Source organism: Cetorhinus maximus, chromosome 18 (genome assembly GCF_964194155.1).
Source record: "Cetorhinus maximus chromosome 18, sCetMax3.hap1.1, whole genome shotgun sequence".
NCBI lineage: Eukaryota > Metazoa > Chordata > Chondrichthyes > Lamniformes > Cetorhinidae > Cetorhinus > Cetorhinus maximus.
Window position 1 is genome coordinate 1,919,161 of NC_135896.1, and position 144,179 is coordinate 2,063,339.

General features: G+C 43.8%; 5 protein-coding genes across 12 annotated transcripts in view; 3 read left to right on the top strand and 2 right to left on the bottom strand.

The window, feature by feature from the left end:
• Window positions 1-1,353: 1,353 nt before the first annotated feature.
• gskip (gsk3b interacting protein) lies at window positions 1,354-12,953 on the bottom strand. 2 transcript variants are annotated; one of them, XM_078561981.1, is made up of 3 exons: window positions 12,813-12,953; window positions 6,217-6,513; window positions 1,354-2,177 (listed from the first exon to the last, which is right to left on the bottom strand). In XM_078561981.1, the coding sequence occupies exons 2-3, from the start codon at window positions 6,478-6,480 to the stop codon at window positions 2,019-2,021; spliced, it is 423 nt and encodes a 140-aa protein (XP_078418107.1). In that variant the 5' UTR covers window positions 6,481-6,513; window positions 12,813-12,953; the 3' UTR covers window positions 1,354-2,018. The 2 variants fall into 2 exon arrangements, with proteins under 2 accessions (XP_078418107.1, XP_078418105.1); XM_078561979.1 differs by having other exon boundaries at window positions 12,803-12,953.
• Window positions 12,954-13,395: 442 nt separating this feature from the next.
• Window positions 13,396-97,778, top strand: atg2b (autophagy related 2B). Of its 7 annotated transcripts, none has more exons than XM_078561947.1 (42): window positions 13,396-14,124; window positions 16,680-16,842; window positions 18,468-18,620; window positions 19,558-19,660; window positions 19,911-20,070; window positions 22,541-22,720; window positions 28,332-28,428; window positions 32,717-32,899; window positions 35,335-35,489; window positions 36,730-36,847; window positions 37,857-38,139; window positions 39,373-39,523; window positions 41,453-41,545; window positions 43,035-43,223; window positions 50,597-50,870; window positions 51,689-51,797; window positions 53,695-53,887; window positions 54,766-54,908; window positions 56,322-56,482; window positions 57,465-57,637; window positions 58,107-58,257; window positions 59,131-59,336; window positions 59,510-59,590; window positions 61,715-61,821; window positions 62,181-62,273; window positions 62,362-62,432; window positions 63,120-63,196; window positions 63,285-63,455; window positions 65,871-66,021; window positions 67,317-67,525; window positions 68,914-69,140; window positions 70,468-70,600; window positions 72,742-72,936; window positions 75,406-75,507; window positions 76,198-76,282; window positions 76,620-76,818; window positions 80,077-80,146; window positions 82,406-82,488; window positions 82,960-83,081; window positions 84,034-84,188; window positions 92,224-92,373; window positions 95,225-97,778. In XM_078561947.1, the coding sequence occupies exons 1-42, from the start codon at window positions 13,963-13,965 to the stop codon at window positions 95,453-95,455; spliced, it is 6,312 nt and encodes a 2,103-aa protein (XP_078418073.1). In that variant the 5' UTR covers window positions 13,396-13,962; the 3' UTR covers window positions 95,456-97,778. The 7 variants fall into 7 exon arrangements, with proteins under 7 accessions (XP_078418073.1, XP_078418075.1, XP_078418076.1 ...); XM_078561949.1 differs by having other exon boundaries at window positions 50,600-50,870; XM_078561950.1 differs by having other exon boundaries at window positions 37,878-38,139.
• Window positions 97,779-104,975: 7,197 nt separating this feature from the next.
• Window positions 104,976-124,413, top strand: noxred1 (NADP-dependent oxidoreductase domain containing 1). The gene is given in 7 exon segments (XM_078561965.1): window positions 104,976-105,188; window positions 110,772-110,971; window positions 113,432-113,612; window positions 115,052-115,209; window positions 117,052-117,077; window positions 117,079-117,296; window positions 122,257-124,413. Coding segments are annotated over 7 exon segments (1,161 nt in total). The 5' UTR covers window positions 104,976-105,012; the 3' UTR covers window positions 122,459-124,413.
• A 1,787-nt stretch (window positions 124,414-126,200) lies between these two features.
• On the bottom strand, window positions 126,201-137,400 carry LOC144692886 (sterile alpha motif domain-containing protein 15-like). Its single transcript, XM_078561982.1, has 3 exons — window positions 137,016-137,400; window positions 129,894-129,992; window positions 126,201-126,394 (listed from the first exon to the last, which is right to left on the bottom strand). The coding sequence occupies exons 1-3, from the start codon at window positions 137,142-137,144 to the stop codon at window positions 126,221-126,223; spliced, it is 402 nt and encodes a 133-aa protein (XP_078418108.1). The 5' UTR covers window positions 137,145-137,400; the 3' UTR covers window positions 126,201-126,220.
• Window positions 137,401-137,736: 336 nt separating this feature from the next.
• tmed8 (transmembrane p24 trafficking protein 8) overlaps window positions 137,737-144,179 on the top strand; it is a 23,339-nt gene continuing 16,896 nt past the window's right edge. Inside the window, exon 1 of the mRNA XM_078561966.1 lies at window positions 137,737-137,967. Within this exon, the coding sequence (XP_078418092.1) occupies window positions 137,742-137,967 (226 nt within the window). The 5' untranslated portion in view covers window positions 137,737-137,741. The remainder of the gene's footprint in view (window positions 137,968-144,179) is intronic.

Below are 144,179 nucleotides of genomic sequence, written 5' to 3' on the forward strand. Positions count from 1 at the left end.
AAGCCTTGACCTTTGTCTTTGGATTTCTAACTCTCCCTGCGGCCGAGCCCTCTACTCCACTGATAGTTTAAAGCCCTCTCCACACTCTAATTATATTATTGGCCAAGACACTGGTCCCAGCCCAGTTCAAGTGGAGCCCATCCCAACAGAATAGCTCACACTTCCCTGAGTACTGATGTCAATGTCCCATGAATCAAAAGCCCTTCTTCCGACACCACTCTTTGATCCTATGCCAATTGGCACATGGCTCAGGTAACAATCCAAAGATTATTACAACCAATTTGCACACAGCAATGTGACAATGAGTAGATAATCTGACTGAGAGCCAAGAGCCAGGACTATGTAACATTCTGAGCTACTCTGCTTTGTAAACATCAGGCTGGGGAGGATACCAGCCAAGGATGTGATGTAAAAGATAGCAGAGATCGATTCTCCAGCTCGGTTTGTCTCACCTGATGAGGGCTGACACAATCTCACCTCGGAAGCTAAATGAGTTGGCTAGAGTTCATGTTACAGTACATTCCATGAAATTAGTGGGTTTATTGGTAAGGTAGGCATTATATTTGGCCCATGTGCTGTGGAAAGAGGAAAATCAGCTGAAGTTCCTACTCCTCATTGCAAGTTTGGATATTAGGTGAGGACAGGATCAGGTTTAACTTCAATAACCCCTCTTGCTCGAACTGAATAACAATAATTACTTGGATATACTGGAGGGCAGCAGGCAACGATGAGTTGGAATGCCAACTAGTTTTTGTTGGGAACCTGTACTCCTGAAATGGTACCTCTGGGAGAGGAAAAGGCTACCACACTCATACAAAGTGGTAAAGCAATAGTCTTAATCCACAATTCCCCACAAGTTCCTGATCTCGACTGAGGGAAAATACTTACAGATGCAATGTCACAGTGAGCAATACCTGTAGAGTCGCCCAATTCATGCTCAACCACATTGAAGTGGGCACTGTTTCAGAGACCTGTTGTCAGATACTCACCTTGCCATGTAGGGAGTGGATCTTGGACTGCATGAGACTCAAGGGTGAGAACTCTTATCATTCGCTCATGGTACATGGGCATGGCTGACAAAGCCAGCATTTATTGCCCATCCCTAATTGCCCTTGAGAAGGTGGTGGTGAGCCACCTTCTTGAACCGCTGCAGTCCATGTCGTGTAGGTACACCCACAGTGCTGTTAGGGAGGGAGTTCCAGGATTTTGATTTTGTGAAGAAACAGTGATATATTTCCATGTCAGGATGGTGTGTGAATGGGAATAATGGGAGAAAATGAATTCATTTTAACAAAACTTTAAAAATTGACAATTAGCCAATGTAGGTTCAGTATAGAAACAGCAAAGTACAACTTGGTGTCCAAAATATTTTATTCTTTTTGCAAAACATACACTAACTTTTTTTTGAAAAGATTAGATTTTTTCTCACCTTGGAATCTGCAAGTTACACCAGAGGTTTGACTTTCTGTGCTTCACAATTTAACAGCACACTGGAAGGTTCTTTTTTAAATTAACAAGTCAAAGTACAACATGTAAAATGAAGCAACATTTTATTAACGAGAAAGCTGGGAGAAGATAAAAGTTACCAGACGCACGATGGCCTGGCCTGAACACTGGTCACTTGCTTCTCTCTCACCAAGAAACTTAGGTCTGGACAATGTCCATTGCTCTTTTCACAAGTCATGGGCCAAATGTACCCTCCTGCTTACTGTGCTTGTGCATCGCTGCTGCAATTACACAGACTGACCTCTTTTGAAAGGGGCTGTGCAATTTTCAGCCCTATTACAGCAAGGGAACTTACAAACAACCTTTCCTCTCTCTGTAGGAATGAAAAGCAGAGATTAAATTCTGCAAGATTGTGGATCCCAACAGTACTGCTGCGTGAATATGGAAACAAGCAATTTGCTAATTTTTTGTGGGATGTGTGTAGTCTCCCGTATGTTTTGTCATGGACTTTTTGCAGCCAAAGAAAACATGTTGAGAAACATGCTATCACAAGGGGCTGGAGTCAATGCCCTTCACTCCTGTACTTTTTTTAAAGCTTCTAGCTTCTGCAGAAGCGCATTACCAAATGCTTCACGATACGCAGGGCTGACTGAGTCCAGGAGAGAGTAAATCGTTTCATGGTACTGCATCGACAGTGACTCGTCCACCTTGTCAAAGCCATAAGCCACCACCTGGAAGAGGAAAAACAGGTCAGTACAAAGATTGTGCACAAAATAAATCAGTCCCTCATTCACCCAGTGCTGGATGATGCAACAATAAATTCAAAGGCCAAAAAGTTCCCTCCACAGAACAAAACATGTGTTATGACCACAGCGGATGGTAAATGCTAAGCTGCTCAAATCCCAGAGGGAAACTTGAAACAACTGCCACAACCATTTCGCAATTTGTATTTTCATTTCGAAATGCCTTGAATTCAGTAGTAATAAGTCCAACGTGTCTTAGATTTTTTTTTACAAAATTAAACATTTATTAATAAAAGAAATAATTTTAAGCACATACATAGATCTACAAATTACTACTATGATAACCCCCAGCTCCTTTAATTAATCTGACTTCCAGTTACACCCCCATTAAGGCAACAGTAAAAACAAGTTAGATCTTAACAGACCCAGGCAAAGCACAGAATACCCTGGAAAGGGATATTCACAGTGAATTCTCTTAGCTTTGGTTCCTATAGGCAGCAGCTTGGTACATAGAGGCTGGAGGTTTTTCACACTTGTTAGATCTTAGAATTCCTTCCTCTTACACATAGCCTTCTCTCCTTTATACATATTTTCCCCTCTGAATGCAAATTTCATTGTTTCAATATGTCTTTGGGCTTTACCATTCTAATAATAAAAATCTTTCAAAGTACCAATTTTATCAATAAACTTTGGGAAAAATAAACACACTGCTTGGTTTTTTTCTGGCTAAGTGTAACATTTCACCCTCACTTTTTAAATTCAAACTACTCTGGTATATCTAAAAATGCAAATTTTCCTTTACACCTTGCATTCTAAAACTTCAGCCATGTTTACTTATTTTACATTTCATACCTAGCTTCTCTTCTCATACATAAAAGCCTTCAGGTCAGCTGTCTTTAATTCAATTAAGTCCCACGTAGACACACACACAGACTATCCAGACCTCACTATTCCTACTTTACAATAAATCCTAATGACATTATGGAAATTATATTTTCATGACACATGCCTCCAAACAACCAACACCATACCTCCCAGAATAGGCCCCCAACTAACACACCTCCTAGAATAAAACACACCCCCGAGCTGACACCACCTCCCAGAATAAAACATGCTTCCCAACCAACACCACACCCCCCCAGAATAACCCACCCCAACCAACACACCACCCAGAATAAAACACATCTCCTAACACCAAACCTCTCAGACTAAATCCCCCAACCAACAATATACCTCCCAGAATAAACCCCCGCCAACCAATACACCTCCCAGAATAAACCCCTCCCAACTAATACACCTCCCAGAATAAATCCCCCGACAACCAATACACCTCCCAGAATAAATCCCCCGCCAACCAATACACCTCCCAGAATAAATCCCCCGACAACCAATACACCTCCCAGAATAAATCCCTGACAACCAACACACCTCCCAGAATAAATCCCCGACAACCAACACACCTCCCAGAATAAACCCCCAACAACCAACACACCTCCCAGAATAAATCCCCCCAACCAACTCCACACCTCCCAGAATAAAACAAGTTTGACTAAAACCACAAGGCAGTCTCAAAACAAGGCAATTGTACCCAGCCAAAGTCACAAACCATCACACAAGGAACAGAGTGGCCTACTGCATGCAAAATTTCTTCCATTTAATCAACCTGTGAATTTAAATTTGATTGCAAAGGCTGTTGTTTACATGGTTAATATTGAAGAAATATCAAAATTCAATTTATTTAAACTGTCAGAACAAAACTAATCAATCCAAATTGATTGGATAGTTTCTCCTCGCCCCTCCCTGTTAAATGGGCTGACATACGCTGGAGAAGCATTCTCATACAGACATTACCTTAGGATCATATAACAGAGGGGGGCTATTTGGCTCATCATGGCTGCGTCAGCTCTTTGAAAAAAGTTACTCATATCATACAATTTTCCCACAGCCTGTCATATCCTTCATGTCTACCCCCTAAAAGTCTCTCTCTTCTCAATCGTCAAGCTCGCTGAAATGATTGGATATCAATTCCTTCAGATCCTGGGGATCATAGTCCATTTCTTGGACTTTGGTCCTTAAGGACAGATTAAAATCAAAACTAAGTGTGACATATGATCTTTCCCCATAGCCCTGAAAATGTTTCCCCTTCAAGTATTTATCGAATCCCTCACTGAAAGTTACCATTGAATCTGCTTCCCTAGCCTTTCCGACCATGCATTCCAGATCACAAAAACTTTATGTATTGAAAATTTTTCTTGTTCTCACCTCTGGTTCCTTTGCGATCACCTTAAATCTGTGCCCTTTAGATACCTCTGCTGCTGGAAACAGTTTCTCCCTACTTACTCTATCAAAAACACATCATGATCATGAGGAGAGATTGGGTAGGCTAGAGTTGTTTTTCTTCGAACAGAGGAGGCTAAGGGGTGACCTAATTGAGGTGTACAAAATTATGAGGGGCCTAGATAGAGTAGACAGGAAGGACTTGTTTCTCCTAGCTGAGGGGTCAATTACCAGGTGGCATAGATTTAAGGTGATTGGTAGAAGGATTAGAGGAGACATGAGGAAAAATTTTTTCACCCAGAGGGTGGTGGGCGTTTGGAATTCACTGCCTAAGTTGGTGGTTGAGGCTGAAATGCTCAACTCATTTAAGAGCTGCCTGGATCTGCATCTGAAGTGCTGTAACCTGCAAGGCTACAGACCAGGGTCTGGAAAGTGGGATTAAAATGAGCGACTACTTTCATTTTTCTCTTTTCAACCAGCACAGACATGATGGGCTGAATGGCTTCTTTCTGCACTGTAACTTTTCTATGGTTTTAACACTTCTAATTAAATCCTTCCTTTAACCTTTGGCATTTCCCAGCTTCTCCTCATCCTTGGCACTATTCTAGTAAATCTCCTCTGCACCTTGTCTAAGGTTTTGACATACATCCTAAGGTTTGGTAACCAGAACTGGCCACAATAAGCCAGTTGAAGCTTAACTAGTATTTTGAAAGAGTCTCACCACCCCGCTGTTGCTCACCCTTTTCACGCCCATGCTATTGCCCTAAACAGACTTCCAGCCATTGTCCTTTTCCTTCTAACTTCCACCCAGTACAGCTAGTGCAACATGAATACCTCTGTAACCTGAATAGTATAAATCCCTCAGCAGTAGACATCCATTTATCTCAAGCCTCCACTCACAAAATAGTTGACATTTTCTATGGTTTGGAGAACCCAGTGCCTCTCTGGGTTCTGATACTCTGGTAGGTTAATGAGTTGAAAAGAATGTTTGAACACACTGGCTATATTCTCCCGGGATAAGAGGGGTATTTGAGCACACAACAGCTTGTATTTATATAGCACCTTTAACATAATAAAACATACCTGGTGCTGCACAGGAACGATCAACAAACAAAATTTGACACTGAGCTGTGTAAGGAGATATTAGAACAGGTAACCAAAAACTTGGCCAAAGGTCAGTTTTAAAGAACTTCTTAAAGAAGAGTCTGAAAGGTTTAAGGAGGGAATTCCAGGCAATAGGAGGCACAGTTACCAATGGTGGCATGATTAAAACTGAGGGAATTGGAACAGTGCAGAGATCTCAAAGGATTGTAGGGTTGGAGGTGATCGAGGGGGTGAGGCCATGGATGTGATTTGAAAACATGGCTGAAAATTTTAAAATCAGGATGTTGTAGATCAGGAGCTCATGTCAGTCTGTGAGGACAGGGATAATGAGTGAATGGGGCTTGCTGCAAATTAGGATACGGGCAGTAGAGTTTCGGATGAGGTCTTTCAGGCAAACCATGGAGTAACTGAGTAAGGGACACATACATTTGTTCACCACATGTCTTGTGGGGCTTGAGGAAAAATCTGAGTTATTGCGCAAAAATCCATTCTCAACAGTAACTGCAAAACTCCACTGTGGCCTTCCAAAAAGTCAAAGAATTTTCATTCAGAGGGGATAAAGTAGTAAAAATTAAATAAGACAAAGGGATCTTTGATCCAGATATCCATTTTGCAAGAGCTGGTATTAGTTAGTTGCTGCTCTCACCCGGAGACCTGATTCAGTTAACTCAAGACAGTATCTGTTTCCTTCCTTTGTTTCTACGTTAATATAAGCAACATCTTCTCCAATTGCAAGGCTTTTCGAGACAGCCATATGACGAACAGCAAAGTTGACGTCGTTGACGACTGCCTCTGCCTCCACTCTCATATCCTTCACGTCTGCCCCCTCAAAGTCCCTCTCTTCCCAATCTGCAACCTCACTGAAATTATTAAACACTGACTCCTTCAGATCTTGGGGATCACAGTCCATTTCCTGGAAGTGATATCAGTCCTTTTGGAGAGTCTGTAAATTAAACAGAAATGAAACAAATAATTATTTCAAAAAGACACTGACCAATTAATATCTCCTGAATACAGCAGTAATCAACAACTCTGGATCATTTTTGATAAACCTGCATTGCCATCAATCCCCCCCTGTCGGTCTATCAACTGTCACAATGATGTGTCATGCACAATGTGGAATATTAATTGTTAGTTTCATCAGTTGGTGTAATGCCTTGGATTTTTTTTTAAAGGAAAGAAACAGCTACAACTGCAAAGACACTGGGTTTTAAAATGACTGCAGAAGTACTTGGCCTATAAACTGGGCAAGTTTCTAGCAGCCTCTGAAAGCAGATTACAAGGGGACATACCTAGGCAGTTCTCTGATGGACTTCACATTTGCCATTGTCTGAACTCTCTGCAAAACATAAGAGGAGGTCACCAGACTTCATAATTGCAGAAACTGCCAGAAACAAAGAAGGATGAACAAAAGTTATTACACACAGAGTGCTAAGGACCTCCTATCAGTTTCAAGGGCATCTTGATAGCTTTGACAATGGGAGGTCTAAGCTCCTTTGTTAATATGGATTTCCATTGTGTGCCAAAAGCCAGCTGTCACCTGATGGGAACCCCACTTGCAAAAAGCTACGATTATAAGCTTGTCTGCTTCTGAAGAAGGCACCAGTAACATCCTGAAGGAGACTGCAGAATGTAACATCATCTCTCTATCCCTGCTATCCGCAGGTTCGGACCCGATCTCTGTTACATTTGGGAATACATCCAGAGATAGAGAATTTTAATTGAAAAGAACTTCAAGTGTCATTGTATCCACCTTGGAAAAAGACAGATTACAGTTTAAAAAGGACTGTCTCCATAAAAACAACCAGTTTACATCGGCCGCAACATCCTTGGAATTTCAAGACCACCAAAGGAATGTCAAAATGTATATATTTTTTTCTCTAGGACTTTAACTCTCATCAGTTCCACCTCCTCCACTCTGTAACTTGTTCTGTTTTGCAAGCTAACGTGTGTGTGTATATATGTTGCAGGATTTGGGATGTGTTTTTACCTTTTTAATAAGTCTTATATTTCTACCCAAGTGAGGTTTAAATAATAAAACTAACTCCTTACTTGCTAATACGAGATCTGGCTGGTTTATTTCTTAATATAGCTTTACATACAGTCAAGTACATACTGAATTTAAAAAAATAACAATTTTCTAAAAATTCAAACTTGGTTATAACCAACCTCAGGAGTGGGAAAAAAAGAGGAATTTATTAACCCCCCAGAAATTGGTGGCAGTACAATGCACAGAGTGAAAAGGTCTGAGAGAGAGGTGATGGTGCAATACACTTTCCTGAAAATGAAACACTATTCCTTTAAGGAAATCCAACTGATGAATTCAAATGAAGATACCAAGCTGGGAGAGGGAGAGGGAGGAGGAGGAGGGAGGGGAGGGAGGAGGAGGAGGAGGAGGGAGGGGAGACTAATGGGAAACAAAGCAGCAGGTTAGCGTGTGGGGGGGTGGATTCAACTTCATGGAAAATTATGAAAAAACTGAAAAGAAAGGAGAGCCCAGGAGAGGCTATTAAAGTTCCCAGAACACAAAGTAGGACAGTGTTTGGAAAGGGCTAGGAATCTAACTTCAAGCACATCAGATAAAGGGACGACAATGAGAAAGGTGACGGGAAATACAGGACTGAAGGTGTTGTATCTGAATGCACACAGTATACGAAATAAGGTAAATGAGCTTGTGGCGCAGATTGAAATTGGCAGGTATGATGTGGTGGGCATCACGGAGACATGGCTGCAAGGGGATCAGGACTGGGAGCTAAATATCCAAGGATATACATCCTATCGAAAAGATAGGCAGGTTGGCAGAGGGGTGGGGATGCTTTGTTAGGAAGAAATGAAATCGATAGCAAGAAATGACGTAGGGTCAGATGATGTAGAATCTGTGTGGGTAGAGTTGAGGAACCACAAAGGTAAAAAAAACCATAATGGGAGTTATGTACAGGCCTCCGAACAGTAGTCAGGATGTGGGGCACAAGATACACCAGGAGATAGAAAAGGCGTGTAAGAAAGGCAAGGTTACAGTGATCATGGGGGATAGGTTGGTAGTGGATCCCAAGAAAAGGAATTTGTAGAATGTCTACAAGATGGCTTTTTGGAGCAGCTTGTGGTGGAGCCCACTAGGGAACAGGCAATTCTAGATTTAGTGATGTGTAATGAGGCAGATTTGATAAGGGAGCTTAAGGTGAAAGAACCCTGAGGAGGAAGTGACCATGATATAATAGAATTTACCCTGCAATTTGAGAGGAAAAATCTAGAATCAGATGTAACGGTATTACAGTTGAATAAAGGCAACTACAGAGGCATGAGGGAGGAGCTGGTCAGAATTGACTGGGAGATGAGCCTAGCAGGAAAGACAGTGGAACAGCAATGACAGGAGTTTCTGGGAGTAATTTGGGAGACACAGCAAAAATTCATCCCTAGGAAGAAGAAGCATACTAAAGGGAGGATGAGGGAACCATGGCTGACAAGGGAAGTCAGGGACAGCATAAAAGCTAAAGAGAAAGCATACAACGCGGCAAAGAGCAGTGGGAAACCAGTGGATTGGGAAGCCTACAAAGACCAACAGAGGACAGCTAAAAAAGAAATAAGGAGGGAGAAGATTAACTATGAGGATAAACTAGCCAGTAATATAAAAGAAGATTGCAAGAGTTTTTTTAGATATATAAAGGGTAAGAAAGAGGCAAAAGTGGACATTGGGCCGCTGGAAAATGACGCTGGAGAAGTAGTAGTGGGGAACAAAGAAATGGCGGAGGAACTGAATAGGTACTTTGCGTCAGTCTTCACGGTGGAAGACACGAGTAACATCCCTAAAGTTCAAGACAGTCGGGGGACAGAGGTGAGTATGGTGGCCATTACCAAGGAGAAGGTGCTAGGAAAACTAAAAGTCTGAAGGTGGATAAATCACCTGGGCCAGATGGATTACACCCCAGAGTTCTGAAGGAGATAGCTGAAGAGATAGTGGAGGCATTCTTTCAGGAATCACTGGAGTCAGGGAGGGTCCCAGAGGACTGGAAAATCGCTAATGTAACCCCCCCTGTTTAAGAAGGGAGTGAGGCAAAAGACGGGAAATTACAGGCCGATTGGCCTGACCTCGGTCGTTGGTAAGATTTTAGAGTCCATTATTAAGGATGAGATTTCAGAATACTTGGAAGTGCATGATAAAATAGGGCAAAGTCAGCATGATTTCATCAAGGGGAGGTCATACCTGACAAATCTGTTAGAATTCTTTGAGGAGGTAACGAGAAGGTTAGACAAAGGAGAGCCAATGGATGTTATCTACTTGGACTACCAGAAGGCCTTTGACAAGGTGCCGCACAGGAGGCTGCTCAGTAAGATAAGAGCCCATGGTGTTAGAGGCAAGGTACTAGCATGGATAGAAGATTGGCTGTCTGGCAGGAGGCAGAGAGTGGGGATAAGGGGGTCCTTCTCAGGATGGCGGCCGGTGACTAGTGGAGTTCCGCAGGGGTCAATGTTGGGACCACAACTTTTCACTTTATACATTAATGATCTAGATGAAGTAACTGAGGGCATCCTGGCTAAGTTTGCAGATGATACAAAGATAGGTGGAGGGACAGGTAGTATTGGGGAGGTGGGGAGGCTGCAGAAAGATTTGGACAGGTTAGGAGAATGGGCAAAGAAGTGGCAGATGGAATACAACGTGGGCAAGTGTGAGATCATGCACTTTGGTAGGAAGAATAGAGGCATAGACTATTTTCTAAATGGGGAGAGAATTCAGAAATCTGGAGTGCAAAGGGACTTGGGAGTCCTAGTCCAGGATTCTCTTAAGGTTAACTTGCAGGTTGAGTCTGTAGTTAGGAAGGCAAACGCAATGTTGGCATTTATTTCGAGGGAACTTGAATATAAAAGCAGGGATGTGCTGCTGAGGCTTTATAAGGCTCTGGTCAGACCACATTTAGAATATTGTGAGCAATTTTGGGCCACGTATCTCAGGAAGGATGTTCTGGCCCTGGAGAGGGTCCAGAGGAGGTTCACGAGAATGATCCCAGCAATGGAAGGCTTAACATATGAGGAACGTTTGAGGACTCTGGGTCTATACTCGATGGAGTTTAGAAGGATGAGGGGGGATCTGATTGAAACTTACAGAATACTGAAAGGCCTGGGTGGAGTGGACATGGGGAAGATGTTTCCATTAGTAGGAGAGACTAGGACCCGAGGGCACAGCCTCAGAGTAAAGGGAAGACCTTTAGATGAGGAGAAACTTCTTTAGCCAGAGAGTGGTGAATCTATGGAATTCATTGCCACAGAAGGCTGTGGAGGCCAGGTCATTGAGTGTATTTAAGAGTGAGATAGATAGGTTCTTGATTGGTAAGGGGATCAAAGGTTACGGGGAGAAGGCGGGAGAATGGGGTTGAGAAACATCAGCCATGATTGAATGGCAGAGCAGACTCGATGGGCCAAATGGCCTAATATCTGCTCCTATGTCTTATGGGAGGGAGGAAGGAAGGAGGGGGGAGGGGGGGGAAGAGGGCGGGGGTGGGGAAGAGGGGAGGGGGGGGAAGAGGGGAGGGGGGGGAAGAGGGGAGGGGGGGGGAAGAGGGGAGGGGGGGGAAGAGGGGAGGGGGGGGAAGAGGGGAGGGGGGGGGAAGAGGGGAGGGAAGAGGGGAGGGGGGGGGAAGAGGGGAGGGGGGGAAGAGGGGAGGGGGGGGAAGAGGGGAGGGGGGGGAAGAGGGGAGGGGGGGGGAAGAGGGGAGGGGGGGGAAGAGGGGAGGGGGGGGAAGAGGGGAGGGGGGGGGAAGAGGGGAGGGGGGGGGAAGAGGGGAGGGGGGGGAAGAGGGGAGGGGGGGGGGAAGAGGGGAGGGGGGGGAAGAGGGGAGGGGGGGGGAAGAGGGGAGGGGGGGGGAAGAGGGGAGGGGGGGGAAGAGGGGAGGGGGGGGGAAGAGGGGAGGGGGGGGGAAGAGGGGAGGGGGGGGGAAGAGGGGAGGGGGGGGGAAGAGGGGAGGGGGGGGGAAGAGGGGAGGGGGGGGAAGAGGGGAGGGGGGGGGAAGAGGGGAGGGGGGGGGAAGAGGGGAGGGGGGGGGGAAGAGGGGAGGGGGGGGGAAGAGGGGAGGGGGGGGGAAGAGGGGAGGGGGGGGGAAGAGGGGAGGGGGGGGGAAGAGGGGAGGGGGGGGGAAGAGGGGAGGGGGGGGGAAGAGGGGAGGGGGGGGGAAGAGGGGAGGGGGGGGAAGAGGGGAGGGGGGGGGGAAGAGGGGAGGGGGGGGAAGAGGGAGGGGGGGGGAAGGAGGGGAGGGGGGGGGAAGAGGGGAGGGGGGGGGAAGAGGGGAGGGGGGGGAAGAGGGGAGGGGGGGGAAGAGGGGAGGGGGGGGAAGAGGGGAGGGGGGGGGAAGAGGGGAGGGGGGGGAAGAGGGGAGGGGGGGAAGAGGGGAGGGGGGGAAGGGGAGGGGGGGGAAGAGGGGAGGGGGGGGGAAGAGGGGAGGGGGGGGGAAGAGGGGAGGGGGGGGAAGAGGGGAGGGGGGGGGAAGAGGGGAGGGGGGGTGAAGAGGGGAGGGGGGGAAGAGGGGAGGGGGGGTGAAGAGGGGAGGGGGGGTGAAGAGGGGAGGGGGGGTGAAGAGGGGAGGGGGGGGGAAAGAGGGGAGGGGGGGGGAAGAGGGGAGGGGGGGGGAAGAGGGGAGGGGGGGGGGGAAGAGGGGAGGGGGGGGGGGAAGAGGGGAGGGGGGGGAAGAGGGGGTGTGGGGGGGGAATGGGGGGTGTGGGGGGGGAATGGGGGGTGTGGGGGGGGAATGGGGGGTGTGGGGGGGGGAATGGGGGGTGTGGGGGGGGGAATGGGGGGTGTGGGGGGGAATGGGGGGTGTGGGGGGGAGGGGAGTAGGGGGGTGTGGGGGGGGGAGGGGAGTAGGGGGGTGTGGGGGGGGGAGGGGAGTAGGGGGGTGTGGGGGGGAGGGGAGTAGGGGGGTGTGGGTGGGGAGGGGAGTAGGGGGGTGTGGGTGGGGGGAGGGGAGTAGGGGGGTGTGGGGGGGGGAGGGGAGTAGGGGGGTGTGGGGGGGGGAGGGGCGTAGGGGGGTGTGGGGGGGGGAGGGGAGTAGGGGGGTGTGGGGGGGGGGGGGGAGTAGGGGGGTGTGGGGGGGAGGGGAGTAGGGGGGTGTGGGGGGAGAGTGCGCTGGGTGCAGGGCGAAGGGGGAAGGAGGGTTCCCGGGGGGCAGAGGGGTGGCGAACCCCGGGAGCCAGTAGCCAAGGATCATAAACACATCTATATTCGGACACCGCCTTATGAAAATTACCTCAGAAAACCTCGGGAATCATTAACACATCATCTTTCTGGGGAAAAAAGTCGATCCGCGCACCAAGAATTTAAATCAAAAGATCGTTTAAAACCGGCAGCGCTCGAACTCTCCACCTCTTGGCGCCTTGCACCCGGCAGGACGTCATGGCGTCATCGGCGCGCGGAAACCGTGCTGCGGCCGCCATATTTGTGAAGGGCCAACTGCCTGCGCCAGTATCAAAGATGGCGGCGTGTTGTTAGCGGGAGGGTATGCGAAGCTACGTCAGCCACTGATTGCGGAGGAGGAGGAGGAGGAGGAGGAGGCGGGGTGCCCAGATAGACCGCTGACCGAGGCCTAGCTGTCAGTGAGGCCTGAAAGCCCGGCATCTGGCTGCCTTGTCCACTCCTCTTGCTCAGGGGGCTTCTCCGACTCTTGTGGATCGATAGCTGAGACTGCAAATGGCTGTAAATATGAGGGGAAATGCTCAGGGAGAGGAGTAAATATTGAGGGGAGGGTATATAAATATTGCGGTGCTAGTCACTATTGGGAAGGGGTGGCTATTGAGGAGGGTACATATTAAGGGGGAGGGATTTGAATTGAGAGGGAGGGGGTAAAGTATTGAAAGGAAAACGTGGTGCATTCTGAGGGAAAGTTCTCTGGAAAGGATATAGTACAGTTAGTAAGTGTATTGAGATGTATAGTGAGGTAAAGGAGTAATGACTTGGGAAGTGAAGATAAATACAGAAGAAAAGGGGTTAAAAACTGAGGGAGAAGGGTAACTTCTCCCACTGAGAAAGAGTGGGCAAATACTTGGGAATTCATAGAAACTGGATAAATGTAAGGAAGCTAGAGAACAGAAGGTACTGAGGGCGAATTAGGGTGAGGGGGAAAATGACAAGTGTAAACCATTGGGGATGGGAATGTAATTATTGAGGGTAAAACAGGTGAGAATCTATCTGGAAGCAAGGGGTGTGTGAAAGCAAAGGTAGGGCTGGGGGTGCTGGGTGAAGGCGGTGTGAATATTGTAAAATAAGGGAATGCAGACATATTAATGCATCAAATGAGGAAGTAACAGGAAAGGTAGAGCAGTGGAGGTGAGAGGGTTCGAGTTAGCTGGCAAGTATTATTTACTGGGACCAGGATAATTCTGACATAGTTGTTGATGGGTTGAAATCGAGATGCCTTGGCCCTTTCCTGAATCGATTAAGAAGCGGGCATGCAGGTATCTGCTGCACCGATACTTGGACCACTTTCTGGAGGAGAAGTTGAGTCTGGAGCAGTTGAGTGTGGATCTCTACCAGGGAACAGGCTCCCTCGCACAGGTTCCACTGGTCAAATCGGTAAGGGCTCAAGTCACCCAACGTACAAACAAATAAAAGGCAGCAAAGCTTGCTTTAGTATGAGTTAACCAGATGGGCCTGGAGCAAGCCACAGATTGTTGGCATGGCTCCCTTGCACGGATGAGTAAGCATGTTACAGGAGAGTGGTGCAGATATTAATGAGCTGTAGCAGTGATTGGTGAAAGAAATAACTTGCATTTATTTAGCTGCTTTCATGACCTTAGAATGTTCTAAAGTGCTTTATAGCTAATGGAGTACTTTTGAAGTGTAGTCACTGAGGTAAAGTAGGAACCGCAGCAGCCAATTAATGCACAGCAATTAAATAATTCACCAGATAATCTGTTTTGTTGATGTTGATTGATAAACATGGCAAGGACAGTAGTGGCTGAGGGATCTTTTACGTCCACTGTGAGGTTTCCGATTAACATCTCATCAGAACGATAGTACCTGGATCTCATGCTCAAGTCTCTGGTAAGGGACTTGAACCCACAGCCTGAGGGGAGGGAGCTACCCACTGAGCCATGGCTTGATTAGAACAGCAGAATCTATGACAATACCAGTTTAAAGATGAAAATTCCATTGAAAGGGGGGCAATCGCACAGTAATACAGGATATCTAATTGCAAATGGGATCACATACAATATTCTGAACAGATTATAGGCCTTTGAATAATCAGTTCTTTTCTCATCAGCATTTGCCATCAACACATTTTTACTTATCCACAGTCCTGTGGTCCAGCGCTGCGCACACTTCCATTCCTCAACTCCTCTGCTTTACTACCACCCGGTGAATTGGTTTCTGTACCCTCTCACCACCTTGCCCTAGCTAATTTGAGGAACCTTCACCAGTCAAACATGCCAACCTCCGTCCTCTGTGCATTGTTTTGCACCCCATCTGAGTCTGACTTTTCAATGAATCTCCTGCTTCCTCCTGATACCCTCTTCCAAGAATACTTTTGCTTCTCTTCATTACCCCCTTGTTGCTGAGAGGCTCCGAAAATCCCCTTGATCATTGTCATCCTTTCCCACTGTGCCACCTTTGTTTTCTCAGTTCCTGCTCTGTGACTGACTATGCCCTTTGTAAACTGTCTGATAAATTCCACAAGAGCATTATACAAATGGCATGACATTCCAATCTGCATGTAAACTCAGAATGTGAGTTTTTAGCCAGCTTCTCGACAGTGGGAGGTGGATCAGAACAAAACCCAAACCTCTCCCTGCGTCAGATCTGACCTGTCCAGATTCACTGTAACAGGCCGATTCCCCTTCCCCTAAACTAGGACCAGAAATGAAAGTTAGTCACCAGTATTCAAATAGGGAATTCAGGAGAAACCTCTTTGGCCAGAGAGTGGCTAGAGTGTGGAACTTGCTACCACAAGGAGTAGTTGAGGGAGGTACTATAGATGCATTTAAGGGGAAGTGAGATGGGTGTTATGAGAGAGAAAGGAATAGAAGGATATGCTGAAGAGTCAAATGGAAAGGGTGGGAGGAGGTTTCTGTGGATCATAAACACCAACTTAAACCTGTTGGGCTGAGTGACCTGTTTCCGTGCTGTACATTAAATGTAATTTTCTGTGACCCGCGGGTATTATACTGTCCTCACCTACTGTGTAAGAATGACAAAAAATCATTCAGTCCATCTAGCCCGATCTGTGGACCATGGTCTCTTCACTTTACCAATTTAATCTACATTAATCCCATTACTCTTCTATTCTGACAAAGCAGCCATTCTTGAACTTCCTTTATTCTACTGTCTCTTACATCCCATCCAATAAGGTTATCTCTAATTCCACACAGCTTTATTTTTGATAATCTCTTGTGTCTGATGTGATTTGACTGCTTTGCCTTCACCTACTGAGCCCACTGTCACAGTTCATCCATTGATCAACTTCAGGTTCACAGCATCTTATGGCTTGTAATTAAGGACTTCTGTCCATGTATTAAAGCGGGAAATATATTTGTCTATTTCTATGATCTCGCCAACAACGTTTTTTTCATTCGGCAGAATTATTGGTAGAGGTTGAGTATCCTTTATCTGTAAATCTGAAAACCGAACTCATTCAAAAAATGCATTTTTTTGAACCTCATCAACCTTGAGTGCGGGAAGTCTTTGACCTGAGCCAACACTAACCTGACCTTTAGCGGAGAAAGTCCAGTTGATTGTCTGCACTGATTACCTTGCAAACAATCGCAGAAATTATCTGAAATCCAAAACGCAATCAGCCCTGAGGATGTCAGATAAAGGATACTCAACCCGTATTGTTGTGTACAGCTCCACTGTAGTTAATGTGTCCTGTAGCATTGGACTCACACTACCTACAGTCACAATATCTTTGGAGTTCTGAGATCACTCACTGTTTTAATATGGATATAATACAGAAAGCTCACAGTTTTGAATGAGAGGAAACTCTACTTGGAAGTAATGATTTATGATGTGGGACTCATGGAGTTGTTTTAAAAAACAGTGAATAAAAGATATTCAAAGCATTTCAGGAAAACTCTTTGTCAGTACCCTACAGAAACTTGATAGAATTGATATCTTCTTTGTATTTCCAGTCCCTGAATGAAATCCTGGAATCACTTGATGCACCTTTGGAAATAATTGAGGGGTTTATCCAAAACATTTCTGTTTCAATCCCCTGGGCATCTCTCCTGCAGGAAAACTGTGCAGTGGAGGTACAGGGACTGGAGATGATCTTTCGACCCAGACCTCGGATAGGTGAGTGCTTGTCCTTTTCACAGCAGTGAGACATTATCATAGGAACAGGAGGATCCATTCAACCCCTCAAACCTGTTGCGCCATTCACTTAAATCATGGCTGAGCTATCTCTTAACTCCATCTACCTGCTTTGGTTCTGTGATCCTTAATATCCTTGCCTAACCAAAATCTATCAACCTCAGTTTTAAAAATTTCAATTGACCAGCAGCAGAAATTTGCATTTATATAGCACCTATAACATTGTAAAATGTCTCAAAGCATGTCACAGGAAGGTAATCAAACAAAATCTGACAACGAGCCACATAAGGACAGGTGACCAGATGCTTGGTGAAAGAGGTAAGTTTTAGGCAACATCTTGAGGGAGGGGAGAGAGGGGCAAAGAGGTTTAGAGAGGGTAACCCAAAGCTTTGGAACCGAGGCAGCTGAAGGACCTAGCTTCAACAGCCTTCATTAAATTCTGCTTTGAACTATAAATAGTTTTGTCGTATAGCTAAAGAGTTAATACTTGGCAGTCCTCGTGACAGTGTGACGATACTCTGAAGCAATTGAGATTTAATTTTGCACCTGGATATGCACTTGAAGTGCTATAAACAGGACTGCAGACCAAGAGCTAGAAAGTAGTTTAGGCTAGAGAGCTCTTTCTCAGCCAGCATGCACACATGATGGGCTGAATGTTTTTTAAAAATTCATTCATGGGATGTGGGCATCACTGGTCAAGCCAACATTTATTGCCCAAACTTATTTGCCCTTGAGAAGGTGGTGGTGAGCTGCCACCTTGAAGCTCTGCAGTCCATGTGGTGGGCCCACAGTGCTGTTAGGGAGGGAGTTCCAGGATTATGGCCTCCCTTGTCCCATAAATGTCTATAATTCAGACATCTAGGGCTTACACTCTGGAATTCCCTCCCTAAACGCCTCCACCTATTTTAAGACCCTTTTTAAAACTGACCTCTTAACTTTCCTAATGTCTCCTTTGACGCTGGATCCATTTTACTTCTAATTCCGTCTCTGTGACATGCTGTAGGACTGTTTGATTTGTGTGTAACAGTGCAATGTAAATTGAAACCTATTTAGAAAACTGATAAGGGAATAGTTGGTGACATTTGTTCTCCAGATTTGATTTTATCTATCTGAATATTGAAAGAGCTGCCAGATTTAACGTTGTTGTCATCGGCTGTCCCTCGATTTGAGGATGACATCTGCTCAGAGTAGACTTCATCTCTAACCCAATAGCCCATCGTCACCTGAGAAGTAACCAGATGGGTTAATGTTCTGGGTTGAAACCCTGCATCAGAGTAGGTGCTTATGGCTTTTTTAAATGTGGATGTTACTGGTAATGTTAGCATTTATTGTGTGCCCCTAATTGCCCTGAGAAGATGGTGTTGGGGCTGGACCACCTTCTTGAGCTGCTGGTAGTGGATTTGATACAAGTTGAACCTATTGCTTGGTCACCTCAGAGGGCAGTTAAGAGTCAACCAAGTTCATGTGGGACTGGAGTCACATATGGACCCAGACCGGGTAAGGATGGCAGGTTTCTTTGGAATGTTTCAGCGCTCAAGTGTTACAGTGAATTGTTGTGGTGCTGTTGTGTTGTTTTGAGGACCTGACATTTGGTTGTTTTGTGGCAGTGTCTGGCTCAGAGCCAATGTACTGGTCCAGCTTTATGACGGACAGTATGCAGCTGGCCAAAGAGTGCCTGAATCAGAAATTGACGGATGATCAAGCTGAGGGACCACAGCCGTTCGAGGGGCTTGAGAAATTTGCAGAAACCATTGAAACAGGTCAGTAACTATGTTAAATAAAATTTAACTTGGGAACTCCTGCCTCAAGAGAGAACTTGTATTTGTGTGGGCTGGGTGTGGTTCTGAACACTACATATCAGGAAGTTCGTGGTTCAATGCCCAGTCTGCACTGCGCTGCTGATGCTCAGCTGGTGTTTTGGTTGTGACAACATTGTTAACCTCTGCTCCACCACGGAGAGAGGAGAGTAAAACTAGCTGGAGATCACTTTCCTGAGCAATACCCAGTAACACCTGCTGTGCTTGTGTGGATGATTTGACTGTGCTGCATCCTGTGGACAAAAGGCCTGCTGTCCCTCACTCATGAAGAATAGCCACCTGAGCAAATTACTGGACAATGTGCATGAGCCTGTCGCTCTCTGTCAAAGGCTAGGTGAAGACGGGAGTTTGGGAATAATAGTGTCAGTAATTAAGTTATAGTAATGGCTCTTTCCTTTCGGTGTGCTTGTTGCAGTGACAGTCATGTCTCTCTCCATCTCCTCTCTCTCTCTCTCACTCTTAAAGACACTGACTCCTGCAGGAATACTCTGACAAAGCCCAGCAGGAATTCTTCACCCCTGAATCTTGAGAAGGGGGCATCACAGCTGAGGCCCAGCCTCCTTGAGCTCTGACATGCATACAAACGAACTTTCTAAGACAGATCAGTATATTGCCATCAGGAGTTGGAACTGTAGCTGATCTTGCATCTCCCCCACTTCTCCCCCAGCCCAGGAGCATTGAAGCCAGTGCTCCTACTGTGACAAGAGCCTAGGTCAGATAGACCCAAGATAAACTTGGTGAAACACTGACTGCCTTTAAACCACTGATCCATCAGGGCAACTTCCTGACACTCTTTGTGTTGCACTGGGAAGGGCTTGTCAGTGATTTGTTTTCAGCATTTTGCCTGCTGAAGCTAATGTACGTACCTTCTCTTTTCAAGTTTTAAGAAGAGTCAAGCTTACATTTCTAGACACCATTCTCAGAATTGAGCACATCCCAGAGAATTCAAAAACTGGGATCGCCCTGGAGATTCGAATACAGAGGTAAATAGAGTATCTTTCCTCCCCTTGCAATGGTGCGTTTATTATCCATCTTGGCTGCTGTGTATTTTTCTAACTGTGCTTCCTAGCAGTTGTGTTTACAGTTGAGCAGCTTGTTAAGTCACTCCAAGCTGTCAGCTGATGCTCAAGGGATAACATTCTCATCTCTGAGTCAACAGGTCTGAATATGATGCTGCCTTTCTCTATTTTTTCAGAATGTCATTGTCATCACTTATTGCGCCTCTCTCTACAGGATTGAATACCGTGATGAATCTGCAAACGAGAGTGCAGATATTAACATTCATCATCCCACAGCTTTCGCCCACAAGAACCTGCAGCTGAGCGGGATCTCTTTGTTCTGTCACGAGTTCCCGGAAAGTGCAAAGACATCACCCAGGACTTCGCCAATGCAGGTAAGTTCAAACTAACAGATCCGCAACAATTTACATTTCTATAGTGCCTTTAATATAGAAATACGTCCCATTGGTGCTTCATAGGAGTGTAATCGAAAGTAGGGATTCTAAAATAAACAAGAAAATATTAGGAAGCATGAATAGAAGTTTGGTCAGAAAATTGCAGCTTAAGGAAGGCCTTAGAGGAGGAGAGCAGCAGTTGAGTTTAAGGATGGAATTCCAGTATCTGGCTCTTAGAAAGCTTGTTGCATGAGTGTTCCTCAGTGTGGCACCATGTGACCCTCTCACTCCCTTCACCCCACCATTGTGTACCCCACCTCTGGAATTCCCTGCTTAAACCTCTCCAACTTCACCTCTTTTAAGACCCTCATTAAGACCTGCCCCTTTGACCACGTTTTTAACCATCTCAATTTTGGTCAGTACAGAACTTGAGTATTGCTGAAAAAAGAGACATTTTTGTTGAAGCTTTTCATTTTGCACTCATCAGGACAATTGGCAAGAATACCAAATGTAAAGGGAACAACAGTTTATACTGTATGAGAAGAGAGAGCTGATTGGTTGGCAAGTGGACTCTGATTGGATGAGTGCAAGGTGAAAAGCTTGACAAAAATGTCTCTCTTTTTTCCAGCAACCTCGATTTTTACTTGATTGTGCTCCTTTGAAGTACCTTGGGATGGTTTCTTACATTAATGGTGCAGTTTTCAGTATCACCGCAACAGTCCAGCTTTGTTTTGTGATATTTCAGCACATTTTATAACAATAACTTGGGTATTGGTTTTGTTAAATGTTTTCCATTGTAAGATTTTCCATTCAAACAGCCTCTGCCATGATACCTATATTTGGAGATCCAGCCTCCTTTGATATCTGCTGGCTGTTGTTTTACGCTGTTTCCAGAATAACTTGTTCTGGGCACCAAGACCTGCCTCACAAACGGGCATCTAAGGACACTAGATGCAAACTGTACTTGCTGGCAGAGATCAGAGGGTAATTCGTTCTCCTCTCTCTACTGGCCATTTTTATTTCTTTGTCGCAGGTGTGCAGCCAGCTGTTTCCAGCGTGTGCAGACCACCCTTTGGTATTAGGCAACGTCCAAGGCTGGAAATGAATCTTTAAGGTGCTGTGCCTTATAGTGAAGGCAGTAACAATGTGCACGATATACTGAGGCACTAGGAAGTGTCCCAGCAGCATAATGAGTCAGTGCAGTAAACCCCTTTACCATGTAATTCATGATGGCCATTTACCGTCATACACGGCTCTAATAGTGTATGGTTACGTGGCTGGAGTAGCAACCCAGAGGCCATATGGTCAATTCCCACCTAGGTGTATATTGAAAATAAAATGACCACAGAGGCTGCCAGGCTATCATAAAAGCCCAACTACTTCACCAGGAACCTGTCACCCCTACCTGGTCTGGCCCACACCTGGCCCTAGTCCCACAATATCTGTTGTCTCTTTAATGCCCTCAGGTCAACTAGGAATGAACAGTAAACATTGCAGCATCGTCCACATCACAAGAACAAACAAAAAAAGCTTGAAAGTGCCAAACAAAGATTAATTGCCCCCCAGCATAGAGGAAGGTGTCTCTTCTGTGAGCAACTCACCTTTCTGTCAGCTCAGTTATGAATTTCTATAGTCAGCTTTGCATCAAAATGTCCACAGAGAGCTTTATGTCATAATTGAATTTTTGATGAGCTTGTTAATCAGGCAAATACACCATAGGAACAGAAGTAGGCTAGTCAGTCTCTTGTGCTTGTTCTTTCAGTCAATTAGATCAGAGCTGATGGTCCTTGAGTTATTTGGACACAGAAGGAGGTCATTCAGCCCATTAAGCCTATACCAGCTCTCTGTAGAGCAACCTGGGCAGTCCCATTTTGCCACTTTATTCCTGTAGTCCTGTAAGATCGATGTCTCAAATTGATTTACTCATCTTTGATCCATATCTATTGGCTAACAAAAATCTATTAACCTCAGGCTTGAAAATTTCAATTGACCCTCCGCATCCACCACATTTTGGAGATGGTGCTTGTTATATCCTTGTGAATAAGGCTTTGTGATTTTGCTCCTGATCGACCAAACTCTGATTTTAAGATTATGTCCCTTTGTATCTATCCCATTGAATCCATTTATCATTTTGAAGACCTCATTTCAGATCACCCCATAACATTCAAAACTCAAGGGATTGCAAGTAATGCAACCTGGCCTCATAATTTAACTCATTAAAGCCTGGTATCATTCCGGTGAATCTGATGTCTCAGAAAGAGCAAGAGATGCATAAGATTTCACCCAGAGCATGGCCCTCTCTGACATTGCAGCACACCCTTGATGTCAGATTAGATGGCGCACACAGTTGTGGAATGAGGCGCAAACTTCCACTGTTCTGACTCTGAGGTAAGAGCATTCATAACCATGTCAACCTAATTTAAAAAAAAAATTAAATCATTCAGCTGTGTTGTGTAATTTTATTTCACAGGAAACGGAACCAAAGCTCTCTCCAAGCTGGAACCCAAAAATAGTTTCGGAACCTCACCCCCAATTCACGAGGAAATCTTCTGATGCTGTTCTCTTCGATCCGGTCCAGATTGGGAGCTGTGAAGGGAAAGTGGAACTGGAACTCACCCTAAAACAGAATGAAGCACTTCCAATGGCCAAGGTCAGGAGCTGACTCCCAAAGAGCTCTGTGCTCCCTTTTAGATAAATTAGCTGCAAATTAATTTAGTGCTTTGTTGGAAAATGCTTCCCACTGAGAGCAAAAAGGTTCCTTAAGCACCAGACCTAGCACAGCATTGACAGCTTAACCTCACGTAGAAGACAGTACGTATACCTACAAGCAGAGTAATCTTTCAGTCTCAACACTATAATGTAAGACTGTAAAGGAAAATCCTGAGGTAAAATGACCCATCAGTGGGGCAAATGACCTGTTATCTGTTGGAAGTTCTCAGAATCTCACATTCTTAGCACCTCTGTGACCTTTATGCAAAATAGTAAATGGGGCAGCAAATCACACTACCCATGATAAGTGTAGGTATTAGACCTATGCCAAATTAATTGCTCTACTCATCAGTCCCATTACGCAAAGTTATTCACCTCACACGGAGACAATTGACTCGAGTCCATGATATTATGGGATTGTACATGGCCTGAGCAAGGACTATCGTCTCTGATCTTATTGCCTAACAGAACAAGCACAAGAAACTGACTAGCCTACTTCTGTTCCAATGGTATATTTACCTAATTAACAAGCTCATCAAAAATTCAATTACAACATAAACCAACTCAGGGCATGTATCATCCCATAATAGGGAGGTGTCAGCTGTGGCTCAGTTCATAGCACCCTCGCCTTTGAATCAGAGGGTTGTGGGTTCATGTCCCACTCCCGGAAACCAAGAACTGTGTTTGTACTCAAAGAGTTGCAATCTGTGACTGTTGATAACTCAAAAGAGTATCATCCCATAATATCATGGACTTGAGTCATTCATCTCCCTGTGAGATGAATAAACAACCAGGAATACAAAGCAAAAACAGAATTACCTGGAAAAACTCAGCAGGTCTGGCAGCATCGGCGGAGAAGAAATCAGTTAACGTTTCGAGCCTTCATGGCCCTTCGGCAGAACTGAAGCATAGTTAGAAGAAGGGAGAAATATAAATTGGTTTAAGGTGGGTGGGGGGAGAGAGAGACATTGAGGGTGTGGTGATTGTGGAGATGAGCAGATAATCAAAAGATGTCACAGACAAAAGGGTCAAAGAGGTGTTTTGTCTGAGAAAAGTGCTAATTAAGAATGGAAGACAGGATATTCAAAGTACAGCTCTAGTGGGGGTGGGGTGGAAAGGCTAACAAGGTTTTAGTTTTAGATTTAAAAATAATGGAAATAGGTGGGGAAAGAAGAATCTATATAAATATTGAAAAAAAAAGCGGGGGGGGGGGGAAGAAACGGGGTGGGGATGGGGGGAGGGGGAGTTTAAGATCTAAAGTTGTTGAATTCAGTATTCAGCCCGGAAGGCTGTAAAGTGCCTAGTCGGAAGATGAGGTGCTGTTCCTCCAGTTTGCGTTGGGCTTCACTGGAACAATGCAGCAAGCCAAGGACAGACATGTGGGCAAGAGAACAGGGTGGAGTGTTAAAATGGCAAGCGACAGGGAGGTTTGGGTCTTTCTTGCGGACAGACCGCAGGTGTTCCGCAAAACGGTCGCCCAGTTTGCGTTTGGTCTCTCCAATGTAGAGGAGACCGCATTGGGAGCAACGAATGCAGTAGACTAAGTTAGGGGAAATGCAAGTGAAATGCTGCTTCACTTGAAAGGAGTGTTTGGGCCCTTGGACGGTGAGGAGAGAGGAAGTGAAGGGGCAGGTGTTGCATCTTCTGCGTGGGCATGGGGAGGTGCCATAAGTGGGGGTTGAGGAGTAGGGGGTGATGGAGGAGTGGACCAGGGTGTACCGGAGGGAACGATCCCTACGGAATGCTGTCAGGGGGGGTGAAGGGAAGATGTGTTTGGTGGTGGCATCATGCTGGAGTTGGCGGAAATGGCGGAGGATGATCCTTTGAATGCGGAGGCTGGTGGGGTGATAAGTGAGGACAAGGGGGACCCTATCATGTTTCTGGGAAGGAGGAGAAGGCGTGAGGGAGGATGCGCGGGATATGGACCGGACACGGTTGAGGGCCCTGTCAACGACCGTGGATGGAAAACCTCGGTTAAGGAAGAAGGAGGACATGTCAGAGGAGCTGTTTTTGAAGGTAGCGTCATCAGAACAGATGCGACGGAGGCGAAGGAACTGAGAGAATGGGATGGAGTCTTTACAAGAAGCGGGGTGTGAGGAGCTGTAGTCGAGGTAGCTGTGGGAGTCGGTAGGCTTGTAATGGATATTGGTGGACAGTCTATCATCAGAAATTGAGACAGAGAGGTCAAGGAAGGGAAGAGAAGTGTCAGAGATGGACCATGTGAAAATGATGGAGGGGTGGAGATTGGAAGCAAAATTAATAAATTTTTCCAGGTCCCGACGAGAGCATGAAGCAGCACCGAAGTAATCATCGATGTACCGGAGAAAGAGTTGTGGGAGGGGGCCGGAGTAGGACTGGAACTGGCCTTTGGGGTACTCTGGCTTCAACATCCCTTCTCACAATCTTTATTCAATGATCCAGTTTCTGTAGATGTTCTATCAGGACAGGATCTGATGTGGTACTGATGATGGAATCTTCTGCAAGCACTTAGTGTGTAGGATCACCTGTGAAAATTAACCACTTAAGCAATGTACCTGAATGCTTCTTGACACCCGTAGACATGCACCTCAGCAAGATCCAGCATCTTCCAGGGAAGCAAAACTGGGAAAAGAAACGGAGTGCAGCTGAGGTAACAGTGAAGACTTGGAGTTTGGTGAGAGGGGGGAGTTCAGTGAAGGGGGGAAGGAGGTGTTTGTTTCCTTTTTCATCTTTCTTGCCCTGTTGGGATTAGTTTTTGCTCTATTATAGGGAAAGGAGCTAGCTGTTTAGTGAGTATCAGGTAAGTGGATAAGTTCTATTCTACCCCTAAGGTTTAAAATAGTACACAAATTGGGGTAAAGTTAATAAAATATACAAAAAAAATCAACATAAATAAGTGATTAATATAACTAAGTAATTATTTAAAACACATTAAGGATGGCAGGGCAGGTGATGTGTCAAGACTGCAGCTGTGGGAGCTCCTGGATAACATTGTGGTTCAGGGCAAACACACCTGCAGTACGAGTTTGTGGCTTGAGGTTCAGAGTCATTGAGCTGGAGGCTGAGCTGCAGACATTGTGACGCATCAGGGAGGGGGAAAGTTATCGGGATGCTTTGTACTAGGAGGCAGTCACACCACTTAGGATAGGGTCTTCTGATTTGGTCAGGGACAGGAGAATGTGACTGTGAGTGAGGCAGGTAAGGGGACCCAAAGGGCAGGAGTGTGAGCATGTGCAATTGTCCAATTGGTTAGAGGCTCTCTCAGCTTGTCTGGGTGAGTGCAGGGACTGCAGGGTGGATGAGCAAACTGACCATGGCACCATGGTACAGGAAGCCATTCAAGTGGGGGGAGTAAAAAGGAACGTAGTAGTAGCGGGGACATTATAGCATTATAGTGAGGGTGGTTGACACTGTTCTCTGTAGCAAAGAGCGAGAGTCAGATGGCTGTGTTGCCTGCCTGTGCCAGGGTTTGGGACATTTGCTCGGGGCTGAAGAGGAACTCGCAGTGGGAGGGGGAGGATTTAGTTATCGTGGTCCATGTAGGTACCAATGACATAGGTAGAACTGGGAAGGAGGTTCTGTATAGAGAGTATGAGGAGCTAGGCACCAGATTGAAAAGCAGAACCTCAAAGGTTATAATCTCTGATGATTACCTGAGCTGTGTGCAAATTGGCATAGAGTACATAAAATTAGAGAGATGAATACATGGCTCAAAGACTGATGTGGGAGAAGTGGGTTCCAGTTTGTGGGACACTGGCACCAGTACTGGGGAAAGTGGGGGCTATACCGTTGGGATGGTCTACACCTGATGAACCGTGCTGGGACCAGTGCTCTTGCGAACCGCATAACTAGGGAAGTAGAGAGGGTTTTAAACTAAAAAGTGGGGGCAAAGGATCAAATCTGCAAAGAAGTGGTATATCAAAAAGTAGAAACAAGGTAGGAGAGAAAAATAGTAATATGGGAAACGAGGGTTGGAGAATGGCAGGAAGGGACAGGGAGAAAGAACCTAAATGCACAAAGTATCAAGACTAGGTGTCACAAAGATAACAAAAAGACCAAACTAAAGGCTCTGTATCTGAATGTATATAGCATTTGTAACAAAGTAAACAAATTGATAGCACACCTTGAAGTAAATAAATATGATATGAAAGCCATTACAGAGACCTGGCTGCAAGATTATGGATAAAGGGGAGCCTGTAGACGTGCTGTAGTTGGATTTACAGAAGGCATTTGATAAGGTGCCACATCAAAGGTTATTGTGGAAAATAAAAGTTAATGGTGTGGGGGGCAATGTATTAGCATGGATAGAAGATTAGCTGGCTGGCAGGAAACAGAAAGTATGCATAAATGGGTCTATTTCTGATCGACAGGATGTGACAAGTGGAGTCCTGCAGGAGCCTGTGCTGAAGCCTCAACTTTTTACAATTTATATCACTGACTTAGATGAGGGAAATGAAGGCATGATAGCTAAATTTGCAGATGACACAAATATAGATAGGAAAGTATGTTGTAAAGTAGTCGTAAGGAGTTTGCAGACAGATAGATATAGATAAGTTAAGTGAATGGGCAAAAATCTGGCAGATGGAGTATAATGTGGGAAAATGTGAAGCTGTTCACTTTGGCAGGAAGAGTAAAAAGCAGAGTATTACTTAAACAGAAAACAACTACAGAATTTCGAGGTGCAGAGGGATCTAGGTGTTCTCGTGCATGAGTCACAAAAAGTTAGTATGCAGATACAGCATGTAATCGAGAAGGCTAATGGAATGCAATCATTTATTATGGGATGGATCGAACATAAAAGTAAGGAAAAAAGCAAAATACTGCGGATGCTGGAAATCTGAAACAAAAACATAAAATGCTGGAAAAACTCAGGTCTGACAGCATCTCTGGAGAGAGAAAAACAAAGTTACCGTTTCGAGTCCGTACAGACTTGAAACGTTAACTTTGTTTTTCCATAAAAGTAAGGATGTTATGCTTCAGTTATACAGGGCATTGGTGAGACTGCATCTCGAATACTCTGTGCAGTTTTGGTCTCCTTATTTAAGGAAGGATGTAAATGTGTTGGAGGTGGTTCAGAGGAGCTTTAGTAGATTGATACCTGGAATGAGCAGCTTGTAAAATGAGGATAGGTTGGACAGGCTGAGCTTTATAAGATTGGAGTTTAGAAGAATGAGGGTTGACTTAATTGAAGTACACAAGATCCTGAATGATCTTAAGGTGGACATGGAAAGGATGTTTCCTCTTGTGGGTGAGTCCAGAACTAGAGGGCACTGATTTAAAATTAGGGGTCACCCTAACAGGACAGAGATGAGGAGAAATTTTTTCTGAGGGTTGTGTAACTTTGGAACTCTCAGCCTCAAAGGTTATCAGAGGAGATGGGAATGTGGAACTCAAAACACAAACAGATCAGCCATGATCTTATTGAATGGCAGAGCAGGCTTGAGGGCCGAATGGCCTACTCCTGCTCCTGTTTTGTATGTTTGTATGAAGTATAGTTTATACTCGGAAGAGCTGAAGATGAGTTTGATTTCCTTGCAGGAAAGCAGTAATTCAACTGTTTTTCTCTTGCACAGCTGGACGTTGAGGGACAGATCGAGTCTGTCAACTTCTTCCTGTCTCCGCGGCAAGTCCACCACCTCCTGGACATGCTTAGCACCATTCTACTGCCAGGTCAGATTTTGGAATTTTTGCTAACGTATATTTCAGATGTGCTTTTATCCTTCCTTGATGCGTTAAACATGACAACACTGTTTTCGGGCAGTCTGCACTCGGTCTGGAGTCCCCTTCTCCCTCCTCGCTCGCTGTGCCTCACTCTCTCCCTGTGTGTCTCTCTCTCTCTCTCTGGCACGTGCTCTCTCTCTCTCTCTGTGGCCCTTTCTCTCTCTCTCTCTCTCTCTCTCTCTCTCTCTTGGCCTCCCCTCCCTCTCTTTGTGGCTTTCGTTTATCGCCCATCCCTGGTTGCCCTGAACTGTGTGCCTTTTTAACACGCCAAATTGGTGTGAGGAGTGGGGTTATATTTGGGCTCCCACCAGGTAAGGATAGCATGTTTCCTTTCATTAAGTAATTTAATGAAGCAGTTGGATTTTTACGACAATCTGACGGCTTCATGGTCATGGTTACTGAGACCAACCTTTTATTTCCACGTTGTTTTCAAAGTTAATTCAAGTTCTCAAAAAGGTTATGATGGGATTTGAGCTCCCATTGTAAGGAACAAACCTTTTTATTTCTGTAGGATTGTTGTGAAGAACATATCTTTTTATTTTCTGTTGGTCTGTGGATTGGAATTACAGTGGCTGCAATTTCAAAGACATGTCCAGTGGAACAGGATGAGAGGTATATACAATGTTGCAGTTCTGGAACAGAGTGTGCCATGAAAGACAGGATGGTGATGGAAAGGAGTCCTGGACCAAGGGAGTTGCCTGACAACAGCATTTTAATTGACTCCTGATACAGGTGACCAGGTTTCGTGTGAGGGCAGTGTAGCAGAAAGCTCCTGGCCTGCAAAGAGAAAACATCTAATATCTCTTTTCCTCGTACCTCTACAACCTGCTGTCTATCTGAGGAAACCCCTGTAAAAAGGAAAAGGGGAAAACCACTGTTGGAGACATTGAAAAGCAAGTTCTCAACCAGTGAACTAAATATGGAAAGTGCTGGAAGGCTGCCTTGTGTCATCAACAAGAACTGAAAGGAATTTGGAAGACATCGATCAAAATCAACCCATCGAGAGTGTGTGTGTGAGAGAGTGTTTGTGTGTGTATATATATATATATATATATATATATATATTTGTATTGGAATTTAAGAAGGGGGTAGAGTTTAAGTTGTAGTGTTAGAAGTTAGCAATTCATATTTCTTTCTTTTGCCACTAGTTAAAGACAATCTGTTCAATAAACAGTTATTTACTTATTAAGTTTACAAACCTGGTGCTCGTATTCTGTTAACCTAAATTAAACAGTTAGGTAGAATTGGGGCAATCTGGTGGTTTTCACTTTTGTCGCAGCTCAGGGAACATTGAGGCTTGATATTGCAGCATACTATCCCCAGTGAGTCGTGACAACATTCTCTGGATTATTAGTCCACTGACATAAAGACTTCTCTCCTTGTAGCCTTATCCCTTTGTGGATTATTTTTACATTACATGTAACCTTTCATTCTGATTCACTTTAGAGAAACTGTGTAGCCAGTTGGGTATTGCTGCTTTATTTCAGGCTGGAGAGCAGCAAAGGCTGTAACTCTTGCTTTGCTTTGGATAGCCTGAAGCTGCCTGATGATTGCAGCGGTTGTCATTCGAAATGCGACTGTATCTGAACTTGGATATTACTGCTTTCTGAATTCCGTTCGTCAGCTTCTGCTCTGGGTGAAAGGTTCACAGAAAGGCTGGAAATTACAACACATGGAGCTGCAGTAAAACAGTTTGTTGATGAATCAGTCCTCATCATTGAAATCTTTGGAATTCCCCATGCCAGAGAGCTGTGGGTGCTCAGTTGTTGAATATATTCAAAGCGGAGATCGATAGATTTTTGGACACTAAGGGCATTAAGGCACATGAGAATAGGCTGGGAAAGTGAGTTGGTATAAAACTTCAGCTGTGATCTTATTGAATGATGGAGCAGCCTCAAGGGGCCAAATGGCTCACTCCTGCTCCTATTTCTTCAGTTATTATCTTCAAGGCAATATAGCTGCTGTGATTCACATGTTTAGGAAAATAATCCTTTGCATCAAAGGGTGTTGGAGTCATGGAAAATAGTTTTGACAGAGAACATCTTGTCTTTTGCTACAACTTCAGCAGTAACAACTTGTATTTATATAGCACCTTTAATGTAATTTTTTAAAAAAGGAACTACACAAGAGTGTTACAAAGCAAAGTTTGATACCAAGTTGCCTAAGGAAATATTAGGGCAGGTGACCAAAAACTTAGTCAGAGGTCATCGAGCTGAAACTTTAACTCTATTTTTCTCTCCACAGCTGCCTGACCTGCTGAGTATTTCCAGCATTTTCTGCTTTTATTTCAGATTTCCAGCATCCACAGTATTTTGCTTTTGATTGGATTTTTAAGGAGCGTTATAAAAGAGGAAAGAGAGGCAAAGAGGTTTAAGGAGAAAATTCCAGAGCTTAGGGCCTAGGCAGCTGAAGGCACAGCCACCGCTGGTGGACCAAATAAAAACAGGGATGTTCGAGAGGCCAGGATTAGAGGAGTGCAGATATCTTGGAGGGCTGGAGGGACTCACAGAGGTAGGGATTTGAAAACAAGGATGAGAATTTCAAAACCGAGGCATTGCTTAACCAGGAACCCATGTGGATCAGTGAGCATAAGAGTGAGGTGTGCAAGATAGGCCACGGGCAGCAGAGGTTTGGATGATCTCGGGTTTATGGAGGGTAGGATATGGGACCAGCAGCGTATTGGAGTAGGCATGTTTAGAGGTAACAAAGGCATGGATGAGGGTTTCAGCAGTAGATGAGATAGAGTCAAAGAAGGAATCAGGTGATGCTGCTGCAGTGGAAATAGATGATCTTAGTGATGATATGGGCATGTGGTCAGAAGCTCATCACGGAGTCAGATATGACACTAAGGATGCAAACAGTCTAGATTAGCCTGTCACAGTTCTCAGGGAGAGAGATGAAGTCAGTGGCGAAGCAACGCAGTTTGTAGCAGGGATCGAAAATAATAGCTTTGGACTTCATAACATTTAATCTGAGGAAACTTCTCATCCAATACAGGATGTCGAATAAGCAGTCATGCCAATTTATAGACTCTGCAGTGTATGAGAGAGGTGGTGCTGAGCTAAAGCTCAGTGTTGTCAGTGGACATGTGAAAACTGTTTTCAGTTCATGGCACCGAAGTGCAGAATGTAGGTATGAGTAGGGGGGAGCCAAGGATAGATCCTTGGGAGTAGAGGTATCAGGGTGGGAAGAAAAACCATTGTAGGTTATTCTCTGGCTTTGATTAGATTGATAAGAATGGAGCTAGGCAAGTTGCAGTCTCACCAGCTGGACAACAGAAGAGAGGTAATGGAGGAGGATGGTGTGGAGGATGGCTGTAGACAGGTGGAGAAGGATGAGGAGGGATAGTTTATCTTTGTCACAGTCACATAGGATGCCAATTATGACTTTAAGAAAAAATGGATCAATGTTTCAGAGGAAGTTACAGGCCTGCAGGAAGGGGAGTGACAACAGGACGAGATTGCTTTTGCAAAGAACCAGCCCAGTTAGATGGCTGAAATGGCCTCCTGTATGTAAACATCCATAGTTCTATAGTCAGGTTGGTTCACTGGCCACACTCTTACCTCTTGACTGAAATGAGTTTGAAACCCACAACAAAACCTATGTTTATAATCTAGGCTGATGCTCCAGCACAGCACAGAGGAAGTGTTTCGTTATTGTAGATGCCATCCTTCAAATAATCCGAGGCTGCATCTGCCTGTTCGGCTAGACATTAAAGATCCCATGTCAATCTTCAGAAAGAGCACAGAGTTTTCCCTAGCATCCTGGCCAGCATTCCTTCTTCAATTGAATGGAAACAACTTGTATTTCTATACTGTCTTTTAACATAGTAGAACCTCCCAAGGAGCTTCACAGGAGCAGCATCAGCCAACATTTGACATTGAACCACAAAGAACGATATTAGGACAAGTGATCAATAAGTCAAAGAGGTCAGTTTTAAAGAGCAACGATAAAGAAGAGAGGGAGGTGGAGAATTGAAAGGAGGAAATCCCAGAGCTGAAGGCAGCACCATCAATACTGGGTCGATTAAAATAAGGCATGTACAAGTGGCCTGAATTAGAGGAGCACAGAGATCTCAGAGATTTGTAGGGTTGTGTAACAGTAGCACAAGTAGACTGAGTGACCATTCACAATCAGGTACTGTCTAACTGCAAGTGTTTCTTTTATATTGGATTAGTTGATGTCAACGTTCTGCTGAAAATGGAACAATTATTTTGCTTGTCTTTGGCTTGTTCAGGGTGTACAGAGACAGCAACTGTTCAATCAAAGAGCCGGAGGAATCGGCCGATGCAGCAGGAGGATCAGTATCTGATTCAAATGGAACTCAACCGATACCTGCAAAAGGAAAAGCTTTCCCCTGGCGTTTCAGCAGAACAGAGCTATTACGAGACCGAAACAGTTCGAACAACTTCAAGCCGTGGTATGACACACGCTCAAAAATACAATCTCAAACCAAAACGTGATTAACTTTCACAAGCGCAGCTTCACACAGACATCTTGTGTACACTCTCAAATGTAACATCATAAGAAATAGGAGAAGGTGGGTCATATGGCCCTGCAAGCCTGCTCCGTGACTCAGTAAAATCATGGCTGATTTTTGACTTCAAATTCACATTCCCATCTGATTCCCATATCCCGTTAATAATGATAAAAACAGAAAATACAGAAAAAACTCAGGTCTGGCAGCATCTGTGGAGAGAGAAACAGAGTTATTGTTTCGAGTCTATGACTTCTTCAGTGCTAAAGAGAAGTAGAAATATGGATTTCATACTGTTTGAGAGAGGGGGTGGAGCAGATGGATTGAGATAGAAGGTCAGAGATAGGTGACAGTTAAGGAGAGATTCACAAAGATATCATGGAGGAGGAGAGAGTTAGACCATGAACACACTCCTCCCTTTTGACTCATTTTTTTAAACCATTTTTTAAATTTATTTTTCTTTTTTATATTTAATGATTTGTTCATTTTTCCGTTATCCTTCCCCCCTCTCTCTCCCCCCCCGCCCCACAGGGCCATCTCTCAGCTGTTTTTATGTTTTGCTTTCACAGAGTGCTATTGACACCTTCTGTTGTCTTGCCTCTTTGCCGCTCTCAGCACCTTCTCTACTCTTCACCACTACCGTTAACACTCCCTTTGTCTTGTGTCCATGACATCTTTGTCAATTTCTCCTTAGCTGTCACCTATCCTGACCTTCTACCTTGTTCCACCTGTCCCACCCCCTCTTACACAGTATAAAATCCATCATATTTCTACTTCTCTTTAGCTCTGAAGAAGTCATTCCTGTTTCTCTCTCTACAGATGCTGCCAGACCTGCTGAGTTTTTTCCAGCATTTTCTGTTTTTATTTCAGATTTCCAGCATCCGCAGTATTTTGCTTTTATCCCATAGCCCTTTTTTCCCTTCGAGTCCAAAAGTCTATCTACGTAGCCTTCAATGTACTCAACGGTTGAACATTTACAACTCTCTGGGTTAGAGAATTCCAAAGATACAGACTCATCTGAGTGAAGAAATTTCTCCTCATCTCATTCCTGAATGGCCAACGCCTTATCCTGGTGATCGATCAGTCAAAGAGGTTGATTTTAAAGAGTAACTAAAAGGAAGAGAGGGAGGTGGAGAGTTGGAAGGAGGAAATCTCAGAGCTGAAGGCAGCGTCATCGATACTGGGGTGATTAAAATAAGGCATGCACAACTGATCAGAATTGGAGGAGCACAGAGATCTCTGAGATTTGTTGGGTTGTGGATGTTGTAGAGTCCAGCCAGGGTAAACATTCTCTCGGCATCCGTCCTTCTTAGAATCTCATATGTTTCAATGAGATCACTTCTCATTCTTCTAAACTCCATTCTATTCGATCTCTCATAGGAAAACCCTCTCAACCCAGCAACTAAGCTAGTGAATCTTTGTTGCATCCCCTCTAAGGCAAGTATACCTCCCTTAGGTAAGTATGAAGTACTCCAGATGTAGTAACTCCAAATTCCTGTACAATTGCAGGAGGGCTTCTTTACTCTGTATGCCACCCTCCTTAAAATAAAGGCCAACAGAAATTTGCCGCCTTAATTGCTTGCTGTACCTGCAATTTAACTTCCTGTGTTTTGTGTACAAAAACACCCAAATTCTTCTGAATGCCTTCATTTAATAGTTTCTCACCAAAAAAAGTTTTCTATTTTCTACTATTTCTTCCAGAGCGAGTAGCCTCATATTTCGCTACATTATACTATATCTGCAACCTTCTTGCCCACTCATTTACCCTATATCACTTTGCAGACTGTGTGTCCTATTCACAAAGGTGTACTTGCCCACCTAGCTTTGTATTGTCAGCAAACTAGGGTACGGGCAAAATGTAAGAGAACCAAAACTCCATGTGAGATCGAGCATATGATGAAACAAATGAATTCTCAGTCACTTATTACACTGAGTTGCTTAGCAATGAAATGGGCTGTAAGATAAACATTTAACACATTGGGCATGGAATGGGAAAAAAAAGTATGACCACTCTCCTATTCCAGACGAGGTTTAATGGCTTGCTCGAATTGGTGTTCAGACAGAGTACCAGAAGGCTTTCCCACAATGACAGCCAAGCCTGGACTGAACTAATCGGACATCCATGCACGTTTTACAAGAGGGATCGCCGAGCTACTGTTCAAGAGCAGAAATTAGGGCTATTTACCTCCATTCTAATGCAGGGACACTCAATCAATGGTAGACCCCAGTTACATTCTCTGCTGAGATTGGCTGACTCAAGGAAGAGTTGGGAGGGTGAACTTTTTATCGTTTACACCAAATCTTAACCAAATGAGGCTCTTGGCAAATTAAGTGAGTGTTTATTTTTGAGTCATTGTTTCCCTTTTCATTTCTCACAGCAGAAGATGATGTCTTCTTTTCAATGGCAGACATGGAAATGTCGAACAGTGTGGCATCTCTTCCGCCCCTCGGGGAACCAACTATTGATATGGAATTATCGTTGAGCAGCACACATGCCAACTCAGCCGGCAGCTCTCCGCAGAGTGCTACAGGGGTGAGCAAGGGAGAATGGATGCCAACATGTGTAATTTTATTGCTTCTATGGTATTCATTATTCCATCCAAAGTGCATGAAAAATATCATGTAGCAGTCAATATGTTAAAAGATTATTATTCTAACCACGCTGAGCAAGATAGTCACAAAGTATATAATTTAGTACACTTGCTATATAATTATATGCATGCTGTAGTGTAATGGTTATGTACAATATTGCGGTAGGTTATGTCCTAGCAACCATGAGGTTGTAAATTCAAATTTTGTTATGGCAAGTTGCTAAATTGAATTTGATAAATCTGGTTATTTGTGGGCTGGTAAGAGGATAATTGATGGATTGTCATCAAACCCCAACTATTTTACTAACACGCTTCAGGGAAAGGAGTCTGCCATCTTTGCCCAATCTGGGTCATGTGACTCCAGCCCATACTGTAGATTGACTCTTCATGTCTTTTGCAGTAGCCTAGCAAGCCATTCAGTTCTGAAGAATAATCACAGAACATCATCATTTGAGAAATGCTGGCAAGATTCCTTATTGAATTCTTTTTAGTGACTTATCTTTTTATTATGGCCTGCAGTTTTGGGCTTGCCCTCAAGTGGAAATATTTTCTCCACAGCCACTCTATCAAACCCGTTCATAATTTTCAAAACCTCTATTAGGTCACCATTCAGTCTTCTTATTTCTGGAGAAAAGAGCCCCAGCCTGTTCTAACTTTCCTGATAGTTACGTTAATTTATTATCAATTCTGTTTAATTATATGCAGGTGGAGGGCATTAATTGGGGTTTTACTTGGGCAGATTTAGAGGGACTCACTGAAACTGGGGTTGTGCTTGTAATGTTTCACTCTAAATAAATGTTAGACTGAGTAAAGATTGACTCCTGTATTATCCTTCACCAACTGGCTTTCTGGACTATAACAAGTTATAACCTCTCAGTTCTGGTACCATCCTTGTAAAATATCTTTGCACCACCTTCTCCTTTAAATCTTTTTCATAATTATGGAAACCAGAACTCTACACAGCACTCCAGGTGTGGTCTAACCAAGGTTCTGTTCAAATTTGGCAAAACATCTTTGTTTTTCGATTCTATCCTTCCAGAAATGAACCCCAGCAATTGGTTTGTTTTTTATGTAATTAAACGTGGCCTTGTCAGCATCACCCACATCTCAAGAGCAACTATTTTTTTACTCTGAGCTTCATACAAAACTAACACACAAAATGAATTTTTCCACTTGTTTTAGTTTTCCACATCATGGGATGACTACCTTGATCACTCTGGACAAGGGGGTCGAGTGATACGGGAGTCAGCGTTTAACTCCAAAGAGTTGCCAATAATACAGAGACCTCCCCGACCAAGCAGTAAGTTTCAGAATGCATTGTTGCATGGAGTTGTGTACTATTCAGTTCAGTAGAAGCAGGGCGCTGAGATAGCCTTTCAACCTTGAAGAAATATTGAGAATTGTTCGAGTGAGGATCTTGAAAGTGTTGCACAACAAAGCAGTTGTCACTGTTGACGAGCAAAACTTGACAGTTCTTGTTGAGGACTACAGTTAAGTGTGATCACCCAATGCCTCACCTTCCACTCAACGTTGGTGGCTTAATTTGTTCTGTTTGTAAATCTCAGCAAGGTATTATCTGTTACTGGGGCTCGAGAGTTTGCATAGTAGGAGCTCAAGCTGAAGTTTTTCTGCCAAAAGGTCGTGGAATAAATTACTAACAAAAAACATTGAAGTGAGCAATACAAGTGAGTTCATGGCTATAACACTGTGCGGAGGTTGGCCTTGGATTTGCAGCCATGGCCGTTTGCATGTTGATTCAATTCCAAGTCTTTCCCCGCGGGAATGGATAAATAATAAGAGATTTTGTCCATGGCTGGCTCGTTTGAGTCATCCAGTGGGTGGCATTAGCTGGAAATCTGTGAAGAAGTATAGAGGGAATGTGGTGTTGAAAATGAAGGTATAGGAAGTGAATTTCAGGCTGGAAACAGCACAGGCCTTGGAGCAGCTCATGACCCCGCCCACCCCGCTTCCCCTGCCAGTCCCCCATACCCTATTAGACCAGGAAGATGGGATGGCTGGTTCTACTGAGAGTTGAGGAGCTCCACAGTTTGCAAGTCCTGAGAGAAGGAGAGAGTGAGTGTGATGGGTTTGAATTTTGACAGATTGAGTGTGCAGGGAGCAGAGCAGGGGATGGAGTTTAGAAGAACAAAAGAGGAAGGATAATTGGGGCAGTGATTATACCATGGATAAAACAGGCAAGAAAAAGTGGAGCATTGAAGTACATTAAGAGAGGAAGATTGTCCAGCCAGCAGTGAGCTTTTATCTTGTGTGTTTTTCAGAGTATTAATTTTCAGTAATTTCCTGTGAAGTTTCCCCTGGTTATCTTTCAGGTCTGCAATCCAAATCACATCCCATTGATGAATCCAGACCCCAGGTTGTTATCCGGCTGACGATTGGCAGTCTTTCTTTGTCAGTGCTGCACATCGATCCACTGCCACCGCCTGAGAGCCCGTTGCACCTTGACCCCCTGACGAAGATGGCGTCCCATTTCTTTGAGCAGTTCAAGACCTTCGATCTGTCTCAGTTCCCAGCGGGAGATTTCCACACGCTCCGACCCAAGTTTGCTGTGGCCTGTCCCCATGATCATCTCAGGTGAGTGCAGCATTGGATGGTTTTCTATGCTCTGTCCAGCACCTGCCCAGCACACCCCCTGGAAAATTGTGTCAATTCTGATAGTTCAGTAATCCAGCCACCCAAACAGAATCTGTATCTTTCATTTTTAAGACCTCTGTAGGCCCCCGTTTCCCAAGCCTTTCCTAATAAACAATAGTCCAAAGAATTGGTATAATTTTAGTGATCATCCTCTGAATATCTCCAGAGGCTGGGTGTACCCCCTCCATATGAGGGGTTTGAAACTAGGTGCAATATTCTGGATGGGTCTTCAAACAGAGTGGCAATGTGATGCTTCACTTTAGGAGGGATCAATTGGGTGGAAGCTGCAGGCATAGGCAGCTTGCCCTAGATATGTAAATGATTCCATGCCCAGGATTTGGATGGGTTAGGGGTGTTTCGAGTTGCTGGCCAGGTGGCTGTGGGTCTTTTCTGCAGCACGTGTGGTGATGCAGAGATGCTGCAGTTATTTTGGGATCACTGTCTCCTTCACCACTCAGACAGTGACCTCTGGAGTTGTTGAGGTTGAAGTGAAAATCAATTTACTCAAACCTTATCAGCTACCAAAGGCCTCATCTATGCTTTTGTTACCTCCAGGCGTGACTGTTCCAATAGTCTCCCGGATGACCTCTCATCTTCCATCCACACAAACTTGAGCTTATTCAAAACTCTGCTGCCTGTATCCTAAACAGGCCCCATTCACCCATCACCTCTGTGCTTGCTAACCTACACTGGTTCCAGTCTTGCAACGCCTTGATTTTAAAATTCTCATCCTCGTTTTCAAATCTTTCCATGGCCTTGCCTGTTCCTATCTTTGTAACCTCCTTCAACCCACAACCCCTGATATATCTTTGCTCCTCTCATTCTGGCCCTTTGTGCATCCCCAGCTTTCTTCACTCCACTATTGTGGACATGCCTTCAGCTGCATAGGCCCTAAGCTCTCAAATTCCCTCACTGAACATCTCGGGCTTGCTACCTTTTTTTTCTGCTTTAAGATATTCCTTAAAACCTACCTCTGACCAAGCTTACACTCACCTGCACTAATATCATCTTGTGTGTCTTGGTCTCAATTTTTGTCTGATAATTGTTCCTGTGGATTACCTTGGGGCATTTTACTACATTAATGGCTTTAAATAAATGCAAGTTGTCATCAGTAATCCAGGCTTTGATTTGTGGATATTTCATCATTTCACCTCTTTGTTACTGGTTCCACAGGCTCTTTGCAACTGGCATGAAGCTGAACTATGAGCAGCGACGGGGTGCTAGCTCTCGAAGCCTAAACACAGATGTCTGCATTAACTGGATGGAGCTGCTGGAATGTCTCTTCCCTATGGATTCGTTGACTGTCACGCCCCAATATACCGAGGTCAGAGTCATAAACATCTATTGATGGTGGCCAATGTTCCTTTCAACTTTTGTTTCCTATGTGGGACTGGTTTGTTGCACTTTGTGGTCCCTTTCAGATTGATATGCAGCCACACATGCGCCCAATTTAAAATAAATACTGCTTGTTTATGATAAGTTTGTTTCTTTCTTGACACATTACCCATTGCTGCGCAGTCTCACACTTGCGCAGCTCAGAAAGAATATTGGCACTGGCATTGACAGATGCTAGCTGGTGCACTCGCTTAGACACTCCTAGTACACAAACTAGCCTGATTCCTTCACTCTCTAACTTTGTCTTTGTTCCTTCAGTTAGTTCATAAAGTAGAAAATGTGTTTTCTTTTTAAAAGCTCCTCCCATGAAGGTATGTTTTTTTTAAGTTTATTGGTTCATGAGATATGGGCATTGCAGGCTAGGCCAGCATTTATCGCCCATCCCTAATTGCGCTTGAGAAGGCGGTGGTGAGCGGCCTTCTTGAACTGCTGCAGTCCGTGTGGTGTAGGTACACCCACAGTGCTGTTAGGGAGGGAGTTCCAGGATTTTGACCCAGCAACAGTGAAGGAACGGCAATATATTTCCAAGTCTGGAAGGTGTGTGACTTGGAGGGGAACTTGCAGGTGATGGTGTTCCCATGCATCTGCTGCCCTTGTCCTTCTATGTGGTAGAGGTTTGGAAGGTGCTGTCGAAGGAGTCACGATGAATTGCTGCAGGCAATCTGTAGATGATACATAGTGCTGCCACTGGGCATTGGTGGTGGAGGGAGTGAATGTTTGTGGATGGGATGCCAATCATGTCTTGGATGGTGTCGAGCTTCTTGAGTGTTGTTGGAGCTTCTCTGATCCAGGCAAGTCGGGAGTATTCCATCACACTCTTAACTTGTGCCTTGTACATGGTGGACAGGCTTTGAGCAATCAGGAGGTGAGTTATTTGCTGCAGGAATGATCATTGCCTGGCACTTGCATGTTGCGAATATTACTTGCCACTTAACAGCCCAAGCCTGAATGTGGTCCAAGACATGCTGCATGTGGATACAGACTGCTTCAATATCTGAGGAGCCATGAATGGCGCTGAACATTGTGAATATCCCCATTTCTGACCCTATGATGGAGGGAAGGTCATTGATGAAGTAGCTGGAGTTGATTGGGCTTAGGACACCACCCTGAGGAACTCCTGCGGTGATGTCTTGATTGACCTCCAACAACCACAATCATCTTCCTTTGTATTAGGTATGACTCCAACTAGTAGAGAGTTTTCCCCCTGATTCCCATTGACTTCAGTTTTGCTAGGGCTCCTTGATGCCATCATGTGTACAAGATGAAAGCTGGGAACAACAATGGTTTCTCAGTCTTTCCTGTGTTCAGCTGGAAAATACTGTGGCTTACCAAGCACTCTGTCAAATGAGCAGTTTGACAGCATAGTCAGTGAGCTGTTGAGGGAGAGCTGGTTGGTTGGTACTGCAAAATGGAGTGATGTGTTTTGAGCTTTGTATTAGCACCAATTAGTTCTAGGTCAGGGTAAGAGAGGCAAACAAGTTTCCTCTGCTCTTTCCCCATTCATGTGATTCTGCACCACAATCACAAGAGAGCCTCTTTACTGCTGTGCTACTGTTTGTTTCATTTCCTGTGCCAGCCATTTCTCTGGTCCCTTTGTGATTGAGAGTGCCAGTTACTGTTACTGTTAGGTTTACGCCATGTGCCCATGACCCATGAGGAACCTCTGAGATTGACCAAACCTATTTCACCAACTACCTGCAGTCGCACTTTTGATCGGTCAGCCTGGGTTGAATTTGATCCCATGTTCTGGAGGTGAAAAGTTGTTTTAGGGTTATACTGTGAACAGAGATTAAATGCTCTCCTTAGAATGTGTTGGCTGAAACTCTTTCCTTCTCCACTTTTCATTTTGTTTTGGCAGCTGATCACGTTTCAATCAGTGAGTGAGACTGGAGCTCATCCTGCACCTTCAGTACAACTTCACTATAAACACATTGACCGAAGAGGAGTCCAGGTATATTATTGAAAAGCCCTAACAAGTCGCGATGACGGTCTATTCAGAATTTAACATTGTTTTGTTTTTGTACCAGAAAAACATTTTAATCTGATCGAAGCAGCCTTGAATTAAGAGGAGGATTCTGTAATGCTCATGGACTTTCTCACATATGAGAGTCAAATGTTCCACTTGAATTGGTTTATTTAGCAGTGGAGCTCGTTGCTCTCCCAGTACTTCTGTCCCACTTCCGAAGACATTGGAATAGATTTTCTGCCCAGGTGTAAAATTGGCATTTTTAGATTAGTGGGGATGAAAATCAGGCAGGTTTCAATAATGGGCAGCCTTTTTGCAACACAGTTTTTATGCCTAGAGAGCAACTTGCAAATCTACCCCACTGTCTCTCACTGCTCAGGACACAAGTGCCCATTCTTCCTGAGTGAGCTTGCGCACACGCACAAACAAAAAAGAAAGACCGCGTTTACCTAGTGCCTTTCATGAGTTCTGAAAAATTCCTCTCCGACCACCTCAGGTAATCCTGAGGTAAGCCCAGGAGATCACTCTGGCTCTGATTAATGTTATACGGTACCTACCTTTTGTATGAGGTGGTCTCCACCCAGTCAGGAACAGGTCCAGCTCTCACTTGAAGGAATTCAGTGAATCAACGTTCACTGCATGAGTTGGCAGCTTGTTTAACAGGCCCACTATTCTCTGGGAAAGGATGTCTGTTCTGATATTTAAGCTGGTTCAGTCTTTACTTAAAGCTTTACCCTGCCTGACCTGACATCATCTGATTTCTGTATTTGTTGATTGATCGGGCCATGTAGCACATTGCAGTTGCAAAGAGTAAAGAAGCTGATGGTTATCTCTGCTTTTCAGGGTGATCCTGGTGTCATGGTGGCTTTGTCAAAGGAGATTGAGGCCCAGCAGAGCTTGATGTGGTCCAGCCAGATATGGTTGATACATAGCTAAGCCGCTTAAGACCATAAGACATAGGAGCAGAAATTAGGCCATTCCATAAGACCATAAGACATAGGAGCAGAAATTAGGCCATTCGGCCCATCGAGCCTGCTCCGCCATTCAATCATGGCTGATAAGTTTCTCAACCCCATTCTCCCGCCTTCTCCCCGTAACCTTTGATCCCCTTACCAATCAAGAACCTATCTATCTCGGTCTTAAATACACTCAATGACCTGGCCTCCACAGCCTTCTGTGGCAATGAATTCCATAGATTCACCACTCTCTGGCTAAAGAAGTTTCTCTTCATCTCTGTTCTAAAAGGTCTTCCCTTTACTCTGAGGCTGTGCCCTCGGGTCCTAGTCTCTCCTACTAATGGAAACATCTTCCCCACGTCCACTCTTTCCAGGCCTTTCAGTGTGCCACAGATGCTCAAATATGCACTGATTCTTTGTAAACTTTGGAACCAATTTTCATGGTCATGGTAATAAATTTGTCATAATATTTCTCTAGTGATTATCTACTTTTGGTTGACCTGCTTTCTCTTTCTCAGGGCAGCCAAGGTAGACTGACATCAGTGCCGCCAAAGGCAGAGCTGCAGATTGAGCTAGGCCTGATTCAGTCAGAATTGGACATCAGCATTGTGGATAGGCTCAACTCATTATTGCAACCTCAGAAACTTGCAACAACAGAAATGATGGCATCACACATGTACACCTCCTTCAACAAACACATCAGCCTGGTAAGTGCTGTGAGACTGTGACATTTTTGGAATAATCATAAGAATCCTGCCTGCTCCTGCGTCCTGATGCTAATGATCTGTGGCAGTTGGAATTTTGTTCCAGGTCTTCCAGAAGCTTATGATATTAAAATAGTTGGGCAAAAATTGGTGGATTTTACAGTGTGGATTTCAGAAGTCCAAGGATTTCAGGACAGTGAAATGGTATTGAAAGTAACTGGCCCCAGTGCACTAATCCTAACTCCCAAGGGCTAGGATGGTTTCTATGTGCCCTCCAGTGAGGGGAGTATGAGTGCCTAGAGAACAGTAGGTCAGAGTTAAGTAGTGGAAATGTGAGGATGGGTGAATATTCTGCATAATTGTTTGATTACGTTTGGAGATCAGGCTTTATTTACAGGGCCATTCTGATGAAAGGTCATTCGACCTGAAATGTTAACAGCCTGACCTGTTCAATATCTCCAGCATTTTCTGTCTTCATTTCAGATTCCTAGCATCTGCAGTATTTTGCTTTTGTGTTTATATGGAACTTTCTGTCATGAGATAGGAGTAGGCCATTCAACCCTTCAAGCCTGTTCCACCATTCAGATTAAAATGGTTGGTTGGAGACCCATGATAGAGTGAATTGTGCATAGCCCGTGGGAGGTGACTGTAGTATAAGGGTCTGGCACATATAGGGTTAACGTGGGACTGAGTAGAGTAACACCCACATCTCGGTGTCAGCCTAGTGTTGGACAGAGCTGAGTGCACAAGCAAGTATGGAGACAGTTCCTATCTTGAACCCTTAACACATGTACATAGTTAAAGTAGTTAATATTTACATACAGTTAACCTACTTTAAGACTATGAAGGCTTAATTAAGACCTACTGAACAGTATCCAACATGTCAAAACATGGTAGCAGCAAATGGAAAAATCCAAAACCTTGCAAAAAATGCAGAGAAAAACTAATCCTGCAAGACTGAAGAAAAATTTGAAGAAGTTGTGAACTGAAGAAAAGCTCGAGAAGCAGACGCATAGAGGAAAATTTCCAGGTAAAAGCTCCAAAGAAAGGCTTAAAAGCTGAAGGCAGATATTTAAAATTCCTCACTGCATCAGCAGGCTCCATGGGATCTCTTGGAAGTACCAGAGTGCAGAGTCAGCAAACCTGGCAGCGGTGAGCTGAAACTTTTAAATTCCAGGAAACAGCAGGTTCTGAGAAACTTTTTAAATAGTTCAGTGGTCAGAAATTGCCATTTACAAACTCGGTTGGGAAAAAGAGGTTCCCGAGTCGGAGCCTGAGCATGTGGTGTGCAAGCTCGTTCAAGAAGAAAAAGAAAATTAATTAATTAGAAGAATCGTGACTAAAGAATCAGCTTTAAAGACCAGTAAAGGCTGGATTTTGACACTTTCGTGACCCTAAAGCCATAGCGTTGAAATTTGCAGCGAGTCAATCCAAGCAGCTATTGTTTAAAATTTTTCCAAGGCTGAGTGTGAGCATCGTTGCAGCAGGAACCCGCCAAAACTGGCAAGCGCAGGTAAACCCTTTGTCTTCAAACGGACGGCAGCGCCATCTTGAATTTCAGCAACGTCTCAAAGCTGAACCTACACTTAAAAATTTTTTAAGCATGGATCAGAAATTCACTCTTCAAGATCAATTTGGACTTATCCAAGGGCCAGATCAATCACATAATTGGGGACTTTGAAGAAAAAGATTTCTTAGATGTATGATTGCTTCAAGCCTGGATAAAAAGACAAGCTTAACAAGTTAACACACTGCTTTATTCGTAGGCTCGATAGCAGACGACATTATCGCTAGACAAGAAATCAGTGAACCATCTGCTAAATTTGAAGAAGTACGAATATTGCTCAATGTTTATTTTAACCCAAGAAGCAACAAAATCCTCAAAAGGGATAAATTTAGTAAGTGTGTTGTGAGAATGGATGTTATTTTTAAAAAATATTTTTGGGGAATATTGTGTTATTCTGTGAAGAAGGCTCTGTGTGTGTGTGTGTCTGTGTGTGTGTGTCTGTCTGTGTGTGTGTAAATTAGTTAAGCTGAGGAAAAGTTACTAGAGACAAGTTGTCTGAGAAGTTAAGACATGAAACGATGTAGATATGTTGGTGGAGTGGGCGGTAAAGTGGCAGATGGATTTTAACATAGAGAAGTGTGAGGTCATACATTTAGGGAGGTCAAACAGCTACAGGGATTACAAAATAAATGGGAATATACTAAGAGGGGTAGATTAAGTGAGAGATCTTGGCGTACAAGTACATAGGCCCATGAAGGCAGCAGTTCAAGTAGACAAGGTTGTAAAGAAGGCATATGGAATGCTCTCCTTCATTGGCAGAGGTATTGAAAATAAAAGTAAGGATATAATGTTGGAATTGTATAAAACACTGGTGAGGCCACAACTGGTGTATTGTGTGCAGTTCTGGTCACCACATTACAGGAAGGATGTAATAGCTCTGGAGAGAGTGCAGAAGAGGTTTACAAGAGTGTTGCCAGGGTTAGAAAAGTATAGCTACGAGGAGAGATTGGATAGTTTGGGGTTATTTTCCCTGGAACAAAGAAGGCTGAGAGGTGACTTGATTGAGGTGTACAAAATTATGAGGGGAATAGAAAGAGTGGACAGGATAAAATTGTTTCCCTTGATGGAGAATTCTAGAACAAGGGGACATAGATTCAAGATAAGTGGCAGAAGGTGTAGAGGGGACATGAGGAAGAACTTTTTTACGCAGAGGGTAGTGAGTGTCTGGAATTCGCTGCCCAAGTTGGTGGTAGAGGCAGAAACTCTAAACTCTTTTAATAAGTACCTGGATCTGCACCTTAAGTGCTGTAAGCTGCAGGGCTATGGGCCGGGTGCAGGAAGGTGGGATTAGAAAGGGCACCTGGGCGTCCTCGGGCTGGCATGGACAAGATGGGCCGAACGGCCTCCTGTGCTGTAACTTTTCTATGGTTCTATGAAAGGATAGAGGTGTCAGGTGTGCATTTGTAATAAGATATTATGATGGGTTTTAGTTACAAGTAAATAGGCTGGATCTAATATTTGTATTTTTAGATAAGTTGAGAATTCGTTTGAATATCAAAGGGAAGTCAGAGGTACCAAGAAACATTTTTGTATCTTAGGAGTTCCATGGGTTAACAGAGGGTATGTTACATTTTATTGACCCAAAAGCAGAGACAACATTAAAGATTTTATTTTTGGAAGGATCTGAGTTTCAAAGAGGTGCGAGAACAATGGAAATTGAGATGAAAGGGGAGAAAAGGTATTTTAGAGCTACTGTGGAGAGCTTACGGGTTGGCGATGTGAAGATCACCCCCTGGAAACAGCTCTAGGCTGGGAGAAGATGCAGTTTGAGTCAGCCATCCAATCGAGCCAGAAACTTCTTGGGCAGCAAAAAGCAGTCTTGTTCGGAAGTCTTGGGCCAGGGTTTTATGGCCCCACCCCAGTGTGTCTTCCCCCAACCACCCCACCACCACCACCACCCCCAACCCCAGTGGATGCTGCGAGCCGTTTAAATCTCCACTCAGTTTGGCAGATCCATAATATCCCACCATGTGGGAGGGGCCGTAAAATCCTGGCCTTGGATTTCCACAGCTGAGTGGAAGAGAGTTTGAGGTCATGTGGTATGCCTTTAATAAAGCTACAGCAGTTTGCCTTGAGTAACACTACTGGATTTTTTATAGTTAAACATCTGTAAGAGAGTGTTGCCTGGAAGGTGTGTGCTTGTAACCAAGTACGGAGTCTTTTGGGGGAAAGTTTTGTTAGACTAATTTTAACTGTGTAACTGTAATTTTGTGTGCTTAAGTTTTCTTTCCTTCTTGTGAATAAAACTTTTCCTTTAAATTTTTTAAATCCAAAAGTGTTACAGGACTTGCTGCTGAGATCAGTGCATTTTCTTCTTGTTTTCAGGATACAAAACAAAAGGGTATGGCCTGTAAGCCAAGTTTCCCTCTGGGATTTGGTTTGCTCAGCAATTAACATCTGCTGTGGTCATAACAGCGTCCAGCAGCCATTCGTTAATGAGTATGGGATGGCTGAATGTTCTGAATATGGAGACTTGAACTGATCAGGGATACAATAGTTGTAGGAGTAGTGTACAACGCACTTTCAGACATGCTGCAAGCGAAGGAAGATCTAACCCAAGAGAAAGCTATCCAGATTGTTAGGCAGCCTGAACTCTGTGCAACACAGGTCCGTTTTAAGAGGAGAAAGGTAAACTGTGGTACAAAGGAAACCCCCGGGAAGTCCAGTTAGTGAAACAGTACAGAAACATGGACACTCCAGGCCAAGAGAAGCATCACCCTAACTGACCACTAGAGCGACCATGTCAACTATGGAGTAATGTGCCCCCACAGGCGGGAACAATCAATTTCAGCCCAAAGTAACAGAATTAGACACTTTGGCAAACTGTGCAAGGCCAAAATATCTAAACACACAGAAGATCCAAAGATGACTCATGAGGTCGAGATGGCACGCCAAGTGGACACACAGCCATGATTCTTGGGTGAGTTCAAAGATCCTGGATTCTCGTTTTGGAATGCGGATATTTTGGTTAACAGCCATCTCACAAACTTTAAATTGGATGTGGGAGCCAGTGTTACGGTCCTATTGGACAAAGAACCGTGGCTGAGAGACCTCTCGCTTCAAACAGCAGACACACCACTCTATGAGCCTGGAGGAATCTGACTTCCGGTCATTGGAATGATTCTGGAACCACTAAGGTATGGCTGCAAATAAATCTTTGGCCTGTTGTACGTCATCCATAACCAATCTTTTTCTCTCTTGAGCAGCCCTGAATCTCTTCAAAACGGGAGAAAATGTCAAGACAACCACTGCTGTAAATTATACAGAACTGCACATTCCCGAGAGCTCAAACAAGGAGGAATATCCTGACTGGGACTCCAGCTCTGAACTGTCTTCTCTCTTTGCAGAGCAGGTTTGTCCTTTTTTGTTACCAGAAGGGCCTCAACCTCTGGCTCCAACCACAGAGTAAATGTCGCAACTCCCGGCCAGCATGACAGTGCCCCAGACGATGCTGGAACCAAGTAGCAGCCGTCCGTTGCTGACAGCATACCACAGCCAACGCAAAGGTGAGCTTACTAAAAAAAACACATCCTCATAACAGGAAATGCCATCTTCTGTCATCGTGGACATTGCAACGACTCACGTGAGGAAAGAAGAGAAAGAAAAAAAACGAGACTGAGATGAGCAGAATGTTTGTCCACCGCGCAGGAAATGGGATGGAACAACAACCACTCATCACCACAACTGCTGAATCAACAAAGCAGTTCAATATCAAGGAATTGAAAAAGAGGATGAAAAGATACCCAGATGTCAGAACAGTCTCCAAATCAACAGAGTTTACCTGCAGCGACAGAACTTACCACTCCTCCGACAGTAGTGTGAACGAGATATGGAAGGGTTATAAGGCCTCCACACTGCCTGAACCTATGAACGCAGAGACTTGAAGGGCTAGCTTGGGTCGTAATAATAACATAAATACATGGGATAAACTAGAATAATTTTAAATACGTTGGATAAAGACTTGGGGGGTGCGGGTGGAGGTGTAGAATAAGGGTCTGGCACATAGGGTGAAAGTGGGACTGAGTACAGTGATGTAAGAGAAGACATGACCCGCAAGTAGGGGTCAGTCTAATGGTGGACAGAGCTGTGTGCACAAGCAAGCATGGAGACAGCTCCTAGCTTGAACTGTTTACTGTATATATATATATATATATATATATATACACACATCGTTCTTGAGTTAATACATACATACCTACTTAAGACCGAGAAGACTTCATTACGACCTGCTGAATGGTATCTAATACCCTACAACTGTGACTAAATGGAGTTTAGATTCCATTACAGAGTAGAGTGTATGGGGGGCTGTGAGAGGAGATTAAACAGGTGGGTAGAATTTCTGTTTAATTCTGTGAGCTAGTAATCACAGGGCTGGAATGACATGCCCGTATCTAAGGTCCTTCTGCAGAACTCATCCATGTCAAACTGCAGCGTGGCCTGAATTGGAAACTATCCTTGCAATTGATTTACGTTACTCCCGCAACAGAGAGCACAACAGCCAGGCTGCTCTGTGGCAACAGATGAGCTTGTGGCTTGAGATACATGACTGTGTGACTCCCTCTCAGATTCTAAAATATGGGAAGCCGATTTGTTTTTGCCTTCTGTCTCCTCCTTTAGCACAGCTTCTACCTGTGTGTCATTCCCGTGCTCCACTCAATACACCTTGCAGCTGATGCTGGGAAGACCAGGAGTATGATATATGAAATGGAACGATTTGTACCATGAAAAGCACCAAGTCTCACCCATCATTCTCTTCAATGTTTTTTTGGCGTGTGCAGGTGATTTGTTTAAGTACACGGTTCCTTTATTTTTTTTGTGCAGCTGTGTACACCATGTAACCTAAAGAGGTTGACTTGAACGAAGCCTGTATGGGGACGTTTAAGTTGCTACGTGGCTGCACAACAGATGGATCATTGGTCTCACCCATTATCTTTAATGTTAGAGATAGAACAGCACATCTCATCCACCCCCCACTGAAAGCACTGACAATTACTGTGATACTGTTTCACAGACACATGGTGCTCATTACGACTTACCCCAAGTAGCCATTCTCCATGAGTGAGCAGAGATGGCGAGTGTTGGCAACATATTCAGCCCATGAGCATCATCACAGCCGAACCCAATTCTATCTTCACCTGTCATTCATTTGTTGTCAGGGGACATTGGATAGTGACCCGGGTTGGTCTGTAGTGAACCTTTCTTTTCCTCCCTGCATTGTATCCTTTCAATTTTAGCCTTGGCCCAATGAGAGCACACTCACCTCTGAGTCAGAAGGTCATGGGTTCACACCTCATTCCCAAGACCAGCGCTCACAATCCAGGCTGACAGTTTCAATGCAATACTGTGGGAGTGCTACACTGTCAGAGGTATCGTCTTTCAGATGACACATTTTGGGTGGGTGTAAAAGACCTCATGGCACTATTTATATAAGAGTGGGGGAATTCTCTCCACTGTTCTGGCTAATATTTATCTCTCAACAAACGCCTCAAAGCAGATTATCTGGTCATTATAACATTGTTGCTTGTGGGAGTTTGCTGTGTCTAAATTGGCTGTCCCGCTTCCTACTGTATAACACTTCAAAAGGGCGTCATTTGGTGTAAAGCATTTTGGGATGCCATGAGGCTGTAAAACAAGCTATAGAAATACAATTCTTTTTAGTACTCAGACCAGCTAAATCGTGGATTGAACCTGGGCCCTTCTGGCCTGTGTGGGTCAGTCGTTCTGTATCGAACATTAACTCCTCGAGAGGGAGCTTCCGCACGAGACTGTTAACCTCCAATGATTACATTGCTTATACTTCCCGTTGCAGCAGAGAGCCTTCACAGAGGTTTTCCGTGACGATTCTGCCTCACCTGCCAACCAACGGACGTCTGTGCAGCTCACCACACCCATGTTCAAAATGGCTATCCGCTTCCCAATCCCAGACCTTCGGTCTGACCAGGAAAGAGGACCCTGGTTCAAGAAATCACTACAAAAGGAGATTCTGCACTTGGAATTCAGCGAGGCAGAATTTAAGACCGAGTTCTTCGGGAGCTTATCCCATGAACAGCTCAAACTGGAACTCACTTTTAAGGAACTGCTTGGTGAGCTGAGTGGCTTTCATTGTTACTTTATTATTATTGCTTTAACACCCCCATTTATATTATCATACATCATGGGGTGTGATAGGGTAGTGGTGATGCTACTGGACTAATACAGAGGGCTGAGCTAAGTTCAAACCCCTAATCTCCAGTGTTTGCCCCTCAGCCTGTGATTCCGCCCCCCCCCCCCCCCCCCCCCCCCCCCCCCCCACAACCAACCACATCTGATTGCTAACAGGCTATGGCCCTTCCCAATAGGGTGAAATCAAAGCCCAGGATTGGGCATGGCTGAGATACCTCCACATCTGCATCATCTGTTGTCACTTGCTACCCAGACAAGATACAAGAGTGCTGCTGGAGCCTGTGGGACCACACCCCAGCAGGAGCCTGTGGGACCACACCCCAGCAGGAGCCTGTGGGACCACACCCCAGCAGGAGCCTGTGGGACCACACCCCAGCAGGAGCCTGTGGGACCACACCCCAGCAGGAGCCTGTGGGACCACATCCCAGCAGGAGCCTGTGGGACCACACCCCAGCAGGAGCCTGTGGGACCACACCCCAGCAGGAGCCTGTGGGACCACACCCCAGCAGGAGCCTGTGGGACCACACCCCAGCGGGAGCCTGTGGGACCACATCCCAGCAGGAGCCTGTGGGACCACACCCCAGCAGGAGCCTGTGGGACCACACCCCAGCAGGAGCCTGTGGGACCACACCCCGCAGGAGGGAGGAGAACATTAGTATGGGGATGGGGTTGCTGGCTGTGATGATACAGCAGTATTGTGGGCTGCACTAAATGCTTAATGGCCTTCTCTTTATCTCAGGTAAATTCCAGGAAGACCCAGCAACGCCACCATTCACCTTTTTTAAAGTATCACATGATGCTGATGGAGACATGTCGACTTCCGACAGCGGGAAGTTTGATTGGCCAAGGCAGGTAACACTATGTTTCCCACATCACGACAGTGAGTACGCTTCAAAGGTACTGCATTGGCTGAAAAATATTACAGGACGTCCTGAGAACGTGAAAGCTGCAAATTATTTCTTCCTTCTAGTACGAGGTGATAATCTTCAAAACCTAGTCAGAATTGAAAACTTGGACAGCAAGATTTGAATCTACCATCTGGACCATGTAGGGTATATGGGATACGTAGCACAGATCCTTTCCCTACTCCTCGCAATTAGTTCCTCATTCTTTTCCACCATTATTAACTGAGAGAAGCAGTTTGTGCTAACGCTTTGCCAAGCAGACAATCAAAAAAAAAGGGGGAGCGTGTGTCACCAAGTTTGTTTTGAACAGTAGTAGGTTGTGGGAGGAAAGCGGACAGAGAAAGGTGCATGAACTGCCTTGCTTAGGCCTCAGAGATAAAAACAGAAAGTGTTGGAAAATCTCAGCAGGTTTTCAAAAACATGAGTCACAGAATCACAGAATTGTTAGGGTGCAGAAGAAGGCCATTTGGCCCATCGTGTCTGCACTGACTCTCCAAATGAGCATTACAACTTAGTACCATTCTCTTGCCTTTTCCCCGTAACCTTGCACGTTGAATGATTATTTGAATAGAAACAATGCCCTTTGAAATGCCTCGAGTTGAACCTGTCTCCACCACACTTCCAGGCAGTGCATTCCAGACTTGAACCACTCGCTGTGTGAAAAGGTTTTTTTTCTCTCATTACATTTGCTTCATTTGCAAATCCCTTTAAATCTGTGCCCTCTTGTCCTCGATCCTTTTACGAACAGGAACTGTTTCTCCCTATCTACTCTATCCAGCCCCCTCATGATTTTGAACACCTCTATCAAATCTCCTCTTAGCCTTCTCCTCTCCAAAGAGAACCGTCCCAACCTCTCCAATCTATCTTTATAACTGATGTTCCTTATCCCTCAAACCTATCCCAGATCTTCTCTTTTGCTCTACCTGCCCCTCCCCCTTTTTCAGCAGCATCGACCTCATCACATTTCTACCTTTCTTCAGTTCTGAAGAAGAGCCATATTGGACTCATTATGTCTGTTCCTCTCCCCATAGATGCTGCCAGACCTGCTGAATTTTTCCAGCACTTTCTGTTTTTATTTCAGATCTCCAGCGTCTGCAGTATTTTGCTTTTTATTTCTGACCTCGGAGAATTGGATGTTCAGACCTGTGCACAGCACCAGGGAGCGAAGGTCCATTCAAGAAAAGTGATAAAGTGGAGCCGGGTCTAGAAACCCTGATCAATTTTACATACAAGTATTCAAAATTTACAGCAACAGGCCCTTTGGCTCAACTGCTCCATGGCTGGCTCTGTACAATTCTCCTCCCACCCTACTTCATCTCACCCTATTAACTTTTCCTGCTAAGTCCTTTCTAAAAACGTAACTTTTGATTTTATTTACTGCGGTGAAGCAGCTGGATGCTTTCATAACAGCAACATGCATTTATAAAGCACCTTTAATATAAGCATCCCAAGGTGCTTAGCAAGAGGGTCACCAGTCAAAAATTTGTCACTGAGCCATATATTAGGAAATTGCCCAGAGAGGTTTTAAGAGCTGTTTTAAAAGAAGAGAGAGAGGTAGAGAGTGTAGGAAAAGAATTCCAGAGCTGAAGGCTCTGTGTGACAACTAAGACCAGGAACTTGCAGTGGATGTAGCAGTGAGCTTCCTCCAGACTGTATGGGCACCTTTCTACCTCCACTTGCTTCGAAGGCATTGGAGATTTGTTGCTCTGATTCTCTATGCTGTTCCAATGGCATGGTGTGTCACAGAACATTACATCTGCATCTTGTTTCCACAGTGCTCAATTGACGTTGAATGTATGTTCACTTTGTATTGATGCTATGGGGGGGCTTTTGTCACTAGGGTTGTATTGAAGGTGAATCCAACAGCAGTGCATTCCATCTTGGAGCGAATAACGACAGAAGAGGAAGAACCCGGGAGTCACTTACTGGAGGATGAAGAGGGTGGAAGCCATTCCTTGAAGGACGTTTGTGATTTGGGAAAGCAGGAACCCTCACCTTTCTCCTCACGAAGAGTGATGTATGAAAACGAGGAGGTGGGAGCATTACTCTTCATACATATTTTGGGGAAATGGAAAGATCTTAATCTTAGTATCAAATCCTGTGGTTATTTACCATCACTGATACATCTATTATGGCATAAGCTAAATTCCAGTGAGAATCACTATGAGCACTCAGTTCTTTATTCATCAAGGTGAAGGAAGTCATGCAAGGGAATGAATCACTTTACATTTCAGGCACCCAGATTGGTGTTGAGCACTTCAGGGGGATAAGATAGAGTAAAGCCATCTCTACACTGTCCTATCAAACACTAGGACAGGTATATCACAGATTAAAGCTCCCTCTACGTTATCCCATCAAACAGGTACAGCACAATTACTGAATGAAGTCCCTAAATATGCCTCAGAAGCATGTTCCCTACAGCATCAGTTTGACATCTTCCATTTCACACACCAGATGACTTGTGGCCTTTCCATGTGAGCTTAGCAATTTGAAATAGCAGCTTCTCCGAAGGGTTACAGTACAGCATCTGTTGATGAGAGATCACAACATTTTTAATAGCGAGGCGGTACATTCACCCTTGATACACACAGGGTGGAATTTTACGGCCCCTCCTGCCAGCGGGATTTTCTGGTCCTGCTGAAATCAATAGACTTGTGAATGACTCGCTGCGTGTTATGGCTGGGACAGGGCTGTAAAATTCCAGCCATAGAAACGCTGACTTCAACACAGTGTGGTACCTTTAAAACAAGTTAACATGTAACATGAGGTAACTGGTGAAACTCTCTGCAACTGGCTGTTACGCTTTGCCAACGTTGTACGTGAAGCAGGTACAGTTTGCACCTTAAAAACTGGTGTAGATCCACAGGGCTGTGATGCTGTTTGTCTCACTGGATCAGTGTGCTCTCTGCAGATGGTGATGCCAGGGGATCAGTTCGAAATGGGTCAATTCCAGGATAAAACCATAAGCACCTCCCACTACGTACTGGAACTGATGTTACCTAATGTCAAACTTACACTGCCAAACAAGGTATTCTATGAGAAAGTGTATAACAGGTGAGTCTAAAGTCTCTCCCACTCTAAATGCAGCAAATCTAGGTTGTGATATTTGCTTTTGGTTTTTGTTTCTCAGTTCTCCAACCCTCGTGTTGGGGTACACCATCCTTTCTTTTACCTTTCTTTATTCATTCTCGAGATGTGGTATTGTTGGTAAGGCCAGCATTGATTGCCCTTTCCAAGTACACCCAGGCCAGTTAAGCCAGTCAATAATGTTGGAATCATATGCAAAACTAGATCTAGTAAGGTTTCCTTCCTGAAAGTGTGGTAGAGAACCAGCTGGGTTTTAATGCCAATCTGTCAGCTCCGTGGTCACTTTTACTGACACTAGCTTTTAAGTTCCAGATTTTTAAAACCAAATTTAAATTCTCAAGCTAACATTCTCGCATTCCACTGTATTATTAATCTGGACTCTGGATTACTAGTCCAGTAACGTAACCACCACATTACTGTGCCCCCAGGTTCTTGCTAATGCTGATGGTGAGGTCTTAAAAACCAACAAATTCCGCTTTATTTTTTGCTTTATTTCTGTTATATTATGAATTAGATTTCATTATTTGGTTTATAATACCATGATTTTATGAACTGCTGTTGCTGTTTGCATTTCCTACCTTTCTTTCAATTGCCATTCAGTCAGAAGGTTGTGATTTCGAGCTTCACTCCAGGGATTTGAGCCCATACTTCAGTGCAGTGCTGAGGGAGTGCTGCACTGTCAAAGGTGCCATGCTTTGAACATAAGAAATAGAGCAGGTGTGCACCCCCATACGGAACCTCAAGCCTGCTGCACTATTCAGTGTGATCTTGGTCGATCCTCTGCCTCAACTCCACTTTTCCTCCCCACCTCTATATCCCTCGATTCTTTGAGAGACCGAAAACGTGTCTATCTCAACCTTAAATATACTCAAATGGTGGAGCACCCACAGCCCTCTGAGGCAGATAATTCCAAAGATTCACAACCCCGAGTGAAGAAGTTTCTACTTAACTCAGTCCTACTGATCATCCCCTTATCCCGAGGCTGCGCCCCATGTTTTAGATTCCTTAGCTTCTCGATTTCTGCCCTCTCAGGCTCCTTCAGAATCAGATGTTAAACTGATGTGCCATCTGCCTATTCCGGTCGATGTTAAAGATCCACTGGCACTCTGGAGAGGAGCAGGAGATTCCCTCGATTTCAAGGCAACATTCCATCCTCAACCAACACTACCAAAAATCATCTCTAATACTTTTATGTTGGCTCGTAGTGTGTACAAGTTAGCTGTTGTATCCGCTTACACACAGCAGCGACTACACTTCAAAGAGCATTGATTATGAAGCACCTTGGGGTATCCTGAGGGTGTGATAAGGCACTGTGTTAATGCAAGTTCAATCTTTTCCTTAAATCATTTGCTAATATGCTTTTCATTACTCTCATTACAGAATAAATAATGATTTGTTGCTATGGGAACCTGCTGCCCCATCTCCTGTTGAGACAGTTGAAAACGTTACTTACGGGGTTGGACTGTCTGTGGCCAGCCAGTTAATCAACGCATTTGGCAAAGAGAGTCTTACTCAACTCAAGTCGACACTCCTCCAGGATGGTACAGTATTGCACTGCCCTTCATACAATTGTGAATGAGACCAAGTAACTCCCATCATTAGCTTCAGTCTGTGAGGCAGGAGGGCTGAGTGTTTTATGTATATTTACGAGTGTTCCCTCCCAGTACAGTGAAGAGGGATAGAGTGTTGCTTCATGTCTCCACATCCGCACATTGAAGGCCATTGGAAATTGCACTCTAAGACTGCCATTAGAAGAAGCTGGGATTGATCTCCTTAGAGTAGAAATGGTTAATGGGTGAATAGAGTCATTGAAAATAGTGAGGAATTTTAACAGTGAATTGGGAGAAACTGTTGCTAGTGGCAGGAGAGTTGGTATCCAGAGGACGCTGATTTCAGATAATTGGACAAAAACCTGGGGGGTGGTTTGGGGCTAGAATGACGAGAAATGGTTTGTGACCTGGAATGTTCTGCCTGAAAGGGCAGTGGAAGCAGATTCTGGAGTAACTTTCAGAAGTGAATTGGATAAATATTTGAAGGAAAAATAATACAGGCTAAGGGGAAAGAGCAGGGGAGTGAGACTAATTTCAAAGAGTCTGGCATGAGCACAATGGGCTAAATGGCCTCCTCTGCTGCAAGATTCTAACCACCACCTTCTCAAGGCAATAAAAATGCTGGCCTAGCCAGGGATGCCCATGTCCCATGAAAGAATAATAAAAATTCTATGATTCTATCAAGCATTCTAATATAACAAGCAGTGTGCTGAGAGGGAAAGAAAGGAATGACTGGCCAGTAGAGTATAATGAGGCCAGATAAGGCTGGAAATACAATGGTGAGTGATGGTGAGAAACAGAAAGACAGGTTAATGTTTTGGCTTTCATCTTGGCATCATCATTTTTCCTGTTTCACATGCTGCCTGAACCATTGCATATTTCATCTTCCTACCAATTGTGGGGAAAGCTGCAGCATTTGACTGGATGATGTGCCCCAGTGATTACCTGACTCACTCCCCTCCCTGTTCCAAAGATGACGAAAGCGGTTCTGATGAGGAGACGCTGCAGTTCTACTCGAGCACTGACCCAGCCCACCGGTCACGGCGTAAAAAGAAGGTTGAACAGCAGAACAAGAATTGCCAGAGCTTCCTGTCGGTCCTTCTCAATGTGTCTCATGGGCTTGTGACCATACACACGGATACCAAGGTGAGAGTCTGTGGGAGCAATGAGTTTGTGCCTATGAGCGTGAAGGTTACTCCCAGTGTGAGATCCTTATGGATAATACATTGGATTAGTGAATACTTTACTGGACTAGTAATCCAACGATTGTGAGTTCAAATCCCACCATGAAATGCTTGAGAATTTGAATGCAGTACAATTAAAATATGGACCTGGTCTCAATAAAGGTGACCATGAAGCTGTGGGATTGTAATAAAAACCCAACTAGTTCACTAATGTCCTTTAGGAAAGGAAATTTGCTGTCTGTGCCTATATGCGACTCCAGCCCTGCATTAATGTGGTTGACTCTCAACTGTCCTCAGCAGTGGTCTAAGAATCCATTCGGCTGTATCACAAAGTCTTCATTAATGGTTCCAGAAGACAACATAGTAACATCATCTCAGGGCATAAAGTGAATGGAGATATGATTCAATCTGAGCACAGCGTTCTCTTGCAGAGTGAAGATGGCACACTGTTAACTGAGAAGCATGGTGAATTCTGGTTAGAGATTGAAAATGGAAGCTTGTTCTCTGTGGGGAAGTATCAGGGCTTCGATGATCAGCATTATTTCTGTCTCCAGACCAACAAAGTCTTCCTTCGTCACCAAGGTATGGAGGTGGTCAAGCTGTAAATATGCTGAGAGATTGTATTTTCTACAACCTTTAGTGAGATTAACTTACTGTGAAGTTATTTTCTGGTTTCAAGAACTTTCTGTGAGCTGGACTTAAACTCATGTCCAACTACTGTGTGGATGATGTGTTGTTGCTCCAGAATACTTTGTCCTTATGTCTTTTAGTTAGCCAATCCCCTCAACCCATCCAATTTACATTCTGCTCTCCTGAGGGTGCTGACTCTCCTTGGGGTATGGGACCCTCCACTCCTGAAGGTGCTGACTCTCACTGGGGTACAGGTCCCCCTCCCCTCCTGAAGTTGCTGACTCTCCTTGGGGTATGGGACCCTCCACTCCTGAAGGTACTCTCACTGGAGTAGGCACTCATAGTCCTCCCCTGCTTCCCTCTATTCTGAATAGGTGTGCTTAGACAAGTTCCAACTGAGGATCCTGGTTAACACCAGAGATCAATCCCAGGAACCCTTGGTGTGGATGGTTCAATAACACTTTGGGTGGACATTTAGCAACTGAGGCAAAAGTGCTACGAGATCCTTTGGCATTATTCAAGGAATAACAGGTAACCCTGGTATCTCGGGTAACATTTCTTCCCCAGTAAATACCATCTTAAAATAAAATGCTCATCATCTTGTTGCCTTGTACAGGACATTTTTAACATGGAATGACTGCTAATGTTAGTATAAAAATCAGCTAACTACAGAAATATTTTGAGATATTCCAACATGATAAGCCTGTATAATGAAGGGACTTGTAACTACTTGGAAAAGTTACCTGTGCATGCTGTTTCTTATGGTATTGTTAGACAGTGAAGTCTAGTTCTGGTTTTCCCAGCCTGTCCTCTGGTCCATTGCAGGAGTGGTTGAGGATGTGTGTGCCCCTGGTGATGTGAAACTCCCCAGCAAGTCTTGGTCTCCAGGGCTTGAACCTACCATCTACCAGTCTGAGGAGGGTGCTTTGACCAAACAGGCTGCTGCTTCGGTGGGAGTTGGTACAGATAGTCCAAACATGCTCTCCATCGCAGTAAAAGTCCACCACAATAAGACCGAGAACAACATGAAGGTAACTTTTGGCCATTTTTGTTTGATTATTGCTACCATGAAGTGCCTTGGGACCCTTTGCTACATTAAAGATGCTATATAAAAGCAAGTAGTGGTTAAAAGTTTACCATATTTTCTTTCAGGTGGGAAACTTTCTGTTAAGGTTGATGTATTTTCCCCTCCCTTTTGTTTTAGGAGATCCTTGTGGCTGTCGGGTTACGTGGTGCCACTCTTCAGCACCGCAATGTGCCCCCAGGGCGGAGCTGGTACGAGCAGGTTAGCTTCACATCAGTCATCACTGGGCAGGCTGGAACTGCTTGGAAACACTGAATATCAACACTCAGATTCTGGAAGTACTGTTCAGAGTGGAAGCACTAGGTGTTGTGGGAACTTCATTTGACATATGCAAGAGCTTTTACTCTCCATCTTACATAAAGGGGTTGCTATTCCCTACAATGTATATCAATCAGAGATTAGACGCCATTGTGTATATTGTAAGAACTAACAGCTCTTGTTTTTATTATGGGAAATAGCAGCTCAAGGGCTGGTATTTCCCAAAGTACACACCACAGCTGCAATTCTCTATAATATTTCATTGGAGAAACAGAGAAGGAGCTTTCTGAGCATCAGCATTTATATTGTTTCCTTAGGTGTTGGTAATCAGTAATAACCTGGCAAATATTAAAATTTTTTAATGCATTGCGCAGAGATTTTTCTCTTGTCTCAGTGCAGAAGAAAAATGAATTGTTTCTTAATTATTTTTAGAAAATCAAACTGACTTTTTTAAATTTAAACAATTAGCAAATTGAACAAAGCCCCAAGCTAGTGTTCCCTTTAAGTTTTGCAAACCCAGCATATACCCGCAGGCTGCACATGAGTCAGCCTCTTTAAGTTACAGCACATGTGCAGATGTGTTTGAAGAATTGAAATTTAAGCTAATCAGATGCATACTATATATCTATAAAAAAATAAGAAAATACGTCGTTTCCAACTCTTCAACCAAGCCCCTTACTCTGTATGCCCTGCTCTCACTACTTTGTGATTGATTGGAGAATCGTAGTTGCTTCTAGTTCTTTTTCATGGCTCCCTAGTGGTTGGCATCGCAAGTCCCTGAACACTGCCCAACAAACAGGCTACCAAATTAGCAACACACACAAAAAATGTCTTGCCCTGAATCATAGGCCAGGATTAAAGTTCATTATTATAAGTTCAGATTTTCAGTTAAATTTAAAATTCAACGGAATTAATCATTGTTTCAGTGTAAAAACTAATTATTTTTTAAGCTTATTAACCTAGCGGTTGGAGTCCCGGACTCTCGTCTTTTGCCTCACATTTCAGGCAGTGAGTTATTGTAATCTGGATGGTCTGCCTAAAAGGGTGGTGAAAGCAAATTCAAGAGTATCTTTCAAACAGAATGCAATGTTGAAGGGAAAATTTGCAGGGATTCTCCACTCTAAGATTCTATGTATCTTATCATTCTACTTCCCTTTTCCCTCCTCCAGATGTAGTCCTCTATTTCCTTGTGTGAGCGCAATCATGAAAAGCTAATTTTTCATTCTGCGCTTTCCCCTTTCATTGGAGGTTCTCCCCTATTCAAATTACTCTGTGTGACTGAATGCACCCTACCCATTATCGGGATTCAGTGCTCTATATGTAGCTGAGGCTCCTTGCCTGAGAGGGAAGACTCGGTGTGTCCTGGTACAGGGTGGTACGTTTATTTTCAGGCTTCTGGGCTCAGTCCAATGTTTGTTACTTTCCTTAAAGTTTCGGTCATAAGGGCTTGGTCCCTCCTTCTCCTCTTCCCCTATCCCAAACATCACTTGATCAAATATCCCACTATCCCACTCTAGAACATAGTAAAATATATTTCTGCTATTTATTTCACTAATTTCAGTTACTTATGAAAAGCTACTGGTAGGAACTCTTTATTTTAGAAATAGCGTATGAAGTGTCTGCATTTTTCCCTACTTTATCAAAGCACAGAAGCAAGTACAAGTGCCTTGCCTCTACTAATGCTGCTCTGAGATGCCAGCAGAGAACAGGAGGAGCAGCCTAAGATGACCTTGCTCTTTGGTAACCTGCATCTGGCTTCCATTCACCACCTCCCTCGAGCAAGAAACCTAAGATCAGGAAATTAGGAGACCAGGATAGAACTGACCTCTCACTGATGTTGTAGTTCTCAGCACCTCAAGCTCCCTTAGCTCATGTACCTAAATAGTTTGGATCTCATTAGTTCATTTTATCTTGTATTTGAGGAGGGCTGCATGGCCAATTGATATAAGAATGTAGACTTGACATTGTGCTGTTAATTTAATGTTGTGACTATGCTGGTTTTGCACCTGGTTCAGAGCCTGTTTCGTGGACCCCCAGTGGGAGTAATTGCTCTCTCCCTCTCTGCAGATCGTGGATTTCCTGAATATTGCTGATGAACCCGTGTTGGGTTATGCTCACCCAGCAAATGCAACCACGTTCCACCTGCATCTCTGGAGCTGTGCCCTCGACTACAGGTGAGCAACTCCTCAGCACAAGATTTCTCACCATTTATTTTGTTGGATACATCAAGGTTATGTACAGCAAGATTTAATGCAAAGGTAAAACCTCTACACTGTCCCCTCAAACGTTCCCTGGGCAGGTACCGCATGGGTTAGATACAGAGTAAAGCTCTTTCTATAACTGGAGTCAAATGCGTGCCAGACTGGGTAATGATGGCAGGTTTCGTTCCCTAGAGGACACTAGAGAACCAGATAGTTTCATTGTCACCATTACTAAGACTAGCTCCATATTCCAGATGTATTAATGGAACTTAAATTTGGAGTAGAAGATACTGATGACGCCTGAAATGTATGTGATTGTGTCTATATTCCAGGCCACTGTATTTACCAGTTCGAGCACTAGTGACTGTTGAAACCTTCACGATATCCAGTAACATTGTATTGGACAAATACTGCTCCACACTCAGGTACTGACTGATCCCTTTCAGATTGTATAATTACTTTCTTTTTCTGCCAATTAACTATTTGCAATAAACATTATCTTTCATCTTCCAGAATTATTATCGATGATGCTGCATTGTACTTGTCTGAAAAATGCCATTCAGTTGCAGTAAATTTAAAGCAAGGTGAGATTTGTTTTATATCTAGCATTAAACGGGAAATGCCTCCATGGATTGAGGTATTAAAAGGGAGGCTGTCCCCACGGATTAGGGAACTAAAAAGGAGGGTGTCCCCAGGGGTTGCAGTACTAAAGGACGTTGTAAGCAGACATTGGAGTATGGAAGGTGGGTGTCCTCAAGAGTTGCAGTACTAAAGGTTGGGTGTCCATAGAGTTTAGGAAACTAAAAGTGGGGGTCCCCAGGGCTTGGTATACCTCAGTGAGTGTCAGCTTCTTCAGAAGAGGAGGGGACCCATACCCGAGTGAGGGTCAGCACCTTCAGGACAGGAGGAGACCTGTACTCCAGTGAGAGTCAGCACCTTCAGGAGAGGAGGGGTACCTGTACCCCAGTGAGAGTCAGCACCTTCAGGAGAGGAGGGGGACCTGTACACCAGTGAGAGTCAGCACCTCCAGGAGAGGAGGAGACCTGTACCCCAGTGAGAGTCAGCACCTTCAGGAGAGGAGGGGGACCTGTACCCCAGTGAGAGTTAGCACCTTCAGGTGAGGATCTCCTACCACAGGAAATTAGATTTTTTTCAGATTGTTTTTGTTGATTTTGACAGATTTCTGTTGGGTGAGGAAACAGTGTCAGTGAGTAACTAAAAGAAGGAAAATCCATTGACCAAGTTCACCTGGTGTAAATGATTTATTCTAGATTACGTACGAGTCCTGGACATGGGGTTACTGGAATTTCGAATTACTGCATCGAAGCCGACTGTGGAGCGAGAGAGGGTGAGGGAGCTTTATCCATGTAAATCTCACTGTTTCAAATTGTTTGTAGCAATTGGGTTTTTCCATTAAACTTTCCTTCTCTATCCAGTTTCAGCCCCGGTTTGAGCTTCGTTGCTCTAGTGACGTCATCCATATCCGGACATGTTCTGACTCTTGTGCTGCCCTCATGAACCTCATACAGTATGTGGCGAGTTATGGAGACCTACATCCACCCTCCAAACTCCACACCACTCCCGGAGCAGCAGCGCAGAGGAGCCGGGTAATCTAAAATACATTTGCAACACTCGTGTTTTTAATTCCTCGAGCTGGTGAGAATTCCGGCACTTTCACAGGCATTGATACATCTGTAGTTTGTATCTGTGGAACCAGCTGGTGCTGAACGGTGACCCGATGGAGAGCTACGGCAGGGCTTCCCAAACTGTGAGATGAGATTTTGGGGTCTCGAGCTTCGAGGCAGCAATGGCTGCCATGGAGCTTAGGCTGATTTCTGACAGCTACAAGGCCCCTTTAAACGCTTGGATTCTTTTTGTTGGTGGGTGTGGTGTGATGGACTGCTCTCTCTAGCCTGATTGCTGCTGCCAAAATAGCCCGTGACTCGGTCGAAGTTTTTAAAAATTTATTCATTCATAAGGTCGGGTGTCACTTGGCTAGACCAGCATTTATTGCCCGTCCCTAATTGCCCTTGAGAAGGTGGTGGTGAGCTGCCTTCTTGAACCGCTGCAGTCCATGTGGTGTAGGTACACCCACAGTGCTGTTAGGAAGGGAGTTCCAGGATTTTGACCCAATGGCAGTGAAGGAACGGCGAAACATTTCCAAGTCAGGATGGTGAGTGGCTTGGAGGGGAACTTCCAGGTGGTGGTGTTCCCATGGTATCTACTGCCCTTGTCCTTCTAGGTGGTAGAGGTCGTGGATTTTGAAGGTGCTGTTGAGGGAGCTTTGACGAGTGTTTTTGGCTAAAACCTGCTTTATCAACATCACCCTCTTCCCCACGCACCACCACCCCCCTCCGCCTAGTTTCACCCTGGGGCCACATGAAGTTTGAGGTATTAAAATGGGAGCATAGCAGGAAAAGGTTTGGGAAGCACTGGGCTCAGGAGTGGAGTTTGTCACAGGGAACAAAGGCAATGGCTTTGCTCTTCCCTCCTACTTTCACTCACCTTCCATCTTCCTTTCCATCCCCTCCCCCTTTGCCCTTCTGGCTCTCCTTATGCCTCCCTCCTTCTGCCCACATGGTTCCTTTATCAGCTTAACCCCTAACCCTACTCGATCAGAACAATTCAAGTTGATGTAAATTACCTTTGGTCTTGCAGTTTGTATTTCTAATTTTTTTCACACTCTTACATTCTTTCGTTAGCGCTCTTGCCCTCGCACACTCTTTATTTTCTCTTTCTGGCCATCTCCTGAACCTCAGTAACTGACTGCAGGGGATTCACGTTTTCAGGGCTGCTGCTGGGATAGAGTTGTGCCAATGGCTCAGCAATTCACACACGTGAACAGTTTAGGTCACCTTTTACAGCACATAACCAGGCCATTCTGCCCAACTGGTCTCTGCTAGTGTTTATGCTCCACACGAGCCACCTCACACTGGCTTCTTACAATTCTATCACCTTATCCTTCTAGTGGTTTCTTCCTCTTGTTTATCTAGCCTTTGCTTAAATACAACTACACTGTTTGCCTCAACTACTCCTTGTGGTGGTGTAGTGAGGTACATTCTAACCACCCTGGCTAAAGAAATTATTCCTGAATTGGATTTGTTAGTGACTATCTTATATTTATGGCCCATAATTTTGGAATTCCCGCACAAGTAAAACATCTCTCTGTCTACCCTATCAAATATCCTCCATAAGGAGGATTTTAAGGAGAGCTTTTAAGGAGCTCTATCAGGTCACTCCTCAGCACCATATCAATGCAATGCCTACGAAAGGGCCCATAACATCATCAACTTGGCAAAACAGCTAAACTTTAACCCTCCTTTTATTGTAACCAGCAAGAAAGCGTCCAATAAACAAGTAATGATAGGCAAAAATTCTTCATTTCTGTCACAAAGTTGTAGAGAGTCAGGTGCAGATGGCCGAGGACAGCTGGGTGAGATTTGATAGCTCTCACCAAGAATAGAGGAGGAATAGAAGATTAAAGAAAATGGTTTCTGGAAATATGAGCTGGCCACTAAACATTGTATCCTGCTATCTCTTGCTCTCTGCTCCCAGAACCTAGTAATATAGAAATTGCTAGACTGACCAATGCCCAGGGTCCATCTAGTTCACCTTCCACCAACATAGTAATCACATGATACAATGATAATGGAGTTATTGACTAATCACAGTGATCATAGAAACATAGAAAAATAGAAGCAGGAGTAGGTCATTCGGCCCTTCGAGCCTGCTCCGCCATTCAAATATGATCATGGCTGATCCTCTATCTCAACGCCATACTCCCGCTCACTCCCCATACCCCTTGATGCCTTTAGATCAATCTATGTCAATGAGTGTATAACAGACCCAGATATGAGGTGAAGAAAACTCCCGAAGCGTTGAGAACCACTGGTCCAAAGTCACATGTTTCCTTCTACTGCCTCATTCCCTGGTTCTGCCCCACCCCCAAGGCACACTTGCAACTTCATTAAATATTGCAAATCTGTTGCCCTGATGGATTGATTGTAAATGTTTCCTTTCAGGCTGGGTCAGGTGACAGCGCTGCCTGTAGAACCTCCGGCCTTGCTGAAGCTGAGCAGAAGCTCCTGCGGGACCTGATGATCGACGCCATGGAAGAGATGGACATCCTGCCGTCTTCGCCTCCTGCCGCTCCAACCTTGCAGCAATCAAATGGTGAGTGGGGAAAGTAGAGCGGTTAAATCAAGAGCTGAAACATTAAAAAGAAGATTGGTGGAGCATGAGAAAGTGAGAAGATCCTTCATTGGGGAGTGGGGTGAGACACAATACAACAGCAAAGAAAGGACAGCACAGAGGTTGAGTTTTAGATATGTAAACTCATTTCACTAAGAGAGCGGTACTGGATTTAGTAGGCTGCAAATGGATGTCCTTTAAAATGCTGCTTAAAACATACCTCTTCAGTTCTCTCTTATTTTGTAACCTCCTCCAGTCTCCAAGTCCCTCAGATATTCCCATTCCCCAATTCTGGCCTTTTGCATTTCCTTGATTGACGAAATGTACATTCAGCTGCCAAGGCCCTAAGCTCTGGAATTCCCTCCCTAAACCTCTCTACCTCCCTCCCCTCAAAATCTAGCTCTTCGGCCAAACTTTTGGTCATCTACCCTAACATCTCATGATGTTACTCAGTGTCAAGTTTTGTTAGATAACACTCCCATGCAGCGCCTTGTTTTACTATTTTTAAAGTGCAATATGAATACAAGTTATTGTAAAGGCCGCTTGTGACTTGAGTAATGTGTGAAGAGTCTCTGGCTGCTGTTTTGCAATTCTCTCTGTGAAGGTCTTTGTTTGAAATTCCAATGTGCAAATGGGAGAATGAGGCAGGGTGTAGTTGGTCTGGCATCGTTGTCTCAGGGATAGAAGGCTGCACAAGAGTGTGATTTGAAAGGGTTGAGGAAGACAGAAAGAACTTAACATCCACAGGACCAAAAAAGGGCATTGCAGTCTACACTTCCTGACAGTCCCACAGTTCTAGTGAAGCGTTCCACTGGCAATGCATTCTTCTTGCACACACTGATTTGCTGTGTATTTTCCTTGTTATATGTTTTCAGGTGGTAGCATTGATCTCTGCTTGGAAGAGTGAGGAAGGGCCAGTTTCATCCTGTACCTCCTGCATTGGTTTGATCAAAGGGACTCATTTGCCAATCTTGTTTTCTGCGTTGCCTCATGAGCAGCAACAGTGCAGGAGTGGGGCTGTTCTCTGGTGATTCTACACATTGTGTGGAAAACGTGTCTGCTGATTTCAGCTCCATTTACAGCTCCTTCGATAATGAAGCAGCCATGCCACCTGAATCGTATCTGGATTTGGGCTACGTGTAACATTTGCACCACATAAGCTCTGGGTCATGATCATCTGAAGCAAGGGAAAGACCAGTCATCTACATTTGTCTTTATCTGTGACTTTTCAAGGTAGGAATGAGAGGTTTCATTTGTCTCCTTTTACCCACCTTTAGGGATCTACAATGACCTCATTCAGGAACGAGAGCCGGCCCGGTCTGACCTTTTCCTCTTCCCCGATGAGAGTGGAGGTTCTTCGCAGGAACAGAGCCCAAGTTCCACCATGATCCTCCCTGAGCATCATGCAGCTTATCCCTCCTTCCCCAGCGAGCAGCCCGAGATTGAGGATTTCTGTATCTTGGAGGCACCAAAGATGGCAGTCACGGTAAATGCTGAAACGGGGAAAGAAACTGCGAGCAACTACTAGTGCCTAAAGGAAATGGGAGATTTGGATCAGATATCAGAGTAAGATGGTGAAATGAGCTTAAGAGGGTAAATGCATGGTCCAGTGGGTAACTGCAGAAGTCCCAGATTCCATTCCTGTTCATGGCTCAGTGGGTAGCACTCTCACCTCTGAGTGAGAAGGCTGTGGGTTCAAGCCCCACTCCAGAGATTGGAGCACAGAATCCAAGCTGACACTCCCAGTGCTGAGCTGTTGAAGATATCGTCTTTTGGATGAGATAAACCGAGGCCCTATCTGCCCTTTCTTGTGGACTGAAATGATCTCTTGGCACTATTTTGATGGAGAGCATGCAGTTTACCCCAGTGTCCTGGTCCACATTTATCCCTCAACCAACGTTACTAAATCAAATTACCTGGTTATTTATCTCATTACTGTCTGTGGGACCTTGTAGTGTGCTAAGCAGCTGTCACAGTCCCCTACATTGACCCAAGAGTGATTACAAAGTACTTCATTGGCTGTACTGTTGGGAGGCCCTGAGCTCAGTGAAATGTAAATCTTTCTTTCTTAACTGACATCAGCTTGAGCAGCTGCAAGAGGATGCTTGAACTTGCCCTCAGGGTTAAGGAGGGGCAAAAATCAGCAAGGTTCCGGTTCCTGATGACTGTTGACTGACCCCTGCTGAAAATTGCAAGTGAAGCTGCTCTTTGGATAGGGACAGAAATAGGTGCTGTGCTGATGCCTTCCACAGTTGAATAATGAGATCACAATTAGTGTCTTGGTTTATACTTGAAGAATGACCACTTGGGCTAGGTACAGAAGTGTGGGCAGCACTCATCAGTCATGATCTCACTATATGGTGGAACAGGTTCAAGGGGCTGAATGGCCTCCTCCCATTCCTATATTTCATATCCCAGCAAGGATGGAAGATGAGGAAAAATGTGTTAAAATGAGTGTACGATCCTGAGAGACTTTCTGAGGAAGGGACAGTGGAATCCTCATCTTATTCCATTCAGAGAAAAGATCCTAAGTAATCACGGTTTTATTTGCTGTGGGTTTGCCTCATGCAGTGTAATTTTTAAAAAATTACTTTTTATTTTTATATTTTTTAATTTATAGCCAGTGGGCATTGTGGCTTGGCCAGCATTTATTTCCCATCCCTAATTGCCCTTGAGAACTACCTTCCTGAACCGCTGCAGTATGTGTGTTGTAGATGCACCACAGTAAAGGAATAGTGATAGAGTTCTGAGTCAGGATGGCGTGTGACTTGGAGGGGAACTTGCAGGTGGTAGTGTTCCCATGCATCTGCTGCCCTTGTCCTTCTGGATGTAAAGTCTGAGGTTTTTAAAGGAGCTATTTGTCTTGCTTGGCAGAGAGAGACCGAGCCTGTAGTGAGGATGTTGAACTCTGGACCGATCCTTATCAAGGACGAACACTTCACACGACCAATCAAGAAGCTGGACACGAGCAAAGCACCACTGCACCTTCCAATCCCAGAGATCCGATACGTGGTGAAGGAAATCTCGGTCGTATGGCACCTGTATGGAGGAAGGGACTTTGGAACTGCCCTTTCTGCACGTTCTCCTGTTAAAAATATAATGTAAGTTCCCTATCATTGATGCTGCTGGACTTGTTTAATGTATTGGTAGCTGTAACAAAAATCACACGAGACCAGTAAGGTTATGTGCTTATCCATGGCCTCAAACTTCCATCAGCAGTGACAGGCCTCTATCCACTCAAAATTCACCACAAAATTATCTCTCCAAATTTTGAAATCCAGAACCTTTTATTGTAATAGTGGGGATTCTTTTCAGAGTTCAAAGGATGAAACTTTCACACACCTACTAGAATTATCCTAACCCTGAAATCCTGGTGACAGCAGGTGCAATGCCTGGACATATTCCTTTTGCCTGCAGAGGACAGGTCCCTGCATATGAATATATGTAGCTTTTAGCTAAAGCTGAGGGACAATAGCTTGCAGGTGCATTCGCCATGGCAATGTCTCGACCAGTCAAAGCCTACTTGCCAACAAATCAGCATCCCTTTTCTCACACATTATTGTTCCCTTTGAAATTTGGCATTCTTGCATTTGTCCTGATGAGTGCAAGATGAAAAGCTTTGACAACATGTCTCTTTCAGCAATATTCAAGTTCCTGTACTACCAAGTGACTATATCATTTGTATGTGTGTACACACATGTAAAAATGATGGACTTGGAAAAAAATATACACGTACATGCGTACACACACCAGGACTTTCCCAAATGACTGACATTTGCTGAATCCTGCCATGTTGAGTTTCCGTACTGACGACTTAGACCAGTCCACATCATCAACATGGAGGCATCCTGTAGAAGCCCAATTGAAAACTTAACATCAGTCAAGCAATGGGTTGCCCTCCCAACCCACAATTCACAAGGCAGCCTTCATTGTGTATTTTAAGAAGCAACAGGAAAATAATAATTGGTCAGTTGTGTTGAGGCAACATGTACTGAATGTACAATAGTTCATCGGTGAAAGGATGTATCATTCCTCTTAAGACCTTGGGTGATTCATGAATACTATGCTTAGTATACAGTATTATTGTATTGAGAAAGCCAGGTACAAGACTTCGTTCAGATTGAAAAGAGTAGGAGAGTAAATGAAGTAAGTCAGGAAGTGGTGATTCTGTGGCACCAAGGCTGGTTTTAAAAGTTTCAAGATTGTTGGAGGATGGGGAGATTGAAGGAGATGAGTTTCAGTTTTTGGAGTCCTGGGAAGAATGGGCTAAAGTTGGAGACAGTGAGTTAATCTTGATTTATGTGAGGGGAAACCGTAGTCTTTCAAATAGGACTGGTGCTGTGTTGCTTCGGTTTAAACTATCATTAATACAGAGCAAATAGTCAATGATGCTTACTGAAGTACTTACCTGCTGCTTTTTTTTTGTAGTACTAAACCTGTTTCAAGCTCTTCCCAAGGCTCCCCATCTCAGCCTTCAGCCCGCCACAGTCATTCTGCCAGGCATATTCAGGGTGGACCTGGGAGGAACCACGACATCCTGATGGAGATTCAGTTCAGTAAGGTAAGGGATCAGTATCATGGAGCTGCTGACCTGTGAGTACCATCCTTGGTACTGCTGCTATTACACTAGCTGAGAGTTTTCACTTCCCTTTTCCATATTTAAATACTTGCACGTTTTGTCATGTGTCACCTGGCAGCAAAAGCTTTCCATTTCTTTCTTCATAGTTCCTTTTATTTCTCCCCTCTCTGCCAGTTTTATCCTATTTTTAAGGCATCAACTCATTATTCCCCACCAGCACTCTTGGGTTAGGTAAGCGAGGTGCGTTTTTTAGGGAGAGCCGATGCATTCCAGGACAGGCAAACAGAAACTGAATTTATGTAGGCCTCTCAATGGGTTGATTTGAGGATGCTGATGGGTTTGTGTGTATGTCAGACCCATGATTCACCCAAAGGGGGTGGGGGGGGGCTAGATTTTACACCCATTTTGCCTAACCAGCCTCTGAGTGTTTAAGCGCCACATGAAAAATTTAAAAAGGCATTTTAATAGCGCCTTTTACAACCTCAGGACATCCCAAAGCTTTGCAGTCAATTCAGCATTTTAGAAGTACAGTAACTCTTACAGGAAAGCCAGCAGCCAATTTGCACATAGCAAGCCCACAAATTGCAAGGTGATGTTGGTTGAGGGATAAATATTGTCTCAGACACCAGGGATAATTCATCTGTTCGTCAAATAGTGGCTGTGGGACCTGAGAGAGCAGATGGGGCCTCAGTTTAACATCTCATCCAAAAGACAGCATCTCCAACCTGGATTCTTTGCTCAAGTGTCTGAAGTGTCACTTGAACCCACGACCTTCTGATTGAGAGACTGGTTACCACTGAGCCAAGCCTGACAGCTAGAGTAGAGTATTTCCTTTTATCATCTGGGAGTTCATTCCACATATTGGTTGCTTCTTATGTGAAGAACAATTTCCTGATATCAGTCCTAAATTTATATTTTGCTAGTTTGTCTGTATTTCCTTGCCCTGTTCTTGCCATTTAATTTAAGGTAATATTCCAGAATGACTTTTCCCATTCTTTTAAGAATCTCAGACATCTTATTTCCAGACTGAAAAACCCAAGTTTTTCCAGAGTTTCCTCAAATCTCAGACCCTGGCCTTGACAATCACTCTGGTGGCTCTTCTCTGCCCTGCCTTCAACACTTGAATCTCACCCTGTGTCTCAGTGACCAGAACTGGATAGAGCACTAATACGAACATATGAATTAGGAGCAGGAGTGGGCCATTCAGCCCCTCAAGCCTGCTCTGCCATTCAGTAAGTTCATGGCTGATCTGATTGCGGCCTCAACTCCACTTTCCACCTGCCCCTGATAACCTTTGAATCCCTTGTTTGTCAAGAATCTCTGCACCTCTGCAGCCCCCAGAGCATTACCCTGGATCTCTGGAATTGTAGTCCAGTAACAATACCACTATGCCACCACCTCCCCCCAAATCTTATATGTTTCAATAAGATCACCTCTCAATCTTCTAAACTCCAATGGATACAGGCCCAGCCTGTCCAACCTTCCCTTGTAAGATAACCCTCTATCCCAGGTATCAGTCGAGTGAACCTTCTCTGAAATGCTTCTCATGTATTCATATCTTTTTTTAAATAAGGAGACCAAAACTGTACGTGGTACTCTAGATGTGGTTCACCAAAGCCCTCTGCAACTGTAGCAAAACATCCCTACTTTTATATTCCATTCCCCTTGCAATAATTGACAACATTCCATTTGCCTTCCTGCTCAAGGTGGGATTGATCAGAACTGGACACCTTATTCAAGGTCGGTCTGACCAGACTACTGTAGAGCTTGATCCTGGCTTCTCTGACTTGCATCATACTGTTTGAACTATATTTAACCTACGATTAGCTTTGTTGAACTGTATTGGTTGGACATGTTGAACATCAAGTCTTAAAAAAAAACTTGCAGGATCACTTTCAACCTCATCCTAAGCCACTCAACACCTTTTCTGGTGCCTCGCCCATATCCCAATGTACAAAATGTCTGTACTTAATCCATCCCTTCACCCAGTCCCTGTGCTACAATTTGAACAATAATTTTTTGCTAGACTTTAATTTGGTAGCAGTCCTGCAGAAAGAATGACATTGTGGTTTATTTTGAAGTCAGGTTCACCTTTTGATGTCAAACAATATCTTTTTTTAAAGGTGAAATTTCAGCACGAAGTTTACCCTCAGTCAGATTATGATGTAGATCCAGGTTCGACAGAGCATCCCATCTCACGGCAGGTCTTCATCGTTCAGGATCTCGAGATCAGAGACCGTCTTGCAACATCCCAGATGAACAAGTTCCTCTATTTGTACTCGAGCAAAGAGCTACCAAGAAAGGCTCATTCCAATATGGTGAGGCGTACGCTTGGGAGCAGGGAACTCATTTAGGGAGACCAGAATGCTTCAGTAGCCAGGTTGTCTACCTAACCTCTCAAGGGGTGTGGTGGGTGGATGGGTAGTGTTTGCTGTATGGGAGTGTTATACATGGAGCTCAAGGAATGGGTGCTCAAATATTGTTTCTGTCAATGTTGCCTAAAGCAGTTAGGCTTTGGAGGGGGTACAGTGAAGATTCACCAGAATGATAGCAAGGCCAAAGAGGTTAAATTATGAGGGCAGTTTGCATAGACTAGGCTTGTATTCCCATGAGTTTAAAAGATTAAGGGTGATCTAATTGAGATGCTAAAAGGATTTAACAGGGTAGATAGAGAGCAACTGTTTCCTCTATGTTAAACTTCTTACAGCCAGTTGGTGAAGGAGACGACCAGAAGTTTTAAATTTATGCACAAAGTGAAACATGACAGATGCCTAGCTCCTATCTATATAACCCACCACCAGTGTCAATAAGTGTCTCTATACTTTTTTTATACCAATAAAACTAATTAACAAATTGACAGCCCCTTAAAGGAGAGTGTCTCTTCATATGTGCCCAAGTAATTATCCAATGAATGCCCTCCACCTGTATACACTTAACCCTGATTTATCCAATTAACAGTTTGGTGGGAGATTCCAGAACAAGGGGGACAATTAAAATTAGACCTGGGCTGTTCAGGTGTGGTGTGGAAGCACTTCTTCACACAAAAGATGGTGGAAATCTGGAACACACTCCATAAAAATGCTGAGGGCCAATTGAAAATTTCGAAACTAAGATTGCTAGGTTTTTGTTAGTTAAGCGTAGTAAGGGCTATGGGTCGATGGAGTAAAGATACAGATCAACCATAATCTAATTGAATGGCTAAATAGGCTTGAGGGGCTGAGTGGCCACTTCCTGATCCTTTATTCCACTGGTTGCATGACCTGCTAGTTCTGCTTACTTTGGGATGATCCTAGGTTTGATACCAGGCCTATGAACCAAGGCAGCAGTTTGGGTTCTTAATATTGACCTCAGTGCTGCCTTGTGGTAGCTCCTGTCCACCATTCAGTGAACCCCTGCTGAAAAGTGCATGTGAATAATCTATCAGGAGGACAGGATCAGAGTTGACTCTGATACCCTTAATTCACTGGCTACGGTTCATGGGATGAAGAATGGAGCTGTGGATGGGGTAGTAGAGAATCTGGCACTGTGAAACATATCCCAGCTTGAACCAGAGCTTTGAGGAGAAGAAAGTCAGTGCCTGTAGAACCTATCTCTCCATTGATCTTAATTGATGGGGGAAGGTGCTTTGCTGTGGAAACTGGTTGGAAGAGGACCTTTCGGATGTCCTTAAAGCACGCCTGAAGAGGTCAAACATCCCTGCCGACTGGTGGGAGACCCTGGCTTGTGACTGACCAAAACAGAGAAGGCTCATCTGGGAAGGTACCAAACAGAGAGAGAAACTTGGTCAGGGATGTGCAGAGGTGAAGTCGAGGCATCAGAGGGACAAACCTCCAAACAACCCATCTACCCAACCATTCAAGCCCCACCTGCCCGGCATGTGGCAGAGTCTGCACATCATGCATCAGACTTATCAGCCGTTTCAGAACCCATCAAACCAGAGTTGGAAGCAAGTCATCCTCGATTCTGAGAGACTGTCGAAGAAGTAGAAGAACCTATACCAAAACCAGATTTTTAAAAGAGGAAAACTGTGCTGCATAAGTAATCGATGACCCTCAAGAACAACACGCCACATAGGATAAGGAGGAAACCATCCAACTCCTTGAACCTATTCCACTAAACTATTAGATCAACTCCATTTAACCAGCTTTTCTCCATGTCGTTTGACACTCTTGATAGAGAAATCTATCAATCTCAGTCTTGAAAGTTCCATTTGACCCCAACATCCACAGCCTTTTGGGGCCAATTTCCACTAGCCTTTGTGTGGAAACATTGCTTTTTGATTTCACTTTTGTTTTTATTCCTTGTTATGTGAGCTTTACTGGCAAGGCTAGCATTTATTGCCCATCCCTAATTGCCCTTGAGCAAATGGTAGTGAGCCGTCTACAACTGAGTATTTTGCTTGGCCATTTCAGAGAGCAGTTAAGAGTCGACCACATTGCTGTGGGTCTGGAGCCAAATGTAGGCCAGACAGGGTAAGGACAGCAGATTTCCTTCCCTAAAGGGTATCAGTGAACCAGATGGGTTTTTAAAACAATCTGGCAGCTTTATGATGCCAATTAATTGTAGATTTATTCATTGATTGAATTTAAATTCCTTTAGCTGCCGTGGTGGGATTTGAGCTTATGTCTCTGCAGCATTAGTTCTGTCAAATCTGGTTTAACATTTTAAGTACCTTGATTAGAATATACTTCAGCCTTCTACGCTCAAGGAAATATAAGCCATGTTAATGCACACAGTATTGCCTTTAATTAAATAATTACATTAACCTCTCACTGTCTCTTCTCCAGCTAACTATTAAGGCATTACATGTGAGTCCAGATTCCACTCAGACGCCTCGTGAGTGCTGTCTACGCATCACGCTTATGCCCCTTCGACTAAACATTGATCAGGTTGGTAAAACAGAGACTGGGAGAATGCAAGTTTGGGAGGGGAAAAATGTCCATGTCCTAACCCTAATCCTACTCTTTCCAACAGACTGTATGGGGTTTACTCTGAAGTGAACTGGGGAAAAGCTTCCCTCAACCAATATAAAGCCTTTGGGTTCACTAACTTGACCCTGAATGGTCAACTCTACACTGTGGTTGTTCATCTGACGATGGATAGGGATGTATACCAGCTCATGGTCAAGTGCCTGGGTACTGTGGCTCAACAGACTCCTTAACCTGAACTGTGATGGAATGTCTCTCCAATGACTTAGTGGCTAATATTGGAAGGAGCACAACGAAATCAGACCCCAAATAATCAGCTTCTATAGAATCCAAACCCCGATAAGTACAGTCCCTGTAGGACCATACTCCAATAAGGCTCAGTGCCTGTAGAACTGTACACCAGCAAGGGTCAGTGTCCCTAGGATATAACACAATTACTTCAGTAAAATGATGTCCGCCTGATGTTGGCTTGTGATGTTTGTGGCTGTGAGAGAGGGGAGGAGTTTTTTTTTTAGGTTGTAAGCTTAAATCTTGAGTTTTTTTTCCTGAATACTCAGAACAGATTTATGGGGTTTTTTCGATCCTCCTGATTATTTTTTTTTTGCAAGTTGTCCTTGATCGATTTTAATTTTCCCTTCTGTCCGCATTCAGGATGCACTGTTTTTCTTGAAGGACTTTTTCACCAGCCTAGCTGCCGAGGTGGAACTGTTAATTCCTCCAGAGCCCGTCCAGGAGGGTGAGTATCAACATTTGATAATCAGACCACAGAGACAGAATGCCAAAAACACGACTGTTATGAATGAAAGCGGGGGGCGGGGGGGGAGTGGAAGGAAATCTGAGTGAGTTCCTACTCCTGATCACTGGAGAATGAATAGGAGAGGAAGCAGAAGAGAGATTTGTGGGCAAGGACCTGTCTGTCTGTTTGCTGTGCTAACTGTGATGTTTATTTACCTCAATAACACTTAAAACTCAAGAAAATTATTTGAAATTTGTTTGTTTCTCAAAATAAAACACAGGAAAGCAGCGAGTTACCATTCCTGTGTTAATTATACTCCCTTTGTCTTTGTCCCTAGTGAGAAAATCTCCTGGATCAGAAGTCACCGGCAACCTTTCTAAAAATGGAACCAGTCCTGCAGATCATGGCCCCATCATAACTCTCCCAGGTCAGAGCAAACTCAGGCCGGATCCTTTGACCACTGCTAGCAGGGTGCCGGTCAGTGAGCTGGGGGGTCCCTCGCCAGCACCATTCCGAGACCAGCCAATCTTCTTCCGGTGAGCATTACAACAGTCAAAAGCAGCGACAGGCCCTACCTTATACTCTATTATTTGACCACTGGGCCATAAGAGAAAGCAAACCAAGCATTTGTGCTCATTTCTAGGGGGGGGTAGAACTAAAAAATGGAAAAGTTATGTTAAAATTGTTTGGATCTTGTTTACACTACACCTGGAGTACCATAAACAACTCTGGTCAGCGTATTATAATAACATCGGCTCCGGACCCAATGAAATCTCATGGCATCAGATCAAATGTGGGCAAAGAAATCTCCTGCTGATTACTAAATACTGCCCTCCTTCAGCTGATGAATCGGTATCCTCCGTGTTGAACACCACTTGGAGGAAGCAGTGAGGGTGGCAAGGGTTTAGAATGTACTCTGGGTGGGGACTTCAACATCCATCACCAAGAGTGGCTCGATAACACCACTACTGGCCGAGCTGGCCAAGTCCTAAAGGACATTGCTGCTAGTCTGGGTCTGCGGCACGTAGCAAGGGAACCAACAAGAGGGAAAAACATACTTGACCTCATCCTCACCAACCTGCCTGCTGCAGATGCATCTGCCCATGACAGTTATCGGTAGGAGTGACCACCGCACAGTTATTTTGGAGACGAAGTTCTGCCTTCACATTGAGGATGCCCTTCATCATGTTATTGTGGCACTACGACTGTGCTGAATGGGATAGATTTTGAACAGATCAAGCAACTCAAGACTGGGCATCCAGAAGGTACTGCGGGCCATCAGCAGCAGCAGCATATCCCCCACTCTACCATTACCATCAAGCCAGGGATCAACCCTAGTTCAATGAAAAGTGTGGGAGGGCATGCCAGGAGCAACACCAGGCATACCTAAAAATGAGGTGTCAACCTGGTGAAGCTCCAACACAGGACTACTTGTGTGCCAAACAGTATAAGTGGCAAGCAATAGACAGAGCTAAGAGATTACACAACCAATGGATTAGGTCTAAGCTCTGCAGTCCTGCCACATCGAGTCATGAATGGTGGTATACAATTAAACAACTCACTGCAGGAAGAGACTCCACAAATTCCTCATCCTCAATGATGGAGGAGCCCAGCACATCAGTGCTAAAGATAAGGCTGAAGCATTCGCAACAATCTTCAGCCAAAAGTGCCCAGTGGATGATCATCTCGGCCTCCTCCAGAGGTCCCCAGCATTACAGATGCCAGTCTTCAGCCAATTTGATTCATTCCACATGATATCAAGAAACGGCTGAAGGCACTGGATAGTGCAAAGGCTTGGGCCCTGAAAATATTCCGGCAATAGCACTGAACACTTGTGCTCCAGACCTAGCCATGCCCCTAGCCAAGCTGTTCCAGTCTAGCTACAACACTGGCATCTACCCGGCAGTGTGGAAAATTGCCCAGTTATGTCCTGTATACAAAAAGCAGGACAAATCCAACCCGGCCAATTACCTCCCCATCACTCAACTGTCAATCATCAGTAAAGTGATGCAAGGGATCATCAACAGTGCTATCGAATGGCACTTGCTTAACAATAACCTGCTCACTGACGCTCAGTTTGGGATCTGCCAGGGTCACTCAGCTCCTGACCTCATTATAGCCTTGGTTCAAACATGGATAAAAGAGCTGAACTCCCAGGGTGGGGTGAGAGTGACTGCCCTTGACATCAAGGCAGCATTTGATCAAGTGTGGCATAAAGGAGCCCGAGCAAAACTGGAGTCAATGGGAATCAGGGGGAAAACTCTGTTGGTTGAAGTCATGCCTAGCACAAAGGAAGATAGTTGTGGTTGTTGGAGGTCAATCATCTCAGCTCCAGGACATCACTGCAGGAGTTCCTCAGGGTAGTGTCCTCGGCCCAACCATCTTCAGCTGCTTCATCAATGACCTCCCTTCCATCATAAGGTCAGAAGTGGGGAAGTTCGCTGATGATTGCACAATGTTAGCGCTATTAGCGAATCTTCAGACACTGTCCATATCCAAATGCCACATGACCTGGACAATATCCAGGCTTGGGCTGACAAATGGCAAGTAACATTCGTGCCACACAAGTGCCAGGCAATGACCATCTCCAACAAGAGCGAATGTAACCATTGCCCCATGACATTATCATCACTGAATCCTCCAGTATCAACATCCTGGCAGTTACCATTGACCAGAAACTGCACTGGACTAGCCATATAAATACTGTGGCTACAAAAGCAGATCAGAGGCTAGGAATCCTGCGGCAAATAACTCGGCTCCTGACTGCCCAAAGCCTATTCACTATCTATAAAGCATAAGTCAGGATTATGATGGAATAATCTCTCTTGCCTTGATGAGAACAGCTCCAACAACACTCAAAGCAGCTTGAGACCATCCAGGACAAAGCAGCCCGCTTGATTGGCACCCCATCCATAAATATGCACTCCCATGACCACCGACGCACAGTGTGTACTATCTATCAGATGCACTGCAACAATTCACCAAGGCTCCTTAGGCAGCACCTTCCAAACCCACGACAATCATCATCTAGGACAAGGGTAGCAGATAGATGGGAACACCACCACCTGGAAGTTCCCCACCCTCAAGCCACTCAACACCCTGACTTGGAAATATATCACTGTTCCTTCACTGTCACTGGGTCAAAATCCTGGAACTCCCTCCCTATTAGCACTGTGGGTGTACCTACGCCACAGGGACTGCAGCAGTTCAAGAAGGCAGCTCACCACCTCAAGGGCAATTGGGGAATGGCAATGAATGCTGGCCCAGCCAGTGACGCCCATATCCCATGAATGAATAAAAAAGATATGTGTTTGACTGCATGTGTCTTGTAGGTAAAGGACTACAGACTATATCGTTCCAACGTTCACATTCCAACATTCACATTCCAAATGCTTTCTCTTCAGAATATTTATCCCTCTTTCTCCAAATTTCATCCTAACCAGAGTTATAGAGCCTGAGGGTGGAAGTAGCTTCAGAACTGTTATCCCAGGCTAGGAAGGTTTCAGACAGGATTATATGGAAGATTCCTTTGGACTGGGCAGCACTGATACCATATGTTGCCATTCTCATTATGTGTTTCTGCCTTGAGATTAAACAGTCTTGTGGAGGGCCATTCTTTAAGCATTAAAGTAGATCTTTTGCATGTTTGTGTGTGAGAAAGAAAGAGAGAGAGAATCTGCATGTGTTAATAAATACTGAGCATTGGACACAAGGCTTGACTATATCTAAAGCAGACAATTTTCAAAGGCTTCAATTCTATTCACTGACAAAGTGAATTCCTTTCTTCATTCCAGGGAATTTCGCTTCACATCCGAAGTGCCAATCCGGCTGGACTACCACGGCAAGCACATGTCCATGGATCAAGTAAGTTGAGGGAGGTTAGGGACCAATGTCTAGTCAGTGCTGTGTTTGTGTGGTAGAATTTAATCATTGAACGATGTGGAACAAGATCCAATCTTGCATTCCATTGCACTTAAGATTATAATGTATTTTTAATTTGTTTTATTCCAGTAGGGAAGCGTATCCACAGTCAGAGGCCTCATGCCACAACCCTGTTAGATGTAGGTGGCAATTCCTACCCCTCTACTACTACCACCACCCCCTCTTCCCCTCCCCACAGCAAGCAGAGACTCTGTGCCTTCCCCTGCCATCCTCCGTCCTCTTTAGGTGTCAGCCTTGGGTGGAGCAAAAGATGTCACACATTAGAAAGAAAGAACTTATATTTATATACAGATCAGCCTACACCCCATTGAATGGCAGAACAGGCTCAAGGGGCTGAATGGCTTCCTCCTGTTACTATCTTCTCATAGTACCTTTCATGATCTCAGGATATCCCTTAGCACTTTACAGCCATCTTTCAAATGTAGCCACGGTTCTAATGTGGGAAATGTGGCTGCCAATTAGCACACAGCAAGGTCAGCTAAGGCCCTGTGCTAGTCCTTGGAGTGGAGTTCAACCCACAACCTTCTGACTCAACAAGACTGCTACCTACTGAGCCAAGGAAGTAGGTGGAGTGTTGCACCTATTTGAGAGAATGAGTTAGAGTAAGGACATAGACACAGCGGCATAGTGATAATGTCACTGAATTCAATTAATAAAGCTGGAATTGAAAGCTGGTGGTGACCATGAAACTATCATCGGTTGTTGTAAAAACCCATCTGGTTCACAGATGTTCTTTAGGGAAGGAAACCTGCCGTCCTTACTCAGACTGGCCTACATGTGACTCCAGACATACAGCAATGTGGTTGCCTCTTAACTACCCTCTGAAATGGCCTATCAAGCCACTCCGTTCAAGGGCAATTAGAGATGGGCAACAAATTCTGGCCTTGCCAGTGATGCCCATATCCCATGAAAGAATAAAGAAAAAAAAAATCATAGTATGGTCACATCACAGAAGGAGGTCATTCAGCCAGTTGTGTCTGTGCAGGCTCTCTGTAAGAGAGCAAGACAACTAATCTATTCTTCCCCCTTTTCCCTGTAGCCCTGCAAACTATTTCCTCTTCTGATAATTATCCAATTCCCTTTTGAAAGCCTTGATGGAAACTGCCTCTACTATGCTCTCAGGCAGTGCATTCCTGATCCTAACCACTCAATGCATTTAAGGAAAAGATTTTCCTCATGTCTCCTTTGGTTCTTTTGCTTATCATCTTAAATCTGTGCTCTCTGGTTCTCTATTCTTCCACAAATGGGAACAGTTTCTCACTATCTACTCCTTACGGACCGCTCGTGATTTTGACACCTCTGTCAAATCTCCTCTCAACCTTCTCTTTCCTCAGGAGAACAGCCCTAGCTTCTCCAATTTATTCACATAACTAAAGCCCCTCACACCTGGCCCATTCTTGTAATTTTTTCCTAAAGTGCAGTGCCCAGAATCGGACACATTACACCAGTTGAGACCAACCCAATGTTTTATAAAGGTTCATTATAACCTCCTTGCTGTTGTACTCAAACTAAAACTCAGCAGGTCTGACAGCATCTGTGGAGAGAACGAAAGAGTTAACGTTTTGAGTCCATGTGACTCTTCCTCAGAACAAGAAGCACTTTTTGTTTTTGTTTCAGATTTCCAGCATCCGCACTATTTTGCCTTTATTTTTGCTTTTGTACTCTGTGCCTCTATTTATAAAACCCATAGTTCCGTATGCCTTATTATCCTCTTTTTCAACCTCCTCTGCCACCTTCAACGATTTGTGCACATATAGCGCCAAGTCCGCATATAGAATTGTGTTCTTTATTTTATGTTACCTCACCTCGTTCTTCATACCAAAATGTATCATGTTCGTTCTAACTGTGAATTTTGTATTTGTTTAATTGCTGATCAGAGTGAGGCTGGAAGCAGATGTCTTGCCCTATTGTTGAGGCAGAGAGATGTGAACTGTACCCGCAGTCACTGGGGAAAGCTCAGGAACATAGGAGCAGGAGTCGGCCATTCAGCCCATCGAGCCTGCTCCATCATTCAGTACGATTATGGCTGGCCATCCACTTCAATGCCTTTTCCCCACACTATCCCCATATCCGTTTGTGTCATTGGTATTTAGAAATCTTGTTCCGGGGCCTTGTGAAAACGGTTTTGAGTTTGACGCAGCCTGATCACAAAGCTCTTGTCTACCTATTTCTGTATTACAGGGCACCTTAGCAGGGATCCTAATTGGACTGGCTCAGCTGAACTGCTCCGAGTTGAAGTTGAAGAGATTGTGTTACAGACATGGGTAAGAGTACATTCATTCCAAATAATGTCCCTTGGTTCTCATACCCTCTTCATCATTCTGAATTTGTCTGGCTGTGCCTGGATCTGCCACTTGGGTGGCAGCAAAACAACAACTCTTCTGGCTCCCTCTTGAGGTTATGGGGGTGGGGGGAGATGAGGCTAGTGACTCCCTATGGGTACCCTTCCAGATCCCTGTGGGTTGCCCCTCAGAGCAGGCTGTTCTCACTGTGGTATTAGTCAGTAACTATGCAGTGGTGGAAGCATTGTGGGATCAAGAGGTCACAACGTCATCTTGAGGTCAGCCAATGCGGCTTTGAAGGTCCAGGTGACCTCCAGGTTCAGCCTGTGATTCCATCCAAATCCAATTGGGTATCTCAGCATTCCTCATTCCGAGCTCAGTCCCCTTCCTGTGAAGGTTCAAGTTTCACATCCACTGAGCTCCACCATTGAACCTGTGCGGTCTTCTCTGCAGATTGCTGGGAATGGACAAGCTTATCTCCTATGCATTGAACGAATGGCTGACTGACATCAGAAAAAATCAGCTGCCCGGTATTCTCGGAGGCGTTGGACCCATGCACTCCTTGGTGCAGTTAGGTGAGTATTGTGATGCAAAGAACACTAAATAGCTCATAATGTCGGACAGATCATAAGTGGTTCCTTATTTTGAGGTCCAAGGAACTAACTATCCCTTGAGTTAGTCACTGTTGTCTGTTTTCAGTTCACACCCCATGACACTGAAACAATCACTAATGTTATAGTAATAAATGGATTCAAACTACAGGAACAGATTTATTACTAGAATATTAACTCTGAGCTAACAAATAATTAATTTGTAATTAAAATCATTCTTTAAAGAATTTAAGCATTTTAATTTTACCTGTTCTGAAAGTGGCAAGTGACATTTGTGCCAGGCAATGATCACCTCCAACATAAGAGAATCTAACCACCAGTTCTTGATACCCATTGTCATTACCATCTCTGAATCCCCTTATGTCAACATTCTGTGGGTTACCATTGACCAGAAACTGAACTGGACCAGCCATATAAATGTTGTGGCTACAAGAGCAGATCAGAGGTTGGGAATTCTGTGTCAAGTAACCCACCTCCTGAGTCCCCAAAGCCTTCTGCCATCTACAGGGCACAATTCAGGAGTGTGATGGAATATTCCCCATTTGCTTGGATGAGTGCAACTCCCTCAACACTTATGAAGTTCGACACCATCCAAGACAAGCAGCCCACTACATTGACACACAGTGTTGTATTCTTTGTGACAAGGAGATAGGGGAATGATAATCAATCAGAGAGAGTCAACCTGCACGCGAAGCAGTGTGAATTTACAAAGGGGATGTATAATTTGCCTTTCTTTTATGGATTGTATAAAGCTGTACAATTCGTAGCTAATCATATAGTGATTGGAGAGGGGGTTTGGATAAATATTCCATTTCATTCGGGGTGAGTGGGAAAAATTTTAAGCTCTGCAATAAATGGGAAATGGTTACAGAATATTCAACCAAGTGTGTTAATGACTTTCTGTTTCTTTGATTAGTACAAGGGCTGAGGGACCTGGTCTGGCTGCCCATAGAGCAGTATCGCCGCGATGGACGCATTGTGAGAGGCCTCCAACGAGGAGCAGCCTCATTCGGGACCTCCACTGCCATGGCCGCCCTAGAGCTGACGAATCGACTCGTACAGACTATACAGGTAACACAGATTGTTTACAGCAGGAGAGGGCCCTGGGAACTGACTGTTATTTGTCATCACTCTCTCTGATTCCACCAATCACACTTTTCTGTGGCACATCTAGTTGTTGAAGCAATGAATTGCATCGTTTTTTTTCATTTGTTTTTGGTGGGGGTGGGGCATTGCTGATAAAATTGACAATTATTACCCATCTCTAGTTGCCCTAAGTTGAGTGTCTTGTTTAGACACTCAATTAAGCCAATTAAGAGTCAACTGCATTGGTGTGAGACTGCAGTAACATAACAGCCAGACTGGTTAAACAGGGGTAGGTTTCCTTCCTGAAAGGACATTAATGAATCAGTTGGGTTTTTATGACAATCTGACAGCTTCCTGGTCACTCTTACTGAGGCCACCTTTTCCTTTCTAGATCTTTTACACCGAATTGAAATTTTTAAAACAGACAACAATGTGACTTGAAGTCAGATTTTCTGAATTAGTGTAGGCCCCTGTAATATCAGTGAAATACTCTACTGAATTTGTATGTATGTAAATACCCTGTAATTAAAATCATATTTTCGTGTATTAAGTATTTTATACCCTCCTGATGGTGTGGGTCCAGTAGTGCAATAGATTCTCTCATTGAAGGGAATTGGGTAATTTTTGCTGAAGTGAGGCACATTGGTTTGTTAAAATCCAGACCTTACTGGTCGATTGTTCTCAAACCTTATTTACCTTATTGTTTAATAATTGTCTGCACAATTTTAAATAGTTAATTAGGCCTGGTTATCATAGAACTCAGGATTACAGACTTTATACTCTCAAGCCCAAAACAAGCAGCAAGAAGCAGTGACAATTCGGGGCCATAAACGCGGCAAGAGTTCAGAGCCATAAAAATGGCGAGAGACAGCAAGAGCTTGGGCCATGAAAGCAACAAGAGTTCAGGGCCAGCTTATGGAGCTTGTGGACAGTCAGAGCCAAGTTTGGAAACAAAAATCGGGATTTGACATCACAGGAAAGTCCTAAGTTGAGTTGAGGTGTGTATTGCTGCTTAGGGACTGATTCTAAACAACTGGCAGATTAAAAATGATAGTAGTAGCAAGGGTAACTAATAAATAAAGAAATGGCAGGGTTGCTCCAACCTTGACAGTGCTCATCCTGTGCTATGTGGGGACTTCCAGGATATGTCCTGGATAACCATTTGTGCAGGAAGTGTTGTCAGCTGCAGCAGTTTGATCTCTTGAACTTGAGCAACAGCTGGCATCACTGCAGTGTACTTGTAAGGTCAAGGGCTTTGTGGATAGCACATTTATAGAAACGGCCGCCCCACAACATAAGGGTGTACAGGAAGGGAGGGAATTGGTGACCACCAGGCAGTCAGAAAGGAACAGGCAGGTAGTGTAGGAGTCTCCTGAGTGCATCCCACTCTCCAACTAGTATTCAGCTCTGAATATTGATGAGAGTGATGGTTCATCTGGGGAGTGCATCCAGAGCAAAGTCCATGGCAACACAGGTGGCTCAGCCCTACCAGGGGGTACAAGGAAGATGGGAAGAGCTATAGTGATAGGTGATTCAATAGTTAGGAGAATAAACAGGTGTTTCTGTGGCCACAGATGTGAATCCAGGATGGTGTGTTGCCTCTGGGGCCAGGGTCAAAGATGTCACTGAGCGACTGCAGAGCATCCTGAGGAGGGAGGGTGAACAGCCAGCAATTTTGGTCCACATTGGTATGAACAACATTGGTAGAAAGAGTGATGTGGTCCTGCAGTCAGATTTTAGGGAGCTGGGTAGAAAATTAGTGAGCAGGAACTCAAAAGTAGCAATCTCTGGATTACTCACAGTGCCACACACAAGTGAGTATGGAAATAGGAAGATTAAGCAGATGTATGTGTGGTTGGAAAGATGGTGCAGGAGGAAGGGCTTTAGATTCTTAGGGCATTGGTACTCGGCCTTGGGGAGATAGGACTATACAATCCCTAAATAGAGCTGGGACTGAGTTCCCTGTGGGCTATTTCGCTAGTGCTTTTTGGGAGGGTTTAAATGAACTTGGCAGGGGCGTGGAAGCCAAGAGATAATATCAGAGAGGAATTCCAAGATGCACAGAATACTGGGAGAGAGAGTCTGCACTAGAATAAGTTAATAGGTGAGGTCAGAGTAATGGAGAAAGTAGTGAGCTCTAAGTCAGAGTTACTGTGCATGCATGGAGTGCAGATATGATTGGATACAAGGTATTCGGGAAAGATAGGAAAGGAAGAAAGGAGGAGGAATGGCGATATCGCTTAAGGAGAACATTGCAGTGCTGGAGAGAGAGGACATCGCAGAGAGATCAAGGACAGAATCTATTTGGAACAAAAAAGGTGCAATTACATTGCTCGGTGTAGTCCATAGGCCACTAACTAGAGGGAAAGTTGTAGAGGAATGTTATGGCACAGCTGATGGTAAATGCTGAGCTGCTCAAATCCCAAAGGGAAAATTGAAACAACTGCCACAACTGTTTTGCAATTTGTATAAATTTCGAGATCCGTGCCTTGAATTCAGTAGTAATAGGACCACCAAGTCTTATAGGTTTCTTACAAAACTAAATTAAACCTTTATTAATAGAAGAAATGATTTTAAGCACACACATGGATCTACAAATTATTACTATGATAACTTGAAAATCCCCTAGTTAATCTAACTCCCAGTTAAACTTTGGTTAAGGCAATAGTAAGACACACAGATTTTAAAAGACCCAGGCAAAGAAACACAATACCCTGAACAATCCAATTCGAAGTGAGTTTTCTTAACTTCAGCTCTTTGTAGTCAGCAGCTTGAGGTGTAGATGCTGGAGGTTTTTCACACTTGTAAGATCTTAGAATGCCTGCCCTTACGCACAGCATTTGCTCCTGTATACATATTTTCCCCTTTGAATGCAAATTCCCATTGTTTCACTATGTGTTTGGACTTTACCTCTCTGATAATAATCTCGCATAGTAACAATTTTTACCAGTAATCTTTGGAAAAAGTAAACACAGTGTTTCTGAACTTCACCTGGCTAGGTGACACATTTCACCCCTCCTTTGAAATCAATCTAGTCTGGTTTATTTAAAAATGCAAATGTTCCCTTTACACCTCAGAGTCATAGAGGTCTACAGCACAGAAAAAGGCCCTTTGGCCCATCGAGTCTGCGCCAGTCAAACAAGTACCTAACTATTCTAATGCCATTTTCCAGCACTAGGCCCATAGCCTTGTATGCCATGGCATCGCAAGTACACATCCAAATACTTCTTAAATGTTACGAGGGTTTCTGCCTCTACCACCCTTTCATGCAGCAAGTCCCACATTCCCACCACCCTCTGGGTGAAAAAATTCTTCCTCATATCCCCTCTAAACCTCCTGCCCCTTACCTTAAATCTATGCCCCTGGTTATTGATCCCTCCACCAAGGGGAAAAATTCCTTCCTGTCTACGTCTATGCCTACACCTATGTCTACCTACATAACATTTCAAACCTCGCTTATCTTCCAATACATCAAAGCCTTCAGAATAGCTGCCTTTAATTCAATGAAGTCACGTGCATGCACTCGCGCGCACACAGACACAGACCCCACTATTATTCTACTTTACAATAAATTCCAATAAAATTATGAGAATTATTATATCTTCCTGACAAGGAACAAATTTGCAAGGAAATTACAGAGGGGTACAAAAATTATAGAGTAGCTATAATGGGGAACTTTGATTTTCCCAGTCTATATTTGAATAATTAATGTAAAGGGTAGTGAGGGGAAAGAGTTCCTAGAATGTGTTCATGAAACTTTTCTTCAGTATGTTTCCAGTCCAATGAGAAAGGAGGCATTGCTAGAACCTGATTCTTGGGAATGAGGTGGACCAAATGGATCAGATATCTGTAGGAGAGCATTTTAGCGGAAAATGATCATTGTATCATAAGGTTTAGGCTGGCTATGGAGAAAGAACAATCCAGAGTAAGAATAATTAACTGGGGGAAAGCCAACTTCAGTGCGATAAGAATAGATCTGGGCCGAATAAACTGGAGTCAAAGGTTGGCAGGGAAAATGGTAGTTGAGCAATGGGCTACCTTCAAAGAAGTAGTATTCCAGGCAAAGTTGAGGTAAATTCCTTTGAAAGGGAAAGATAGGGCAAACAAATCCAGAGTTCCCTGGATGACAAAAGAGATATAAATGAAAGTAAGGAAGAAAAAGTGTGCTTATGACAGGTGTCAGGTAGAAAATATGTTTGAAAATCAAACTGAATATAGAAAGTTCAGAAGGAGGTTAAAAAAAGAGAGAAGCAAAGAGCAAGTATGAAAAGAGACTGGCAGTTAACATAAGAGGATATCCTAAAGTTTTCTATAGGCATAGAAACAGTAAAAGGGTGGTAAAAGGAGGAGTAGGACCAATTAGGGACCACAAAGGGGAATTGCACATGAGGGCAGAGGGTCTAGGTGAGATATTGAATGAATACTTTGCATCTGTCCATACCAAGGAAGAAGATACTAACCAGGTCATAGTGAAAGAGGAGGTAATTCAGACGTTTGAAGCGGTTAAAATTGATGAGGAGGAGGTATTGGAAAGGCTGTCTATACTTAAAGTTGATAAAGCACTGAGGAAGTGAGAGTGGAAATTACGGAGACACTGCCATGATTTTTCAGTCTTCCTTAGACTTGGGGGCGGTGCCAGAGGACTGGAGAATTGCAAACATTACACCTTTTTTTGAACAAGGGTGTAAAGATAAGCCCAGCAACTACAGGTTAGCCAGTTTACCTTTGGGGAGAAACTTCTAGGAACAGTAATTCAAGACAAAATTAATAGTCTCACGGACTATTGTGGGCTGATTAAAGAAAGCCGTCATGACCGCCTTGATGGCAAATATTGTTGAACCAACTTGCTGGAGTTTTTCGAAGAAGCAACGGAGAGGGTTGACGAGGGCAATGCAGCTGATGTGGTGTACATGGACTTCCAAAAGACGTTTGATACAGTGCCATACAACAGATTTGTGAGAAAAGTTATATCTCATTGTATAAAAGGGACAGTAGCAACATGGATATGGAATTGGCTGAGTGACAGGAAACAGAGAATAATGGTTAATGGATGTTTTTCAGGCTGGAGGAAGATTTGTAGTGGAGTTCCCCAGGGGTCGGTATTGGGACCCTTGCTTTTCCTGATGTATATTAATTACCTAAACCATGGTGTACAGAGAACAATTTCAAAGTTTGCAGATGATGGGGAACTTGGAAGCATTGTGCACTGTGAGAATGATAATGTAGAACTTCGAAGGGACATAGGTTTGTCTGTTGGGTGGACAGGTAGCAGAAGAAGTTCAATGCAGAGAAATGTGAAGTGATTCATTTTGGTAGGAACATGGAGAGACAATAAAAAATAAAGGGTACAATTCTAAGGGGGTGCAAGAGCAGAGGGACATGGGTGTATGTGTGCATAAATCATTGAAGGTGGCAGGGCAGGTTGAGAGAGTGGTTAATAGAACATACAGTACCCTAGACTTTGTTAATAGTGGCATAGAGTGCGAAAGCAAGGATGTTATGTTGAACTTGTATAGGACACTAGTTCAGCCTTAGCTGGAGTATTGCGTCCACTTCTGGGTGGCGCATTTTAGGGAGGATATGTATGCATTGGAGAGAGTGCAGAAAAAATTCATGAGAATAGTTCCAGGGATGAGGAACTTCAGTGATGAAGATAGATTGGAAAAGTTGGGACTGTTTGCCTTGGAGAAGAGGAGGCTGAGAGGAAATTTGAGAGAGGTATTCAAAATCATGAGGGGTCTGGACAGAATAGATGAGGAGAAACTGTTCCCATTCATGAAAGGATTGAGAATGAGAGGGTACAGATTTAAAGTAATTGGTAAAAGAAGCAAAGGCACTGAGGAAAAAAATTTTCATGCAGTGATTGGTGAAGGACTGGAATTGACTGCCTGAGAGTGAGGTGGAGGCAGGTTCAATTGAAGCATTTAAAACGGAATTAGACTGTCTCTCTGCCCCCCTCTCTCCCTCCATCTCTGTTTGTCCCTCTGTCTCACCACCACCTTCTGAAGGGCAAATAGGGATGGTCAATAAATGTGAACAAATAAAAAAAACCACTGGGTCTAACTGGAACACACCAACTGCAGAGATCTGCCCGATTCACCCCGCACCAAGGATCAAACCTGGAACAATTTGCTCTGAATGGCATTGCACCACAATCTTTTTTTTTATTTGTTCATGGGTTCTGGATTTTGCTGCCTGGGCCAGCATTTATTGCCCATCCCTAGTTGCCCTTGAGAAGGTGGTGGTGAGCTACCTTCTTGAGCTGCTGCAGTCCATGTGGTGTAGGTACACCCACAGTGCTGTTAGGGAGGGAGTTCCAGGATTTTGACCCAGTGACAGTGAAGGAACCATCTACAAAACTCAGGAAAGCTAATGAGCAGCTTAAAAAAAACCTGACAGCCCAGCAACTGTAAACAAAGACTGCCTAGTACAGAGAGGTGACAATCCCAGTCATTAACTGAAGAGTTTTGGCAGAGTAAATAATGGGAAACTGTTTCCAGTGGTGGGAGGGTCAGTAACCAGAGGATGGGGATTTAAGGTAATTGACAGAAGAACCAGAGGCAAGATGAGAATTTTTTTTTACGCAGCGAGTTGTTGTGATCTGGAATGTGCTGACCGAAAAGGTGATAAAAGCAGATTCAATAGTAAGTCTTGAAAGGGAATTGGATAAATACTTGAAGGAGAAAAAATTGCAGGGCTGTGGGGAAAGAGCGGTGGGAATTGGGACTATTTGGATAGCTCATGGATAGTGGTACAGGAATGGCCTTATTCTGTTTTTCATGCTACAAGTGGGACTGGACCCAATACTTTTGCCACCAGCTTCTTTAAACTCCCAACTGACTGCAGAAAGTGCTATCACAATGAGGTTTTATTTTAAGCATGTTATCCATTCTTGCAGTGTAGACCTACCCCTCCAGCTTCCGAAATCCATCGCAAGCCAATGTGTGTGCGTGGCCCTGACTGTTAAAATAACTCCTTTATTGTTTTAACAGCAGATTCGAAAATCTAGAGAAGTTATAACATGTCTGACAATTAACTGCACTTATTATTGTTCTAAAACATTCACTTTAGAACTACATGCAGAGCAGTTTACACAGCCTGCATCTGGAAACCAGTGCTTAAAGAACTTCCCATGATTAGTGAGCAATCGCTGATCCAAAATATTGACAGTGCTGTGCCTTGAAGAAAGCAAAAATTCCTAACTGAGCTTTGCTTTGTACCTGTCCTTTGTACTATTTGAGAAACAAGCTTTCATTATCTAATTCTTGCTGAGCTTAACTTTGTTGGGTGTTTTATTACCCAATGGCCACTGGACATATAACAATAGAGGTCTCACGTTCTGGTTAATATCCTGGTGAATTGTCCTGCCACATTGTTGACGGTTTCATCCTTCATCAATCTATGTTTCTGATCTTTGCTCTTCCTGAACAATGTTTTTTTTTCTCCTGGACTGTTGTTATGATCAAAAATAAGATTTCACCATTCACAGGTCAAGCCAAATATGATTTACTCACATGGCTTAATCATAATTGTTACTTTAGCTGTTTTGTTCAGTAAATCCAGTAGATAGATTTCTTTACTCCGTCAGCGGTTAGATTGTGGAACTTGCCACTGTAGGAAGGGTTGAAGCAAATAGCTTAGATACTTTCAAAAACTAGAAACTAGATGAGTACATGAGGGAAAAGGGAATAGAAAGATATACTGAAAGGCTGAGATAAAACAGGTGGAAGGTGAGGAGGCCATGTGGAGTATAAACATCAGCACAGTTTGGGCCTGGTATTCTGTTTTCTGTGCTGTTTATTTTTTGTGGTTCAGTGCATGCACCAAAATGTTACTTCTACTGAATACTGCCACTTCTTCACATTGGTGGGGATGCTTAAAATGTGCACATAATTTGAGTCTGTCAGGCACCAAACGAGCAGCAAGAACAGAAACCTTTAAACACAGACTCTCTGCACAAAATTCAGACAGTCGGCAACTGTACACACAGACTGCAGATGTTTTGTTTTGACTTTGGCAGGCAGCAGCTGAGACAGCCTATGACATGGTTTCCCCGGTTCCTACTACACCTACTTTGATGAAGACCAAGCGCATCTCTCAACACCGATTGGCCCATCAACCTGTCGATCTACGCGAAGGAGTGGCTAAGGCGTATGATGTAGTGAAAGAGGTGAGGTGACAGTGTTTTCTAAGTTATGGCAGTAATTTGTATCTGTTGGTATAACCCAGAACTACAATTAAATGTGTTGCAATAACATGGATAATGTTATCATCAGAAAATCCCTATCCTCTCACTTCAATGTAGACATGTGGACCAAAGCGACGGAGACGTCTGGTCAATCACCTTTATCACGAAAATATAAACCAAAGATAAGCAGTACTTGAAATAGTCATCTTAATACTCATGTTGGGAGTTTGTGAACTAGGCCCTCTAACTGCTTGCTGTATCTCCAAGACAGTTAGAGCCCCATAGTTCACTGGTGTTGCTGTATCTTTGCACAGTTTAGTACATAGGCAGACTCACAGTAAGCAAGGCTAGAAGGCAAGCCACTCGCAGTATGTAAGTACGCCCTCAATAGCTAGGCAATTAAGCTAATGCAGGCAATAAGGTTAAAATGCAGGCAAAATGAGTATGTAAATATGCCAGTAATTCAAAAGGTTAGTATGTAAGTACGCCCTCAGTCACCTTTCCCTTCTCACTCACATGCACTGTGGCTCAATCAGTTAATTAGCCTTTCTCTCACTTGAACATCTGCTCAGCTCTTAATTCTCATAGAACATAAAGAATAGGAGCTGGAAAAGACCATTTAGTCTTGCTGCACCATTCAACAAGACCATGGCTGATCATCTATCTCAACTCTATCTTCTAGCTCTATCCCAATATCCCTTAGTTCCCAAAAATCCATCAATCTCTGTCTTGAATATACTGATGACGAGCACCCACAACCCTCTAAGGTCGAGAATTCCAAAGATTCACAACCCTCTGAGTGAAAAAATTTCTCCTCACCTTAGTGTCAACTGTGGCTCAGTGGGTAGCACTCTTGCCTCTGAGTCAGAAGGATATGAGTTCAAATCCCACCCAAGAACTTGAGCACAAAAATCAAGGCTAACACACCAGTGCAGCATTACTGTTTGAGGTGCCAACAATGAGATGTTAAGCTGAGGGCCCTGTCTGCCCATAAAAGGTCCCATGGCACTCTTGAAGAAGAGCACGAGGGTTATCCCCAGTGTCCTGGCCAATGTTTATTCCTCAGTCAGCATCACAAAAACAGATTATCTGGCCATTATCACATCGCTGCTTGTGGGAACTTGCTGTCTAAATTGGCTGCTGCATTTTATTACAACAGTGGCTACACTTCAAAAATAATTCATTGGCTGTATAGCACTTTTGAGATGCCCACTGGTCATTAAAGGCTCTATAAATGTAAATTCCTTTTTTACCTTTTCTCATCTCAGTCTGAAATGGCCTACCTCTTATCCCAAGATTGTGATCCCATCCCCCATCTCAGTTCTAGACTCCATCTTTCTTGTCATCTCATTGTAGAACTGTTTCTGCCTGAATTTCTCAACGATATACTCCCAGTACTCAAAGCATTCGCCCACCTTGCAAAACCTAAAATCGCCATCACTATTATTCTATTTTACTTAGTATTCCCAGCACTTCCTCATAATCCCAGGTCCAGTGCCAGGGAGTGTTCACACCAGGTAACAGACAGCTGAGTGATTTAGAACATAAGCATGTTTAGGAACAGACAAAGGTCATTAGGCTGAATAATCCTCTCTCCTGTCATGAATCAACGGTCCTTCTCCCCATATCCCTCAATTCCTATGACCCACCTTCTCCCTATATCTCTCAGTTCCCACAACCCATCTTCTCCCCATATCCCTCAATCCCCACCGACCCACCTCCTCCCCAAACCCCTTGTCACGAAACGATCATATTTTTCATAATATTGTTGGGGGATGTTGTAAAATAGGCTTGCGCCTCTGTGTGTGTGTGGATAGTCCTGTCTGTGTGGCTGATTTAATTAAATTAGAGATGGATAGACTGTAAGGTAGAAATTATCAAGAGTTATGTGTAAAAAGGGCATTTGAAATGCTAATGAGTGAACGAGGGTAAAGTCAACAGATAGGGTGTGAATGAAATTTGCATTTTAAGATAAATGGAAGGGTGTTTGGTTTTCAAAGAGACATGGTAGGATGTTTACAACTAGCAAGATAAATAAGGTAGGTTATTACGTTGATTTTTCCCAAAAGTGCTGACCGCAATGACAACATAAAAGATTTTTATATTATGGGAAAAGTAAATTCCAAAGATGATGGCAATTTCAGATTAAAGAGGAAGAAATATATTTAAAGAAGGATTGGAAGGCTATGTGGGTGGCCACGTAATATCTGAAAGGTACACCAGGTGAAACAGACTTGGGGTAAAACCTCTAGCCACTTTGCAGAAGTCTGGTGTTCCAGTAACCAAAGTTGTGTTCAAAGCCATTGGAATTCCACTGTCGAGTGGGTGCTTGTGGTAACCTTGCTGGATTATCTCTATATATTTAAAATCTATTTTGAGCTGTTGCCTTAAAAGGGGTGTGTAGTTGGGAGTATGGTTAACTAGGAATTTTGGGAATTGTTATAATATTAAGTAACTGTGTAATTGTAATCTTGTGTATGTGTTTTATTCTTTTCTTTTGTTAATGTTTTAATTTAATGTTTAAAATCTCTAAAGGTGTTAGTGGACTCCTTACTTCTGAATTCAGTGCACAAATCTTCTTGTAATAAATACAAATGCAAAACCATTGTGATAGTATGGCCAAGTTTCCCTTGTGGATTTGGTCAGCCTGGCAAATACCACCTACAGTATCATAACACCCTGAATCCCTACAGACCCACCTCCTCCCCATATCCCTCAACCCCATGGAGGTTTCCAATTTGAAAGGGCCAAGGCTGTGTAAGATTTTAACAAGAACTGTCTCTTCCCTTGGTGTGATCTTTCAGTGATTAGTTGTTCTGTGTTTTATGTGCAGGGATTCACAGACACAGCTCATATCATCTATGAGACTGCAACACGGGAGCATGAGCAGAGGGGTATGACGGGGGCAGTGGGAGGCGTGTTGCGGCAAATCCCGCCAGCAGTGGTGAAACCGTTAATCGTGGCGACAGAGGCCACCTCCAATGTTCTCGGTGGAATGCGAAACCAGATCCAACCGGATGCCCGTCAGGAAGAGTCCCAGAAGTGGCGTCTCGGCGACCAGTAGCCATACAGAAACTTCAATTTCTTGGGAAAGAGGAAAAGAAACATTAATGAAGCCTTGAGATCCTGGTGCTTGGACCCAGCTGGGAGTCACTATGCACCACACTTTCCTGCCTGTATATTTTGGTCTCACTTAGTTCTGTGAAGTTAAAAACAAAACAAGCAATGTCCATAAGATGAGCTGTAGCTTTAAATAAGTTGACTGATCTGGTGGCTGCATAGAATATTCCCTGGTTTATTTTAGAGATGGCATGGAGATATATTTTTGCAAAACAACATTGAATGGTGTGACTGCCTCAGTGAGGATTCTGCTGCTCCTCTCAGTTCAGTAACATTGTGGGATTGAGACCATTATCGAATGGATAAACTGAGGATTGCACGCCCACAAGCTGCGAGGAATGTCTTGTGGCTTTTTTCTTGCATTGACTTAGAAGCATGGGTGCCAGTTATTCTTCTCTCATTCTAGCCCAGATGCCTGTGACTGCCATGTCCCCCAAACCTGCTTAACAACCTGCAACTTCCCATGGTTCTCAAGCCCATTGTTCAGGCTCTTAATGACTCAAAACAGAATAGGCTTTCTGTTGCTATGCACTGTTTAATCAGCTATTAGACAATCTGAGGAATGTGTTGCTTAGATCTTTTGCTGCAAAGGATTTGGATTGAATTACAGGTGTGTAGTAAATTCCTCATTCTTATCTCTTCTCTAATGGCGTCATGTGCCCCGGTACTGCAGTGACAAAGCAGCTCCAGCACATTGAAAAGATAGGTAACGCAAGTCACACAGCTTGAGCAGTTGCAATATTGATCGGAGCTTGGGACCAAGTTGTCTGAACACCTTGAGAGGTGAAAAATATAAAAACTCATATGTATGTTTTGGGGGGGTTTTGGCAGAGAGAGGAAATGAGGGGAGGGACATATGACTGTCCAGTAGCTGCCAATACAAAATGTTCTGGTTCTCTTGGGGAAACGTCACCATTCTCGAGCCTCTGCCATGAGTTGCCCTCAATCAGCTGTGGAAACATTAGCTTCCCCCATATTATGGCAGGAAACGAGCACTGTACCATTTACATTTATTATATCCCAAGGCATCATTCGTATCTGCCCCATGCAACCAAGCGCAAGCTCACATTCAGCATCCAGTGTACCTGGGAATGTTCTCTCAGTATTGAAAGTTTAATACCCTTTCCTCCCTTGCAACAAATTAAAGCAAATTAAACCTGTAATAGAAGCAACAGGGAGTGAACTTGGCAGAGGAAGGGCTGAGTTTCCCATAGGAACTGGGGTAAATGGTGACGGTGTTTCAGGCCCTTGACATCCTAGAATTTCCTCATTTCAATTTTTTTTACCTTCAGTGTAAAACTATGTTGCATTAGTAATCTGGTGTCAGACAGCTAAACCTGTTGCTCTCTCCATTACCTGTCTGCACTTAGATTAACCCACTGAGAAGGAGCTGATACAGCTGCCTGGTAACTAATCGGCATATCCTTCAGATGGACTTCCCTTCATAATACAGTGCAGAGAAAGGTCGCTTCCTGCTCTTCAACCGTAGCATTTTGTAGGAGAGAGAGAGAGAAAGATAAATTATTTTATTATTTGATATTTTTTGGTGCTATCGATTTCCTTCGGCCAGCATTGGGTTGAAAAGGAAGAGTGGCAGGTGACCAGTACTGTTAGGGACGTAGAGCGTAGACACGGGTTAGGAGCAATTGTCCAATTAATTCTCACTCCTGCACCCCTACTGGCTGGATTATTATTCTCCTCTCTACCTGCTCCCGTCAATAGGGCCTGTTGCCCAGAAGGCTTTTCCCTAAATTAAAGGTGCAGCATACTGCTCGCAGTTGCCATTATGATCCGGAGTATTGTTTTTAAAAATTGCTCGGCAAAAGCAGAACCTAGGATGGGATATGGTTGGAAAACCACCTCATTCCCTGCCACAGAGAACATTTTTTAAAAATGTAGAGTAAGAATTAGAAACCTGACTAACTGACCCGAACTTATGTATTGCACTTGCTTTTCAAAACTTGCTGTTAAAAATTAACTTCCTTGCATTGTCACTGTGGTCTGTGGATACTGCTGCAAATACTGAGTCGGATTGTTAACATTTTTGTTGCTTTGTATAAATTTTTAATTTCTTTTGTACAGCAGGTTATAAAACCTTTTGTGAGTTTACTTAGAATTTCCTGTTACCATAACAACTGTACATATTTCTGAATAATGTTGCTGTGGGTGTATCATAGCGATGGTTATGAAGGAATGTACCATAGTCAATGTACTTAAAAAAGGGAAGAAAATAAATAATGCACAGTCTTGTGTGTATGTGTACATTATCCTGCTTTGCTGTCTGTTGCCTTGCATAGTGACAGATTAAGTTATACTGCTTTGAATGACACACTAATGCTTCAGCTCCTGGGTCTGACACAGCAACTCAGAGGTAATCTTCCCAGATTCCCAGAGGCTGGGCATCAGGAAGACCCAGTCACCTCCAGTAAGTACAAGATTAGAGCAGTTTCACAGGCGACATTATACGTTATGGGTTACGGAGCAGAAGGAGACCATTCAGCCCACTGTGCCTGTTGTGAAAGATTTAAAGTATCTTCGGGTCTGTTTAATAGTTTGAAGCTGACTCCGTGTTGGTAACAGTTATGTTTTTAAGGAAAAGTGGGAATTAATACACACATCTGAGCAGCAGTTTAAGGAACAATTAAGAATGGCATTTTTCGGTTGATGTTTCAGAAGAAGGCATGGCCGATTCCTCGTGCATTCTTATCAATTTGCTAGTGCACATGTCTGGAACATAGGAACTTAGGAGCAGGAGTAGGCCATTCAGCCCTAAAAACCTGCTTTGCCATTCAATACAATCATGGTTGATCTAGTTGTGGTCTCAACTCCACTTTGCTCTGCCCTCTATAACCCTTGACTCCCTTGACTATCAAAAATCTATCTAACTCAGCCTTGAATAAATTCAATGACCCAGCCTCCACTGCTTTCTGGGGAAGAGAATTCCACAGACTAATCACCCTCAGAGAGAAAAATATTTCTCCTCATCTCCGTCTTAAATGGTAGACCTTATTTTTAAACCGTGTCCCTTAGTTCTCATGTCTCCCATAAGTGGAAACATCCTCCTGTAATCCACCCTATCAACTCCCCTCAGGATCTTACATGTTTCAATAATATCACCTCTCGTTCTTCTCGACTTGAAGGCAATCAGGCAGAGTCAACATGGTTTTGTGAAAGGGAAATCTTGTTTAACCAATTTACTGGAGTTAGTTGAAGGAATTACGTGTGCTGTGAATAAAGGGGAACCGGTTGATGTACGGTACTTAGATTTAAAAAGGAATTTGATGAGGTGCCACATCAAAGGTTATTGCAGAAAATAAAAATTCATGGTATACGGGGTAACATATTGGCATAGAAAGAAGATTAGCTGGCTAACAGGAAGCAGAGAGTTGGCATAAATGGGTCTTTTTCTGGTTGGCAGGATGTGACGAGTGGTGTGCCACAGGGATCAGTGCTGGGGCCTCAACTTTTTATAATTTATAGGGACCAAAGGAATGGTTGCTAAATTTGCTAAATGACACAGATAGGAAAGTAGTTGTGAAGAGGACGTAAGGAGGCTGCAAGTGACAAAGTTAGGTTAAGTGAGTTGGCAAAGATCTGGCAAATGGAGTATAATGTGGGCAAATGTGAAATCGTTCATTTTGGCAGGAAGAATAAAAAAGCTTATCTACATGGTGAGAGATTGCAGAGCTCTGATAATCAGAGGGATCCAGGTGTCCTAGTACATGAATCACAGAAGGTTAGTATGCAGGTACAGCAGGTAATTAGCAAAGTTAAGAGAATGTTATCATTTATTGTGAGGGGAATTCATTACAAAAGTAGGGAGGTTATGCTTCAGCTGTACAGGGCATTGGTGAGACCACATCTGGAGTATTGTGTATAGCACTGGTCTCCTTATTTAAAGAAAGATGTAAATGTGTTAGTCTTGTAAACCTCTGAACTGCTTCTAATACCAGGAATGGGCAGGTTGTCCAATGAGGAAAGGCTGGACAGGTTAGGCTTGTATCCGCTGGGATTTAGAAGATTAAGAGGCAACTTGATTGAAACCTTTAAAATCCTGAGGGGTCTTGACAGGGTGAATGTGGAGAGGATGGTTTCCTATTGTGGGAGAATCCAGAACTAGGGGGTCACTGTTTAAAAATAAGAGGTCGCTCATTTAAGACGGGTGAGGAGAAATTTTTTCTCTGAGGGTTGAGTCTTTGGAACTCTCTTCCTCAAAAGGCAGTAGAAGCAGAAGCTTTGAATATTTTTAAGGCAGAGCTGGATAGATTCTGGATTAACAAGGGGGTTAAAGGTTATCGGGGGCAGGCAGGAATGTAGGGTTGAGGTTACGTTCAGATCAGCCATGATCTTATTGAATGGCAGAGCAGGCTTAAGTGGCCTACTCCTGCTCCTAATTTGTATGTTTATATGTAAACTCCAATGGGTACAGGTCCAACCTGTTCAATCTTTCCTCATAAGATAAGGCCAAATCCCAGGAATGAATCAAGCAAACCTTCTCTGAACTGCTAATGTAATTATATACTTTTTTCAAATGACCAAAACTGCACACAGTATTCCAGATATGGTCTCACCAATGCCCTGTACGCTGCAGTAAAACTTCCCTATTTTTTATATTATCCTTACAATAAATGCCAACATTCCATTTGCCTCCCTAATCACTTGCTGTACCTATGTAAGATTTTGATAATACTAATTTTTAGGGTTCTATGTTGGTCTGAACTAACATCTATGGATTTTATTTTTAATTACTTTTTAAATGGTTCAATTCAAATTTCTACTAGTTGGGACACTTTACAGGCTGGCAGCTGTTGTTTGTGACAAACTACACTTAAAGCCATAAATCTATTAAGTTGCCTGAGGGTCTGGGTTCAGCAGTTGTATGTTGTCTTAATTGTATTGTGGGCAATTAAAAGTCTTTTTTATCAGCTTTGAAGAAATGGCTGAAAGGGAACTTACTTAGGATGAAAACAAAAAACTACTGCGGATGCTGGAAATCCAAAACAAAAACAGAATTACCTGAAAAAACTCAGCAGGTCTGGCAGCATCGGTGGAGAAGAAAAGAGTCGATGTTTCGAGTCCTCACAACCCTTCAACAGAACTGATGATAGTTCTGTTGAAGGGTCGTGAGGACTCGAAACGTCAACTCTTTTCTTCTCCACCGATGCTGCCAGACCTGCTGAGTTTTTCCAGGTAATTCTGTTTTTACTTAGGATGACACTATCTTTAAACAAAACCCATGCATTGATTTAATTGATTAACCATATATGTAGGGCTGAGCTTCTGTATTAGAGAGAAACTTTCTGTTTTGACATTATGGTAGGAAGTGTTAACATTTGTTCTTAATAACTTTAGTATTTTTGGCACTTGGATTTAAAAATGTTGAAGAGGATGTGACATTGTTTATAATTGCTCTGTATCCATAGGATATGTGTCATTTATTCACAATGGAATGTAAACTCTGGGAGCCCATGGAACAAGGGATTAACATTTGTCTTCAGTCGACATGGCTCTAGTTACTGAGGTGGGATGACACCAGATGACCTGCACCCTAAGCCAATGGAAGAGGTGAATTTGGATTATTTCTAAATAAGCGATTCTGAAATAATGAGAAGTGGAGATAAAAGTTGGAAAATCTGAGTCTTTGTTGGCACAGTTTTTATCGTGGTTCCTTTGGTATGATTCTTCAGAGACACAGTTCGCCATCATTTCTGAGACAGAAGAAGAGACATTGCCTGTGCTGGCAACAATCAAGGAATCCTAGGAATTTAAGGAATAAGAGACTTCCATGTTGTCTTCACTGTTTTTTGTTAAGTATATGTAAAAGTTTGCTTAATAAATTCTACTTGATTCATAAATACTAGTTATTCATAACAAAAACAGAATTACCTGGAAAAACTCAGCAGGTTTGGCAGCATCGGCGGAGAAGAAAAGAGTTGACGTTTCGAGTCCTCATGACCCTTCAACAGAACTGAGTAAAATTAGGAGAGGGGTGAAATATAAGCTGGTTAAAGGGGGGGGTTGGGGGAGAGAGTGGGGGTGGGGGGGGGGGGCCGGTGGTGGTTGTAGGGACAAGCAAGCAGTGATAGGAGCAGATAATCAAAAGATGTCACAGACAAAAGAACAAAGAGGTGTTGAAGGTGGTGATATTATCTAAGAGAATGTGCTAATTAAGAATGGATGGCAGGACACTCAAGGTACAGCTCTAGTGGGGGTGGGGTGAAATAAGACTAACGGCATAAAAGGTATAAATTTTAAAATAATGGAAATAGGTGGGAAAAGAAAAATCTATATAAATTATTGGAAAAAACAAAAGGGAGGGGGAAGAAACGGAAAGGGGTTGGGGATGAAGTTCATACATACCTTGTTAGGCCAGGTCCAGCTGAGGACCCTAGTGTTAGAAATTAAGATTTCAGAACTTAGAGATTTTAATTACAAGGGTTTTATACCTCAAAACCCTAAAATCTTACACCATACTATTTGTATTTCACATATCAGGACACCCAGATCCCTCTGCACCACCAAGTTCTGCAATCTCTCTCCATTTAGAATATATACTGCTTTTCTATTCTTGCTGCTAAAGTGAACAAGTTCACATTTTCCCACAGTATACTCCATCTGTCAATACCCCACTCACTTAACCTGTCTATATCCCTTTGCAGACTCTCTACCCCCCTCTTGACAATTTACTTTCCTACCTATCTTGGTCATCAGCAAATTTATCTACCATACATTTGGTCCCTTCATCCAAATCATTGATGTATATTGTAAATAGTTGAGACCCAGCACTGATCCCTGTGGCACTCCACTTGTTACAGCATGCCAACCCAAAAACAACCCATTTATCCCTACACTGCTTTCTGTGAGATAACCAATCCTTTATCCGTGCTAATATGTTACCCGCTACACCATGTGATCTTATCTTGTGTAGTAATCTTTGATGTGGCATCTTATTGAATGCCTTCTGCAAATCAAAGTATTCCACATCTACTGGTTCCCCTATGCCCGCCTTGCTTGTTATGTCCTCAAAAAACTCGAATAAATTAGTTAAACATGATTTCCTTTTCACAAACCCAGGTTGACTCTGCCTGATCAAATTATGATTGTCAAAGTATCCTGCTGTAGCCTTCTTGATAATGGATTCCAGCAATTTCCCTATGACAGAAGTTAGGCTAGCTGACCTGTACCTTTCCACTTTCCATCTCCCTCCTTTCTTGAATAAAGTTGTTGCATTAGCTATTTTCCAATCCACTGGGACCATTCCAGAACCTAAAGAATTTTGGAAGATTATAACCAATGCCTTTACTATCTCTGCAGACACTTCTTTTAAGGCCCGAGAATGCAGGTCATCTGGTTCTGGGAACTTGTCAGCCTTTAGGTTTAATAGTTTTCCCAGCACCTTTCCATGGTGATTGTTTTAAGTTCCTCCCTCCCATTCACCGCTTGATTTTCAAGTATGTTTGGGAAGGTTTCTAAGTCTTCTACAATGAAGACAGACACATGTCATGCCAATAAGACATGACAGGAAATCAAAGCTGTTTTTGAAAACTTTTTTGTTGCTATTTTTAAATAGACTTTTGCTGAACCGCAAGATGGTTGCTATAGTCACATGACTCAATATTGGCCATCTGTTCTAGAAGCTTCTAACAGAGATTACAAGAACAAAAGAGTCCCACTCTCTTCCTTGTGGAATCTTCCACCCCATTGTAAGGCCACATTATAATCATAAAACTAGACAACTAACAGATGAACTGACTCTCCCTACTGGTACCATAGCCAAAGACGGAGACATCGAAACTCATTATAAGAGGTGTTAACAGCCACCATTTCACTCCTAAAGGAAAAGATGGATTTTGCCCAGAAGCACAGAAATTACTTGCAAGGCTGCAATTAACTCATTAAAAAAAAAGGTCCAAAGGGCTAGGGGCATGGAGTCATGCGACATGGCCCATTAATGAGTTAATCATTCACGGGATTTGGGCTTCGCTGGCTGGGCCAGCATTTAATGGCCATCCCTATTTGCCCTTGAGAAGGTGGTGGTGAGCTGCCTTCGTGAACCGCTGCAGTCCATGTGGTGTAGGTACACCCACAGTGCTGTTAGGAAGGGATTTCCAGGATTTTGACCCAACGACAGTGAAGGAACAGCGATATATTTCTAAGTCAGGATGGTGAGTGACTTGGAGGGGAACATCCAGGTGGTGGTGTTCCCATTTATCTGCTGCCCTTGTCTTTCTCGCTTCACAGCTTAGTCTGCTGATTTAACATCAACCAGAAAGAACACCAACAGATCTCCTAGCTGACCAAGCAGCCGGTCACCATCTCTCAACTCCTTAAATGAAGCCTGTTTGATTTTTAAAGTCTCTGATCATCACTTGCCAAGCGGTCTAAGCACAGAAACCCCATCCTATTGCATCATCATTTGTTTAAATGATTTTTGCGTTGCTGTCTCCGCCCAGGAACTCATCTGGACTGAACTCCACCACAGAGGAAACACCGTCTGGACTTTGATTTCTTAGACTTTGGAAACAACGTGAAGAAATATTCATTTCTGTGGTTCTTTTACTGCTGTTGTCCATAGTTGTAAATCTTCCTCTTCTCCATCCTCCCTTACTGTGTGTGTGTGTGTGTGTGTGTGTGTGTGTGAGGTTGCGAACACTAGTCCCCCGGGTTTGAATGTGAATAAATTAACCTTCTGAGTTAATCATAATGTGAGTTTGCTGTGAGTGATTATTAAATTGGATCACACCAACTGGGGGTTTGGAGAAACACGCCACAGCCTACTTTAAAAATACCTCTGCTTATGGACCGATGGGGAGAGGATTAAGATGTTCAGTTTTTCTCTCTCTCCGGTCTGTAACACACACCAGACCTGTTCGATGCCTCTGCACACTCTTTGAAGTAGTTGAAGGGTCCAATGGAGCATGAAGTGTCTGGGATTTATCAGGAGGAGATTCACACCCGGGGCAGAGACGGTCAACACCGAGGACTGGATTGGAGAGGTGAGGGAATATGGATGGGTCAATGTATTTGGGGTAATTGGATGGGCTGAATGGCCATCTGGCTCCAGTGGCTTTGGGCTGTCCTGGGGATGTGAAAAGCGCTACAGAAATGCAATCTGTTCTTTTGGACAAATTGGCTTTACCTGTGGAAGAATAATTTAAATCATTCTTTTCAATGTGATGATTGAAATCAAGAAGAAGAATTTTAACCATCAAAATGGGCAACTTCAATCAGGGACCTTTCACCCGGAACTGCTGCCTGTGGTTTGAACCGTTGTCAGGGTGGCGGAGGGGGCGGGGCTGTTGCGGGGGTGACTGAGGATGGGGGCGGGGTTGTTGCTAGGCTGGCGGAGAGGGCGCGGCCGTTGACAGGATAATGGAAGGGGCGGCACCGTTGCCAGGGTGATGGAGGGTGCGGGGCCGTTGCCAGGGTGATGGAGGGGGCGGGGACGTTGCCAAGGTGACCGGGAAGCTTCGGCCTTGCTCCGAGCCCTGGACTCGGGTAATGGCGACCGGTGAATACTTGTGTTTGACTCACCGCCTCCCGTCTCTCGGCTTCGAGGCGCCGTTCACCGAGGAGGAAAAAACTTCCACTGAAACCCTCAGGATCCGGGCATGGGGCCTGACCGTCTGCGGCTGTGCACACGCCGCCTTCTACTGCCGGCTCCTGACAGCCACCAGGTAATCACAGCAATCAACCAGTAATCAACATCACAGCAATCAATCAATAATCAATATCACTGCCCAAATCACAGCAATCAACCAGTAATCAATTTCACAGGAATCAATACTCAATATCACTGCCCAAATCACAGCAATCAACCAGTAATCAATATCACAGGAATCAATAATCAATATCACTGCCCAAATCACAGCAATCAACCAGTAATCAATATCACAGGAATCAATAATCAATGTCACTGCCCAAATCACAGCAATCAACCAGTAATCAATATCACAGCAATCAATAATCAATATCACTGCCCAAATCACAGCAATCAACCAGTAATCAATATCACAGCAATCAATAATCAATATCACAACAATCAATAATCAATATCACTGCCCAAATCACAGCAATCAACCAGTAATCAATTTCACATCAATCAATATCACAGGAATGAATAATCAACATCACTGCCCAAATCACAGCAATCAATCAGTAATCAATATCACAGGAATCAATAATCAATATCACTGCCCAAATCACAGCAATCAATCAATAATCAATATCACAGGAATCAATAATCAATATCACAGGAATCAATATCACTGCCCAAATCACAGCAATCAATCAATATCACAGGAATCAATAATCAACATCACTGCCCAAATCATAGCAATCAATCAATAATCAATATCTGCCCAAATCACACCAACTTATAATTACTAAATAAATTACATCAATCAATAATATCCATCTAATAAATCAGTGGTTTTCATACTTTCTTGGTTGGAGGAGCTTTTTTCAAATGGATTAGTAATCACAGAATTCCCAACCTAAATTATAATGCTGTATAATAACATGAAGGTCTGTCTAATGATGAATAAGCATGTTTTAATAAGGATTTTTGGGAAACAGGTACTTACTTCAAATTGCAATAAGAACATAAGAAATAGGAACAGAAATAGACTATTCAACCTCTTGAGCCTGCTCTGCCATTCAATAAGGTCATGGCTGATCTTCTTGTGTTTTGATTTCCACATTCCCATCTAACCCCGATAACCTTTGATTCCCTTGCCTAACAAGAATCTATCTACCTCTGCCTTAAAAATATTCAGTGACCCTGCCTCCACCACCTTCTGAGGCAGAGAGTTCCAAACTCAAACAACCTTCTAAGAGAAATTATTTCTCCTCATCTCTGACCTAAAAGGGCGACCCCTAATTTTAAAACAGTGCCCCCTTGTTCTGGAGTCACCCACATGAGGAAACATCCTTTCGACATCCACCTTGTCAAGGCTGTTCAGGATCTTGTATACTTCAATCAAATCACCCCTCACTCTTCTAAAAGCCAGTGGAAACAAGCCCAGTCTGTCCATCCTTTCCTCATAAGACAACCCCCTCATTCCAGGTATCAATCCAGTAAACCTGCTTTGAACCACCTCCAATGCATTTACACCCTTCCTTAAATAAGGAGACCAAAACTGCACACAGTATTCGAGATGCAGTCTCACCGATGCCCTGTATAACTGAAGCATAACATCCTTACTTTTATGTTCAATCCCTCTTGTAATAAAGGATAGCATTCCATTAGCCCTTTTTAATTACTTGCTGTACCTGCATACTGACTTTTTATGACTCATGTACTAGAACACCTAGATCCCTCTGCACCTCAGAATTATGCAGCTGTTCTCCATTTAAGTAATACTCTGCTTTTTTGTTCTTCCTGCCAAAGTGAACAACTTCCAATCTGAGGACTATGTGAGTGATGCGACTGAGCAGAGAAACTAGCGATAAAGGAGAAGTGTAACTCAAATAGCATTTTAGTGCATGCCAACGGAACAACTTTTAAAGTGGTTGAAGATTATCTGTTAATAGCAGACATACCCGATATCAGTCCACAAGTCAGATCCAACACAAACAGCTACTGGCCAAATCAGTGTTAACAGCAGTCTTACCATATTTAGATGTTTAATTTGTTCAATGTATTACTGTTGGAATATTTTTTTAAAACTTCATATAAGTCGGTAGAATGGGCAGATAGGTGGGCAGATGAAGTTCAATGTGGAGAAGTGTGAGGGGATTCATTTTGGAGGAAGAACATGAAGAGACAATATAAAATAAGGAGTACAACTCTAAAAGGGGTGCAGGAACAGAGGGACCTGGATGTATATGTATATAAGTCATTAAAGGTGGCAGGACAGGTGGAGAGAGCAGTTAATAAAGTATACAGTATGAATAGTGCTTTATGAATAGGGGCATAGAGTACAAGAGCAAGGAGGTTATGCTGAACTTGTTGAGGATCTCAGCTGGAGCATTGTGTACAGTTCTGGGCGCCACACTTTAGGAAGGATGCGATCGCATTGGAGAGTGTACAGAAGAGGTTTATGAGAATGGTTCCGGGGATGAGAAACTTGAGTTATGAGGATAGATTGGAGAGGTTAGGACTGTTCTCCTTGGAGAGGAGAAGGCTAAGAGGAGATTTGATAGAGGTGCTCAAAATCATGAGGGGCTTGAACAGAGTAGACAGGGAGAAGCCTTTCCCCCTCGTAAAAGCATCGAGAATGAGAGGGCACAGATTTAAAGTGATTTGCAAAAAAATGTAAATGCCATGTGAGAAGAAACCTTTTCACACCGCGAGTGGCTAGGGTATGGAATGCACTGCCTGGAAGTGGAGGTGGTGGAGGCAGGTTCAATCGAGGCATTCAAGGGGGCATTAGATGATTACTTAAATAGAAACAATGTGCAGGGTTACAGGGAAAAGGCAGGAGAATGGCACGGAGTCATAATGTTCGTTTGGAGAGCCAGTGCAAACACAATGGGCCAAATGGCCTTCTTCTGCACTGTAACAATTCTGTGATTCTGTGAACAGACTAGTTTTCTTCCTTCTAGTTCTACTAAAAAGTACTCATTTGAACATGACATTCTGCAGAATATTTTACAAGCTGTGCAGACCAAGCCCAGTTTTTCAGTGTTATCTAAACACACAAAGAATTTACATAATTACATCTTCCTCATAATTTTAAATAACGACAAACTGATAACTTTTCTGCAATAACAAGAATGAAATCAACAAGAAAATAATATAAATGGAAAATGCTGGAAACAGTCAGCAGGCCAGGCAGCATTAAAATGGCACTTACTAACAACATGAATCCAAATGGAATACACTTGAGTATCACAGCAGCAGCTGGTCTCTCACCTCCCAATCGACCAGCAATTAATAACAAAACACCTAATCAAAGGATAAACAAGCACCAGTTAATAATCAATTAATAAATAATACCCAAATAATAAATTTAAAAATTAACAACAGGCTAATAATGATTAATAATAACACAACAGAAATAATCAAATTAAAACACCAAATAAATAACCAAGAATAACATTTGTCATGGACAGAATGTACTTGCTCTCTTACTGCCCATGATCAGTATGTCTTGAATGGAAAAAGGTGTGTCTTTTCTTACCCTTGGAGTGCATATTCCAATTAAATAATTCAGCAGCAAGCATTCATGGGTTTAAAATAAGGAAGGTTATTTATTTTCACACACTACCCCAAATTAACACAATATAACATATTCAGTCTTGCGCACACACACACACACACACACATGTACGTGAAGATTATGTACAGATAAAGTGCACTTTTACAGATCACATTCAGTTCAGTCTCTTGATTTACGATTTCCAGTGTCCCACATGGCAGGTCTGTGGTTTGTTGAATAGATTGAATGATTTAAAGTTGAATTGATGATTGTGTAAAGCGAAGGGTTCTCTGCAGGTTACAACGTTCCTTGTAGTTGAATATCGAGGAGATTGGTTCTCATGTGAACTTTGAAACTGGAACAGGTTAAGTACTTTCGTTGCTTGATGAGTTGCAGCTAGTTTCCAGAGTCAGGTTCTCAGACTGGCTGAGGACTAATGGTTCTGATGGATCTGCAGGGTCTAGGGGTAATAAAGGTACAATAACCAAAATCATTTTCGATCACATGACCACTGGGTTAACAGATATGAAGCCCACCCAGTCTAGTTTGGATTTAGGAAGCTACTGTGAGACATTGGGAAGTTGATAGTGGTCATTGAGTTTCGATTTTCCCTTTTGTTCAGTATGAAACATGGAGACAGGTAGTCTGGAAACTCCATAATCATTAGGTGATGGCCCACCCTTAAACAAAAGATGTGTGAATTCCACAAATGGCTGTGAACTACCCTCATCTATGCCCATATTTAATTAGGTATTCGCTGGAGATAGATACTATCTGTAGTCCAAATGCCAAACGTTACATGATTTGTGACAGTTATCTTAACAGCTTGTTTGCATCCAATTTTTAAAAGTATTGACTGAAAGTTCACAATATAACATGCCTGAGCTAGGCATGACACATTGATGAAAACAATTAATTGATAACAGCACACAACTGATAAATCATTAGCAATAAATAATTTCTTAGTTCATTATTGCTATTTATTGATTCATTATTGCTGATTACATGTGGATTCTAGTTGATCATTAGTTATTATTCACGGGATTTTTAAACTTTTGGCTATTATTCATTATTTACTTGTTAATTATTTATTAGTCGATAGGGAGGTGTGAGGCCATGGAGGGATTTGAAAAACAAGGATGAAAATTTTAAAATCGTAGCATTGCCAGACCAGGAGCCAGCGTAGGTCAGCGAGCACAAGGATGGTAGTTGAGTGGGTCATGGTGCGAGTGAGGAGACAGGCAGCATAGCTTTAGTTGTCCTCAAGTTTCCAGAGGGTAGAACATGGGAGACCAGCCAAGAGTGTGTTGGAATTGTCAAGTCTGGAGGTAACAAAATCATGAATGAGGGTTGAGCTGAGGAAGAGATGGAGTCTGGTGATGCTTCTGAGGTGGTGCAGATATGTGGTTGGCAGCTCATCTTTGGGTGAACTGACGCTATGTTTTTGGATGACTCCGTTGTGGGGAAGCATGTAGATGAGTCAAATATGATACTAAGATTGTGAACAATCCGGTTCAGTCTCAGACAGTTGCCAGGGAAAGGGATGGAAATTAACTCATTAGGAATAGAGTTTGTAGCAGGGATTAAAGTTAATGGCTTTAGACTTCCAAATATTTAATTGGAAGAAATTTCTGTTCATCCAGCACTGACAATTTAAAGACAGTGGGGTGGGTTGGGAGAGATGGTGCTGAGGGAGAGCTGGGTATGGCCAGAATACGTGACACTGTATTTTTGGATCATGTTGTCGAGGAACCGCAGGTAGATGTGAAATAGGAGGGGGCCAAGGATCAGTCCTCAGGATCCAGAGGTAACGGTGCGGAAATCCAATAGGGAATTCAGGAAAAACCTCTTTACCCAGAGAGTGGTGAGAATGTGGAACTCGCTACCACAAAGAAAGGTTGAGGCAAATAGCATAAATACATTTAAGGCAAAGCTAGATAAGTCACGAGAGATAAAGGAATAGAACCATATGCTGATAGAATGAAATGAAGAGGAGGAGAGAAGGCTTGTGTGGAGCATAAACACCAACATGTGTTGAATGATCCTGTAAAATCTGTGTACTTCAACGTAACACAATACTCAAAGCAAGCTAACTGAGGTTTCCAATTTTTACAGACGCAAAATTCTGGATAAAGCCTGCTTTTGCCACTCCTGGCTGGCTAAATACGAGATCCTTAAATCCAGTGGAGGCTCCCTGAAAATCGGGGTGCTGGGGTGTGGCCATTTCGGGAAGCAGCTGGTGTTATCCTTACTTCAGCTAACGGATCTGACTGCAGCATGCATCACTGTCTCTACCAGGAGACCAGAAAAGCTCAGTATGTTTCTTCTAAACAAATTAAGTTCTAATAATGTTTAGATTGATGCAAAAGCTAAAAGAAAGGAACCTGTATAGGAATTCTCTAAGTTGCTTAACCTATTTTAAGAAAGCTGAGCAGGATTTCTGAATAAATAAACAGAAATTCACTGACTACACAGCTGGGAAACTTAATCAAGGCTGACATTCCCAGTGCAATACCGAGGAACACTACACTGTCGGAGGGTCAGTACTGAGGGAGTACCGCACTGTCGGAGGGTCAGTACTGTCGGAGGGTCAGTACTGAGGGAGCACCGCACTGTTGGAGGGTCAGTACTGAGGAAGTACAGCACCACTAGAGAAGCAGTAGTTAGGGATTGCATCACCATTGGAGTAGCAGTACTGAGGTGATGTTTAAGAAGGGAATGTTTCAGCTATAACTAGGTACATTCCAAGAAGGGCAACGGGTAGGGAAACAAAGCTCCTTGGATGATGAAGGAGATAGAGAATATGATGAAACAAAAGAAGAGGGGATATGATGCATGTCAGATTAATTCCTCAGGAGAGAACCAGGTCAAATACAATAAGTTGAGAGGCAAAGAGAAGAGGAAAATAAGACTGGCAATGGCAAAGAAAGAGTATGAGAATCAAAAACAGTCTATATAAAAGGGAACCCAAAAATCATCTTCCAGCTTGGAAATAGTAAGCGGGTAGTAAGAGGTGGTGTGGGTCCTATTAGGAACAAAAAGAGTGAAATATATATACTTCAAGGCGCTGGGCAAGGCTAGAATACTTAATGACTTCTTTGTATCGGTGTTTACTGAGGAAGTGTTTGAGAAAGCATTTGAGAAAGTACCACATAAAAGACTGGTTAACAAAATTGAGGCTCATAAAGTAGAAGGGTCAGTGTTAACTTGGAGAAAAAAATGCCTTAAGGATAGAAAGCAGCAAATCGTGGTAAATATTTGTTTTTCATTGGTGTTCCCCAAGGGTTGGTGCTAGGACCAATGCTTTTCTTGATATATATATAATGAATTCAGAGTAAGATTTCAAAATTTGCCGATGATACCAAACATGGAGGAGTGTCAAACAGTAAGGATGATACGAATTGCCTGCAACATGACATAGGCTAGAAGAACAGGCAGACAAGTGACAGATGGAATTTTATACAGAGAAGTGTAAGGTGATGCAGAAGGGGTTTGGAGAGGCAAAATAGATATAATGGTCCTGTTCCAAAGAGCGCAGGAACAGAGGGACCGGGATTTACAAGTACGTAGATCTTTGAATGTGGCAGGGCGTATTGAAATAGTAATTAGCAAAGCTTCATAAACAGAGACATTGAATACAAAAGCAAGGAGTTTATGCTGAACCTTTATAAAGTCCTGGTTAGGCCACAACTAGAGTATTCTGTTCAGGTCTGGTCACCACACTTCAGGAAGGATGTGAGGGTCCTTGAGAGGGTGCAGAGGAGATTTACCAGATTGGTTCCAGAGTTGAGATATTTTAGCCACAAAGTTAGATTGTAGAAGCTGGGGTTTCTTGGGGAGATTTGATAGAGGTGCCCACATCTATGACAGATTTAGATAAGGTAGACAAATATAATGTTTCCATTAGCTGATGGTGCAAGACTAAGGTATACAGGTTTAAGGATAAAAGGTGCAGGGAAGAATGTGAAGAAGAACCTTTTTTACTCAGAGAGTGGTAATGACCTGGAACTCAATGCATACAAGGGTGGTAATGAAGATGATGAATGAAAGTTTCAATAGATCTCTTGACGTTAAATCAATGTAAAACTCAAACCAGAGTTTCTAGATGACCCAGTTAAATAAGATTCCTAATACTGTTGAAAATAAAAGAGAACTTTATCCATTGGATAAAGTACTCTAATGCATTTGAACACTGACAAAATGCTGGTCAATTTAATGGTCACTTACCTTTTAAGGACAGAGGCCAATGATCACTGCATTAAAAGCATACTTAAATCTTCATATGCCATTACATTATGACATTGGAAGTTGGCAAGACCTTTTAAACTTATCTATCAAAAGATTCCCAAATCCACAGCAGGCTTAACCCAAGGTTCATGAATTGACTTACCTGTCCCTGACAGCCTTCAGGAATCCACCTGCCTTGAGGAAAATGCTAATGTCAGGGGAAAATGTATTTGCAGCAGACATTTAAATGGTAACCCCCACATCACTTTACATGAGTAACGGGTTGCAACCTGTCACGTTTCCCACCCAGGGGAAAATGTGCCGTTGGGAAAGGCCTGGTGAGTTTCAAATTGTGACCCTGCATGCCTCCAGTTTGGGCCTCCCGATTGGTTTGCTCAGCACTGGGAGGGGGAAATCTGGCTCCAGGATACTGGATTAATTTAAGAAGCAGTTGAATGGAGGGATGGTAGGGTTAGAATTCTGGTTCAGTGAGGTCCGATGGGCTGAAGAGCCTTCTATGATGCCATGTCAACTCCTTTCTGTTTCAGATGACCTGACAGACTTGGGAATCAAGTGTTTTTATGACAACAAACGACTAGCCACTTCAGTGGATGTGATGTTTCTCTGCTGTCTGCCATCACACTTACCCGTTGTTTCTTCCCAGATCCGGGGCAGCATCTCCAAGTCCTGCATCGTGTATAGCTTTGTAACCGCAGTGCCCGTGGCCAGGTCAGTCCTGCACTCACACAGTACGGGAGTCTCATAATACAGGCCAGCATTTGTTGCCCATCCCTAATTGCCCTTGAGAAGGTGGTGGTGAGAGTCGTCTTGAACCACTGCAATCCATCTGGTGTAGGTACACCCACAGTCCTGTTAGGAAGGAGTTTTGACCCAGTGACAGTGAAGGAATGGCGATCTAGTTCCAAGACAAGATGGTGCATGAGTTGGAGGCGAGCCTGGTGGCTATGGTTATGATAACCTAATGGTTAGCTCCAAAATGACTTGATGCGGATTATTCCCTCCTGAGGCCAGGCACTTTGAAAATGTTGAAATCAATTTGGGGTGCTTCCATACAATATCTTTGATCTCTCTTTCGTAACAGCCTGGCCTTTGACCTGCAACAGCTCATAGACTGAGTGTGACATTTCAGTGAAAACAAGGCTTGCGGGCATGAGCAGACTATCACAAAATATCCAATTACATAACCCATGGTACTTAAGGTACTTAATAATTCAATATATGACCCCAGCATTGGACTGAAAATGGATGAAGTGGCCAAATAGGTGGATAGGCTGTTGAAGGAGGGCTAGGGTTTGAGGGAAGTGTCCCAGAGCGCAGCATGAGTTTGGTATGCCACCTGTGCCAGAATGGAGAGAGGGCAGACCTCTCAGAGACTACGGCTGGGAGAGCAGAGGGGCAGTTTTGCAGGAGGCTAGAGTGATTCGGTGCAGCAAGACCATGGAGGAATTTGGAGGAGAATTTGAAAGTCAACGTTCTTTGATATGGAACCGTTGGAGATCTGCTAAATGAGGGAAACTCAGTGGTGTAGTATGTGGGAGCGGAGTTCTTGATGAGTTGGAGATCATGGACATAGAGATTGGGAGGACAGTGAGATTGGGGAATGTCAAACCCACTGCCATTCTGTATTAATGAGGGTTTGCAGCCGAGATTATAAATCTGATCAGAATCTGATGTGGGATCCTAACCTGTCTGTCTCAGTTATTCGAAGAATCATAGAATCTTGCAGCACAGAAGGAGGTCATTCGGCCCATCGTGCCTGTGCTGGCTCTTTGAAAGTGCTATCCAGTTAGTTCTGCTCCTTTGCTTTTTCCCCATAGCTCTGCAATTTGTATGTTTTTAAAATATTTATCCAAATCTGTTATGCAGGTTAGTACTAACCTACTTTTTTACCCTTTCGGGAAATTCATTCCAGATTATAACTCACTACATTAAAAAATTCTTCTTATCTCCCTTTCTCCCCAGTTCTTTTGCCAATTATCTTCAAACTGTGTTGTCTGGCCACTGATCGTCCTGTCACTGGAAACAGTTTTGCCTTAATTACCCTGTCAAAACCCTTGATTTTGAACTTGTCTATAAATCTCTCACTTGTGTTGGGTTTGGCGTTTACCGAAATATGGAGATCGGTATTGCTTTCTTCTTTTTTTCAGGCTCAAGAACCTCCTGGCGCACAGCACTATAGTGAGGCCGCATTATTTCATCCCCGGAAGTAGTACCTGGTCTAAGCTGTGGGGCACCGGCAAAAGCCCTGTTGAAGCCTTACAGACTCAGGAAGTAATTGAAGTGACATCGCCATTTAAGGAGGATTGTAAGTAATGGGGAAGCCACATTGGTTTTCCTCAGAGTGCACACTGAGGTGTGGCGAAAAGTCCCTAATCTAGTGTGTGAATTGACTGGTGTTCCCCGACATATCATATCCCTCGTGAACTTTGCTGTTAGGGAACTGCAGACCAGACAAGCAAAGGTGGGGCATTGTTGTTGGGGGGAAGAATTCAACGTGTCACACAGTTTTCCCTCAAGAACAGCACACACAGTAATCTTAAATACATCACAACAACTTGCAATTATTTAGCATTATTAAGGTAGCAAAACCATCCCAAAGTGCTTCACAGGAGCATTTTCAGATAAAAATTGACACTGAGTCACAGAAAGAGGCATCAGGACAGATCACCAAATGTTTGGTAAGTTTTAAAGAGCATCTTAAAGGAGGAGAGAGAAGCAGATAAGTTTAGGGAGGGAATTCCAGAGCTTAGGGCCCAGGCAACTGAAGCATGTCCACTAATGGATGGAGCGATTAAAATCAGGGATGTGCAAGAGGCTAGAATTGCAGGAGTGCAGAGATTTCAGTGGTTTTTAGGATTGAGGGGAGATTACAGAATTAGTAGAATGGCTACTGCTGGAGGCCAAGAAAACCACACACAAGGCTCAGCAGACCAGCAGCGCTGTGGCGCAGGGAGAGTGAGGTCATCATACACGACGATATCATCACACCCAGAGACAGTCTGTTTGTGTGAGTATATCATCAAGACATGTGGTACCCAGACTGGACAGACCGGCTAAAATCTGGACTGTCCGGTATAAAACCTGGTGAATGGCCTGGTGAACTAGGAAGGGACAAGGCCATGGAGAGATCTGAACACAAAGATGAGAATTTAAAAATTGAAGCGTTGCTAGACTGGGAGCTAAATGTAGGTCAGCGAGCATGAGGGTGATAGGTGAACAGGATTTGGTGTGAATTAGGATATGGACAGCATTACTTTGGATGTGGATAGGTTTATGTAGGGTTTCTTACCCAACATTAGCAGAGGCGCTGTACATTGCAGACAGAGAACGGTCTTAACAATTACTAGATATTCTTAAATGGTTAGGTCGAAGATTTATTTCATGAAGTGGTATGTTTCGTGACTGCATTGTTGTAACTGGCTGAAGGAGGTTACACCATCACTTGTGGAGCAAGTAAGATTAACAACTATTGTTGTGATATGGTTTCCTGGAGATTACAGCATTGCTCCTGGAAAAAGCAAGTGTTACTGTTCCCAACCATCGTTACTCCCATTCATTCCAGTTGACTGGGGGAGAGGTGTTCTCCCTGTTTTAAATGAATCACTCATCCCTCGCTGCCAAATCCCACACCAACTTCTTACTACCCAATCCCATAACTGTCTTTAACTAGATACAATTTTATCTTCTTTAGAAGTTCACCAATTCACTCAGTACAGTGCTCAGTCGTGCAAACAAGAAAGTACCAGGTTTGATTACTGGCTTGTGCTGATCTTAGTCAGAGCAGTGGTTGAGCATTAAAATTGACCCCGGCAACCCTGGGTTAAGGGTGTAGATCAGTCAGAGTTATTGCTTTTCGTTGTTATCCAGTGATCCCATTTATGTGAACATCTGGTGGGGACCCCATTGTATTTGGCTGTAACACCATCCATTGTGAAACAGATTGTTGACACATGTGAAGTGCACCTTGAGTTATTGACTGTGGGTGAGGAGAAGAGGGAGAAGATTCACAGGGAGATAAAGCTTTAAGGTAGCTACCTATTTTAAAAGCCTCATACATGGAACCTTATCAAATGCCTTCTGAATATCTGATTAAACGGTGTCTGTAACTTTGCCTTGTTTGATATTTCCATCCTCGGTTGTTGGATAGCTTCTGAATTTACCCCTGATCCTCACAGATTTGTCATGTGTGGACCTCAAGTGGTTTGAAGAAGTTTTGTATTCTGTTCTGAATTTCTGCTACTTACTAAAAGTGCCCTATAACTTCTCACTGGACATGCTTAATGACCTATTATTCAGCCCTTCACATGGTGTGGAAGCATTGGACAGCCCAGCTTCATTTGTTTGTGAAAGCTTCGTCAATGCATCCTGCATACAATCACTGTCGCATAACAGGTATGTTGTATCTCACGAATTTATAATTGGCAAAGTGGAATGTCTGTAATTACAGCTGATTGGGGATTCACCAGCGTAATGATTATGTTACTGGACTTGTTGTCCAGAGGCCTGGATTAATAATCTGGAGATGTGAGTTCAGATTCCACCATGACAGAATTTGAACTTAGTTAATTGAATAATAAGCTGGTGTCAGTAAAAGGGACCGTGAAGCTATTAAACTGTCATAAAAACCCAATTAGTTCACTAATGTCCTTTAGAGAAGGAAACCTGTTGCCTTTACCCTCTCTGTGACTCTAGATCCACAGTAATGATAACTAGCCTCTGAAATGACTTAGCAAGCCACTCGACTGTATCAAACTGCTATGAAAAAGCATAAGATTAAAACCAGATGGAACACCCTGCATTCACCTAGACACTGGATTTGAACATAACAAAGGCAGACCCAGCCCAGTCGCCCCCACGTAGCTCTTCTTGTTAACATCCGGGAACTTGTGCCAAAATTGGGAGAGCTGTTCCACAGACTAGTCAAGCAACAGCCTGACAGAATCAAACTCATAGAATCACACAATACAGCCAATGTCCCAGATTCCTCCAACACTATCTATGCTACTCACCTCAACAACACTGGAGAAGGTGTAAAATAGACAAGTGGTGACAAGTGCCTCATTCTCACCCCTCTCCAGGTAAAGAAGTTTCTCCTGAATGCCTGTTGGATTTATTAGTGACTATCTTATATTGATGGTCCCTTAGTTTTGAAACTTCAGACGAGATTTTAATTCAGTCAAAATCCATCCATGAATTAAAATCATCTTCTCTGCATAACCCAAATCCTGCCAAACCGTCCATCATTTTAAAGATATCTTTGGTAATGGGTTGTCAACGTCAGGAGACCTCTCCTGAGATTGAAAAATTCCACAATCCCTGAAACACAAGTCAATTCAAGTCAAGCCTGATGAAGAGTCATTTGGACTCGAATCGTTGACTGTGTTCCTCTCCGCAGATGATGTCAGACCTGCTGAGTTTTTCCAGCTATTTTTGTTTTTGTTTCAATTTTTCTGTATTTAGTTATATAATTAATCATATATATTTACTATTTTTTTTTACTTATTTAGTGTGAATCTGTGTGGGTGCTGAGCAACAATTCTCTATTCTTGCGTCAACATGCAAACATAATGTCACATAGCCTCCCTCCCCAATTAAAGCACATTTTAAAAAAATCTTCAGCCGTGCAGTTACTAACACTAAAGTAACATTTTGTCATCATGTTGGAGCTTTTACTGATCAGACATATTAAATTCTTCTCCACGTCCCTAACCGACCTCTCCCCTCACACCTGTCTGTCACTGAGATAGAAGTGGGCCTACAAAACTACCTCAGATGATTGACACCTTGATAGCTAATATTTTCACCTCCCTACACTCTGGCTATTTGCCACATGACAGTCTCTGGCTGAACTCATGTTGAGACGTATAAGTCTTCAACAGTATTAAATGCCTTTTCATGTGGTTGAAATGTTTCAAAACCTCTTCATTGAGTGAATTACCTTCAGAATGTAATGACCCTATTCACTCAAGCAAATGTAGCTGTGTAATAAACAGTTAATTTATGGGTGCATGTTGTTTTTGTTCTGTACATTTTTCTGGTGAATTTTTGCTGACCCCCTTGAAACCAATGTGTGGACCCTCACAGGTTGTGGATTTCCAGTTGAGAACTCCTGTATTAGGTCAGCCTCTTAGTTCTGGATAACAGAGCCCAGCCTCTTCAGCTTCTCCTGAGAGTTATAGCCTTTCAGTTCTTGAATCATTCTTGCAAATCTATTTTACACCTTCTCCAGTGCTTCTATATCCTATCTGTAATATGGAGAGCAGAACTGTTCATGTACTCGTAAGTAGTGTAATAATGCAAAGGAAAGTCACATTGTTTAAAGTACCAGGACCTGGATGATGGTTGAACCCTCAAACCAGGGGCCACAGACTCAAGCTCAGCAGGGGGAAGGTGAACAGACAGGAATATTTGAACAACAGTCAAAGCTGTTCAACCCTTCCAGCCTGGTAGCCAAGGCTAACTTGGACTGTATACTTTGCAGACATTTCCATTAAAGCCAATGAAATAAGAATGGTCTTTTGGTATTACAGAACTTGAGTATTACTGAAAAAAAAGAGACATCTTGTGGAAGCTTTTCATCTTGTACTCATCAGGACAATTCACAAGAATACCAATGTAAGGCAAAACAACAAATATATACTGCCTGAGGAGAGAGTGCTGATTGGTAGAGGCGTTGCCATGGGGAATGCACCAATTGATGGTGATTGACAGTAAACTGCCAAGCATTGTTTGAAATTTAAACCAGGCAGCCTGACTCTGATTGGCCAAGGCAATGCCCTGAGAATGAACCAGCGAATGGTCACTTATTTTGTTTAGCTGAAACAGGCACAATATGTGCACATGTTCTGTCTGCAAAGAACAGGGCCCTATGTATTAATACATGTAGCTCTCAGTGCATGCAAATGCCCCACACTGCAAGCATGACTGACAATCTTAAATTGGTTGTCAGCATAATTTTTAGCACACTGAGGATTATTTAGCAAATGTTGGCCATTTGCAGAATCACATCTAATGTTGGACACTGTCCTTTGAGTTTTGCAAGCACAAGCTGATTGGGAATTTAGTGCCAGTGTGATGCTAGGTATGTAGGCCATATGTCCTGAAGACTGGCAGATCGTATCAAACAGCATGTCCCTTCCACTGTTCGCAGCAAGCAAGATACAGACCACAGCCAACCAGCTCTGACCTGCTCTTGTAGTCACAGTATTTATATGGCTAGTCTAGTTCAGTTTCTAGACAATGGTAACCCCAGCATGTTGATAGTGGGGGATTCAGCGATGGTAATGCCATTGAATGTCATTGGGCGATGGTTAGATTCTCTCTTGTTGGAGATGGTCATTGCCTGGCACTTGTGTGGCGCGAATGTTACCAGCCAAGCCTGGATATTGTCCAGGTCATGCTGCATTCATGTCGAGTGAATCAAATTGGCTGAAGACTGGTAACTGTGATGCTGGGGACCTTCGGAGGAGGCCTAGATGGATCATCCACTCAGACTATTACAAATTCTTCAGCCTTATCTTTTGCACTAATGTGCTGGGCTCACTCATCATTGAGGATGAGGACTTTGTGGAGCCTCTTCCTCCAGTGAGTTGTTTAATTGTCCATAACCATTCAGGACTGGATGTGGCAGGACTGCAAAGCTTAGATCTGATCCGTTGGTTGTGAAATCGCTTAGCTCTGTCTATGACTTGCTGCTTATGCTGTTTGGTACGCAAGTCGTCCTGTGATGTAGCTTCTCCAGGTTGACACCCCATTGGGTATGCCTGGTGCTGCTGCTGACATGCCCTCCTGCACTCTTCATTGAACCCGGGTTTATCTCTGGCTTGGTGGTAATGGTAAATTGGGGGGATATGCCAGGCCATGAGGTTACAGATTGTGGTTGAGTACAATTCTGTTGCTGCTGATGGCCCACAGCCCCTCATGCATGCCCAGTCTTCAGCTGCTAGATCTGTTTGAAATTATCTCATTTAGCACGGTGGTAGTGCCACACAACACAATGGAGGGCATCCTCAATGTGAAGATGGGACTTAGTCTCCACGAGGACTGTGCAGTGGTCACTCCTACCGATACTGTCATGGACCGATGCCTCTGCGGCAGGCAGGTTGGTGAGGATGAGGTCGAGTATGTTTTTCCCTGTTGTTGGTTCCCTCACCACCTGTCACAGACCCAGTCTAGCAGCTATGTCCTTTAAGACTCGGTCATCTGGGTTTGTAGTGGTGTTACCGAGCCACTCTTGGTGATGAACATTGAAGTCCCCCACCCAGAGTACATCCTGTGCCCTTGCCACCCTCAGTGCTCCAGGTCCTCAGTCCTCCAAGTGGTGTTCAACATGGAGGAGCACTGATTCACCAGCTGAGGGAGGACGGTACGTGGTAATCAGCAGGAGGTTTCCTTGCCCATGTTTCACCTGATGTCATGAGACTTCATGGGATCCAGAGTCAATGTTGAGGACCCCCAGGGCAACTCCCTCCTGACTGTATACCACTGTGCCACCACCTCTGCTGGGTCTGTCCTGCCGGTGGGACAGGACGTACCCAGGGGATGGTGATGGTGGAGTCTGGGACATTAGCTGTAAGGTATGATTCCATGAGTATGACTATGTCAGGCTGTTGTTTGATTAGTCTGTGAAACTGCTCTCCCAATTTTGGCACTAGCCCCCAGTTGTTAGTAAGGAGGACTTTGCAGGGTCGACAGGGCTGAGTTTGATGTTATTGTTTCTGGTGCCTTGGTTAATGCCCGGTGGTCCATCCCCTTTCATTCCTTATTGACTTTTTAGTAGTTTGATACAACTCAGTGGCTTGCTGGGCCATTTCAGACAGCAGTTAAGAGTCAACCACATTGTTGTGGGCCTGGAGTCACATGTAGGCCAGATCATGGAGAAGATTAGATACAGTAGAAAGAAAATAAGAGCCATTTCAATGATTGGAGCATCAGCTCCCAGATGACTCTGCTGATTCAGAGCGTGGGGAGCTCACTGACAAGGTTCCCATGTTCACACCCTGTCCCTATGCCCCTTAGCTCTGCTCAGTCAGGGTGTTGAGCCCCGGATGCCCTGTACTTCCTGGGAATAGGAAGGGAGCAGTGGGAAACCACAGTCTGGGCTCCTGCTCCCAGTCGCTGCTGCTGGCATTGACCAACTCTGGATATCAAGCTCACTTGTGATATCGTCACAAAGTCACCCACTCCCTGGGCTCACACATGAGGAGGACTTGTGAGAACAATACCTCAAGCAGCATTTCTACGAAAAGAGGGGAAAAGTAGAGGATCTGTTGAGCAGTTTGCTTATTTCCTTTTGGTGTTTTCAAAGGTTTCTGCTAAAATCACATGTTTTTTCAAAAATATTTCTTCCCAGCCCATTCCCCTGGTTCGACCTGTCATCGGTGTCCATGAGAGACACACCCCTCACAAAGTTCTTCGTATTACATCCACGCCTGAAGCATCACTTCAGCTTCACATACCGTATGTCTATGTTAAAGAAGCACCCAACTGATATTGATGACTGCTGCAGACACAGAACTGCTCTAAGGCGAGATGGGCAACAGCTGAGTGATTGATCCACAGGTGCCCAGTGCCACAATGACGCTACAGGTTCACACCATCGAGAGGAATTTATGGACCAGAAAGACAATTATTGAAATTAACTAAATGATCAGTCTCGAAGTACAAAAATCCCATTCTACACATCTGTACCCCTCACTTACTTTGCTCACCAGTAATCTGTCCAGCTCCCTATCGAATTGGCCACCATTACCTCCCTTCCCTGCTTCCTGGAACATTCTGTTCCTCATCTATTCAGATTGAATTCACACCCCTTGGCTGTAGAATCTATGGCTATTTATTAAAGTTGGCGACTCTTTTCAGTCAGATGATGGCGATTAGTGATAGGGTTCAGGTTAGAATATTCTCTTTGATATTGGACGTTGCGGGGAGCACACTTTGCACTGTGTTAACAAATGTGAGTTTGCCCAGGTCAGTTGCTGGTCATTGGCTAATGAACTCGGGGCAAAACTGGAGATGATTCATTTTAGATTTTTTTTCAAGTGAGCTCTGTCCATTCTTTACCCAACCCCTACATGCAAAGGGTGGGAGGGCCTGGGACCCCTCCCCTCCTATCTGCCCCACCTGTACTCCAGGGAAGTGGCACTAAAAGCCTCGGGGGATGGGCAGTGGGGCGGGTGTCTGCCATGGAAGGAAGGGGCATTCAAACAGCCTCCTCTCCATTCTGTTATAGAGTCATAAAGGTCTACAGTACAGAAAAAGGCCCTTCAGCCCATCGACTCTGCACCAGTCAACCAAGTACTTAACTATTCTAATCCCATTTTCTAGCACTAGGCCCATAGCCTTGTATGCCATGGCATCGCAAGTGCACATCCAAGTACTTCTTAAATGTTATGAGGGTTTCTGCCTCTACCACCCTTTCAGGCAGTGAGTTCCAGATCCCCACCACCCTCTGGGTGAAAAAATTCTTTCTCGCATCCCCTCTAAACCTCCTGCCCTGCCCCTTACCTTAAATCTATGCCCCCTGGTTATTGATCCCTCCACCAAGGTGAAAAGTTCCTTCCTGTCAACCCTATCTTTGCCCCTCATCATTTTATACACCTCAATCATGTCCCCCCTCAATCTCCTCTGCTCCAGGGAAAATAACCCCAGTCTATCTAATCTCTCCTCATAACTAAAACTCTCCAGCCCAGGCAACATCCTGGTAAATCTCCTCTGCACTCTCTCTAGTGCAATCACATCCTTCCTATATTGCGGATTCCAGACCTCCACACAATACTCTAGCTGTGGCCTAACCAGTGTTTTATTCAGTTCCAGTATAACCTCCCTGCCCTTATATTCTATGCCTCAGCTAATAAAGGCAAGTATCCCATAAGCCTTCTTAACCACCTTATCTACCTGTCCTGCTACCTTAAGGGACCGGTGGACATGCACACCAAGGTCCATCCTACCATTCATCATGTATTCCCATGTCTTGTTTGTCTTTCCCAAGTACATCACCTCACACTTATCTGGATTAAATTCCATTTGCCACTGATCAGCCCATCTGACCAGCCCATCTATATCCTCCTGTAATCCAAGGCTATCCTCCTCACTATTTACCACCCCACCAATTTTCGTGTCATCCGCGAACTTACTGATCAACCCTCCTGCATTCTAGTCTAAATTGTTTATATATACCACAAACAGCGAGGGACCCAACACCGATCCCTGTGGAACCCCACTTGGCACAAGCATCCAGTCACAAAAATACCCCTCGACCATCACCCTCTGCTTCCTACCACTCAGCCAATTCTGGATCCAATTTGCCAAATTGCCTTGGATCCCATGGGCTCTTAGCTTCATTATCAGTCTCCCATGTGGGACCTTATCAAAAGCCTTGTTGAAGTCCAAGTAGACTACGTCAAATGCATCGCCCTCATCTACACACCTGGTCACCCCTTCGAAAAATTCAATCAAATTGGTCAGACATGACCTCCCCTTAACAAAACCATGCCATGTTATGTGGATCCTTTTGCAGGGTGTCACTGAATTAGATAGGTATACGTTGGAAGCTATAATTGTTTTATTTTAATTAATTCAACAAAGACAAAGTTTCCAGGTATTCATTTTTATTGTTCCACACTTAAATCACAATTAAAGAAAACATCTTTTCTGATGCCTGGTCTTTCTTGTTAGTTTTATCATTCTTTGGACCAAAAACATCAATCAGTATTAATAGGAAGAATAAACATCAGGGTGCCCTGAAGCACTTTACAGCTATCGAAACACTTTGGAAGTGTAGTCGCTGTTGTAGGAAATGTGGCAATTCGTGCACAGTAAGATCTCATGATAGCAATGAGATGATTTGTTCCCTGAGAAATTTTGGCCATGATACCAGGAAAATTCCCTTGATCTTTTTCAAATGGCGTCATGGGATGTCTTGATTATGGCTCGGGTCTCTGAAGTGTAGCTTGATCCCTCAGCCTTCTGGCAGGGAGGCAAGAGTGAAACCCATTCAGCCACATCGGAGGCAATGGAATATGGGGCTGGATTTTTCGGATGGTGAGGTTTCCAGTCCCGCCACCAGAAAAATAGGCAAGGAATACAGATGACAGCTGCTTTGCGACCATTTAACATGCAGTGGGGCGGTGGCTGCTGCTGGGACTACATCAAATCCCATGGAACAAAGTGCTCTTAGCCCAGGATGGAGGTAAGTCCAGAGGGGCCAGAAAGCATTGCAGTTGTCAAGTCTAGAGGTAACAAATGCTTGATGAGGGTTTCAGCAGCCAATCAGATAAGGCAGGGGCAGAAGTAGGCGGTCTTTGTAATGGAGTGAATATGTGGTCAGAAGCTTATCTCAGGATCAAAAATGACATTTGGGTTGCGAACAGGCTGGTTCAGCCTCAGATGCTGCTCAAGGAGAGGGATGAAGTCAGTGTTTAGGGAATCCAGTTTGTGGCATGGATCGAAGACAAGGGCTTCGATCTTCCCACTAGTTATTTGAAGGAAATTTCTGCTCATCCAGGATTGGATGTCGGATGAGCAATGTGACAAATCAGAGACAGTGGAAGGCTTGGGAGAGATGGTGGTGAGGTACAGCTGGGTTGGAAACTGACATTTTTAAATGAGACCTCTGCAGACGTCTGCACCTCGCTGAATCTGAGCGAAATTGTAAATCATAAAATTTGGCATACTGCAAATCTCATGTGACCTGGATCTAACCTCATCAGCAAAGACTTGTTACACTGGCCTAAATCATTTGTAAATTGATCTAGGGTGGGAGTTTAGCTTGTAGTGTGTGATAGGTTTTACAGTTGGAAATAGGCAAAGATATAATGGCTTCGCTACACAGCTACCAATGGGCAACTTACTACAACTGGGGTTAACTGTCAGAACAAGGCAATGTTCACAGAACACAGAAAGTTTGAGTTTGTACAAGACCCAGCTGAGAATTGCTGGTATCAAATCCTTTACATTCAGAGAAAGTAACTGGATACTTTTCAAATTGGAGCCAATTGATATTATATCAGCATTTAGTCTAGCCCTATCATGGGATACTTACAGAGGAAGTAGAAATTCATAAATGTGACAAGCTTACAGAATCGATGACCAGATCACAGTGATCAAAGACACATACACACAATTACATACCAACAAAAACCACAATAATACGACATATTGTGACTACAGAAATCTGATAACCAAGACATCCTGGAATCCATTTTTTGTTGGTCTCCCTAGGCTCTGGGATCTCACTTTGAAAAGCCCAGGTTTCTTTGTGATCAGAGCAGCAGGTAAGATTCTTCTCAATCTGCGCTCTTGAGTGTGGAGGCGTTTCAGTCATTCATCTCCTTCTGGAACTCTTCCACTGTCAGTGCATCAGCTCTGGGTCCTGTTGGAGCCTTACGCTCCAGAAACAGGCCCATGGGATCCCTGCGGAGCTGGGAAATACTCCGACTCCAGAGTGGCTCCTCGATATCCAGCAGTTTCTGAATCTCATGGGAAATCACCTAAAAACAACATCGACTTGCATTTATATAGTGCCTTTAATGTAATAAAAATGGCTGAGTCACTGAACAGGAGTGTAATCACCATCGCTGGGTCAAAATCCTGAAACTCCCCAACAGCACTGTAGGTGTACCTACACCATATGAACTGCAACGGTTTAAGAAGGTAGCTCACCATCATCCTTTCAAGGGGAATGAGGGATGGGCAATAAACCCTGGTCTTACCAGCGACACTTATATCCACAAATGTATTTAAAATAACACAAAATTTGACACTAAGCTACTTAAGGAAATAATAGGACAGATGATCAAAAGCTTTGTCAAAAAGATAGGGTTTATGGAGTATCCTTAAGGAGAAGATAGAGTCAGAGAGGTTTAGGGAGGCAATTACAGACCTGAAGGCATGGTCATCAATCATGGGATAATTAAAATTAGGGATGTGCAGGAAACCAGAATTGGAGGAGTGTAGAGAGCTCAGAGAGTTGTGGGACTGGAGAAGATTACAGAATAGGGATGGACGAGGATTTGAAAACAAGGATAAGAATTTTAAAATCAGGGAGTTGCGAGGGTGGAAGTCAATGTGGGCCAGCGAGCACAGGGTTATGGGTGAACAGGTTTTGAGTAAAGAGACAAACAGCAGAATTTGGATAAGCTGAATTTATGGAGGGTGAAAGATGGAGGCTGGATAGGAATAGTTGAGTCTGGAAGTAGCAAAAGCATAGATGCAGATGATCTAAAGCATCCTGGGGTTTACCATTGAGCAGAAACTGAACTGGACTAGCCATATAAATAGTGTGGCTACAAGAGCAGGTCAGAGGCTGGGAATCCTGCGGAGAGTAACTCACCTCCTGAATCCCCAAAGCCTGTCCACCAACTACAAGGCACAAGTCAGGAGTGTGATGGAATATTCTCAGCTTCAACACTCAAGAAGCTTGACACTGTCCAGGACAAAGCAGCCCGCTTGATTGCCACCACATCCACAAACATTCACTCCCTCCACCACTAGTGAACAGTGGCAACAGCGTGTACCATCTACAAGATGCACTGCAGAAACTCCCCAAGGCTCCCTAGGCAACACCTTCCAAACCCACAACCGCTACCAGCTAGAAGGACAAGGGCAGATGCATGGAAACACCGCCACCTGGAAGTTCCCCTCCAAGTCACTCAGCGTCCTGACTTGGAAATATATCGGCCGTTCCTTCACTGTCGCTGGGTCAAAATCCTGGAACTCCCTCCCTAACAGCACTGTGGGTGTACCTACACAACAGGGACTGCAGGTTCAAGAGAGCGGCTCATCACCACCTTCTCAAGGGCAACTAGGGATGGGCAATAAATGCTGGCCCAGCCAGCGAAACCCACACCCTGTAAAATGAATATAAAAAAAATAGGGAAGAAACAAGTGATGTTATGCAGGTGGATATGAATGTTAATAACAGTAGTCACTGCTGGTAAGCACAACCTTTAAAACACAACAGAAAACTAGCAAAAACTGACGGTGCAAAGAACAGCTCTGATTACATGTTACAACAAGTAGTTACACAACGTTCCTTCATTTGTAATGGAATAGGGTAAAAAACACCAGGTAAGAAAGTAGAAAAGAGGAAATTCAACAGCTGAAGGCAGAAGATTGGTAAGTGAGGGAGGGAAGTGCCAGCGAGTGGCTTCCCTCAGAGAATTTACACATTTTACATTAAAATTGATGCACACCTATTCATTTTAAGCATTTTTCATTTCTACAGCACCTATCCTGACCTATCCCAAGACCCTTAATAGTCACTGAAATACTTTTGAAATGTCGTCACTGTTGTAATGCAGGAAACGTGGTAACCAATTTGTGCACAGCAAGCTCCCACAAACAGCAATGAGATTGGTTGAGGGATAAACACTGGCTAGGACACCAGGGAGAATCCCCTGCTCTTTTTTGAAAAAGTGCTATGGATTCTTTCACATCCAGCCAAGAGGGCAGACAAAGCCTTGTTTTAACATCTCATCTGAAAGACAGCACCTCTGACAGTGCAGCGCTTTCTCAGTACTGCACTGAGAGTGTCAGCCTGGATTAAGTGTTCAAATCCCTAGACTGGGATTCAAATCCACAACCTTCTGATAGAGACCATCTACCACTGAGTCACAGTTAACACCTAGACTTCATCCATATTAAAATGAACTCTCAATAAAAGGAATATTCAACAAATCAACTACTTTTTCACTTCCCCGAAGGTTACCACAACCATCTCTCCAGTCTCACTCTTCTCCCTTCATTAAACCTTCCTTTCTTCTAACCACCCACCCCCCTCCCCACCATTCAACTTGGCACTGTTCTCTCTTCCTATTCAAGATGGCACTCTTAACCCAACACCCTGTTCGTTCAGGTCTCTTCCCCAGTTAATGCTGGAACTCACCCTTCAGCATTAACTCAGCCTCTGCTCCGTTGTCATTCATTCTCCCCGCTATAGTCACATTTTTACAGACCCTGTCTGTACTGTACCAGAGATTGAGCATAGCAGTTGATTAAGAGACTGGAACCCGAGCCTCATGGTCCTCCTGAGAGAGATATCACCCCCAGCAGATGCTCTGCTCCTCAAACTCCATCAGTGCAACTGTGAAACCAGCGTCCATGGGACAGGCTCTTAAAAATCCCTGCTTGCCAAAGAAACAGCCAGACTGACCTTGTGAGGTTCAAATCTGAACACTCTCCATGTGGCAAACAGCATCTATGAGGCACTGCTCTATACTGCAACACTCCATGTTCTCCTTGTCCTGCCCCTGCACCCCACTCCCCAAAAAAGCTTATATCTAATATAAAAGAAAGGCTTGTATTTATATAGTGCTTTCATGGCCATCTGATGTCTCAAAGCACCTCACAGCCAATGAAGTGCTTTGGAAGTGTTGTCACTGTTGTAATGTAGGAAATGCAGCAGCCAATTTGCACTTAATCAGCAATGCGATCATGACAGATAATTTGTTTTTGTGGTGTTGAGGGATAAATACTGACCAGAACACCAGGGATAACTCCCCTGCTCTTATTCAAAATAGTGCCACGGGAACTTTTACATTCACCTGAGCAGGCAGATGGAGCCTCGTATTAAAATATTAATTGCACTTTGTAAACTTTTAAATTATAAATTCCTATGTGAATGTTAATAGAAATTGTCCATGTAAACTTGTCACGTTGTAATTGTGTCATTCACCAGTGAGGTGCTGCAGCGCCACCAATGGCTGGAGAATGTAATTACAACGTGACTAGTTTACATTGACACTTTCCAATGTAGCCTATCTGCCATACCCAATGTTGACACATTTTCGAAGAGGACTTTACTGAATTCTGTCATCCCCAGATTTCTCTATAGTTGATGGTAATTAGGGGTTGAGTTTCCAATATAGATATGGGTACTGTGGATATTAGAATTTCAAATGGGAATATAAACATAAGGACAGAGCATATGACTTTAAAATGGTACAGAGCAGGAGATGGACAAGTATTTCTATAAACCAGCCTACTGACCTTCATATGTTCAAAGTCTGTGATTCCTATACGGGGCAGGGTGGAACAGTTGACAAAAATGAGTTTCCTGCCAGTGATTCTGTTTGATATAAAACAATCCTGGAACAAAAGACAGAAGGCACAAAGGTTAATTTGGAATGAGAGTGGAGAGTGAGGAGGATGGTGAGACTTAGGTGAGGGGTGCTGGGTTTGTTTAGTAACAGTTGGAAAAATGTTATGGTTGGCGATCAGAATTGAGTCAAGTGGGTTGGTTTGTCTGGGGGTATTTAGTCAGTGTATTTTCCGGGAGTATTTTTGTCCAGGAGTATATTTGCTGGGTATATATTTACTTGGGGGTATTTAGTTGGCATATTCTCCATGGGATATTTAGCTAGTATATTTGCCCAGTACTATATTTGCCCAAGAGAATATTTTCCTGGGGGTATATTTAACCAAGAGTATGTTTGCTGTGGGATATATTTTTCAGGGGGATCTTTGCTGAGAGGAATTTAGTCAGTCCCATGTATATTTGCCCGAGTGTATCTTTTACCAGGTGTACATTTCCCTAAGAGTATATTTTCCTAGAAATATATTGGACCTAACTTATAATTACCCTTGGTATATTTACCCAGTTATATGGTTCACACATAACATATTTGCCTGGAATATCATTGCCTGGGTGAGCATTTACTTCGCTGTATATTTCCTAGGGTATATATTTTCTGTGGGTGTATATTTGCTCAATATATACTCCCTATGTACATTTGCCAGAGATTTGCCTACTTGTATGTTTGCTCGGGCGTATGTTTGCTTGGGTATACGTTTGTCTGGATGTATATCAGCCTACATGTATGTTTTCCCAGGTGTATCTATCTGGTGTATATTGTCCAGAAGTACATTTGCCTGGGTATAAGCTTATCCAGGTGTATATCGACCTGGTGTATATTTGTTCAAGCACATATTTGACCAGATTTATCTCTGCCGGTGCATATATTTTCCCAGTACACATTTGGTTGCATGTATATTTACCTGGGTGTATATCTGTCTGGGTGTATAACTGACCCGATGTATATCTGTCCAGGTGTATAACTGACCCGATGTATATCCTGGTATATTTCTGCTGTTACAACCGGGATGGGAGGAGTGCATGTATAATCTAGCCCCACTACTCCCATCCCAGTTGTAAAATAAATTGGGGCTGTTGTGGGAATTGAAATGCGGACAGTGAGTGATTGGATGCAGAATAACAGCAATTGGTGAGGGATAAAAAGACAAGAGACCAGGTTTCTTACACATTTGTAAACTACAATGGCGACCTTTGATGCAAATGAATTTTTGAAACATATAATGATATAGTTGTCGCTCAGTTGGTGAGTGTGGTGGAGGAGTTACAGATAGAAGATAGAGCGAGAGCTAAGAAAGAAGAGCTTCAATGATTAGTGGCCAAAAAACATAAAATGGAAGTGAACCTTTAGAATCAGAAGGAGACAAGTTTCCATGGGCACAGTTTCAGTTAGAACAGAAGTTGGAACTGGAATTTCAGGTGAAGGAAAAGGCAAATGAATGAGAAGAGAATACCAGCTTAAAAGGCTGGAATTGAAAAGAGAGGCCTCAGATGCTGAGGAAAGTGCTGACGGTGAAACAACCACCCCCAACCCAATGCTCAGAGGGGAGATGTTTAAATTTGTACAAGCCCTTCCAAATTTTGAGGAAAGGGATGTAGAGGCATTCTTTATTTTGTTTGAAAAAGGTAGCTAAGCAAATAGAACAGCCAAAAGAAATCTGGACATTGCTCTTACAGAGTAGGTTGGTGTGTAGAGCTCATGAGGTATATGCATCGCTGTCAGAAGAGGTATATGTGGATTATGATTCTTAGTGTGTATGAGTTGGTCCCTGAGGTGTACAGGCAGAAATTTCAGAACATAAGGAAACAGCCTGGGCAGACCTGTATTGAATTTGAGAGGGTAGAGCAAAGTAATTTTGACCATTGGATATAGGCATTAAGGGTAGAGACAACATAAGAAGCTCTTAGGGAAATAATTCTCCTGAAAGAATTTAAAAGTTCACTCCCTTCAGTTGTTAGAATCCATGTTGACAACCAGAGGGTAGCAACAGCTAGACAGGCAGCAGAGATGGCTGACGATTATGAACTGGTCCATAAATCTAAGCCCTTTTTCCGTCACCCCCACAAACCCAAGAAGGATAGAAGGTGGGAGGGTGAAAGGGAGGCAGCCATGGGAGAGAAGTGACAGCTGGGAATTCCTGGAAACTTCTCCTCAGGCCAAAAGGAAGGTGCTGAGGGTAGAAGTGAGATTCAAAGGCCTAAGTGTTTCCGTTATAACAAGGTGGGACATGTTTGTGCCGATTGCTGGAAGTTGAATGGGAAATCCATGGAATTTATTGGGCTATGTAAGGGCGATTCAGGAAAAGGAACCCAGACTAAAAGTACAAAGATCAAGTGGTAATGCGAACTGCAGCTGTGAAACTGAGTGTGAACATCGCTGTGAGTTCAGGAGAGGTAAATAAGATACATGAGAGTTATAAAGAATTTTCGTCGAGGGGAAAAAAAACCTCTTATCCCTCAAATGAGATAGTTAAACTATAATTATATTAAGAGATACCGAGAGGCACTCAAACACTTTTGCTGGGGGAAGGTATAACTTTTCCACCAGCGAGCGCATTAAAAGCCAAGGTTTTAGTCAATGGTATTGGCGGGGAGTATATACCTGTACCTTTGTACCAGGTGCACCTGGAGTGTGACCTTTGTCTGGGACAGTGACGGTAGGGGTTGTTCAGTAGTTACCTGTATATGGCGTTGATTTACTCCTGGGAAATGATCTCGCCAGAGTGAAGGTAGTAGCTTCTCCCATAATTACAGAAAGCCCAAATGAGGTTAAAGAGACAGAGCAGTTACAGGAAAAGGTTCCAGGAATTTTTCATTAGTGTGAGATGACCCGAACAATGGCAAAGCAAAGCCCATCATTGGAGGTCAAAGTGAAACCACAAACAGATATTTGGTTAGCTGAAACTTTCTTTAAAGACTTAGATAATTAAAAAGAGATGTTTAATAAATCTTCCCTGGTTGGGGCTCAACAAGCCGATCTGGAGTTAAGTAAGATAGTGCAATCAGCCCAAACTGAAGCTGAAGCTGAGGCAGTTCCAGAATGTTATTATTATTAAAAATGGAATACTAATGAGGAAGTGGAGACCTCCTCACAGACCAGCAAATGAAGAGTGGACGGTTCTTCATCAGGTAGTGGTACCGCCCAAATATCATAGAGATATTATGGATAGCACAGGACATGTAGGGATATGGAAAACTCAGTCACAGATAAACCAACAGCTTTACTGGCAAAGTCTTCACAAGAACATAGTGCAGTTTTATAAAACATGCCATACTTGTCAGATGGTAGGAAAACCACAACATACAATCAAACCAGCACCCTTAATTCCCATACCAATTTTTGAGGAGTTTAGTAGAGCGTTAGTAAACTGGGACTGATACCAAAAATGAAAGCAGAACACCAGTATATCCTTACTATTATGGATATGACAACTCGATTTCCAGAGGCTATTTATGGCTAAGGTAGTAGTGGAAAAGTTAAAGCAATTTTTCAAAGCATGAGTAGTTTGGATATAAAACAGTTAAAATCCTCAGCATATCATCCACAAACACAGGGAGCTTTAGAGAGGTACCATCAAACCCTCAAAACAATGATTAAAGCATATTGTCATGAATATCCCCATGACTAGGACAAAGGACTGGATTTTCTTTTATTTGCTACCCAAGATTCACCAAATGAATCGACTGGTTTCAGCCCCTTTGAATTAATTTATGGACATGAGATAAGAGGTCCTCTGAAATTAATCAAGGAAAAGATTTTAGGAGAGAGGGATGAATCTAGTGAGGTTACTGACAGAATTTAAAGGAATCTGTAAGGACAAACCAGGATGTACAACTTTAGCCGTGCATGATGTGGATATAGGGGGATCTTCACCTATAAAGCAACTTCCTTATCATTTAAGTCCAGAGAAACAAGCTAAAGTGAAAGCAGAAATTCAATATATGTTAGAAAATCACCTAATTGAGCCTAGTCAAAGCAGTTGACACTCTCCAGTAGTGTTAGTGCCTAAACCTGATGGTGCAGCCAGATTCTGCATAGATTATAGATATGGTAACAAAAACGGATTCCTACCCAATCCCTTGTTTAGAAGATTGTGTTGACAGGGTTGGAAGGGCCACGTTCCTCACTAAGATAGATTTGTTGAAAGGATACTGGAAAGTACCTTTAACGTCAGGAGCTAAGGAGATAACAGCTTTTGTCAGGCCAAACGGGCTATACCAACGCCAAGTAATGCCGTTTAGACTATAAAATGCTCCAGCCACTTTCCAAAGACTAACGAATTAAGCAGCCACTAATATTTCTGACTGTGTGCTTTACTTAGATGATGTATTGATTTACAGCAACAATTGGAAAGATCATGTAAAACAATTGGAAGCCTTATTTAATCAATTACAGTTGGCGGGTCCAACAATAAACCTTGCCAAGAGCGAGTTCATGTAAACACGGGTAACTTATTTAGGGCACTTAGTAGGGCAAGGGCAAGCATTGCCAAGAGCACCGAAAGTGCAGGCTTTGATGGAATTCCCTGTCCCTAAAACTAAACAGGAAATCATGAGATTTTTGGGGATGTGCAGCCTCTATCGTAAATTTGTGCCAAACTTCAGCACCATAGCGGCTCCACATGGCTTTATTGCAAAAGATGGCAAAGGTGGTACGGTCAAGAGAGTGTCAGACAGTTTTTGAGAAGCTGAAGGTGATCCTAACTAATGACCCAGTGTGAGCCACCCCTAATTTTGCTAAACCCTCAAGGTGGCAATCGATTCTAGTGACTTGGGAGTGGGTGAAGTCTTATTGCAGGGAAGATAAATTGGGAATAGAGAAGCCAGTGAGGTACTTTTCTAAAAAATTAAATCAGCATCAAAAGAGATACTCTATGGTAGAAAAGGAAACCCTGGGATTGTTACTGGCTGTTAAACATTTTGAGGTATATATCTGTCATGTCTGTAAAGTATATACTGACCATCATCCCTTGGTCTTTGTGGAAAAATTTAAGACTACGAATAACAGACTACTCCGATGGAGTTTGCTAATACAGCCTTGTAACTTAAAAATTGTTCATATCACTGGGAAGAATAATATAATTGCTGATGCATTATCAGTAATGTAAATTTTACAAAAAATGTCTGGAAAGCAAAATAGTTAGAAAACTGTACAGATTCTGTATAAGGAGTGAATGGCTGAGTGAGCGCATGTTTGAATTTTGTTTTATATGTTATACATATCTTTTTCTGTATACTTCGCAATGAAGCACATTTGGAAATGGTGTTTCATTTCTTAAGGGCAGAGACATGTTAGAATCGAATCACTCAAGAATAAATTTTTCTTTTACAAAATGGGAGGATTTGGCATTATCTGTACATTTGGGATTAACCTGGGATTTTTTAAAAAAGATCATAAATTCACCTTGGAACTGTCAATAAACAGGCCTCACCGAAGAAATCACCTGACCTTTACGGTACTTGAGGAAGATCTAATTGTTTGTTTTGAACAACAATCACTTTAACTGATAGGGAAAAAACTGAAAAGGCAAAGATTGGGAACTTGCTGGAAATCACATGGGAGAGAGGGGAGAAACTGAAATTGTGAAGCTGTGGTTTTGAAGGCAGTCTTGTTGGGGAACAAGCTGGGGAAGGAAGGCTACCCTAACTGGCTCTCTCTCACTACCCTGCCTGCAATTGTGTGTGGCTTTCAATGTATAGCCAGAGAACCTCATCTGAGTGTAACTAGTCTGAATTTGGACCTGCAAAGCCGAGACCAGTTGGTGAGAACTTCCAGGCGTCCACCAGGACCAGCAGCCCATCTTCACACGAGGGAACTCCAGGGTCGACAGCACCGAGATCCTGCAAACTTCATCCTTTATTTTATAACACCCACCCGCTAAGGCCCAACTCTGCAGAGAGACTCTATCTGCTGTCCTTTGTCTGTGTGTGTGTGCTGGGGAAATTCTTTCAGAAGCGATAGATAATTATACTTCCTGATTGCAATTGTGTGTTAATCAGTACTTGCAATTGTTGAAAAGAAGTTTCATTTTATAATAAACAATCGTTCTGAGTTTATTGAAAGAAGCTGGTTGGAGACTTTTTTATTCTGGGCAGCAGTAGGGAAATAGACAATTGGCTATTTTGGTGAGAGAATTGAACTTTTAAATTAATGGTACGGCCTGTGGAGTAGTGGAACTGGATCATACACGCACTCCTCCCATCCTGGTTGTGACACTGCCCAGGTGTAGATTTGTTTGTGTGTAAATTTGCCTGTGCATATATCTGCTCTGGTGGATATGTGCTCTGGTGGTAATTACCCAGGTTTATACATGCCTAAGTGGATACCTTCCTGGGTCTATATCTGTCCAGATGTATATTTGGCTTAGTGATATCTATCTGGGTAAGTATCTGCCTGGACGGATATCTCCCTGTATATATATTTACCCAAGTACCAGTTTGCCTTGGTATATAGCTACCCGGATATATATCTGCTCAGGTTGATATTTACCCAGGTGGTTATCTGCTACTATGTATATTTGCCCATTTCCTATTTGCCTTGGTATATAGCTGCCTCGGAGGATATTTGCCGTGGTTGATACATTCTGGGTATAAAGATTTATGTTCAAAAAGCATCCTGAAAAGGTCAAACATCCCTCATGGGAGTCTTTGGTCTGTGAATGACCAAAATCATTCATTTGAGAAGGCACCATATACATTGAGAGACTTTGTCAGGAAGAGGCATTAGAGGGAGCGCACAAACCTCCAAACAACCCATCTACCCGCCCCACATGTGGAAGAGTCTGCAGATTGTGCAGTGGCCTTATCAGCCAATTCAGAACCCATTGAACCAAAGTGGAAGCAAGTCATCCTCAACTGCCTAAGAAGAAGGGTATATATCTGCCCCAGTGGATATCTGCCCCAGTGGTTATATCTTCCCCAATGGTTATATCTCCCCCAATGTTGCTATCTGCCCCAGTGGTTATCTCCCCCAGTGGATATCTCCCCCAGTGGATATCTGCCCTCCTGTATCCCCTCACCTTGTACTGGGGGAAGCCCAGTTTCTGGATCCAATTGGCCACCTCCTTCTCCTGCCAGCGCTGGCTGTGGGGCACCGCGAGGGGGCGACACCCACAGCGACAATCTCTCGAACACGGGCACTGAGCCATCCGGGGACTCCGCGGCCGCCTGCGCCCTTGTCACCCCAGCAACTGTTACCAGGAGACCAGCTGCCGCGTCACCGCTGCCATGGTTGCCAGGAAACCACCACATCCGGGGCAACATCCTGCGGAATTAAAAATTGCGAAATTAACAGGTGGACCGCGAACAATCCGGGGTTTCTTTTCCAGCTGTAACGCATGAAATGCAATTTTTAACGCACGTTTATATCGTCTCGGTAATTTCCCCTTTCTCTATCCCTTCGGGTATTTCCGCCTGGAAATCGGGAATTTCCGCCCCCCTCCCCCTCCCGCACGTCAGGTCCGGGACACTTCCGGTCCCAACATCGGCAATCTCCGGGCCGAGTACCGGTCCCGCCTCCACTTCCGGTCCCAACATCGGCAATCTCCGGGCCGAGTGCCGGTCCCGCCTCCACTTCCGGTCCCAACATCGGCAATCTCCGGGCCGAGTGCCGGCCCCGCCTCCACTTCCGGTCCCAACATCGGCAATCTCCGGGCCGAGTGCCGGTCCCCACCCGCCCGCCCGCCCGCCCGCGATTCCGCCTCTTTCCGTCGGCGCTCGGCCCTTTCCGGAAGCCCCGCTTTCAGATGACGATGGCGAGCGGGGTAGCCGCCGCACGGCCGAGCTCTCCGCCGCGGGGCGGGGGCTCAGCGAGCGGCGAGTCGGAGTCGGAGGCGGAGGCGGGGAGGGCGCCGAGCGGGAGCGGGAGCGGGATGAAGATGGGGATGAACCTGGGTTTGCCGGGGGCCGAGAAACACCCGCAGGAGCAGCAGCCGGAGGAGGAGGCGGAGGAGGAGCGGGGCCGCCGGCCAGGTAAGGGAGGCTCCTCCGGGCCGCATCCCCGGGACCGCGCCGGGCACCACCCCCATCGGGGGGGCGGGAGGCGGGGGGTCCCTGACCCTGACCCCCCCCCAGGGTCCGGGTTAAAGGGACCATTGAGATTTTGTGCATCAGGATTTAAATTTTAAATTTTTATTGTCTCTCTTGAAATGGTCGCATTTTTGTTGTTTTTTGTTTAAATTCCTCTTGAATTTAAAGAGTTGGGGGATTTTCAGACTTTATTTTGTTAAATGTCAGAGTCGGTTTTTGAAGGAATGAGTTGAAAATGTGGTAAATTTTTTGACAGATTTTTTTTATTTTTGAGCCTCCTCCAGACTTGTCAAATTGGACAAGGAAGGGACTTTGTTTTCTCTCCTCAAATTGTGGTCGAGCTGAATGACAGCCACTGTTTATTTCCAGCACCATTATCATCATTGTGCCCAATCCCTCAGATACCTTCACATGGTGACAGTGAGTTAATAGGATCTATGTTTAGAATCTGGAATGACTGCCTGACAAGTTGGGGGGGGTGGAGGCAGATTCACTCATGGCTTTTTGAGGAGAAAGTATTTGCAGGGTTACAGGGAAAGGGTGTGGGAGTGAAACCGGCTGAGAGTTGCTCCTGCAGAGAGCTAGCATGGCTACGACTGGCTGAATGGCCTCCCTACTGTTACCGTAAACCATTCAGTGATAACGTCGTGGTTTCAACCACTTAGTAAAAATGGTCGGAGATTGTGCACAGGGCATCACACTCGGCACAATGCACAGCCCTCTCCAGAGTTTTTGCAAGAAAATGAGATGCAGACGGTGGAATTTGAGGTTTGTTAAAGTTGGGAGTTGGAGATGTTTTGGTGCTTGCTGTGTTTACTGCAGCAAAGCATCAGTCTTTTGCAGCTTGTTACATATGGAATAAAGGCAGCAATGCACTGACTGCTATCATTGCTGATAGTGAAGAGCAATGTTATCCAATAATAAACTGGCTCAGGCCAAACCCAACGGTTTGTTTGCTGAAGGTATCTGTGCATTTGTTTTGTGCCTAATCTCCAGCAATCTGTTATTGCACAATCATAGTTCTAGGAGAGTGACTGACATGAAACAGAGGTTTTAAAATGGTATCAGGGACGAAGGGAGTTCAGTTATGTCGAGAAACTGGGATTGTTCTTAGAGCAATGAGGGGTTCAAAGTCTTGGAGGGTTTTGATAGAGTAAATAAAGAGACAGAAGCTTTGCCAATCAGGGTGACAGAGATTTAAGGTGATTGGCAAAACAACTAGAGGAGGCAGTGAGGAAATAATTCTTTATGCAGCAAGTTGTCGTGATCTGGAACATGCTGCCTGAAAGGGAGGTGGAATCAAATTCAATAATAACTTTTTCAAAAGAAATTGGATAAATACTTGAAGGTTTAAAAAAAAATACAGGGATATGGGGGAGATCAAGACTAATTAGCTCTTCTGGTACAGACACGATTGCCCAAGGTGGCTGCATTGTGCTGTCTCATGGTATGATGTTCAAAAATTAAAACTACAATTTTACTGATTTCCCTGAAGTTTACTCGGTGTTTATTCCTATTTTTCTTTTATATAAAACATGAAAACCCCCAGAGTATTTAAAATCAGGTAGATTTTACTGATCCTTATCTGAAGAGCAATTCATGGAATTGACTGCAGTTTATTTACCTGGAGATGGCTTGCATTGCGTTTGTTTTTTTCCATTGTGGCTGACGACTAGGATGGGGATACCGACAGTAGCAATCCTACTCTGGAAAATACAAGCCCAGCTTTAGTTACTGGGATTCCCGAGCTTTTCAACCTAGTACGCTGCTTGCATGTGTCAAGAAATACAACATAAGAAATGGGAGCAGGAGTAGACCTTTTGGCCCATCGAGCCTGCTCCGCCATTCAATACGATCATGTCTGATCCTGGGCTTCAACTCCACTCCCCTGCCCACTTCCCGTATCCCTTAATTCCCTGAGAGACTTAAAATCCGTCTGTCCCACCCTTAAATGTATTCAACAATGGAGCCTCCACAACCCTCTGGGTTAAAGAATTCCAAAGATTCACAACTGAGTGAAATAATTTCTCTTCATCTCAGTCCTAAATGATCGGCCCCTTATCCTCAGACTGTGTCTCCTGGTTCTGGACTCCCCCACCATTGGGAACATCCTTCCTGTCTAGTCCTGTTAGAATTTTATAGATTTCTGGCCATTTTGCCCAACTGGTCTGTGCTAGTGTTTATGCTCCACACGAGCCGCCTCACACTGGCTTCTTACAATTCTATCACCTTATCCTTCTAGTGGTTTCTTCCTCTTCTTTATCTAGCCAGTGAATGTGGTTTAGATGCTGCTGGTCCACTGAATAAGTGTTTTCTTCAGAGAAGATGTGAATGATTGCAAGGGTGTGCCCTCATTGAATGTTTTATGCAAGGGGTATAAACTGTGAAGGTTGCTGTTGATTTCTGATGATTGAATATCCCACTATTTTTAACTGGCTTTCAATTAACCCCGACTGTGAATTGTTCCTGGAGATTCATCGTTCTCCCTTGTCTGCTCCTCAGGCTGCTGCCTTGTGGTTAGGATATGATTCCATGTGTGCTGATACCTTGATATGCTTGTACCCAAGTAGGCATTCCTCGTGACCCTAGAACATGAGTGTCTGGCTATTCAACTTCATAGTGCATCACCACCAAGCAGCAGTACTGAGGACAGTTGAAACCCTGCAACTGCCACCCTGACTAATCAGGGCATTGCACACACAGTCCTGACGGGGGTCACACACCGTGGTCCGTATGGTTCAGTAGCTGTCTGACCCATTCCAGAGGCTTGACTGTGATCAATCTCTCGAGGTAATTTATGCATTTGTTTTATTTCAGCCGTGGACTGATTTGATTCCAAGGCAGCATGTTGCATTCTTAAATACATTTGTTTTCTTTAACAGGCTTAATTACCAAAACAGTCCATTGTGTCTGTGTGGGCGCCTTGACAGATCTATCCAATGAGGGCCCACTCTCCTGCTCTTTCTCCATCACCCCCTTCCTAACCCAATTCCCTTTTGAAAGTTCCTATTGAATCATCTTCCTTTGCCCTTTCAGGCAGCATGTTCCAGATCACAACAACTCACTGTGTTTTTATAGAAAAGAATATTTGACCCCTGGATGTTTGGTGAATTATTTTAAATCTGTGTCCTCTGGTTATTCTTCCTCTCGCCACTGGAAACAGTTTCTTCTCATCTACAGTTCACAATTAAAATCAAAATAGTTAAAACCATTAATAGTTTGTGAAACCCCTTCTTAACCTTCTCAGCTCCAAGCAGAACAATCCCTGCATCTCTAGTCTCTCCATGATCTGGTTTAAGTCTCTGGATAACTATACTCTAGGAATAATTAATAGGTCATGATGCTGTTTGTGTAATCCTTACTGAATTCTTCAAATTAACCCTGTTGTTATTGCCAGCATTTCACCCGGGAATATAGAGGTGAAAATGTTCACATCAGGGGAACAGCTCTGGTTATGCTTCTAATTGAAGTTGGTGTGGTAAGGATACCAGTTCATGCAGTCTTACTGAGTGGTGCATACTAGGCTTGTAGGTTTGAAACTGGGAAGAACCACTATATCCTCTGTTTCTATAGGGTAATGGTTATCACGTTTGCTTAACACACGCCAGGCTCCTGGTTCAAAACCAGCTGGAAACATTATCCTGGAACATAGAAGGTTTAAGGGATGATTTGATTGAGTTTTTTTTTTAAAGGATTCCATAAGCTAGATCGAGAGACACGTGTGGTTCACCGCCCCCCTCTCAAGGGGCAATTAGGGATTGGGCAGCAAATGCTGGCCTTGCCGGAAACGCTCACATTCCATGAATGAATGGGAAAAAAAACTTGTCCCACTGTTGTGGTGTCTGGGACAAGGGAATATAACCTTAAAGTCAGAGTCAGGCCATTGAGGAGAGAAGTTTGGAAACTCCTCTTCGTGCAAAGGCTGGTAGAAGGTATGGAACACTCTGACACAGAAAGCCACAGATACCACCTCAATTAATCATCTTAAATCTGAGATCAATAGGTTTTTTCCAGAGTTTTAAGGGATATGGAACCATGGGGGCAGGGGGCAGGGGGCGGGGGGGAGGGGCGCGGGGGGCGGTGTGTGTGTGGAGTTGTGGATGAGTTAGGATACAGATTAACCATGATCTCATTGAATGGCGGAACAGGCTTGACAGGCTGAATGGCCTCCTGTATTTTAATTGAAGTTACTTACGTACATACGAATTAGGAGCGGGAGTTGGCCACTTGGCCCCTCGAGCCTGTTCCATAAGCTTATGGCTGATCTGACTGTGACAACCCCACATTACTGCCTACCCTCGATAACCTTTGTCATGATAAGGAAGGGAAAAACACCGAATTGCGTCTGGAAATACTGGACTTTAAAAATAAGACCTGGATTTTTAAAAATGCAAACAACCCACTGGCTGGAATGCTGCAGGGTAACTCCCTAAGAGGCAATGGAACCCCACCCTGTTGCCAGACAAGGTACTTCTAAAGGCATCCAGAAACAAATTACTCCCTCTGCTAGAGACAATGGGACATAATGGGAGCTGAGAATCATCTCCTCAAGAAATCCTGAGAGCAATGCCCAGACAGATTTGTGAATTTGCTTCCCACTTGGGATATACAGAGAAGAGGTTAAAAGTGAGTTGAAAAACTGCCCGGGAGTCTATCTGTTAGTGGATGTTCTGAGAGAGAGCAAGTGTTGGAAGTTCGACTCAAAAGTAACAGCCGCACACAGTGCCCCTGCAAATCGCCATTTTGCGGGTATCCCGATCTCTCTCGCTCTCTACCAAATTCAACACGACTGAAACCTCGAAACTACCGGAGTTAAAGTCAACTCTACTGGAACCTTGAATCTCCCTATACGTCTACTGAACTCAATTGTACTTGAATCTTGTGTGTGTGATTCTTTCAAAACCAGAATGATTGGGTTTGGGAAAAAGGGTATCCGTGAAAGGGATTCTTTTTAGGTTAAATCTTGTTGCGACCGACAGAATGTCGGGGGTTGGGGGGGCTGCTGAATAAAGACAGTGAACCAGTTCATCACCACCCCCCCCATCTAGGGCATATCAATTTGGGGGTGTCCCAGCCAAACGGTGACCAATTGAGGGGTCTCACATTTTCCCACATAATTCTCCATTTGTCAGAGCTTTGCTCACTCACTTAACCTATCTGTGTCACTTTGTAGCCTCCTTATATCCTCTTCACAATTTACTTTCCTACCTATCTTTCTGTCGTCAGCAAATTTAGCCACCATTCCTTCTGCTCCTTCATCCAAGTCATTTATATAAATTATAAAGGGTTGAGGTCCCAGCACTGATCCCTGTGGCACACCACATCCTGCCAACTGAAAAAGACCCATTTATGCCAACTCTCTGTTTCCTGTTAGCCAGCCAATCTTCTATCCATGCCAATATGTTACCCCCTACACCATGAGCTTTTATTTTCTGCAGTAACCTTTGATGTGGCTCTTTATCAAATGCCTTCTGGAAATCTAAGTACAGTACATCCACCGGTTCCCCTTTATCCACAGCACATGTGACTCCTTCAAAGAACCCCAATAAATTGGTTAAACATGATTTCCCTTTTTACAAAACCATGTTGACTCTGCCTGATTGCCTTGAATTTTTCTAAGTGCCCTGTTATAACATCTTTAATAATAGCTCCTAACATTTTCCCTGTGACAGATGTTAAGCTAACTGGACTGTAGTTTCCTGCTTTCTGCCTCCCTCCATTTTTGAATAAAGGAGTTCCATTTGCTATTTTCCAATCTAATGGAACCTTTCCCGAATCCAGGGAATTTTGAAAAATTAAAACCAGTGCATCAATTATCGCACCAGCCCTTTCTTTCAAGCCCTTAGGATGAAGCCTGTCCAACCTGGTGGATGTACTTCTTTGTTGCTTTTGTGCCTTGTACCTGTGCATTTGAAGAAGTCGATGTAAATGGGGATTTCTATTGGAGAATTGAAGGCCTCAGCACCTTCCATGGTTTGTAATGCCTTTGGTTTTGGGACTTTCTGGGTTTCAGGATGTTGGAAAAGTACACTGAGGATGAAAAGGCAAGTGAAAGAGAAAGACTTGCATTTCTGTAGTGCCTTCCATCATTCCCAGATGTCCCAATGCAATTTACAGCCAATGAGATACTTTTGAAGTATGGTTGCTGTTGTAAT

Bases quoted from the DNA above. Each gene is read 5' to 3' on its own strand.
- gskip (XM_078561981.1), bottom strand. From the start codon at position 6,480: ATGGACTGTGATCCCCAAGATCTGAAGGAGTCAGTGTTTAATAATTTC. The intron at 2,178-6,216 runs GTGAGAGCAGCA...TTCCTCTTCCAG, and splicing joins TAACTGAATCAGGTCTCCGG to GTGGTGGCTTATGGCTTTGA.
- atg2b (XM_078561947.1), top strand. From the start codon at position 13,963: ATGCCTTGGCCCTTTCCTGAATCGATTAAGAAGCGGGCATGCAGGTAT. The intron at 32,900-35,334 runs GTATGACACACG...CATTTCTCACAG, and splicing joins TCGAACAACTTCAAGCCGTG to CAGAAGATGATGTCTTCTTT. The intron at 62,433-63,119 runs GTGAGATTTGTT...GATTTATTCTAG, and splicing joins TGCAGTAAATTTAAAGCAAG to ATTACGTACGAGTCCTGGAC.
- LOC144692886 (XM_078561982.1), bottom strand. From the start codon at position 137,144: ATGGCTCAGTGCCCGTGTTCGAGAGATTGTCGCTGTGGGTGTCGCCCC. The intron at 129,993-137,015 runs GTGAGGGGATAC...CTTTTGTTCCAG, and splicing joins TGGGCTTCCCCCAGTACAAG to GATTGTTTTATATCAAACAG. The intron at 126,395-129,893 runs GTCAGTAGGCTG...TGTTGTTTTTAG, and splicing joins CAGACTTTGAACATATGAAG to GTGATTTCCCATGAGATTCA.